General features: G+C 38.8%; 2 protein-coding genes across 2 annotated transcripts; one reads left to right on the forward strand and one right to left on the reverse strand.

Annotated features, from left to right (window-relative positions):
- Window positions 1-568: 568 nt before the first annotated feature.
- On the reverse strand, window positions 569-8,459 carry Gpatch11 (G-patch domain containing 11). The gene is made up of 9 exons (XM_051177894.1): window positions 8,392-8,459; window positions 7,508-7,579; window positions 6,785-7,011; window positions 5,880-5,921; window positions 4,783-4,903; window positions 4,573-4,663; window positions 3,550-3,660; window positions 1,900-1,981; window positions 569-784 (listed from the first exon to the last, which is right to left on the reverse strand). The coding sequence occupies exons 2-9, from the start codon at window positions 7,564-7,566 to the stop codon at window positions 729-731; spliced, it is 789 nt and encodes a 262-aa protein (XP_051033851.1). The 5' UTR covers window positions 7,567-7,579; window positions 8,392-8,459; the 3' UTR covers window positions 569-728.
- Window positions 8,460-9,712: 1,253 nt separating this feature from the next.
- Heatr5b (HEAT repeat containing 5B) lies at window positions 9,713-96,894 on the forward strand. The gene is made up of 36 exons (XM_051177895.1): window positions 9,713-9,795; window positions 10,702-10,851; window positions 13,792-14,003; window positions 14,705-14,813; window positions 15,822-15,971; window positions 19,564-19,735; window positions 21,219-21,376; window positions 22,872-23,121; window positions 26,508-26,663; window positions 27,233-27,483; window positions 29,358-29,469; window positions 30,624-30,776; window positions 31,943-32,042; window positions 32,668-32,777; window positions 45,863-46,026; window positions 46,593-46,768; window positions 49,044-49,149; window positions 50,653-50,843; window positions 53,121-53,280; window positions 55,396-55,585; window positions 57,989-58,158; window positions 67,070-67,214; window positions 67,672-67,911; window positions 68,339-68,590; window positions 70,600-70,781; window positions 73,064-73,132; window positions 76,746-76,925; window positions 82,209-82,446; window positions 83,277-83,531; window positions 84,753-84,880; window positions 86,227-86,371; window positions 87,074-87,340; window positions 88,915-89,139; window positions 92,357-92,508; window positions 93,756-93,969; window positions 96,029-96,894. The coding sequence occupies exons 2-36, from the start codon at window positions 10,726-10,728 to the stop codon at window positions 96,331-96,333; spliced, it is 6,213 nt and encodes a 2,070-aa protein (XP_051033852.1). The 5' UTR covers window positions 9,713-9,795; window positions 10,702-10,725; the 3' UTR covers window positions 96,334-96,894.
- The last annotated feature ends 11,123 nt before the right edge of the window (window positions 96,895-108,017 follow it).

Here is a 108,017-nt window from a genome sequence, read left to right on the forward strand (position 1 = left end):
AAAACACCTATGACTTTTGATTCTGACTCTAGACATGATCCAGTAGTATGGAATCCTAAGACTTCTCAATTCCTTCCTTCCTGCAGAGAAGCATTTTATTTGACAGAGGCTACTGAGGTACAGACAGAGCATGTGTGGCTCAGCCTGTGGTGTGTTCTTGGAGAACTAACATCTATTTACTCTGAAAAGCAAACCAGGATAAGCTATTTCTTCAAGACATTGCTCCTAGAACACAAGGTGGGCCCTTCCTCCTCAGGCAAAGGACAGGCATGCAGTTTCTCCAAATAAGAATTATAGAGAGCCTGGTTAGAGAAAGTAGCCTTGCTTTGTAGTTCAGATTCATGCTGACATGCTTAATTTGTGGTGCTGGTGACTGAACTCAGGGCCTTGTCCAGGCTTGGCAGGTATTCTACCATCAAGGTATACCTCAAGTCCTAAAGCAGACAATTGACTTCCTGATTCTCATGATGCCTTATTTTTCTCAGTTTGTCCCAGGTAAAGAAGGGGATGAAGTGTGTTACCTGCTGGTATGCTTCTACAAGTACCATACTAGCATGAATCACAGCTGTCCATGTCTATGATACTTGTATTTAGAAGTGACAGTAACTTTTTTCCAAGCCAGTGAGAAATTCATCCAAAGTAGAGCATATTTCTAAAAGAATAAAGCATTATATAAAGGCCTTCTTTTTTCACCTGCACAAACCGTTTTTACTTTATTGGCAATAATTTCAGTCATGATCTGCAGAGGTTGGTCCTGGGCAATTTGAAGATAGGTCTTCTTTATCTATAATTTATATGGGAGAAATAAAAGGTAAATACAAGCTTAGAGTAAAAATTTAGAAAAATGAATGTAGTACTTTAAACAGTCTCATTTGTTATTTATTCTACAAAGCAAATGAGGAAAAGATTAAAATAATATTAAAAAGAGGCTAGGGGATGGGGACATGGCTCAATGGTTCAGAGCACTGGCTGCTCTTCTAGAGGACCTGGGTTCTATTTCAGCACTCACAGGTGGCTCACAACTGTCTAAGTCCAGGACCAGAGGATTTAATGCCTTCTTCTGGTCCCCATGAACACTGAGTGTATGAGGTGCATGGACATACACATGGACACAGTACCCATACACAAAAATAAAAATTAAAGAGACTAATAACAACAACAACAAAAAAAAACCTTCATTCACAAAGTCCTTAATTACAAGTTAATCAAACAAGAGAGTAGATTTTAATGATTTAGGACAAGTCTAACTAAATAGAAATTAGTTATAAAATTTTAGTGCAAGTATCATTCAAAGAATGAATCTTCAAAAATAAAGCATGAAAGAAATAATTATCTTCAAGTTATTTTTGGTTCTCTCTCTTTTTTTAATGGGGATAGGGTTGAGACAGGGTCTCATTAATTAGCCCTGGCTGGGCTGGAACTTGCTAAGTAGGCCAGAGAGCTGCTGTCATAGCACTCACATACAAAGTTTGAACACACAAATAAAAAATAAATAAGTCTTTCTTTCTCTTCGGGTTTTTATCGAGACTGGGTTTCTCTGTGTGGCTCTAGCCATCCTGAACTCGCTATGTAGACCAGGCTGGCCTTGAACTCAGAGATCCACCTGCCTCTGCCTCTTGAGGGTAGGGATTAAAGGTGTGTGCCACCATGCCTAGCTTTTTAAAGTTACTCTTTAGACTTAAAATTATTTGAGTAATAAAATGGTGAAAATTCCCTCTTGCACATTTAGTTGCTAAAAAATTAAATGCTAAATTCTAATAACAACTCTATTTCTATAGTCACTATTTCTTTAGACACTGGTCCTACATGTCTATTTGAATGGAATAAGACATGTGAGCTTTATTAAAAATAAGCAAGTATTCATGGGCAGTATTTGTAAAACATAAATCATCTTCTCACCTTCATAGGCTGTCCCACACCAAATGCAATATAAATGCTCTTCTCGCAAGTAGCCAGTGAGTATCTGCAGTTTTTCCAGCACCTGATAGAGGACACAGGTGCATCAATCAGAATCTTGGTTCCAGGACCAAGTTCAGTTTCTTAGGCCCAGGCTTGAACCCTTCTGGTACACTCACAAACAGTGACTCAAGGTGTCAGAGCAGAGGTGATTATAAGCACATGTCTCAGCTGACTAACACTTGTCCACAAGAGACAACTGGTAGACAAAAAAAAAAAAAAAAAAAAAAAAAAAAAAAAAAAAAAAAAAAAAAAAAAAAAAAAAAAAAAAAAAAAAAAAAAAACCAAAAAAAACAACAACAACAAAAAAAAAAAAACCATCTTTTGGCTGGCTCTGAGATCAAGTTTTGTTGTTTTTGATAAAAGACAGTGCCTCATTATGTATTCTTGGTCTGGAATTTGCTATGTAGATCAGGCTGGCTTTGAACTTACAGAGACCTGCCTGCCGAATGCTGGCATTAGGTGTACACCATCATACCCAGCAGGAACATAAATTTTGAGTGGCAGGCAGATCATGGGACATGGAGCAGTGATAATTAGGATTCAAAAAGACCTCTCTTACTTTCAAGAAATCTGTCTCTCAGGTGAAGGGAGGGGAGACTGTGTCCTTCGGTCATACTCAACAGCTTGCTGTAGTCATACATGTGTGCTTAAAGCAGTGATTGTTGCCCAGCAAAGTTCCATAAGCAAGAACTATAGGAATATTATCACCCTTTCTTGAAAATTCACACTTTAAAAATTAACTGTGCATATGTGTTTATGCATCTCAGGTACTTGCCAGTGTGTGTAGAGGAAAATCTGGGAGATCAGCGCTCTCCTTGCACTGTCAGTCCCAGGGACTGAACTTGGGTTGTCAGGCTTGGCAGCAAGTGCCTTCACATGAGCCATCTTTGTCTATGCTGTGCTTCCTTCTGATTTTATTTTCTGTTTGTTTTATTTTGTGAATGGACGAGGTACACACTAGGATCACTTTTAAAATTTAACAGAAAACAAAGTCAACTGCAATCATTTGTAGCTAATCTGTCATTTTTAGTAAATAAATTAAAGCTAAATGGAAAAAAATATTATAAAATTTTTAGTTTTGGGTTAGTAAAACATTCCTGGAAACCAACAGCTCTCTACTCAGGGTTATTTTTCTCCCCGGGTGCTATTTAGCAATCCATGCTGGGAACACTTTTTGGTTATCAAGCTGCAGTTGCCAATGTCTATACACCCTGATCAATCATTTACAAGCACTCATTCTCAGACTCCTGGGAAAGCTTAGCTGTCCCTCTTTGCTGTTCTTGTGGGGCTGAGGCACCCAAGGCTTCCTCTGTTCCCTACACAGCAGTATGCCTGGTCTCTACACTCTACATGCCAGTTTCAGTTCAGGGTTGCTGGGGGTAGTAGGTACCCCCATCAGAGTGAGAATACCCTGATCCTAATTTTCCTGTATGTGTGTCTATGTGTCTGTCCTTTCTCCCTAAGTGGCAGGTGGTAATGCTACACATCTATCTTATCATGCTGCCCACAGCAAAGTTACCCAGCTTCAGGTGGTAATAGTGCCAAGGCCAAGATTTCTGCTATAAGGAGACAAACAGTGCCCGGACATACACTCAAATCTTCACTCGTGGATTCATCTTCATCCTGTTCTTCCTCTTCCTCTTCCTCAGTCTCCTCTTCAGGCCTTATCCAGTACCATGCCTCCCTGGGAACCTGAATATTCTAAAAATGCGGAATTATTTTTATAAAACACAGCTAAGTATTCTTGTGATATCCTGAATATGTTTGTGTTAACATAAATTTGTTCTGTTCTTCCAATTAATATTTACTGAGTGAAATTTCTCCATAAACAGTGAGGACAGTTAGAATTTTGTCAGTCAAGCAGGAAAGATGAGCAATGAGTGTAAAACTACATATAAACTAGGAAGTCATTAAGTGTCAGCAAGTACCTGCGAGATAATAGCTCACAGAAATATAGTGAAGTGGAACATTCCTCCCTGCTACTTATAGATGATAGAAATTATGCCAATATTTCAGTGAAGTCATTTTATTTCGATACCACTCACTGTGTTTTATAAAAGGCAAAGATTTCTTTTACAATGATTTTAAAAGATTCCTATTTGAAATGAAATAGATATACCAAGTGATAAATATGGACTAAATTAGGTTATTCTGGTTAATCAAACACTATGGGGGAACAGAACATCTAAACATTCCAGTCCTGAGTAATGCAATTTGAATAAAACAAAAGCTAACCCTTAGCAGACAATCCAGGAAACATGTTCCTGGAGTAAGTCAGCCATTAGCATGTCAGGGGTACAGTAAATGGTACACATCACACAACATTTTTTTGTTTTTTCAAGACAGGGTTTCTCTGTGTAGATCTGGCTGTCCTGGAACTTATTCTGTAGACTAGGCTTGCCTCGACTCTCAAAGGTCCACCTGCCACTGCCTTCTGAGTGCTGGGATTATAGGCATGTACCACCACTGCCTGGCTTAAATGAAATCTTTAAGGGAAAGGTTTTAGAAACAAGAGGTGGAGGGTTTTGTTTGTTTGTTTTTGTTTTAAACTCAATAAAAATATAAATCATATCATTCAGATATCAAAGCACCAGGAAACTGGAAACCACCTACCTTCTGGGCATCTAGCTGCTGGCAAGCTCGCTGGCTCCTTCTCAGGTCTCCTTCGAGCCTCATCTCATCTTGCTTATTTTTCAGTCGCATCCTAAGCGAAAGAGAAGCATAATGTCTATATTCTCTTGACTACTTTATATACCCAAGTACCAAGAACACAATATAATAAAGGGGATTTAAAGCAAAACTAGTTCAAAGAAAACCTCTTACCGGAACTGCTCAGCGGCCTTTTCTTCAATTTGGTTTTTCATGTGAATTTTTCTCTTGTAGTTTTCTAGCCTTTCCTCTGCTTTCCGTTTTAATAATGACTCGTGACCTATGCCACTTTTTCCTGGTCATAGACAAAAATTCTGATGTGGAATTTAAGAACTTACTCACTTTGTTTAAACTTCAAAACAGGACAATTTAAATATTCAAGAAAGTTAAATGGAGTTCTGACTTGAATGTAATTTTCCAAACTTATTCTGTTAAAACGGCAACAGAAAACAGGAAATTTGACAAAGATCACAGAGTCTTATCTAACACAGTAGTTCTACAGACATTTTTAAAACTTAGGAACTGGACAGTGGTGGCGCATGCCTTTAACCTCAGCACTTGGGAAGTGGATGCATGCGGATATCTGAGTTTAAGTTAAGTCCGGTCTGTCTACAAAGTGAGTTCCTTATAGCCAGGACTACACCAAGAAACTCGATCTTAAAAACTCAAAATAAATAAGTAAATAATAAAATTAAGGAAATAGTATCAACTATCACACTTTCTCTTGAATTAATCCAAGGAATTACATAGAAAACATTATTGAGAAATCTGCTTTTGAACATTTTTAGCACATTACAAAAGACAAGGAAGGCACTGTGCTTTCCACAGCTGTAAAATTTTCCCCCTAATATTTGTGGCCCTGGGGTCAGAGGCAGGGCTATATACTGGATGGACAGGTACTCTGCCAATGGGCTTCACCCTTAACTCTTTGGCAGGGCTTCACTATGTAGCTCAGGCTAGCCTCTACATCTCTCTACCCTCCTACATCCACCTCCTAAATTCCCAGAGTACAGATGTATAATTGCAAATGTCTACTCCTGGCTCTCCCATAATTTTTATGATTTAAATTTTATATTCTACTACTTCTATTTCACCAAAACGTACTCAAATTTTTTCCCTCCAAAACAACTTTAAAAAGACTTAGAAGTTTAACATTTCTCTATTCCATAGGCTTCCTATGATAGCCAACTACAAGGGTACCATCACTAAACATATTAAGCAAGCCAATCTAAGTTATTGTTAGTTAATATACTAAAAACATGACTATATACCTGTTTTGACATTGAGAGGAATTGGTTCAACAATACCATCTCCTAAAAAAAGGAAAAAAGAAACGTAAGTTAGAATGTTTTACTTACCACAAAGTTCAGGCTAGTCAGCATAGTAGGTAACATTACAGTGCTCTCTGCATATCTCCTCCCAGTTTCAGTGACATTCCAAATTGAATTCTAGAAACTAATACTCTCTTCTTTAGTTATTATTCTCCTTACTTCCTGTCTGTCTGTCTGTCTGTCTGTCTGAATACTTGTCTATCATTTATTTCTGAGACCAGATCTCACTATGTAGCCTTTGCTGTCCTGGACCTTACTATGTATACCAGGCTGACCCCGAACTCAGAGATCCGCTTGTCTCTACCTCCCCAGTGCACTTATGCCATTTTCAGAAGTGACATCATGGACACAACAGTCTTAGCAGGCAGAAACATCAAGGGGGGGGGTATGAAAAAAAGATCAAAGTTATTAAAATAGAAAAAAGCAAAAAAAAAAAAAAAAAAAAAAAAGCAAACTGAATTTACAGTCACTACATCTTAAATAAGCAGTTTCATTTCCTACAAGGGAACACAGCTTCTCTAAGCAGAAGGTCAGATAGACGGCTGCCACAGGTAAAGAGTAAGCTGGGAAGGGGCCTGGGTCCCCAGCTGCTTCACTGTTATCGGCTACTGTGCTTCTGTGCCTATCACCTGCTACCATTCTTCACTGCTTCCTCAGTCAGCCGCTTGCCGGTGCCTTCAAGGTTAAGCAGCTCATGTCCACAGGTGTGGCATTTAAAATGGATGCTAAGAAACTTCAGTGGTTTTACTTTTTCATAGTCTAAAAAGTACTGACAACTTAGGTCTTCATTAGCACACTGTAACCGAGTGGAAAAGAACACCAAGCCAGTTCCACAAGAGACTTACCACTCTTGCCCAGCGCCTGCCCACTCTTATACCCCATCTTTTGGAGTAAAGCGAACCCTTTGTTTTCAGAGCCTAGTGCATTCTTCAACCCAATGTCACGTCTTTCCCTTTCTTCTTCTTTCACACTCTTCTGCCTATTTTTCAGATTGGCTTCCTGTTGTTTTTCTTCTTTTCGACGGGCCTCTCGGATCTGCCTCAGCATTGGCATACCTGGTCTGATGTCTTCTCTGAAAAATAACAGAAACACTGTTCCTCCCTGTTAGGCAGGTACCCCCTTGTTACTGACAGAAGGCAGAAGAGGGAGCCCAAAGAGTGTTGAGAGAAGAAGTAAAATGGTTAGTGCCAAAAGAGACAACTCTTATTTTCTTTGTGTGGACACACAGGATGCTATGTATTAAAAAATGCCCTGGGCTGTTGTGGGGAGGGTAACTCAGGTAGTGTCAGAGTACTTGCCCAGCATGTATGAAGCCCTGAGAATGATTTACAACACTGCAACAACTAGTCATGGCTTTTGCACATGCCTGTAAACTCAGCTCTTAGGAAACAGAGGCAGGGGAATCAGCTACACAGTGAGCTGGAGAGCAGTCTGAGCTACATGAGACAGACTCTGTCTCACAACAAGCAAATACACATGACTACCACTGCCACCCAACCAATGTCCTTATTTTATAGTCTACATGTGTCTTTTGCAGATCATCATATTAGGCATACACATGTACTTACTGAACATTAATGAAGGAATCTGACATGTAATCCTCTTCTTCTGCCATGTTCAACTTCATATGACAACACTGCCTACAAATAAACGGGACAAAGTATTATCATTATCATTTTAGTTTACCAAAATGGAAATCAAGCATGGAGAGTGGCAATGCTATATGATGATGCTCCCTTGTGCACAAAGATAAAAAATTTCAGAACCTTATGTTCTACCAGCAGTGGAGCGGCCAACCCAACAAAGGCTAACTGGGAATGGTGTGGTCATTTGAAACTTCAAAGCCTCAGTCATGATTTGCCTCCTCTGAGGCCACACCGTCTAATCCTTCCCAAACAAGTACTCCAACTTGGGGACCAAGTATTCAAAAATATGAGCCTATTGGTACCATTCCAATTGGAACCAGCACAGAATTAAACACTCTTGTTTTTTCTTTCCTGAGATTGGATCACCCTGTGTTCTGTCTCATGCTGGCCTAGAAATCACTATGTAGTCCATGCTTGCCTTGGAACTTGTAATTCACCAGTTATGAGACAAACACTCATTTTATGTGGTATTCTCCAAAATGGTCTGCTCCTAGTAAATTTTGCCTCTTGGCTTTTGATAATATTGTGTAATCCCCACATTGAACAGTTCGTGTAACCAACAAGATTTTGTATATTAGAGCAACTTTTGGGTGACTGTACATTTCACTCTGTAAAGTTGGTAGTATGGATTAATTGAATGAAGTCTGTGGTCTCACATGAGAGCACTCAAGAAGCTCAATGAAGCCACCTATGTGGGAGAATCTGACGCACAAATGTGTGAGCCAAATCAGTGAGCTGCTTGGGAATTAGTCAATCCCGAGTGAATCAGACTGAATACCAGTATTCCTACATGTAGTAGTACTCACCTAGTTCACGAACAGCTCAGTAGATATGAACAGTCAGCTCCACTTTCCAGCTGGAAAAATTAAAGCTCAATCTGGCTAAATGATTTGTTCAAAATACACAGAGTACACACAGGTCTTGATAATCTTATTCCTGAAACAGAATGGGGTTATAATTGTGATTGCTGAGCTGGGTATCCAAGCCGGGGCCTCATACATGCAAGGAAAGCATACTATCATTGAGCTAAATCTCGAGTGCAAACTGAATTATTTTTAAGGGGAACATTTCCACACGCAGACATGGTGGTCCACTGGTGTAATTTCAGCACTTAGGAGTTTGAGGGCAGCATGATCTGCACAGTGAGACTCTGTCTCAAAATTCAAAACAGCCCAACCCCATACACAAAGTACAAGGGATTTCAGATAAATTTTAAAGCTCTCCCTTTTAGTTATTACATCTTATAATTACAATTTCCATATCCCATCACACTTATTTACACCCAGGTATTGCAACGTCATTAACTGACAAACTTAGAGGAAGTTCATTACTATCGATGAGGAAGTTAAATTATTAATGAGAGGAATAAGGAATTGGGGCCTCTAGTGTTAAAGATCTCTTGCTATGAGGACAATACACGCTACCATTATCCACTCCCTTCAAAATAAGCATAAACTCCACAAGGCGAACGATAACCTAGGCGACGATGCTGTCCCTTTTTAAGATTAACAGCAGTTAAGAGTTCTGACGCTGGGTCTACCTAAGGAGAAGATCACACAGCATTTGCTGATGATGGATTGGAGGTGATGTCTGCGAAAGAACAGAACAAGACGATGCGAAGCTCTTTGCTTTAGTGCCTAAATAAAGGGTAACCATTTTTCTCAACAGGAAGATTATAGTTGCAGGCTTATTCCTTATTGCGTAAAGGGTACGGGGAGTTTGAAGCAAGATTACACAGAGATGGGCTGGCTACCTCTTTCCTACGGATGCCTCGAGCATCACTGGCCTTTCCCTCCCGCATGCAGCGACCCACCAAAACGACCACTCACGGATGAGGCGCTGCTGATGTCGGGATGGGCAGTCACAGACAGACAGCACCGATCTCAGGCAGTCTCTTCGGTGTCATCAGACCCTAAAAACACAACTTACCTTTTAGATCCAGCTCCGCCGAGCGCACGCTGCGCATGCGCCGTCCAATTTAGCGAAGGACCTGAAGATCTACTTCGCACTAGTCTCTGACAGCAGATTCGCTTGGAAACTTGGGGGCGGGCGGGGTTAAGACAGCGCGAGGAGTGCGCGTGCGTGCCACCAGCGTTCTGCGCGTGCGTCTTCCTCCCGTTTCCTGCAGGCAGGAGTTTGGGAGGCGGGGTATCCGGTTCCCTCCGCAGTGGCCTGAGGAGCTCAGCTGATCGGCCCCCCGCCAGACTAGGTGAGGCGGTCCCGTGCGCTGTCAAAGCGTGCAGGTTGACTTGCACCGCTGTCCCTGTGCCCCGGGACGTTTGCAGAGGACTGAGGAGGGAACGGGAGTTTTGAGGCCCGGGAGCCTCAGCCTCGTGCGGTTTACAGTACGAGAACCCCTACGACGCGAGGCTGACAAGCTGGGATGGCCCGCGACTCCGCCTCACTTTTTCCCTAGGCCCCTAGGCCCGCGGGGTGGACCAAGACACCGAGCGCTTGGGGTCTGCATCTCTCGGGCGCTCCTGCTGTCGGTCCGCGCCCCTAGCCTGTCCGATCCGATGCCTTGGGTCATTATCCTGGGCCCTGGTAGTCAGGGACCCGTAAAGGTGCCTGTACACTCAGCAGGGGACGAAGAAGATTCCCCAAGATGCGTGAGCTTGGTGCTTAGGGAGTTCTTATGGTAGAATGAGTTGCCGGATAATGGCACTTTTTGCCGTATTTATTTTTCGTGCACTCCGTTCTTATCGCCAGTTTAATTTTATTTCTATCTCTGCCTTCTCAAAATTGGTTCTCTCAGCTTGTGTTAAAGAAGTTATTTTGAACAAATGAGAAATAACGAGAAGTGAAACCATACCTTCTTTCTCTATCTTAATGGTTGCATTTATGAAACTTGACACTTAATATTTAAAAATCTTTACATGTGGACACCAGAGAGATGGCTTGGTGGTTAAGAACACTTGTTGCTTTTGAAAAGGACCCAGGTTTGGTTTCCAGCGCCCACCTGGTGCCCTTTAACCATCTGTAACCCCAATTCCAGGGCATCTAATAGCCTGTTCTGATCTTTGTGGGAGGCATATGGAGGCAAAATACCCCTACACATAATTAAAAATTCCTTTCATGTGTTTCCTTTTTTAAATTTTAACTAAACTGTTCATTTAAGGTGTGAATTAAGAGCTTCAATAATGGAGTTAGCTCACAGCTTATTGCTAAATGAAGAAGCGTTGGCTCAAATCACCGAAGCAAAGAGACCAGTGTTTATTTTTGAATGGTTAAGATTTCTTGATAAAGTCCTAGTCGCTGCCAACAAGGTAGGTATTCCTCCCCCACACCTGTGAGATTTATATAAAGAAAATTTAAAACCTTGTGTTTTGACAATGTGAGTCATTCACCTCAGGAATTTCTAGTTTATCTTATTCTTAGTCAGCAACAAAACCCAAACCCTGTCTAAATCCTGCTTGTTGCATTCTTCATATGTCAGCTCAGTGACTGGGAGAAAAAGATGACTCCATGGTTGTTGTCAGTCATACTCATCTGTGCCTGGAAGTGGTCTCAGGATGTCTCTAATCCCAGTTTCCTCGTGTTCTCTCTGGGGACTTGAGAGATTTTTACTGTTTATTCCACTTCCTACATAGCCTCTTGGATGCAAGTTTGTTCTGTGCATGTTTGTTTATTTTTTAAATGATAGATGTGTTCCTCAAATGAGAGTTTTGTTCAAATTTGAGACTGGATCATAGAAGGTGTTCTGGAAAAGGTGAATTTTGTTAACTGAATGTCAGAATAGGCTAGTTCTGAGATTACTATCTTAGTTTGTTCCTCTAGGCTGATTGTTCCCTTGCAGATACTTTTCTAGTGTCTGAAGGAGATGTGGTTAATTATCTAGAATTGAGGTAGGGAGCCTGAAGGCTTCAACACTTAACTTAAACATTCACTTAATTCCTATTTTAGTACAGTGGCTTCAGTCCACAGTTGTACCTGATCCCTCCTTGTCCAAAGTTGTCCCATCCTACTTTCAGAAAACAAGTCTTTAACCTTCTTCTAGAATGGATTTTTTTTTTTTTTTGGCTTTGATTTTACTTTGTGCAACAGGCTTTTATTAGTTATTCCTGGCTGGCCTGGGACTCATTATGTATTGCAGACTAGCTTCAAATATGCAGCTGTCTTCCTTCATTAGCTGCCTGAATGCTGCTAGGCATGATGGATGCACTCCCATATGCCCTCAGACTGTCAATCAGTTATTCCTTTTATTTCTAGGTGCAGATTTATTCTAACCTCAGAAGTTTCCCAAGACAAAAAAAAAAAAAAAAAAAAAAAAAAAAAAAAAAAAACAAAACAAGCAAACAAACAAACAAAAAAACACACACACACACAAAACTATTGGAACGATTGGAGTACTTTGTTAGCTTTCTCTGTTTGGAATTCTTGGCTTTCAGATTTTTCTTGGGTTCTTTTCCTGTTGTCATGGCCATTGTTGATTTGTGCTTTGATGCTGGTATTCCTGCCTGTTAGGATCACTTTAATTGCTAGAAAGGCAGTACATGCATGGGTTTCCTTGTAACTAGAAATTTATATTTGTCTCTTAAATCTTCTGTAACTGGGCATTTGTTGTTTTCCTCCCACTGAAAAGTCCTTTTCAAGTTATCACATAACTCAAATTACCCAAAACAATGGTCAGGACTTGTTTTATTTGGTCCTTTCTTAACTTCTCACATAGCTGAACCTCCACTTTAAATACTTAACACTCTTGTTGTCTTACTCTTTAGTGATAGCTAATATTGTAATTTCTACCACCATTCAGAAATCCAACTTTAGAAGACCTCTCATGGACTGCTATGTAGCTCATTTGGTAGAGCACTTGCCTCTAACATGAAAAAGCCCTGGGTTCAATTCCCAGAATTGCATTAAAACAATTTTAAGTGATGGCCCACAGCAAGAATCCCAGCCCTTGGGAAGTGGAAGCAGAAATGTTCACAGTCATCTTATTCAGCTACATAGTAAATGCAAGGCCAGCATGGGATATATGATCCATATTCATCCTCCCTCTAACCCTCCCCTTTTCTTTCCCTTCTCTCCCCCCACATGTACACACAGAAACACACAGTTAACACTATCAACATCTAAACCAAAGTATTGATTTCCTTTTTTAAACTTGTTCTTTCCCAAACTGTTAAAGTCCTTCTTCTTTCTTAACCCTCATACCATGTTGATTAGCAAATATTAATGGAATTACCCATAAGCATGCCTAGAATCCATTTACTTCCCTTCACCTGCCTCTTTGGTTACTCTCTTCTGGGTTATTACAGTAGCTTTCTAATTGCTCGCCTTGTATATTCAGCATCCATAGTTTTAACAGTGAAATATTTGGATTATAACCTTCCTCTGCTTAAAACTCCCATTCAGAATAAATTTAATATTCTTCGGTGTATCTGGTACTATCATCTTGTTTCTTTGATTTCCTGCTACTGTTTTCTCCTACTTCATCCCAGCTAACCTGACCTTGCTGTCCTCAGGTGTGCTAAGCATGCTTCATCTGCAAAGCCATTGCATGTCTTGTTCCCACTCCCTGGAATGTTGTTTTCCTGGATAGCATAGCTCACCACTTCACCTTAGAGAGAGATGTTTTTCTAATTAATTTATATAAAATGCTACGCACTCATACCATTCATTTATTTATACTCTGTCCCTCCTCGAATGTAAATTTCATGAGAACCAGACTGTGTTTGTTTTGTTCACTGTTGCACACAGTGCCTAGAGTAGTTGCATGGCATGTAGTAATTGCATTGTACTTCTTAAATGAATGAGTGAATTTTGATACTGACTAGATACTGATTGTGCATAGATATGGGAATTTCATTCTGTTGCTTAGGCCTCTTCAAAATTTCTCTTGGTTTCCTTTACTAGCCCATAACTTTATGGACAACTGTATTTGTTTTTCATGGGGAAAAACTTAGATATCAGTCATCTATACACCTAGCATGTGATTTAACTTCCTAAGTTGAACTGGAACTGTCTCACACAGTAATCACTTTTGTTGAAATCAAATTTTTGGACAGTGAAGGGAACTGGAGATTTAATCTAGGAAAGATTGGATCATTTCTTACTGAAGTTTTCATTTTTATAAAAGTCTTCATGTATGAGTTATGGTTAATCAATGCAGGTTTTAATTACTAGAGCATCATACATGTTAAGTATTTTTGACTAGAAAGTAATAAGGGTAAAAGAGGAAATGATTTTTTTTTTTTTAATAACAGACAGATGTAAAAGAAAAACAGAAAAAACTTGTTGAACAATTAACTGGATTAATAAGCAGCTCACCTGGACCACCCACTCGAAAATTGTTAGCTAAAAACCTTGCAGCCCTTTATAGCATTGGCGATACTTACACAGTTTTTCAAACACTAGATAAGTGTAACGACATCATCAGAAGCAAGGATGACACTACAGCCTACTTGCCAACAAAACTGTAAGTACACTTACAGGAATCCTTGCATTCTCTCTGACTTTTTCAAGGTGATTTTTGGGGCTACATATCATAAAGACCCCAGGTGGGTCCACCCTAAGGCATAGTACTGACAGGAAGTTCTAAGTAGATCTGAGGAGGGGGCTGGGCTCCTTCTTGTCCATCCCTCATGAGACTTTGGACACAGCTGGAAGGATTGGTATGGTATCAGCAGTAGTGTCTGAGATGGAAAGAAAAGAGTGAGGAAAATGTGGCAGGAATGGGTAAGATTAGTCTGCTAGGCAAGTCTAGCCAGTTAAAGAATGAAATGCCTTTGGAATCCAGACCTGCCTGCTCACTGATCTGCTTTATTTCACACAGAGGGGCAAAGTTGAATGGTTTAGGTAGAGACCATTTTGTTTACAAGTACTGGTGACTAAATTTAGTTGATTCTAAAATACAAATTAATTTTTGAAAATTGGAAACATGTAATGAATTGTTTAAAACTTTTGTATATTTGTGTGTGTGTGTGTGTGCATGTGCGTACACACACTACATTGTATGTATGGAGGTCAGAGAACAACTTGTGGGAGTTAGTCCTCTGTACCTTGTGGGTCCTGGAAATGGAACTCAGGTCATCAGGCTTGAAATCAAGTGCCTCTACCCACTGAGCCATCCTGTCAGCCCAGAAATTATGTTACTAACTAGTGAGACCGTTTTTACAGGGCAGCAGTGGCTTGTGTTGGAGCATTTTATGAGAAGATGGGAAGGATGTTAGGCAGTGCATTTCCAGAAACAGTGAACAATCTGTTGAAATCTCTGAAAAGTGCAGAGGTAAGTTTTGCAACAAGTATTTAATGCCTTGCTCAGGACATGTGTTATTAAAGATGGTTTGTTCTGTTACTATGATCCTCATGGTACTTAGCAGGAAAGTGATTTCATACTATCACATCTCCTTCCTTTTAATGTCTGTTTTCTTAATATTTGGAGGGGGGCTGCCACTGACTTTTGAATGAGTAAGTTTACCTGTTTTTTTTTTTTTTTTTTTTTTTTTTTACTTTGTTTTTCAATTGACATTTTAGTTTTTGTGTCACAGCTACTGTATCAGTTTCATTTGTATGCCATAATACATTGCTATACACTGTGCATTGTAGAACAACAGATGCTTTTGGCTTACAGTTCTGACACCTAGAAGTCAAGGGTCACAGCATCATACTTCCTCCACAGGCTCCTGGGGAGAACTGTACCTTCTTTCCTAGAATTAATGGTTGTCAGAAGCTCTGGCAGCTGGTGGTCCCAGCTGTGGACCACCTACTCCAGTATGACATCATCTTTATTTGTTTTTATCTGCTGTTGTCTTGCTTGCAGTCATAGTCACAAGTAAATATGTTTAAGACTTACATTTGTTTCTGAAGGGGACAGAGTTCAAAACTAATAATGATGTCAAGTGAAATTGTTCTGTGTTGTCAGTTTGGCTATAGATCCCTTGTCAACTTCAGATAAATGGAATGTAGACTAAGCTCAAGACTAGGGCATACTTTTTTTTATGTGTATGCTTGGACTAAATTCAGAGCATAGCACACACTGGGCAAGTGCTCTGTCTCTGAGCCATGTCCCCAGCTTGCAATCTCATTTTCTTGTCCAGGACAACTAACTTCTCAGATGATATCAGTACTTATTCTTACATTCCAGATACTTTGTAGCATTCTCAATCCACTGCTTTTCCTAACTGTCACAATTTGGATATAAGATAATTAGGCCCCAAGAATTGTTATATCTCAGTGTATTCTTATTAAATATGGAGTTTATTTGATTTAAAGTTTGCCTCACATTCATGTGCAGTCTCAAGGACGAAGTGAAATCTTAATGAGTCTGCAGAAGGTGCTGACTGGATTGGGGGGTGCAGCAGCTTCCTCTCACCGTGACATTTACAAGAATGCTCGATCCCTCCTAACTGACAGGTCGATGGCTGTCCGATGTGCAGTGGCCAAGGTTAGTACCCAGCCAGTTTGCAGTGTTGCCTCTTATGGTGCTTGCTCTTAAACAGTTAATATTTTTCTCTTGAAGTTCTTAAATTATGAGCACTTTTTGGTTTGTTTTCATATGTTAGTTATGTTTTCTAGAATTATATATAAAGAGGAGCATATATATGTACTTTTGTGTGGCTGTGTGGCCTCTTTCATGAGAGTGCAGTTATTTTCAGATTTAATGTATGTCCATGTTTCAGTAGCTCATACCATTCATTCTATTATTTCACTGTATATATGTTCCACTTTTTTTGTTTTTTTATGTAGCTTTGGCTATTACCAAAAAAAAACTTTTTGGGAACATCTGTATGCAGTTTTTTGTTTTTTGCAGACCTGCATTTTTATTTAAGTCAATATGTTTTATTTAGAATGATTAAGAGTTATGTTTAACTTTTTAAGAAACTGCCCTTTTCCTCAAGTATTTATATAGGTTTAAATTTCTGCCTTTCTGCTTTTAATATTTCTAGTCCTCCGCATCTTTACCATTATTTGCTAATTACAATTTTTGTTTTAGTTATTCTAATAGATGTGATTGAGGATCTAATGATCTTAACCTGCATTTCTCTAATGGTCAATGTTAAGCATATTTTCTGGTGTTTATTAATTTCCATTAAGAAACATGTATTTCTTTTTTTTTTATGCATATAGAGTATTTTTTATTTAATTTTATATAACAAAGTCCAATTAAATGAAAACAAACATTTATACACAATATTTGGGAATTTGGGCGTCGTTCTTTCCAAACTACTTCCTGCTGGTAAGGGGCGCTGTCTTGGGGGATTCGAAGAAGATTCAGATATCCTAGCTGTAGTCTGTAGGGCTGTTTTGTCCAGCTGTTTGGAATGTAGGATCAGCTTGTACTCTGTTTCAGGCGGTCTGGCGTGATCAAACCACATTAGTCTGGAAGGAATCCACATCTTTTCATTTTCTGTGGAAACAAAAATAGAAATACTTTTCCCCAGTAACTTGTTCTTCAACTTAAATTTTGGAGTCAAAGCGTTTTTTTTTTTTTTTTTTTTTTTTTTATTTTACATGTCGATCCCAGTTCCCTCTCCCTCCCTCCCTCCCTCCCCCCAAGCCCTCCCTTCCTCCTTCCCTCCCTTTTGCCCTCTCTACCCTCTCCCATGCACTCTAAACACCCTCCCCTCCCAACCCCCCACCACAATACAATATGTAGGGGAATGCCATCCAGTTGGGGTCATGTAGATCTGGCAGGTCCTGTGAAGTAGGGACTAGGGCTTCTCTCTTATCTCTAGAATAAGGCAGTTATCCCTCCATGGGGGATATGTTTGCAAAGTCCTTTTGTGCACCAGGGATACATCCTGGCTCCACTGTCTGAGGTCTCTTAGACTGCTCAGACCTTCTGGCTGAGACCCATATTCAGGGGGGTCCGAGTCAGACCCCTGTTGGCTTCCCAGCTATCAGTCTAGTGGCCCTTCGCTCCTCCTTGTAGAAACATGTATTTCAATAGTGCCTGTTGCTTCAAATTTCTCTTATTACTGAGTTCTGAGAGTGCTTTGTAGACAGTTCATATATTCTTTACCTAAGACATAATTTACAAATATTTTCTTGAAGTGTGTGAGCTGACTTAAGGGAGGGTTTTTGATTTGCTTTTGCCTTGCGGTTTTAAAATACAGTCTATCATGGTCGAAAGATGACAGTAGGACTAATGTGAGGCTGCTGTTCACATCTGGGTAGTCCAGGGGACAGCAAGAGGACAGAAAACAGTGTTAGGCTATACTTAAGCACCCTAGCCCCCACCATGACCCACTTCTTTAGCTAAGCCTCACCTAAAGGTGCCACAGCCTTCCAAAAGCATGGGCCTATATATGCAACTTTGCTACAGTCTCTTGGTAGCAATACCTTGCAAAATATAAGACAGTAGCACTTTGGACGTTGATATTGTCATAATCCACCAGTCTTCAGTTTCCCCAATTTTAATTGTATTTACTTTTTTAGCATCTATGGAAATGATCATAAGAATTTTATTTGTTAGGTTGCTAATGTAGATCATACTGATTAATTTTAGAATTTTAACTAATTGTATTTCTAGGATAAACTTTACTTGGTTATGATATGTTACTCTTTTCATTTGTTTCGTTTTAATTTGAGACTCACTGTGTAATTCTAGCCTGGCTTTGAACTTGAAATCTTCATACCTAAACCTCCCTAGTACTAGGAGTGTTATCCTTTTTGGATATTGTTGAATTCGAGTGGTGAAATGCTTGTATGGTGTTTTTATATTTTTGCCCCTGAGGGATGTTAGTGTACAGTTTTCTTTCTCTTTTTAAAAACATTTATTTATTTTTATTTTATATGTATGAGTTTTTGCCTGTGTGTGTGTACCGTATGCATGCCTGGTACGTGTGGAAGAACAGCAGTTTCCTGGAACTGGAGTTACAGGTCGTTGTTACCCACCAAGTAGGTGGTGATAACTGACCCTGGGTCCTCTATAAGGGTGTTAAGTGATCTTTTAGCACTGAGGCATCTCTTCAGTCCCACGTTTTTCTTCTCAGAATGTCTTTATGAGGTGTCAGGACCTGACAGAATCTGACTTTATGGAATAATTGAGAAAGTTTTATAATGAGTAAGGTTTTTCTGCCTGCCGCCACTCTTGTCCTGCCGCCGCGCCAGCCCCAATTAACACACAGAGACTCTGTATTTGATATAACTCTGTTGGCCCGTTACTAGTTTCTTATCGACTAGCTCTGTCTTAAGTATTAACCCATTTCTATGTATTTCCACCTGGTCTTACCAGGGAGAGGCGGCTGGCGGTTCTTCCTTCTCCAGACTCTCCATTTTGGCTCCTCCTTACTACTTCCTATTTCCTCCTTGTCTCCTAGTCCCTCCTATCTTCCTTTCCTATTGGCCAACAGTGCTTTATTCATTAACCAGTCTGAGAAATATATACAGAATGACATCTCCCATCAAAGTTTTCTAGAAGAGTTTATATAGAATTAACACTTTTTTTTTCATAGCATGTGGTTGAATTAATCATAAGATTTTAAACTACAAAGTCAAATTTGGGAATATATATTACTTAGGTTACTTATTATGTGTTGAGTGATTTTTATTTCTCTCCTTAATTTTGGTAATTTATGTCTTTTTTTTTCTTTTCCTTGATCAATTAGATAGATATCAGATTAATTGGTGACTTTGACTTCATGTCTATTATCTTTTTGGGGTTTGCTGGTCCTGTAGCTCAGGGATAGAGTGCTTGCTTTATGAGTATGAAGCCTCAGCTTGGTTTCAATTCCCAACACTACATAGGGGGAAAACCCAAACAACCAGTGAGCCAAGATTGTATTTCTTTTTTCAAGATTGCTGATTTCCTTTCTATCTTCACTTCCATATTTTGCTTAGGTGTTTTTTGTTTTTTGTTTTCCTTAAAGGGACTTTCTTTTATTGCCTAATATTTAGTTTTGAAAGCCGTTCATATGTTTTGTTCAGTTCTTTGTATATTTCTGGGAGCAAGCATAAATTTGGTTGTGTTACTTCATCTGTGGACACAGAAGTTATAAAATGTAATTTACCCTTTGCCTTGTTTTTAATTACAGTGTCTCCTGGAACTACAGAATGAAGCTGTGTTCATGTGGACTGCTGAACTAGAAAATATAGCTACCCTCTGCTTTAAGGCCCTGGAAAATTCAAATTATGGGGTACGGGTCGCAGTATCTAAACTTCTAGGAACAGTCATGGCTACAGCATTGATGCCGAAACAGGCAACAGGTATTGTTGGCTAATGCTGCATTAAGACCATTGAGGTATTTGAAGCCTCATGGAGGCCACTTCAAAAAGATTTAAATTGTTAGATATTATCTTCATCAAATGAAAGAACCTAAATGACATGAATAAATTTTTTTTTTTTTTTTTTTTTTTTTTTTTTTTGGGCAATAATAGCATACATGTTAACACTGAGCAAAATTTTGGCACCTTGCAAGTAGGGTTTCTGAAATCCTACAGGAATAATGTTTAGAGTGCAGAAGTCTGGCATCTTCTGTGCTTTTAGTCTCTGATATATAGAACTGCATTTATGCCACAGTGCTAATGTTAAGTTTTTCTTGAATGTTACAGAGCAGTGTTGGGGCAGCACTGATTGCTTAGTGACTTTGTTGCTTCACTGTTGCACTGTCTTGGGAATGGTTGTGACCAATGGGACAAACAATGCAGCAGGAGCTAAGTGACTCCAGCCCTACTGTTGTTCCCACCTTACTCAATAATTAGATGTGATAGGTGTATACCCTGGCCTTGTAGTTATGGACAGTGTGAGATATGGTTGTTCATCTTTAGTGATAATTTTTTCATTATATGATACTAGTGAGGTAACATGTTTAAATGCTATATAAAACCTTTACTTAGAATTTATTTAACAATCAAAAAAGCTCTATGAATTCCAAGTGTCACTGTCACTGTCATTTTATAAGTGAGGAAATTGAGGCTTATAGAGATTGTATAACTTGTGTTCTGTTGTTAGGCATGAAACTAAAACCCAGGTACTCAGTTCTGAGCCTATGTATGTAAACATGAGCTTTGCATCTCCACAGAATCTGTATAAGGGTTGTGTTTGCTGCTGTGTGTGAGAGGATTTCATTACATGCGATTTGATACCTGGAGTTTAATGCATTGGTAGCTACTATGTGGGTTCTTTTGGGAGCTGGAGAGAGAGCTCAGTGGTTAAAAGTACTTGCTACTCTTTCCATGGGCCTGATTTCTTCTCCAGTACCCACACTGGGCAACTTATAACCACCTAGAACTCCATTTCCAGGGGATCTGATGCCCTCTTCTATCCTCTGTATGTGTCTGCACACAAGGCATGTACATAGGAAAAAACATATACTTACACATAAATAAAGTTTAAATTTAGTCTTTAGGGAAAAACAAAAACAAAAATGTTCTCTATATCCTTATTTTGTCAGCAATTGCTGACATGGGTGGCTGGTGTCGCTTCTGGACTGCACACACCCAGTCATCATCATTATGCTGCTTACATAGACTTAGCGAGTTGCCTTATTTCCCAGCTCTTTCCATTGAGCATTTTTTGTTTATTTTGCTTCAAAAATAAATTCAAGTTTTTTTTATAAGTTACTGACCTTTTATGTATTATAATACTCTAAAAATTAATTCCTTGAAAACTTAAGCTAGAATATTGAAAATGTTAGTAATTCTGTTTTGGAAACTCATTTGCTCTTAAACTTACTTTTCTTTCTTAAAGTCATGCGTCAGAACGTGAAGCGAGCAACATTTGATGAGGTTTTAGAGCTCATGGCCACAGGGTTTCTACGTGGAGGGTCAGGTTTCCTAAAGAGTGGTGGAGAAATGTTGAAAGTTGGAGGCTCTGTTAATCGTGAAGTGAGAGTTGGAGTGACACAGGTTTGTAATATATATGTGGGAGCAAATTCTGTTCAGACCATTTTGTGGAAGACTGTCAGCATGCAAGGAAATTTTAATATTGTCTGGTGTCTTTAAAAAAATTTAACCAGTGAATGGATTAGTTCAGATTCCAAATTTCATCCTATGCTTGTAAGAAAAGGTCGATTGTCTTTTTTTCTTTTCTGTTCCCTCTGAGGTGTGGGACCCTTGGTTTTGAATCCCAGGGCCTTATGCATGCTAGGCAAATAAGTTCCCTGCTAGTTGAGCTCCAGCCTAAAAGTTAAATTCTTGATGTATATATAAGTCTACTTCTACTCTGTATATATAAATACCTTTAAAAAAAAACCTCAGATTTCATTTCACAACACATTATAAAGTAAGTTTTGTCTAACATGATAGTGCACACTAGAGACTGAGACAGGCCAATCCTTAGTTCAAGGTCAGCCTAGGCTTCATGGTAGATACTTTGTTTCAAAAAATAAAAACATGAAATATAATAAAAGTGAAATCAGAAGCATAAAGTCCTTAAAAATAATAAAGTAAGTTGGTTTTTTTCAGGACTCTATTTAGACATTAGTAATTTAGGCTTTTAGATTGTAATGTTCTCTGTATACCTTGTGACTAAAAGTATCTGATTTATACTTGAATTAGATTTGTCAGTGACTAATCTCTGATGGAATTATAAGATGAAATATGACTTGGAATTTTAATTTCAAAATAGTAACTAATGGTTACTGATCTAATAACATCTGGTAAAATGACATGTTCATACTCCTAGTCAAAATCACCTCAATGGAGCCTTGTCCCTGAAACAGATGTGAAATGAAAGCCAGGGGTTTATCTTGGGGAAGTCACCGGCAGGTACACTGTAGCGCTTGGTGTTCATTTGGAATGTTAATTTCTATTTCTGTGACTTATTACCTTGCTGATCCTGAATCAATTTAGCTTTCCTTTCCACCCTCAGCACACTCACTTTATGTTCCTTGTGGGTGGCTTTGAGAATCTTTTGTGTTGGTTTTGGCTTGGATTTTAGATGTAGCATCTCACTCTGTGGCCCAGGCTGGCCTGAAACTCTGTTGCACAGGCTGCCCTTGGATTTGAGGTGATCCCCTTAAATACTGAGATTACAGGCATGTAATACCATGCCTGCCTCTTTTCAATAATTGTTTTGTTCAATACAGGAATGGTGGCACATGTCCTAGTAAAGGCAGGTGGGTTTTTGTGAGTATAAGCCTGGTCCACACAGTGTGTTCCAGGCCAGCTAGGGCTCCACAATGAGACCCTGCCTCACAAACAAACAGAAAAAACAAAAACAAAAAAAGAATTGTTTCATTCAAAGATCCTATTAGTAATTCCTGTGGCAGAAGCCTTAGAAGGATGTGAAATTTCACTTTGCTATGTTTTAATCTCAAGTCTAACTTCTTTTTGTGCTGCCATGATTGTTTCTGTTCATTTGCCCAGAGATGTCTAAGGCTGTGTCTTAATGTGTTTGTAGGCGTATGTGGTTTTTGTGACAACGTTGGGTGGGCAGTGGCTGGAGCGTAGCTTTGCCACATTTTTGTCACACGTGCTTGATCTGGTTTCCCACCCTCGAGCAACACAAACACATGTGGATGCTGTATACTCAAGGCGCTGTGTTTCCTTCATCCTGAGGGCCACCGTGGGCAGTCTGTTGGGTGAGAAAGCCCAGATTGCAGCTGCCAAGGACATCTGTCAGGCCATCGGAAAACAAATGAGAGCAGTGGGTGAGTGAAAACCAGGTAATGGTGTGTGCTGCTGGTGACCCTAGCCATTTAATTTACTTCCCCTCCCTTTTCTGCTTCCTTGCCTTCCTCCCTTTCTGTTTTTGGATGGGGTCTCATGTGTAATGGGCTGGCTTCAAATTTGCAGTTTTCCTCTCTCAGTCTTGTAAGTGCTAGGATTTTTATTCATAATTAAAAATTAACATCTCCGATTGATTTGTATCTTTTGAGACTTTTTTTTTCACAGCAACTTAATACATTTTAAACTAGATTAACTCATTTAATGAGTGAATGTCTTGCCTGAAAATACATATGTGCGTGACATGCATGCCTGGTGCATGTGGATGTTAGAAGTTACAGATGGACTTTGAGTTATAGATACTGGTGAACCACCATGTGGGTACTGGGCAAACCTAGAATCTGTGCTCTAACCCCTAAGCCATTGCTCCAGTCCCTCAGAGTCATTGTTATTGAATACTTTAAAAAAAAATACTAAAACAGCATATAATTGTATTGAAACCAAGTGTTAAAAATGAGTGGTATGTTGGTAAGATTTGGGTTTTGGTTTTATTGCTTGTGCCTATACTACTTTTAAGTTTCCCAGAATGCACTGGCATATTGTTTTTATATTTGTGAGATTATCTGTTGTCATTTTTCTACTTGAAACCTTTTTATGTAAATATGTTTTTTTTTTTTTTTTTTGGCTGTTTTTATTTCACTTCTCTAATAGGCTGAATCTGAAGACTTACAAAGCATAGTTATAGATACCTATCCCTTGCAGGATATATTGTGAACATTCAATAATTCAAAATAAATTTCTTTTTTTTTTTGTTTTTTGTTTTTTAAGACAGGGTTTCTTTGTATAGCTCTGTATAGCTTGTTTTTTTTTTTTTTTTTTTTTTTTTTTTCTTTTCTTTTTCTTTAAGACAAGATTTCTCTTTGGCTTTGGAGCCTGTCCTGGAACTAGCTCTTATAGACCAGGCTGGTCTTGAACTCATAGAGATTCATCTGCCTCTGCCTCCTAAGTGCTGGGATTAAAAAAGGCATGCACCACCACTGCCCAGCTCAATAATTCAACAATTTAAGATATCAGTTTTTAGATAAAATTTTATTTGACCCATAAAACTGTATTTATTATTTTGGAATCAGTGTGACACTTTAGTCATGCTCAGATGTGGCTTGTTTGCCACATGTGAACCATGTCTGCTGGAAACACTAGGTGCATCCTCTCTCCTAGCTATTGTGTAGTTCACAATTGTCTCTACCTAAACAGTTACATTCTTGTGCTACAGGACTTTAAAACTTACTCTGCCTACTCAACTGTAGCCCTGAAAAAAGATCCTTTCCAGAAGGGGTCATTTCATAAATAGTGTTTTGACATATCTGAGCAATAACAAGGGTTAAATTAGTAACATAAAATTCTTGCCTTTGTGGAGTGTGTAATTTGCTTAGTAGACCAAAGTAAGGCAAAGTATAAATTGTATAAAACTATTTAGTTTTACCACCAATGGAAATAGATACTAATTTTTAATGAGGCAAATTATATTGCTCCAGGAGATCTTTAAAATAAATTAAGAATATAACTAAATATAATTAGTATATATAATCATTTAATTGTCTTATAAAATTAACAAAATAAGTGTAAAGTTTGGTTGTGGTCTTGTCTTTTTTGTTTTTTGTTCTTTTTTTTTTTATTTGTTTTTTTTTTTTTTTTTTTTTTTTTTGTTTTTTTTTTTTTTTTTTTTTTTTTTTGAGACAGGGTTTCTCTGTGGCTTTGGTGTCTGTCCTGGAACTAGCTCTTGTAGACCAGGTTGGTCTTGAACTCACAGAAATCCGCCTGCCTCTGCCTCCCAAGTGCTGGGATTAAAAAAGGCATGTGCCACTACCACCTGATTGTTTTTGTCATTTTAATAGCTTAATAAACTCTTTTAGTGAATAGTGGTAACTGAAAATTATTAATGAAAGGGTTTTTGAATTATTGAGATATTTGTTCTTAGATATACCTAAGTATATACATACTCTATCCTGTATTCATAACTGGGAAAAAAATCACATGTTGCTTCAAGTTTTTCTGTGTCAGCAGCCTTGTGTTAGTGGTTGGTATGACCAGGCAAGCCAGCTGTAGTACCTGAAAGTTGGAGTTGATGCACCTTCTAGTCCAGAGGTGCCCACAAGGAAAGAGGGATCAATTATCATTCTGTAGTCTGTATCTTTATTATCAGTCCATAGTGAATGAAAAATGACAACATTTTACTGTCGTTGAAGGATTTTTAACTTTATGGCTACAGATATGACTGTTTGACCATAAAAATCCAAATTAATGAATTAAATAACATGATTGTATCAGGGATTTATGAACCAGACTGTATTCTCAATTAATAGTTTGTCAAGGCATGTTTAGTTGTCTCACATGGAATACATTTTAATTCTAATGGCTAGTAAAAGGCTTTAGGAAGAGGCATGAAAGCAAGTGGGAACAGAGAGGAGCATTCAGTAAATTCTGAACTCACTTCCTTTTGGATCTACTTTCTTGTCAGCAATTTGTGGCCTCCTCCAGTATATTGCAGCACTTGGAGCAGCAGTAATGATAATAATTAACAATGATAGCTGTTTGTGCTCACTGAATGTGTTCTGTAGCAGTTAATTCTATATATGTATTGTTAACCTAAGGTTAGTAAAAAACCAGCACCTTTGAGACAGTGAAGGAACTTCCTTTACAGATTAGCAACTTGTCACATCAACATTGAATAGCATGTCCCGTCACAGAGCTTATTTGAAGTTGCTATTAGAACAGAAGTCTTTTGCCTCAAAATCTGCTTTTGTTGGTGATTTATTTGTTTGTGTTTGTTTTCTGTGGGGTTAGAGGTTGAACCCAATACCTCAAGCATACAAGGCAAGTCCTTTATTACTGAGGTATATCCCTGTCTCTGTGTCTGCTTTTGTAAAACATCATGGATTCCTGTTCCTCCTAAGTTGTATTATTGGAAGCATCAAATATATACAGTATGTATTTTAGCATTGTTGTGAATCTATTCAACAGTGTTGTAATATCAAGTCAGGGATGGCAAGATAGCTCAGCAGTTTTAGGTGTGTGACACTAACTTGATGACCTGAGTTCAGTCCCTAGAACAGATGGCAGGAGAGAACCAATTCTAGCAAGTTGTTCTGTGACTTCCACATGTGGGCTGTGGCTCACACATATTCCTGCTCCTAAAAATGTTTAAAGCTAACTCAGTCAGTATTAGTTATATAAGTTTGCCACTAAGAAATAACTGTATGGTTTTTAATATGTAGGAATCAAATGGTATGAAAAAGAATATAAATCACGTGGATTAAAAGATAATTACAACTCATTTCACTCTCCCTCAATACCTGATTTTGTGTTTCAGAAGCTGTAGTCAATGATACAAGTAATGAGAACAAATCTGGAGCAGCAGACATTGCAGCAAGTCAGCACGTCATGGTCTGTGCCCTCCAGGAGCTTGGGAGCCTGGTGCAAAGCCTGAATGCCACTGCCTCTCCTCTAATTCAGGAAGCATCCATAGGTGCAACATACAGGGCTTGCTGGGATGTTTCAGAATGTAGTTGGGATTGGTATTTAACTCGTAGTAACTTATCATCGTGACTAGCAGATCATTGGGTTTTGTTTAAATTAATCTCCACAGTGATTGGAATATTGAATTAAATATGAAAGTTTTAAGAGACAAATTAACTGTGAGAAAGGTTTCTAATTCACCAGAATTTGCTGAAGACAATATAATTTTATAGCTACTCCATTTATTTACTTTTTGGAGGAGGATCTATGTAGCTCTGTCACAGAACTCAGTATGTAAACCAGGATGTCCGCAAACTCAATGATCTGCTTGCCGCTGATTCCCAAATGGTGAGGTTACAGGCATGAACTACCACTCCCAACTTCATCTTTTATATTTCACTGGATGTAATTATTTTCTTTGCATGATATGTTCCTTTAAAGTACCCCACTGTTTATGAACTACATATGAGCCTCTTGGCAAAGCTAGGCAACGGTGAGATTACAAGAATTGATATTTTGATTATTATACTGAAATAGTTTTCTTCAGTGAGGACTAATGTTTTGAGATTTTCTTTCTAGGACTTTTGGAGATTGTGACATCCGTGCTTCTTCACCCAAGCATGGCTGCTCGGCTTGCTGCTGCATGGTGTCTGCGTTGTGTGGCGGTGGCATTGCCCTTCCAGGTGACACCATTTCTAGATAGGTGTGCAGAACGGCTCAACAACCTCAAGACTTCACCAGAAGCTGTTAGTGGATACAGTTTTGCAATGGCTGCTTTGTTGGGTGGAGTGCACCAGTGTCCTTTGGGCATCCCTCATGCTAAAGGAAAGGTATGACAGAAGTCTGCATGCTGGCTGGTGCACTTTAGTTGCTATTGGAGCTCTGCTGTCTTTAGTGCTGATCCAGGCAATCAGACCACAACTGGAAATCAGACCACAACTGGAAATGTAAACTATGGTTAATAGATCCTAACTGAAACTGGATAGTTAGTCCTCCTAGGAACAATAGGTTTTATCTGTGTATAATATATTATAATTTCTTTTAGAAGAAAAACAACTATGTAATGATCAACTAAAACTCAGAACCTTTACATCTTTTTTTTTTTTTTTTTTTTTTTTTTGAGAGAGAGAGAGAAGGGGGAATGCATGCATGAATGTTGCTTGAGCTCCAGTGTTCAAGCAATTCTCTGTCTGCCTCCTGAGTAACTAGGCTATAGTTAGGTGCCACTGTGCCTGGTGTTCTTTCAGTTTTCAAAAATACACATATTATATTGATGTGTCTGAAAGTGGCAGAGAATAATCTATTGCCATATTTAGTATTTGACAATAATTAGAAATTAAATTTTAATAAGCTATTACCATTCTTTCTAGTGTATATTTCTATCATAGTACATACTCTGTACTATGTTTTCTATGTTATATATATGTGTGTGTGTGTATATATATATATATATATATATATATAGCATTAACTACTATCATACATGCTATATATGTATGTGTATACTATAAATCATAGTACATACACTATAGTACATATTCTATGTAGTATACTGATATATACATGGTTTATACTATCATATACTGTATATATACATAGTATATAATACTATCTTACTTGATATTATATACATAACATAGTACATAATACTGTCCTATTTGCTAGTAATCTTAAGTGTGTGTAAAAATCATTTGCAGCTTAACTTGGGCAGGTACAGTCTTTGGTTTTAAGTTTTAAGTTCTCCTTTTCTCTGGCACATTAGGCTGCTCTCCAACTACTGCTTGAGGATTTGAGACTTTGTCATCTTTGGATTGTTTTCTCATTGTTTTTCCCTCCTTGTACTGTCCTGTTTCCTGTGTTCCTTACATTTCACTTTGTTTGGTGGTCCTCAGGGGACACCTGATACTCAGAATAGAATACGATGTTCTGTCTGATTGACAGAAAATTGGGGCTCATAATCTGTGGTCTGCCTCTTCATTCTGAATTCCCTCTGTTCTGTTCAGATTAAGCCTCCTGGTCTTTCCCTCACCCTTTTAGCTTTCAGGCCTTTCTTATGGTAAAATTTCTTACTTGCTCTATAAAACTTCGGCCTATTTTTTGATAGGCCCAGGTTCAACCTTCTTTCTGAATTCTTACCAAACCACTTGGTCTATGTTATCTTTTCCTGTGCTGACCATTACTACTCAATACTATACTATTTTATTGTTTAATCATATGCTCCATTCTCCCTGAATCTGAGATATCTAGTCTCTATGCTCTGTAAGATTAGCTTAAAGGCAGGTACATCACAGCAGTTCAACAAGTTGTTCAATATAGTACCAACAATATAATATAGTACCAACAAATAATATAATTTATTAAGTGGTTACCTAGGTTTGCCCCATTTCTAGTCTTGAATTAGAATATTCAATCCTGGCAAAAGTGACATTTCTGTTTTACCAAGGTGGGAACTAAGGCAAAGATGTTGTTCACCTTAGGAAGCCAGTCAGTAGTGGGGTCAGGATGGAACCAGGCAGTCTGGCTCCAGAGATTACTTCACCCAGCACAGTTAAGGTTCCCAGGAGCTAACCATGTTGGAACAGAGTAGCTTTCTATCAGGCTGCTTTGGAACTATGCTAGCAAGAGCTGGAAGGGACAGCCCATTTTTAGTAGCATATACAAGCTGTCTGTTTTGTTATTGCTTATTCATCGACTTCTCTTGCAGATGGTAGTCAGTATTGCTGAGGACCTGTTACGGACTGCTGCCCAAAACAGCAGGCTGTCTCTACAGCGCACCCAAGCTGGCTGGCTTCTACTTGGAGCACTCATGACTTTAGGTATAAGCATCTTGGCTGACTCTGTAGCTGAGGTTAAAAATAATAAAGGCGTATTATCTATTATTCAGGAGTAAATATCTCTTTTTAGTAATTCCTTCTTTATTTAAACTTTTCTAAAGTATCACCTTTCCCAAAAGAATAGTCATTGTCTATTTAAAGAGCTTAGAGTTGTTGAAGGAAACAGACTATGAAGGAAAAAGTGGACTGCCTGAGTGGAGTCATGGTTTTAATAGTGGAGAAGTCCCATTTCTGTGATTGTGGTGGTGCTGCTTGGGGGAGTACTTATGTGCTTGTTTTCCTGAGCGCTGTGATAAATCTTAGGTACAAAGTTTAGCCATGTGCATAGAACAGAATTACATAATACAGTGATGACTAGAGTAACTTCTTAGTTCACTTGCTTCCACAAAGTGTGTGTGTGTGTGTATGTGTATATGCTAAGAAGTTGTCCACTGTTTTAAAGTCTGTCCATTGGGCATTATATTGACCTGTTTTCTAAAGAAAATAAAGTGGTAACCCTTTTCCAGAAGTTTATGTTAAGTATGTTAATGGTACATTTAAATGGATTTCTTAGAAATGGAAATATCATGTTTCTCCATGTAGCTAATCTCACACTGCCCACAAGTGGAGGAGCATGTACATGTATGTGTGAGAGTAGGTGTATGTGTTCATATTCACATGTGTTTGTGGGAAATTTCTCAGCAAATATTATTATGGATAATATGGAGCACATTATTCTGAATGTATTCAAGGAAAATTGTAATATCATCTTGTATACATGGATACTAAAATACTTTTAAAGTAACTTTTATTGTGTCTTGGTACTTATTTATTTTATGCACTGCATAAAAGCCTTCTGAAAGTTAATTTTAAACATAAAAAAATAAAGTGAAATGATAGAGGTATTGGGAAAGTCTCTGCTTTTGTTCTGTTTTGTTTGTTTGGTTTTTGTTTTTGTTTTAGTGTTTTTGTTGAAATAGGATTTCATGGTAGCCCTGGTAGCTGATGCTTGACTTGTCTGTGGATTCTCCAGCCTCTACATTCCATGTGTTCTGGCTATAGGCCTGCATCATCACACCCAGTGGAACTCACTTTCTTTGACTTCTGTTTTTGTCTATGTTATAATTGCAGTTTTGTGTCTTCGTTTTCTTCCTTAGGACCATCTGTTGTTCGATACCATCTACCCAAGATGTTGCTGTTGTGGCGAAATGTGTTCCCCCGTTCCTTAAAGGAACTGGAGGCAGAGAAGGCCCGGGGAGACTCTTTTACTTGGCAGGTGACGCTGGAAGGCCGTGCTGGAGCTTTATGTGGTAAGAACTGAAAAATCATACTTTCAGAATATTCTTAGATTACTATTTAGTGATGTTTTTGTCACTAAAGTACTTGTAAGTGATGGAAATCACATTTAAATTTTTATTTTAATATCTTTTGTTGTATATGTGAATGCTTAGATTACAGAGACTTTATAAAGAACTTCAGTTTGCTCCTAATAGCAAACCATCCTCACAACAGTATCTAACTGTTGCTATTGTGCAGTAAAAATGGAGCCAAGACCTGGGAGGTGTAGTGACAGTGTCAGGTCAGGAGCTGGGACCCATGCTCCTTTATTTTCAGTAATTGTAGTCACATCTATTGGTGTTGGAAGCACCACATCCTACATCAAATGTCCAGCAGAGAAACAGAAACTCATCTGCTGACTGAATCTGCCTATCTTGCATTATAAAAACACTTCTTTTGGTATCATTTTCCAGTATACAGATATTTCTGCTTGTTCAAACATTAGCATTCCAAAAAAAGGTAATACAGTGAGTTTTTCTGAGTGTCAGCAAGTTCCAGGAAAAGCTCAAGTGCTATTCATTTAGGAATAGAATTGCAATGGGCCTCTCTCTCCTACTTAGTTTCTTCTGGAACAGCCGGAGAGAGACACGTCAGGGTTAGGTGGCCAGGTGGGAGTGCCAGTGTGCTTCTACATATTTGAGGCATGCTTGGGCATAGTATTTTGCTAAAGGATAAGGAAAGAAATTCTTTCTCTGTGGGCCATCTGTTTACTCCTGTCCAGCCTTTAACCTTCTTTCTTTGTAGTCATCTGAATCCCAACTCAAAATCTCCCTAACATAGTTTCCTCCCTTCATTTCTAGTTTCCATTCTTCTGATAGTTTTTTATATGGAGTTGTTCTTGCCTTTTCTTTTGGTTTGATATGGCTTCTCAACCTTCTATTTTATAGTAATTGAGAACTGTAGATGTCTTGTTCTGTTTTGTTTTTAATTTTTGAGACAGGGATTTTCTGTGTAGGACCAGGCTGGCCTTGAACTCACAGAGATTCACCTGTCTCTGCCTCTCAAATGCTGGGATTAAAGGTGTGGGCCACCACTGCCCAGCCAGAGAACAGTAGATGTTTTTACCATTACTGTAATGCTTAAAGTTTTTTTTAGGCTCATGAAGATTTCTCTCAGTCTTTAAAAATTTTTTCTCTAGCCATGAGGAGTTTTGTTGCACATTGTCCGGAGCTCTTAACTGAGGATGCAATTAGGAAATTAATGACTCCTATTGAATGTGCCATGACCATGATGTCACAGTAAGTAAACAATTTGGATGAGGTTGACATCTTGCATGTATTTGTGGTGTGTGCATGTATGTATGCATGTTCACATGTACATATGTATGGAGGCCAGTGGTTAATATAGAATGTCTTCCTCAGTCACTCTTCACCTTATACATTGAGGCCAGGATTCTCTCTTGAACCCAGGGCTCACCAATGCTGTTAGTCTTGCTCACAAGCTTGCTCTGAGGGTCCTCTGCCTTCTAAGTGCTGGCATTTCAGGTGGGCCATTGTGCCCACCCAGCATGAAGTGTGTACTGAATGATTCAAGGTCTGATTCTCACAGACAACTTATTTTATATATTAATCAATAAAAATGTAATTAGCAATTTTGTACTTCTCAGTTTATATAGAAAGCATCTAAACTTTATTTTGTAAAGTGAATTTAAAAGTTGTATGAATGATGTGGTTTAAAATTCAACATATTCTGAAGTGTTTCTGTTAGTTTTATTATTATTGGTCACAAAACAAACTGAAAATAGATTAGCCTTATCAGTGTACTTTGGAAGTATTTCAGTGCATTGCTAAATGATCTTAATTGTTTATAAGTAATGCTTGTTCGAACAACTACCTTACCCCAATTTCACTTTCCATATTGTAGCATTCCGTCTGTAATTAAGGCCCATGGAGCCCATCTGAAAGCTAGTGCTGCAATGGTCCGATTAAGACTTTATGATATCTTGGCTTTATTACCTCCAAAAACTTATGAAGGTAAATAAAATGTGTAGTATCTGATAAAAATTCTTCAGTATAACTCTCAGGTTTTTTATAGTATTAAGAGTTCTAACCAGGACTCCCCCTCAAACTTGCTTTGCAAAGGAAGGCCACCATTTTGCTTTACTTCACATAAAGGTATTCACTGGTTGAGTTTTTTGTTTTTTTAGCAAAGCATCTGTAACCTTTATTTATTTATTTATTTTTATTTTACATAACCAAGTTCATTTAAATGAAAACAAACATTTATAGACAATATTTGGGAATTTGGGCGTCGTTCTTTCCAAACTACTTCCTGCTGGTAAGGGGTGCTGTCATGGGGGATTCTAAGAAGATGCAGAAATCCTGGCTGTAGTCTGTAAGGCTGCTTTGTCCAGCTGTTTTGCATGTAGGATCACCTGGTACTCTGTTTCAAGTGTTCTGGTGTGATCAAACCACATTAGTCTGGAAGGAATCCACAGCTTTTCATTTTCTGTGGAAACAAAAATAGAAATCCTTTTCCCCAGTAACTTGTCCTTGAACTTAAAGTTTGGAGTCAAAGCATTTTTTTAATTTAATTTATTATTTTACTTGTCGATCCCTGTTCCCCCTCCCTCTCTCCCTTCCTTCCTCCCTCCATCCCTCCCTCCCTCACTCCTTCCCTCCTCCCTCCATCCCTCCCTTTTACCTTCTCTGCCCTCTCACATGCACTCTAACCATCCTCCCCTCCCCTCATCCCAATTCCATATGTAGGGGAATGCTATCCAGTTGGGGTCATGTAGATCTGACAGGTCATGTGAAGTAGGGACTAGGGCTTCTCTCCTGTCTCTAGGTTAAGGCAGTTATCCTTCCATGGGGGATGTGTTTGCAAGGTCCTTTTGTGCACCAGGGATACAAACTGGCTCCATTGTCTAAGGTCCCTTAGATTGCTCAGTCCTTCTGGCTGAGACCCATATTCAGGGGGGCCTGAGTTAGTCCCATGCTGGCTTCCCAGCTATCAGTCTGGGGGGCCCGTTAGCTCCTCCTTGTTCAGGTAAGCTGTCTCTATGTGTTTGTGCCGCCTGGTCTTGTCCTCTCCCTCTGCATCTGAGTTCTAGTTCGACTCAGTGTTTATATATGGGTGTTTGCTCCTGTTTCCAACAGGCATTAGTTGAGGGCTCCATGGATAAGTTAGTTGTTGATCTCACTCTCCAGGAAGGGCATTTATAGTAGCCTTTCCACAGAAGCTCAAATTGTTAGTTGGCAGCAGTCTTGTAGTTCTCTAGACCTTTCTTTGTGTTCAATTTTATCTTCAAACCAATATTGGCTCCTTCTTTTATGTTCTCTCTCTCTCCCTCTCCCTCTCTCTCTCTCTTTCCTGTCTTCTATTCCTAACTAGGATCAATCTTCCTGGTTGCACATGTTTTCCTTTCCTCCCCCTTGTTTTCTCCTACTCTCTCCATTCGCTGCCCCACCCCGCCCCACTTCCCCTCAGCTCTGGGGAACTTGTCCCTTCCCAGTTATGTGAGGGACTTTATATGAATCTCTTAGAATACACCTTATATCCTAGTTCCTCTGGTGGTGTGAATTATAGGCTGGTGATCCTTTGATCTAGGTCTAAAATCCATATACGAGTGAGTACATACTGTGTTCCTCTTTTTGTGACTGGGTTACCTCATTCAGGATGGTTTCTTCAAGTGCCATCCACTTTCTTGCGAATTTCAAGATACCATTATTTTTTTCTGCAGAGTAGTATTCCATTGTGTAAATGTGCCACATCTTCATTAACCATTCTTCAATTGAGGGGCATCTAGGTTGCTTCCTGGTTCTTGCTATTACAAATAGTGCTGCTATGAATGTAGTTGAACCGATATCTTTGTTGCATGGATGTGAATCCTTTGGGTATGTGCCTAAGAGGGGGATTGTCGGGTCCTGTGGTAAACTAATTCCCATTTTCCTGAGGAACCGCCATACTGATCTCCAAAATGGCTGTATGAGTTTGCAATCCCGTCAACAGTGGAGGAGAGTTCCCCTTTCTCCACATCCTCTCCAACAAGAGTCATCATTGTTGTTTTCTAATTTTAGCCATTCTGGCAGGAGTAAGATGGTATCTCAAAGTTGTTTTGATTTGCATTTCCCTGATAGCTAGAGATGTGGAGCATTTTCTTAAGGGTCTTTCAGCCTTTTTGATTTCTTCTATTGAGAATTCTTTCTTCAGTTTTGTACCCCATTTTTTAATAGGGTTATTTGGTGTTGTGTTGACTAGTTTCTTGAATTCTTTGTATATTTTGGAGATCAGCCCTTTGTCGGATATAGGCTTGGTGAAAATCTTTTCCCAGTCTGTGGGCTGCCGTTTGGTCTTGTCCACTGTGTCCTTTGCCTTACAGAAGCTTCTAAGTTTGAAGAGGTCCCATTTATTAATTGTTTCTCTCAGTGTCTGTGCCCCTGGGGTTATGTTCAGGAAGCAGTCTCTTATACCAATTTGTTCAAGGGTACCAACTACTTTCTCTTCTAAGAGGTTCAATGTGGCTGGATAGATGTTGAGGTCTTTGATCCAGTTGGACTTGAGTTTTGTGCATGGCGACAGACATGGGTCTATCTGCAGTCTTCTACATACCATCATCCAATTGTGCCAGCACCATTTGTTGAAGATTCTGTCCTCGCCCCATTGTATAATTTTAGCTGTTTTGTCGAAAATCAGGTGTTCATAGGTGTGTGGGATAATGTCAGGATTTTCAATTCGATTCCATTAGTCTACCTGTCTATTTTTATGCCAATACCAGGCTGTTTTCAGAACTATAGTTCTGTAGTAGAGCTTGAAGTCAGGAATGGTGATGCCTCCTGAAGTTCTTTTATTGTATAGGGTTGTTTTGACTAACCTGGGTCTTTTGTTTTTCCATATAAAGTTGATTATTATCCTTTCAAGGTCGGTGAAGAATTGTGGTGGGATTTTAATGGGGATTGCATGGAATCTGTAGATTGCTTTTGGCAAGATTGCCATTTTTACTATGTTTATCCTACCTATCCAAGAGCATGGGAGATCTTTCCATTTTCTGGTATCTTCTTTAATTTCTTTCTTTAGAGTCACAAAGTTCTTATTATATAGGTCTTTTACTTGTTTGGTAAGCGTTACACCAAGATACTTTATGTTGCTTGTGGCTATTGTAAAGGGTGATGTTTCTCTGATTTCTTTCTCTGTCTCTTTGTCGTCTGAAAAAAGTAGGGCTACTGATTTTTTTGAGTTTATCTTGTATCCTGCTAGTTTGCTGAAGGTGTTTATCAGCTGTAGGAGTTCCCTGGTAGTGTTTATTGGGTCGCTTATGTAAACTATCATATCATCTGCAAATAGAGACAGTTTGACTTCTTCCTTTCCAATTTGGATCCCCTTGATCTCCTTTTGTTGTCTTATAACATTAGCTAGACCTTCTACTACGATATTGAAGAGATATGGAGAGAGAGGGCAGCCTTGTCTTGTTCCTGATTTTAGAGGAATTGGCTTAAGTTTCTCTCCATTCAGTTTGATGTTGGCAATTGGTTTGCTGTATATTGCTCTTATTATGTTTAGGTATGTTCCTGTTATCCCTGATCTCTCCAAGACCTTTATCATGAAAGGGTGTTGAATTTTGTCGAAGGCTTTTTCAGCATCTAGGGAGGTAATCATATGGTTTTTCTTTTTCAGTTTGTTTATATGGTGGATCACGTTGATAGATTTTTGTATGTTAAACCATCCCTGCATTCCAGGGATGAAGCCTACTTGGTCATGGTGGATGATTTCTCTGATGTATTCTTGAATTCGATTTGCCAGTATTTTATTGAGTATTTTTGCATCGATGTTCATCAGGGATATTGGTCTGTAGTTTTCTTTCTTAGTTGTGTCTTTGTGAGGTTTGGGTACCAAAGTTTTGTGGCCTTATAAAGAGTTTGGCAATGAACCTTCTGTGTCTATTTTGTGGAACAGTTTGAGGAGTTGTGTTTTAGTTCTTCCTTGAATGTCTTGTAGAATTCTGCACTGAATCCATCTGGCCCTGGACTTTTTTTGGTTGGAAGGCTTTCGATGACTGCTTCTATTTCATTGGGGGTTATAGGTCTACTTAAGTTGTTTGTCTGTTCTTGATTTAATTTTGGTAAGTGATAGTTATCCAGAAAGTTGTCCATTTCCTTTGAATTTTCAGTTTTTGTGGAATACAGATTTTCAAAGTATGACCTGAAAATTTTCTGGATTTCCTCTGTGTCTGTTGTTATGTTCCCCTTTTCGTTTCTGATTTTGTTAATTTGCATGCCCTCTGTCTGCTTTTTCGTTAATTTGGACAAAGGTTTGTCTAGCTTGTTGATTTTCTCAAAAAACCAACTCTTCGTTGCATTGATTTTTTTTTTTTTTTTTTTTTTTTTTTTGTATTGTTTTCCTGGTTTCTATTTTGTTGATTTCAGCCCTTAAGTTGATTATTTCCAGGAGTCTACTCCTGCTGGGTTAATTCGCTTCTCTCTGTTCTAAGGCTTTCAGTTGGGCTGTTAATTCTCTTATGTGACTATCCTCTGTTTTCTTCATATGGGCACTTAGTGCAATGAACTTCCCTGGTAGCACTGCTTTCAAGGTGTCCCATAAGTTCGGGTATGTTGTATCCTCATTCTCGTTGAATATTAGAAAGTCCTTAATTTCTTTCTTTATTTCTTCCTTGACCCAGGAGTGGTGCAATTGCACATTGTTCAGTTTCCATGAGTTTGCAGGTTTTCTGCTATTTGTGTTGTTGTTGAATTCCAATTTTAAAGCATGGTGGTCTGATAAGATACAGGGGACTATTCCTATTCTCTTATATCTGTTGAGGTTTGTTATGTCACCTAGTATGTGGTCGATTTTAGAGAAGGTTCCATGTGGAGCAGAGAAGAAGTTATATTCTTTTGTCTTTGGATGGAATGTTCTATAGATATCTGTTAACCCCAGTTGAGACATAACTTCTGTTAGTTCTTTTGTTTCTTTGTTGAGTTTCTGATTTGTGGTCTTGTCTAGTGTTGAGAGTGGTGTATTGAAGTCTCCCACTATAAGTGTGTGAGGTTTTATATGAGCTTTGAGTTTTAGGAGTGTTTCTTTTACGAATGTGGGTGACTTTGTATTAGGGGCATAGATGTTCAGAACTGAGACTTTGTGGTGATGGATTTCTCCTGCGATGAATATGAAATGACCGTCTTCACCTCTTTTGACTAATTTTGGTTTGAAGTCTAACTTGTTAGATATTAGGATAGCTATGCCTGCTTGCTTCTTATTTTCATTTGATTGGAAAATCTTTTCCCAACCCTTTATCCTGAGGTAATGTCTATCTTTGAAGCTTAGATGTGTTTCTTGTATGCAACAACAGGATGGATTCTGTTTTTGTATCCATTCTGTTTGCCTGTGTCTTTTTATAGGTGAGTTAAGATCATTATTGTTGAGGGTGAGTAAGGACCATTGATTGTTGATGCTTGTTTGATTAAGGTTTGTTGTTGGCAGTGGTATTGTGAATATATTAGTTCTGCTTTATCCTTGGTTTCTGGTGTAGTTGGATTATCTGTTGCCTTCCTTGGGTTGGAGTTTTCCTTCCAATACTTTCTGTAGGGCTGGATTTGTAGATACGTATTGGGAAAATCTGGTTTTGTCATTAAGTATCTTGTTCTCTCCATCTATAGTGATTGAGAGTTTTGCTGGATATAGTAGCCTAGGCTGGGATCTGTGTTCTCTTAATACTTGTAGAACATCTATCCAGGACCTTCTGGCCTTGAGGGTTTCCATGGAGAAGTCAGGTGTAATTTTGATAGGTCTGCCTTTATATGTTACCTGTCCTTTTTCCTTCGCTGTTCTTAATATTCTTTCTTTATTCTGTATGCTAGGTGTTTTGATTATTATATGTCAAGGGGTCTTTTTTTTTTTTTTTTTTTTTTTTTTTTTTTGGTCCTGCCTATTTGGGGTTCGGTGTGCTTCTTGTACTTTCATGGGCATGTCCTTCTTCAGATTTGGAAAGTTTTCCTCGATGATTTTGTTGAATATGTTTTTGGCACCTTTGAGCTGGGCTTCCTCACCTTCCTCTATGCCTATTATTCTTAGGTTTGGCCTTTTCATGGTGTCCCACACTTCCTGGATGTTTTGTGTTAAGGATTTGTTGGATTTATGATTTTCTTTGGTCGATGAATCTATTTCTTCTAGTTCATCTTCTGCACCTGAGATTCTCTCTTCCATCTCTTGAATTCTGTTGGTTATGCTTGTGTCCGTAGTTGCTGATTTTTTGCCCAGCTTTTCAATTTCTAGCATTCCTTCAGTTTGTGTTGCCTTTATTTTCTCTATTTCAGTTTTCAAGTCTTGAACCTGCTTAATTGTTTCTTCTTGGATTTCTGTACTTTCCTTAAGGAATTTGTTCATTTCTTCCACTTTTTTGTTTGTTTTTTCCTTCATTTCTTTAAGGGATTTTCTCACATCTTCTTTGACGGCCTCTATCATTTTTATGATGGTAATTTTTAAGTCGTTCCCTTCTGCTTCTTCTGCTTTGTTGTTGTGTTCAATTCTAGTTGGTGTAGATTCCCTAGATTGTGGTGGTGTCATGCTTGTCTTTCTGTTGTTAGGTGTTTTCTTGTATTGCCTTCTTCCCATAGCTTCTTCCAGTAGGTGTTGGTGGGGTCTCCCCTTCTCCCTATAGTACTTCCCTGGTGGGCTTATGTGGGTCAGAGATTCAATATCTGTAACTCTATGTGGTCCAAGCTCTATAGGAAGTCTCTCCACAGACAGGGACCCAAGGATGGGGTCAGGGCTGAGGATCCAGTAGAAGATGCCACGAGCCAATGGCTCTAGCTAATAGCTGGCAGAAGAAGACAAAGGCTGAGTGACACTTGGGAAGGTTTTTCAGGATAGTTGGATCTCACTGGAAACTGGCAATCTCCAGCTGAGGCCTCTTTCTTTAGCAGAGCCCCTGCTTTGGGGGGCAAAGTTCTTGCTGGCAGAGTGGACCCGCAGAGATAGGCGGATCTCTGGGAGGTGCCGAGACTCCAGCAGAGGACTGGAGGTGGGGGTCAGAGACCAAGCAGGTGGAAATTACAGGTGGTCCCCTGTGCATAGTCAGGTCTCCTTTGTTCAGAGTTGCTAGGAGAAGTCTCAGAAGTAGGGTGGACTGTTGGCTCCACCCTCTGTCCCAGTGCTTAACCAGAGCGGCAGGACTGTGGGAGGGTAGGGCACATGGTGGGGGGGGCAGGCTGGCAGTGGGAATGGGTGGAGGTGTATCAGAGCTCCAAGGATGCTCTCAATTGGGACAGGACACCTGAGCAGCAGGATCAGGGGCTAACCCAGGGAGTTTGGTGATGGGGGAGAGGTTGTAGGGGAGAGGCAGCCCGGATATGTTCAGTCTCACCTCTGGCCAATAGCTGGCGGAAGAGGACAAAGGCTGAGCTGAAACTTGGGAAGGTTTTGCAGGGTAGTAGGTCACTGGTTGAGTTTTATCATAGTCTGTCTACCATCCCAAGCTCCTTATGTATACTATTATGTTGCTGTGATGCTGGCCCAACTTACAAGGTCAAACACCTATTCTGTAGATCAAGAATCTTAGGAAAAAGAGAACATTTGCCTGCATGTTACCTGGTAAGTGGCAGTTTTCCTTCAGTCCCAGATGATTTACTCACAGAGTCTATATTTAAATTACCATCCCCAGTTACTCCATACTCATTGTAACACAACTAGTGGTTTAGGTGTCTTTGAAGGGAGTATAATAGTTTACTTGGCAGAAATGAAATATATAAACTAATACTATCAAACCACTAATTTCTCTCTTAATACAACTAAGCTCATGAACTTTGCTGGGTGCTGTTCAGTGTTTGCATGTATTGGACAATTAATAAATAGTGTCATTCTATTCACTATTTGTACTTAGTTTGGACTTAAATTGCATTATGTCATAATAAAAAGGAGAATATCTTTATTGTACATTAAAACTTGTATATGTTTGGCCTAGTGGTGTAGGCCTGTAATTTTAGCTACTTAAGAGGCTGAGACACTAGGGTCATAATAAGTTTAAGACCTGTTTGGTCACGGTGTGAGTTTCAGGTTAGCTCTGGTGATACACTGTCCTTAAAATTATTTAAAAGTAAATAACTGGGCAGGGGTCTAGCCTAACAGCCATGAAGCCTCAGGCTCTTCAGAGCTGTTGGGGGGAAATCAGTATTAAAATATTTGATATAAATTTTAGAGTGAGAATTAGATTGTGGTATGTAACTGTAGTCTTAGTTGCTTGTGTGTCTGAAGTAGAGGATCTCTTTATATCAGGATGCCAAGGCCTGCCTGGACAGCTATAGTTAGACCTTTTCTTGATGGGAATGAGAAGGAGAGGGAAGAGAGAAGCTAGAAAGAAAAGAGGGAGAGAAGAAAGGAATAAAAAATTTTATGGCTGGTTTACATAGGGATGGAAACTAACTTTATTCCTGTTAAACACAGTGTTGTTCTTTGTGGACATGAAGTTATTAATTTTTTAAGTGGTTAAAGTCTTTATTCCTTTTTTTTAATTTTTAAAATTAAATTATCTTTTACATTCCAATCCCAGTTCTCCCTTCCTCCTCCTCTCCCACTCCCTATCCCCACCTCCCATCTGCTCCTCAGAGAGGGTAAGAAATACCCTAGGAAGTTTACTAAGTCTGTCCCATCATCTTGTTGAGGCATGACCAAGGCACCTCTCCACTCCTACACCCCCGTGCCTAGGCTGGGCAAGGTATCTCTCCATATAGAATGGACTCTACTAAGTCAGTTTGTGCATTAGTCTTAGATCCTGGACCCACTGCCAGTGGCCTCATATACTGTCCCAGTCACACCATTGTCACCTATATTAAGGGGGTCTAGTTTGGTCTTATGCATGTTCCTCATTTGTCAGACCTGAGTCAGTGATCTCTCACTAGCTCAGGCCATCTGTTTCTGTGGGTTTCTCCATCATGGTCTTGACTCCTTTGTTCATAGTATCGCTCCTTCCTCACTTGGATTTTACTCCAGGAGCTTGGCCCATTGGTTAGTTGTGGATTTGTACATCTGCTTCCATCTGTTTCTGGAAGTGGGTTCAAGCTTCTCTGGGGTTATGGATTGTAGGCTGGGTATCTTTTGCTTTATGTCTGGTATCCACTTATGATTGAATACATACTATATTTGTATTTCTGGTTTTGGGTTACCTCACTTAGCATGTTTTTTTTTTCTAGTTCTGTTCATTTGCTTATGAATTTTAGGATGTCATTGTTTCTTAGTGCTGAGTAGTACTCCATTGTGTAACTCTACATTTTCTTTATTCACCATTCTTTAGTTGAAGAGCATCTATGCTGTTTCCAAGATCTAGCTATTACAAATAATGTTTCTATGAACATAAGTTGAGCAAATGTCCTTGTGGTATGAATATGCCTCCTTTGAGTATATCCCAACAGTGGTATTGTAGGGTCTTGAGCTAGGAGAATCCCTAATTTTCTGAGAAATCACCATACTGATTTCCACAGCAGTTGTAGAAGTTTGCACTCTCACCAGCAATGAGTGTTCCCCTTTCTCTACATCCTCTCCAGCATAAGCTGTCATTGGTGTTTTTGATTTTAGTAATACTGGTCAGATTCCACCCTCAATGGAATCTGAGGGTGACTTTGATTTGCATTTCCCTGATGACAAAGGATTGTGAGCATTTCCTTAAGTGTCTTTTTGCCATTTGAGATTGTTCTGTTGAGAATTCTCTATTTAGCTCTGTACCACATTTTTTAATTAGATTATTTGGTAGTTTGATTTTTAGTTTCTGGAGTTCTTTGTATATTTTGGAGATTAGCTCTCTGTTATATGTGGGGTTGGTGAAGATCTTTTCCCAGTCTGTAGGGAGCTATTTTGTCTTGTTGGCCATGTTCTTTGCTTAACAGAAGCTTCTCAATTTCAGGAGGTCCCATTTATTGTTGCTCTCGCCGGGCGCTGGTGGCACACACCTTTAATCCCAGCACTTGGGAGGCAGAGGCAGGTGAATCTCTGTGAGTTCAAGCCCAGCCTGATCTATTGAGCTAGGTTCATGACAGGCTCCAAAGCAATACAGAGAAACCCTGTCTCAAAAACCAAAAAAAAAAAAAAAAAAAAAAAAAAAAAAAATTGTTTTGTTGTTCTCAGTGTCTGTGCTACTGGTGGTGTTCTATTTAGGAAGTGGTCTCCTGTGCCTGTGCATTCAAATGTATTTCCCACTTTCTCTATGAGGTTCAGTGTGGATGGATTTATTGGGGTCTTTGATCCATTTGGACTTGAATTTTGTGCATGGTGATAGATATGGATCTATTTGTATTCTTCTACATGTTGACAGACAGTTATGCCAGCACCATTTGTTGAATATATTTTCTTTTTTTCATTTTATATTTTTAGCTTCTTTGTCAACAATTAGGTGTTCATAGATGTGTGGGTTCTTATCAGGGTCTTCGATTCAGTTCCATTGGCCCACCTGTCTGCTTTTATGCAGCACAATTCTTCACAGACCTTGAAAGAATAATACTCAACTTCATATGGAAAAACAAAAAACCCAGGATAGCCAAAAAAAAAAAACCAAAATCCCTGTACAATAAAGGATCATCTGGGGGCATTACTTTCCCTGACTTCAAGCTCTACTATAGAGTTATAGTAATGAAAACAGCTTGGTATTGGCATAAAAATCAAACCCAATTAGAAAAAGGCCACATTTAATGGATATAATGTTCCCAGATGGTCTTCCAGCCCCCCAGAGAGGAGATGGGAAAGGGAGACCAGAAAAACCAGGAGTCTATTCTCTGGGGGACAGTTTAAATACACTGTGGGAGTGGTCTTGAGTATCTCTGGGGGAAGGGCCATCATGTGGTGAGCTTTCTGAGATGTAGCAGGGTTTCAAGGGAGATGGGGAAAAGGGGCTTGGGTGGAACTCCACCATAGTATCTCAGACTCTTTGGGTGTATGGATGCTGGTTCATGTCTGGCTTCTTCCTGCTGACAAGGGATGATTTGGGGTAGAGGGAATCAGGAGTTGGTGAGTTCACACTCAGCAGGAGGTGTGAGTGAAGAAGTATTGTTAGCTGCCATCCTGTGGACCTCAGGCACCTTTTCCTTGAGGACTCAGAGAAAGCAGGTTGCTAGGAGAAAAAATAGATTGTTATCATTGGCCCTAGTTGTACTGATAAAGGTGAATGTGTCAGAAAGAAGAGCAAATAGGTCCTTTATTGTGGTATCTTGAACTACCAGAGGGTGAGGAAGCCCAGCCAGACTAAGTATCCTGAAGAGGTGCCCGTTTGAGCCTGTAGAGGTAGTACCAGCATCAATGTTCTAGGAGCATGTGCAGGTGCTGGTGTTATCTGAAGAACCCTCTGTAGGTTGACTTTGGCCTAGGCAGGAGGAGTGAACCTGCAAGATAGCTCGAAAATAGATAGGGTCAAAATGGGCTTTGGAAACTATTTTTCACTAACAGTTCAGATTTCTTAATACAGAAATAGAATTTTTCCCAGGAAATTGCAGATATCTGTAAGACAGCTGGAACAGATTTACATCTTGGTGTTATAGTAAAAGGCTAAGTTTTAAGTTAAATGGCTTTGGAGCCTATCCTGGCATTCACTCTGTAGACCAGGCTGGTCTCGAAGCGATCAGCCTGACTCTGCCTACCAAGTGCAGGATTAAAGGCCTGTGCCACCAATGCCTGATGAACATTTTTAGAAGACAATCAGAGGAATTTAAATCTCTGAACCTTTGAAGTTACATCTGAAACCTGTTCACCTCTGACTATGAAACCTGTAAAAGAGGCATACTTATCTGTACTTTTAGCAGGAAGCTTAACTAATGAGTTACAGTCATCAAATGCCATCAGATCTGAGAGAAATAGATGAAAAGAAGTGACAGCTTTTTCAGCTAAAGCAGTTCCAGGTTTTATTGAAATGGGAAGGGGTGGAGGGTCCCATCCATTCCAATGACAGAAATTGGAGAGGGAATTGTGGGAGCCAAGTGAGAAGGCAAAACAGAATGGGGGCTCCCATGTCCAAGAGAAAAGTAATGGATTTACCCACTACCTGCAGTGTTACCCTGTGCTCAAGAGGGCAGTAGGAGTCACCAAATCTGGGCCATATTAGTCCTCTGCCAGTTCGAAGGCTGGCACAGTCTCAGCTGCTGGTATTCGTAATGCCAACCTCTGTGACTTGGCACACAGGACTAGCCAGCATGGGGGCATTTTCCAGTGTCCAGGCTGATGGCAGACAGGGCATGGCCTTGTTGGAGGCTGGGGGTCCAGGCAATATCTTTCCAAATGACCATCCTGCCTGCATTTGTAGGACACTCCTGGTGGAGTTGACTTGGGTTGAGTGGTGGCTTCTCTTGTACCTCTTGTAGCCTCAGGGCAGCTGCTGAGGCTTGGTCTCAGAGCATGGCCTTCTATTATAGCCTAGTCTGTCCAGAGGAGTTGGCTACCTCTTCTTGGACATTGAAACATTTCAAAGCCATTTTCACCAATTCCTGTATGGGAGTTTGGGGACTCCTCTCCAGCCCTTTTTAAAATTGCTTTCTAATACCTGGAGCTGACTGAGAAATTAAATGGGTAGGTAGGACTGTGGCTCCTGCTGGGGTAGCTAGGTCAAGTATAGGGAGGAGTAGTAGGGAGAAGGGGAAGAGGAAAGTGGGTAAGGAGGAGGAAATTTTTACTCCATCTTTGTCCTGGAGAGAAAGGAAGAGGGAAGAGGTAGATAGGAAAGGAATGTGAACCACTGAATGGAACATGTGGGTTGGGAAGGCAAGGTGGGGAAGGGGCCATTGTCTTGGGCAGCAAGGTTAGGGTGGCATTTTTAGGGTCTTAGTTCCCGGATAGGCAGGAATCTGGAGGTGCCATGACCCTAGTCAACAAGACTGTTACTGGGAGACCCTGGGGGGGGGGGAATGCAATACTCAGAGACCGTGGACATATGGGGTTCTGTTCACTGGTTCCCACACTGGAAAAAATTTCAAGATCACTGAGGATGGTAAAATCAAAAGTTCCCCCAGTGGCCATTGTGTTAAGGGCATATTGAGACTAGGCCTTAGTGCAGAGAAATCAGGCATTCAGGACATATAGTAGAGCTTGAAATCAGGGATGATGATGTCCCAAGAGAAGTTATTATTTTAATCTTCTCTGATATTCTGTATCTTAGGATCCTTCAATGCACTTCTCAGAGAACTAGTAGCAGAATTCACTCTGACTGACAACTCAGCCAACACAACGACCTCCCTCCTTCGGTCTCTCTGCCATTATGATGACAGTGTTCTTCTGGGTTCCTGGCTTCAAGAAACTGATCATAAGTCAATCGAAGACCAGGTAGTAAAACATACAAGGAAGTGAAATTACTAGTATAATCTAAAACGGTGGCCCTATGACACGTTGTCATTTAAAAAGAAGCTACCCTGGGCCACAGTGACGCTCATTTCACTTCTTTAGATACGTATCAGCATCTTAGAGGTGGAAAAATGGTGAAAAGTAGCAGTTAAATTTGGAGGGGCAGAGAGGTAGAGCAGGCGTGTTTCTTGTGAGTCCATGACCAACCTGGTTTTACATAGTGAGTCCGAGACCAGTGGGGTTACATAGGGAAAAGCTGTCTTCAAAACAAAAATGAGAACAGCAAAAAAATTCTGCTTGAGTCATTTTTGTGGATTTTGTTACAATGGATACAGTTTTGCTCGCATATTAAAGTGGGCAATATGAAAGTGTTTAAAATGAGCATGACTTTTCTCATGACTCTAGAAGGTGATTCTAATAATGACATTCTTTTAATGGCTTAAAGCTGTCAGGCCTGATCACATTTTATTCCTCCACTGCTATCCAGGTCATAGTGAGTAAATTTCCTAAAGGAGGTTGTGAGTGATCTTCATGTTCTTCTTTTGCAGCTCCAGCCGAATAGTGCATCTGGAAGTGGGGCTCTGGAGCACGATCCCTCTTCCATTTATTTACGGATCCCTGCCGGTGAAGCTGTGCCCGGTCCTCTCCCTCTGGGAGTCTCGGTGATTGATGCCTCCGTGGCTCTTTTTGGTGTTGTGTTTCCACATGTTTCTTATAAACACAGGTTAGTGTAAAGTTAGCTGGGTGATTTAGTCAAATATAAGTTATATTTAAGAATAGGTTTTTTTCCATCCCAGCTAAGTCCACAATAACATAGGTTTTACTTAAGCAGTGCTGTCATGAATTTAATGGCATATTTTGTGTGTGTATGATAAAATAAATTGACTGCCAATTCCCTGTAACATGAAACTTAAGATTTAGCTCTCTATACTTGCATCTAGTACCCACTGTTTTATGGACCACATCTTACCCAACGAAGTTTTCATCTCAGTGGTTTGACAGTTTCTAAATTAAACTGTGTCTCTAATTAGAGCTGTTTTCTTGATTGTTCTGATACTGAACAAGTACATGTGTGGGAAGTGTACTCTATTAGATGGGTCAGCAAGATGGTGCAAACCTGGAACATGGGAACCCAGCATAGCTGTACTTTCTTGTAGCAGAGAACTTTGGTCCTGCTGTGTTCTACATTCAAAGCCACCATCTATGACTCTAGCAGAAGTTTGTATATTTGTGATTTCCCAGAAGGGAAACCTGAATTAATTAATGTCAGACCCTTTCAGATTTCTTAACTTTTACAAAATACACCTTAAGATATTGCTTATATCCAAAAGAGAACATGTAGATTATTTGATAAATTGCTTTTTAATTATTTGCTTTTCATATTTAAGTTTGATTTCTTTAAGTACAATTGATTACCACATAAATGTTACATGACATTAAAACATCCTTGCTTTAAATCTAAGCACATTTAAGCCCTAGACTTTGTGGTTTTGCCAGAGTTGCATAGCTAGTTGTGAAATTCACTTTTAGTTAGTTGTTGTTGTTGTTGATGTGGTGGTGGTGATGGTGGTGGTGGTGGTGGTGGTGGTGGTGGTGGTGGTGGTGGTGGTGGTGGTGGTGTGTGTGTGTGTGTGTGTGTTTCATTTACAAAATTGCCCAAAGCTAAACCTTTCTTGAAGTCTTTTAGTAGCTTCTGATAGAACAGGATATGGAGTACAATTTTCTTCCATGTAAGAGTATTTAAAATGTTTTTAGGTTTATTTATTTTATTTTATGTGTATGTATGCTTTTCTTGCATGTCTGTATGTCTACCATGTGTCTCCCTAGTGCCAGAATAGGTCAGAAGAGGGTTTTGGATCCCCTGGAACCAGAGTTTTAGATGGTTTGAGTCACTGTACGGGTGCTGGAAACTGGGTTCTCTGCAAGAACAAGTGTTCTTAACTGCTAAGCCATCTCTCCAACCCCTGAGTAAGATTTTTAAAGATAAAACAACAAAAAACAGAACCTAGACCACATGGAGTTTAACATTAGCCTATGCTATATAGAGAGACCCTATGTCAAAATAAAGAAGAAAAGAAAAAATATATACAAGGGCTGAAGAGATGGCCCTGCAGGTACTTACTGCCATGACAACCGGAGTCCAATCCTTAGACTGTCACTATTGGAGAGAGTTGACTCCCACAGATCGGTGACTTCCACATGCTCCCCTGGCACATAAGCATCCATATACATTCACACAACATAGATATATAATATGTAACAATTTGAAATTATGCCATTCTTTTCTTTCTAATACAAAATTATCTGCAGAAATAATGATTATTCACCTGTTCTATATGAATACTTTGAGGAGAACAGGTGAAATGACATATGCCTGTGACACTCAGGTCCTCAGGAGGCTGAAGCAGCAGGAGGAAGAGTTCAAGGCTAACCTGAGCAGCATAGGAAGACCTTGTCAAAATGAGAAGAGAGAGGCTTATGAGCCCTACCTTAATCATTTTAGAGTAACTGAAACAGTTAACATATAAGGAATCTGTTAGTTTTGGCTGTAGGCTGTAGAGATTCTGCTCCATGATCAAATGGCCCCATTGCTATGCTTCAGTTGTGAGGGAGTACATTATGGTAGAAGTGATTGTGGAGCCACGCTGCTCACCACACGTCTAGAAAGCAATGTAGAAAAGGATGGATCCCCAGAGTTATGTTGTTAGGCAGTGACCAGGCTGGTGGGAGGTCATTAGTGCACTGGGGGCATGCCCTGGGGGAGTGGTGGGACCCTGACCTCTTCCTTCTTTCTCTCACATTAAATTTCCTTTCTTGTTCTTGTTAATTAACTACATGAGTATATATTGACACAGAAGGTAAAGGTTGGTTTTCAATCAGCTATGAGAATGAAATGGACACAGTCTGGGGGCATAACCGATAAATAATTAGTTTATATTTTTATCTCTGTTTTTGAGCCATACTTAAATTAAAAACCACTAATATGATCTTATCCTTAGGTTACAAATGTTGGATCACTTTGCTGAATGTGTTAAGCAAGCCAAGGGTGTCCGCCAGCAGGCTGTGCAGCTCAATATATTTACGGCTGTTCTTAGTGCCCTGAAGGTAGTTACTCCCAGAATAGTACAAATGTTCTAAAGATGTTACTGTGTTTGTAAAAGCCAGGCATAACAAGATTATTATAGTGCTTATGTTCTACGTATATGCATTTGATAATGGTGATTTCATGTTAGCATAATACAAGTACTAGAAACTATGGAGTTTATTATAATTAATATATTTTCTATTTCTGTAATTGAAAAGTTCTCATTTCAATTTGAACCTCAAATTTTACAAGCACTGATAATTTTCTTTTGGAATTTTCTGGAATGACTGTTTAATGAGATCTGATTTTCTAATGAAGATTTATGAAATAAATCTTAATTTCCACTTGTGACAAACTGAATCATCAGAGCATGTGTTTCATAAATGAGAGAATACTGTCTGTGAGGAGTGTTTTCTGTGTTAACTGATTAACTGGCTTATTCTCAGCAGACCTCATGAATCATAGTATCCATGTTTTCGTGAGTTATTTACATAACTTATATATTACTTAAATTTAGCATAGCAAAAACTACAGGTGACTAAATTAGGATCCCTTAAGTCATGCTTTACAAGTGTGGTGTTGGGGAGGAAAACAAGCATTTGTCAGAGACATAGCATTGGGGTTACTTGTGTAGCCATTGATCTATGCCCTAAGTGGAGACTGGCATTGCTGTCTGAGAATTTAAAAAGCAGTGTGAAAGGTTGGAAGAACAGTGGGTTCAACATCGCAGTGGAGATCGCACTTTTCTACAGAGGCATGGCTGATGCCTCTGCTCTAATTAACACTTTCTGCTGGCACCATGACTTAATACTTTCCATCTCAGGTGAGACAATTGAATTCCAAAGCAGCAGGTACAGCTAGAACAGAAAACCAACTTATGTCAGCATTCAGTACTGCCCACTTGTCTTTACATACATAATATGTACACTTATATTGGGAGGTTCTTCGTTTTGTTATTTTTTTGATGGTACTGATAATTGAATCCAGGGCTTAATATTTGCTAGGCACATATCACTGAGCTATCTTCAGCCCACTTTTAAATTTTTATTTTGAGGTGTGGGTTTTGCTAGTTGCCCAGGCAAATCTTGAGGTTGCTGTGTAAGATAGGCAGACCTTTAACTTGCAATCCTTCTGCTTCATTCTCTGAAGTAGTAGCTAGGACCACAACTTGGAGCCACATATTGTTTTTTTATTGAACTTTTACATAAATGAGTCAGTTTCATACTTATTACAGTACTGGCATATAATTGAGCTGAATAATGCTCAATTTAACCTTACAGTGTCCTTTACGTCCAAATGAATATTGAGTATTAGCCCTTGGGTAGAAATTCTGCCATGGATTGTGTTTCTAGGGCCAGTGGGACTACTGATTATTAATTACTATGTTCTGAAGTCACACACACAGTCCATCTAGCATAGTAATGTGTGAAGACATCTGAATTTCCTAAGATTGCAGCATATCTGTTTCTTTGTTCAACATGAATTATGAGTTGATACCATTATTCTTTTTTAAATCAATATAGGGTTTAGCTGAAAACAAGAGTACCTTAGGACCTGAAGAAGTTCGTAAATCTGCTCTGACACTGGTTATGGGAGCTCTTGACAACCCAAACCCCATCTTACGGTGTGCAGCAGGGGAAGCCCTTGGAAGAATGGCTCAAGTGGTGGGAGAGGCATCATTTATTGCTCGAATGGCCCAGTACAGCTTCGACAAGTAAGCATATCTCCTAAAAAGTGTCTTAGCCAATACAAGATATCTTTTAAGTAGTCAGAAATTGTTACCTAGACTATGTATTTTCCACATGGTTTACAGCATGTGACAACTTTATAATAATATTAATTTTTAATTCAGTAATTTATGGACCTCTAGATTCTGGGAGAGATGTAATATGTTAAGAACTTTTGAGGAGGACCTGGTTTCTCATCTACCTATCAGAGTCAAGAACATCAGTCAAGACTTCCCTGTCATGTCACCCACAGGCACCTGCTGCCGTACTCTGTTCTTTCTGCCTGGCTTTACCCCAGTTTGCTCTTTCTTTTACTTCCTGGAATAAGACCTCACTTTAGAGGAGAAAAGAAATAAAGTTGCACTTCAGGTTTTAAGGATTATTGTGCATATTAATTATGAGGCATAACCTCAGAGGTCCAAACAAGCCTGACTGAGATGAGAACCATGATTTTTAGTGTTGTTAAATGGGTGCTCAAATGGAGAAAGGCCATGAAATAACACATGAGTCATATAAATTATTCTTTTTAACTCATGTGTTTTGAACAATTAAATATATTAATCCATATCATAATCATTAAACCTAACCTGCCATGCCCAACCCCCACCTTTTTAATAACAATAAGAGGTGGGAAAGTTGGGAACCAGCAGTCTGCTGACCCCACCCCTTGATGATGGGCAGGATGCTCATGGCCATGTCTTCTCTACATCATGACTTACCTGGCTGCTCAAGCTTTACCTGGCTGCCAGGGGACTCAGTTACTCATGCACAAGTTTCCCTTTTAAAGCAAGTGTGCCTCTCTCTCTTTCTCTTTCTCTCTCTTCTCTCTCTCTCTCCCTTGCTCTCTTTCCCCCTTCTCTCTTTCTTTTCTCTCTCCTGCTTTCGGTTGGCCACAGCTACCCCCCTTTCTCTCCCCTCTATCAATAAACTCCATGTGGGCACTGAATCTCATGTTTGTGTTTCATAGGCAATAATTATAGCAAAAGAACAACAGAAAGGATTAAAAGTGGTTTTTGAACTCCCTGAGAATAGCTTTCTTCTTTGGCAGCCTGGTTGGTTATAGGATAGTGTCCGAGATGCTGTGACAAAATCCCTGACAAAGCAACTTAAGGAAGGACAGATGGTTCATAGTTTGAGGGTTGTAGTCCCTTCTCCGGGAAGGGACATAGTGGCAGGAGAGTGAGAGCAGATTCCACTGTCTCCATAATTAGGAAATAGAATTTTTTGGTCTCAGCACAGTTGTTTTGGTTACTGAACAGCTGAAATATGTATTTACCAAACTGGTGAATACTGTTAAGTATATATTTTACATCACATTTTAAGACTTGGTTTGAAAAACAGTATAAGTATCTCAGTAATTTATGAACCACATCATGATATTTTAATATTTTTCTGGTATCTTATTAAAATTAATGTCTGTTTTCTTTCTCTCCTGTTTTGGAACAAGTATATTAGAAAGTATGTGTGTGCTATATTTTAATTGAGCATTACTTTTCAATGTTGTTTATGTGATGGTTACATACATTGTCCAATGATCATGTACTTGACACTTTAATTTGATGAGTTTTAAACCCAGGTGTGATGGCTCATACCTGTAAGACCAATGTTTGGAAGACTAAGGCAGGATTGCTGTAAGTTTGAGGCAATTGATGAATTTTACATAGTATATCTCAATGCAAACTATTTTAAAATTTTTATGCCAATATTTCTTGTACTTTTAAATTTTTATTAAAATACATCTTAGGGGCTGGAGAGATGGCTTAGCAATTAAGAACACTTTCTGCTTTTTGAGAAGACCCAAGTTCAATTCTCTGTACCCATACCAGGCATTTAACAACTACCTGTGACTCTACATTTGGGGATCCAGAGCCCTCTGCTACTCTCTTGGGTACCCACATATAATTCACCTTCATGTGAATAAAAATAATTCTTTTATATACACATATAAAATATGTGTAGAAATTTGCCCATTTTATAGAGACTTTGATCATAATTAAAAGCAGCTGGGGTATAGTTCAATGATAGAGTGCTTGCTTAATGTACACATGGCCCTGGATTTAGTCCCCAGGACTTCAAAAACAAAATAAAATACAGGACGTTTCTTAAGTAAAATAAGAAATGTGTTGTGCATCTCGGGATGCAGGTTCTTTTCCTTAACACTAGGGATTGAACCTAGGACTTTGTACACTGAGCATGTTCTCTGTCAAAGACTGTTACTAGAGGAAAATGCAGAAGACAATTCCCGTTGCAACATCTTTTCTCAGGCTGAAGTCGGCTCGAGACGTTGTATCCAGGACTGGTCATTCACTGGCCCTTGGTTGTTTGCATCGTTATGTTGGTGGCATAGGATCGGGACAACACCTAAAGACCAGTGTCAGCATTTTATTGGCTCTAGCTCAAGATGGGACATCCCCTGAAGTTCAGGTACACAATATTGAAGTATTTTTCTACACTTGCTTTTGAGACAAGTTCTCCCTGTTCTGCCCAAACTGACATCAAGCTTGCTGTTCACCTGCCTCATCCTCCTGAGTGCTAGGATCACAAACATGTGACTGACACAAATTTTTTAAATAGTATCTATGATAAGTTGTTAGAAAAATGTATTATGTTTTTTTCCTTGTTATTTCAGGAGATCATTAGCAAGAGTTTTATTTCAAGATAATCTTCGAAGTCTGCCTTTTTCTGGAAGTTAAACCTATTGGTGTGTGTGTGTGTGTGTGTGTGCATATGTGTGTATCTATATATGTAGCATTTTTATTAGGTCCTTGACAATTTCATACAATATATTTTGATCATGTTCACTTTCTCCTCTTTCCCAATTCACAACCTCATTCCTTACCCACCCAATGTTGTGTTCAAGACCAATTTATATTTCCTAAATATTCTTTGTGTAGTCTTCTACTGGAGGATGATCAGTTTACCAGGGGCTACACCCTTAGAGAAAACTGTCTCTCCCATTCCCTGCAACCAACAATTGCCAATTATCTTCATGGTTTTCGGTAGGATAGTGTGGCCAGGCCCCTTTCTTCTTTCTGCTGTTTGGTTTGACTTGTACAAACTGTTGAAACTACTGTGAGTTCCTATCTGCAGCTTCCCTGCTGTATCCAGAAGAAAATGTTTCCTTAGGCTCTTACTCTATTCTCTTTCTGCCTGTTCTTCTACAGTGATCCCTTAGTTTTGGGGTTTGGGAGTCTATACATTTCCTTTAGAGATGAGAATTCTACAGTTCTTTATTCTTTGCACTTTGGCCAGTTGTGGGTTACTGTGTTAATCACCACTGCAAATAAAAGTTTCTCAGAGACAGGTTTAGATATGCATAAATCTATAGATACAATGATAGATCATTAAGAGTCAGTTTAATAGTAGGATCGTTTAGCCCCCAATAGTAGTAAATATCCCCTAGAGCTTAAGACCCATCTAGCCATAGGTTCTTAGTCTGATGATGGTGGCAGGCATGATTTCATCTTGTAAAATAGGATTTAAATACAGTCGGATATTGTTGGTTACTCCTATGATGTTCTTACTACTATTCCACTAGTGGGCATGTTATTCTTGTAGCTTGCAGCATTCATAACTGGGTAAGACTGATGATTATTTGTCTCTTCTCGTAGAATCTTCAAGGACTATGAAAACTAGCTGGTAGTGATGACGCTTGTAGGTCCATACCAGTGTGATTTCACCCTACCTATGACTAAAGTATGCAGTATCTTCAACAATATGATTTTACTTTCAGGTTTTGAGGGTAACCAGGAACAATGTAAAAAACTTGTGATGTTTTTTTGGGGGAGGGGATTTATAGGATCACAATGGCCAATGACTCCAAAAGAAGTAACTCATAAATGTCATTGGGCTTTTACTTATCTATAGTAGGATCATTGTTGCCCTGTTATAGGCTAACTCCATTTAATGCACTGTGTGTGTGTGTGTGTGTGTGTGTGTGTGTGTGTGTGTGTGTGTCTGAGTGTCTGAGGATTCAAAGCTAACTTCTATAAATGAGAGAAAACATGTCATTTGTCTTTCTGGTTCTGCCGTAGTACTTAGAATGACTTTGCAGCACCACACATTTACCTGAAAATTTCATTATTCACATATTTACTTTCAGGCATATTGTATTGTTTTTTTTTTTTTTTTTTTTTTAGTTTTTTGCATTTCCTTTCATTATTAGGTTGGTTGGTACCTAGTTAGCTTCATTTCTCCCCTGACTTCTGCTTTTACTATACCCCATGTTCTAGGGTCACTGAATCACATTTACTCCTTGAGTATTTTTTTTTTTTAACCTTTGTTTTTTTTTCTCAAATATCTTATGCTTGAGCAAATATAGTTACAACAAAACTTTAAGAGTATACACATGTAAAAGTATAAACATGGTGCCACATGACAGCAAGTGGAAGGCTAAGGCATGAGAATCACACCTTCAAGGCAGCCCAGTATACAGCAAGACTCTGTCTCAAAATGTCTTTAATGTAACAATTTAGTGTACTTGATTCAGTGTACTGTAATTGTTCCTTACAACTAAAATACAGTTATGTTTTCTTGTAGACTTGGTCTCTTCATTCACTTGCCTTGATAGTAGATTCTAGTGGCCCAATGTACCGTGGATATGTGGAGCCCACACTGTCTCTGGTTCTCACCTTGCTGTTGACAGTCCCACCTTCACACACAGAAGTCCATCAGTGTCTGGGCCGGTGTTTGGGTGCTATAATAACTACTGTTGGACCAGAACTGCAAGGTAAGCAAGTTCATCTTAACCTAAAGAAAGCCCATGGGCAATTACTGTCTCTCGGTTTCCTCACCGTCACTTGTACAACCTTTTTAGTAATTATCATCTACTGTATATTTGTGTTTTTCAAAGCCTGGCACTTGTTGCCATTTTTAAAATACCACAGCCTTGTTTTTTTTTTTTTTTTTTTTTTTTGTGGCATGGTTTCACTTTGCAATTCTAGGTGGCTAGAACCTTCTATGTAGAGCAGGCTGGTCTTGAATTCACAGCCTCTGGAGTGCTGGGGTAAAAGGTGTGCAGCACCACTCCTGGCTCATGACAGCTTTTTTAAAAAATTCTTCTCTCATACATTACATCCTGACTGAAGTTTCCCCTCCCTCTTCTCCTCCCAGTCTGTCCCCCGTCTTTCCTCTCCCCCATTTCCACTCTTCTTCCATTTCCCTTTAGAAAAGAGCAGGCCTCTCAGGGATATCGACCAAACATGGCATAATAAGACACAATAAGACTGAGCACACACCCTCAAATCAAGGCTAGGCAGGTAACCCAGTAGAGGAAGAGAGTCCCCAAATCAGACAAAAGAATCAGAGATACACCACTCTCACTGTTAGGAGTCCCACAAGAACACCAAGCTAACAACATAATATATGCAGATGCCCTAGCTCAGACCCATGCAGGCACCTTGATTGTTACTTCAGTTTCTGTGAGTCCCTATGAACCCTCCTTAGTTGGATTCTGTGAGCCTTGTTCTTCTGGTGCCCTCAACTCCTCTTGATCCTATAAAAGTTTTGAGCAGAGAAAATATTTTAAATGTAATTCTGCCTGGACCCCTGTGAAAACAAAGATGAAAATGAAGTTCTTCATCCTGGAATGCTGACTATTGTCTCCATGGACTGGACTGTTTTGACCTTTCTCTGAGGCAGTTATTTCATAGAAGACTCATTGTCCTGTGCTGCTGTACTTAGAATTGGGGCCTTTGTAACACCTGCTGTTGTAATTTAAAAAGCTGTGTAAGAAAGACACCATGACACAGAGCTCATGTGGAGGAGAAAGATAGGCATACAAAAGAGAGGGGAGGAGATGAGGAGGGAGAGAGAGAGGAGCAGACAGAGACAGACAGACAGACAGACAGACAGACAGATAGACAGACAGACAGGAGATGGGCAGGGTCCTTTTAAAAGGGAATGTAGTGAATGTGCACAGGTGGTGCTCTTAGTGGCTGCAGATAAGGATGTGTCCTCTCAGAACCCCATGGGCAGGCCTGTGCAGGTGCCTGGATACTAACACCCACAGCTGATCTTCCTGATGGTAAATTAAACACTGAATTCAGTGAGTCATTGTGAGTGAATCCTGAAGGCCCACACTTGCAATTTCCCCCTTCCCCTCTCCATTTATTAATTAGCCCTCAAGAGGAGGTCAATTTTATATTTTCATCAATTAATGATGACACAGTTCAGCAATATGCATTGCCTCCATTTTATAGACAGAATATGAAAGAGGGGCCATGTACGTGTCTTTGAACTTCTCCAAGGTTTTGTTTTTGTACATGATTATATGATTTCTTTGACTGGTATATGTACATAAAATTATTTTACTTCACAGTAGAAGAAAATTTCAGATACCTATATGTAAGGAGTACGGTTTTTCCTCCCGCCATTGGTCTTGTCCCCCCGCCGCACCAGCCCCAATTAATACATTGAGACTCTGTATTTGATATAATTTTGTTGGCCCGTTACTTGTTTCTTATCAGCTAGCTCTGTCTTAAGTATTAACTCATTTTTGTTAATCTAATATTTTTACGTGGTCTTTTTATCGGGGAAAGGGGCCAGCGACTTGTCTCCCCAGTCTCTCCATCTTCACCCCTCCTTTTTACTTTCTCTTTCCTCCTTGTCTCCTAGTCCCTCCTATCTTCCTTTCCTATTGGACAATAGTGCTTTATTCATTAACCAGTATGAGAAACATATATACATAATGGCATCTCCCATCACCTATATTTGATAATTAAACCACTATACAGAAAATATGTAATATTTTCCTTCATTACCTCTAAAAGATTTTTATTATTATGCAAACAGTATTTAAAGTCATCATAATGAAAGTAGTATTTGTTGAGCAGGGAACCACAGAATGAGGAATCTTGTTGTAATTTAGTAGAAGATTGGTGGTTATTAAGGATAGGATAGCTTTTTAAAGGAATGAGTTTCTAAGACATTAATTATTACCTTTAAATACAGTTGTGCTTTGGAGTCATACTTGGGGACTATTATGATTATTTAAGCAATCTGAATAATGATTGGAAGAAAATCTGAATAATGATTGGAAGAAGGAGTTATCTAGAAGATGATTACTCCAGGAGTGTTGTCATGTTACTAATAGCACTGTTGTATTTTACGCTGTCTTTTACTTTCCTGTTAGGAAATGCAGCAACCATTTCCACCATCCGCTCCTCCTGTTTGGTGGGTTGTGCCATCACCCAGGACCATTCCGACTCTCTTGTTCAGGCAGCTGCCATCTCTTGCCTTCAACAGCTTCACATGTTTGCCCCACGACATGTCAATCTGTCTAGCCTTGTTCCTAGCCTTTGTGTAAGTATACAGCTATGTCATTTCAATGTTTTATTTTGGGAGCTTTAAATTATTTTTATTAAAAAACCAACCTGGACCCCCTCAAAAAAATGTGTTCGGAGAATCATTAAGTGTTTAAGTTTCAATAGTTATCTTCTTTTATTTATTTCTTTTTTATTTTGCATTTTAAGAACTATTTTGACAAACCACTTATTTCTTAGCTAATGACTTGACACATGTAGTCTTGCCCTTTCAGAACTGTATTTGTTAGAGTGTGATTAGTAGCTTCTGAGATCTGTTGCTGTCATTGCAATCTTCAATTTCCTCATTGAACAAATACTTATAGATGCCCTGTTATATATAAGGCACCAGGCAGGGTACTGCATGCACTTGTATGAATATGACTAGATAAAGCCTTTGTCATTATGAAGCTTATAGATAGCAAGGGTCAATGAAAAAGAGCTGTTTACAAATAAGGTAAGAGCTAGAAAGGCTATAGAAGACTGAGACCATAGCTCATTAGTAAAGCAGTTGTGTAGCATAAAAGGGCCTGTGTTTGTTTCTCAGTAAGCAACAAATAGAAAAGAAATGGAATAAGGGTAACATAAGGATTATGTAACACAACACCTATCATAAACTAGACATTCAGAAATTAGTTTCCTGAAAAACAGTACTTAAGGTGTGCTATGCAGAATAGGATTTAGTTTGTAGAATAACACAGTATCAGAGTATACAGAGGGGAAAATATGGAAAGCTCTAAATGAGAAGCATGATATGCTTGAAGAACCAGTTATTATGTGGTTAAACCCGGGAGAAGATGGGAGTGCAGACAGTGAAAAACAAGATGTGGCTGAACAGCCAGCCAGGTAACAGATCCTGCAAACTTCATAGATACTGAGACCTTAGACTTTATTCTGTAAGGTATGAGCAACCATTTACAGAGAAGTAACATGATTAGAATTGTACTTTGCCCATGCTAGTCTTGCTGTGTAATGGAGCCTGGACTCTGCTCTACAGTAAGGTAAGAATTTTTGATATTGTAGGAGCAAGGTGATAATGGTTAATTTTAGGTTGGTTGCAATTAGAATAAAGGAAAAAGATGGATTCAAATTATATGTAGGAGGAAGAATTAACAGAATGAGTTAACTGGCTCTCAGGGAAAAGCAAAAAGGATGTGGTAAGAGTTCCGACCTGAGCATGGTGATGGAATTTTCTGTGATTGGCATTGTTGGACAAGGCTGGGGAGAGGGATATTATTACTCGGTTGTAGATATGTGACTGAATACATGAGCCTGGAGCTCAGATAAAAGTGCATGGATTGGATTAATGAGTTTGGAAGCGGAAGTATTTTATATGAGCTATGGGAGTAGATGTGGTCACTAGTCAGAGTGCTGCTTGAGAAACCCAGCATCTTAGAAATTCTAGAAAAAAAAAAAGAGAGAGAGAATTAGGTGATGGGAAAGGAAAGAGGAGGATGACTATAACATAATAAAGATGAAAGGAAAATTAGAGGGTGTGTGTTCACAGAAGCAAAGTAGAGTGGAGGAGCAGTTAGCCTTTTCAAATACTGACAAGGGTTGATGAGAGCTGTAATGTGTCTTGAATTTTGCCACATGATTGTTCTTAGCAAGAACTCATTGGAAGAATGATAGAAGTGAAAGCTCTAACACTGTTTTAGAGGTGGAGTGTAAGCAGAAACTCTTCCTAGACATTGTTTGTCAAGAAGAGAATGGGGATGTTGGTGCTGGAGATATGGCTCAGCAGTTAAGAGCTGTTCTTCCAGGGGACTCAGGTTCAATTTCTAGTACCACAAGATAGCTAACAGCTGTTTGTAACTCTAGTTCCAGGGGATCCAGTGCCCTCTTCTGGCCTTCTCAGATATGGCCTGCACATGGTACACAGAAATATGTGCAGGCAAAACACCCCTACACATAAAATAAAAATAACAGATTTTTTTTCAAGTTAAAAATGAAGACCATGTCCAGGAGATTTGGGGATAGGAGAGACTTTTCCTCCTGTTGTACTGGCACATGAGTCTATTGCCTTGCTCATGTGAGGGAACCAAGAGAGGGGGAGTGATAAGCATTCGGAGAAGGTAGGGAATAATTAGTAATCCAGTATGTTTTAGTTGAGTGGAGTTTCCAGGGCATAAATAATGTATGGGATAGCCCTTTCAGTGCAAACTGGTTAAAGGCGATGAACATAGCTAAAGGTGGGCTTAGAGATTTAGTGTCTAGAAGGTAAATGTGTTGTCTGCTGATTTTATATTCATAGTGAAGGGCAAAATTAACTTCTGAAATTGAGGAGCATGAATATCGGAAATTGAACTACTTGGAGAAAGATTTTCTGGTAGAACAGAGGGTTCAGTATAGATTAATGACACTATAATTCCAATGTGTGATTTATGATTGATTTTGCCTAGTTGTTTTTTTCTTCAGCAGCTGTAAATGAGTTAGTTAGGTGAAGACCACAGGAAACTACACTTCTGTGCCTTCATAGGTAAATTTTAACCATACAAAATAGATTAAAAGGCATCAGGATAAGGGAAGGAGGGGTGCTGAGACAGGGCTGAAATGATAAACAGTGACATCTCATCTGGATAGGGAGGAGAGGAAGCCAAGAGAAGGCTGGAGAAAGCCATGATAGATGTCACCATTGGAGGATATTGTTGAGGTGAAAGGAAATCCTGTAGGGCAAATAGTATATACTAGGTTTGATGAGGCATAGTTAATTTTACTCAATAAAATATGCCCCTACTTTACTGTAGGGGGAGCTCAACAAGTCCTAACCCATCAAAGAGTTTCAGTAAGTTACAGAGTAGGACCAAATGCATATATGTATGTAAAATGTAAAGAAAGAAAACATAGAATAGTGGTGTGTATTGCATTGCCCTCTATAATAGGAAAGTAAGCATTCTGCCAAATGCTGTGACCTAATATAAGCTATGTGGGCGTAGATACCAGATACAGCTCAGATGGGCAACTGATTGTGGCCAAGAAGACACTGACTTACCTTCCTGGGTTTCCTGGTTTCCCTCTCCATTTTTGTTTTGTTTTTTTGTTTTTTGTTTTTTGAAAACATTTTGTTTTTAATCTTTGTGTGTATGAATGTGTGTGAACATGTATGTACTACAGTGTACATTTGAAGGACAACTTAAGGTTGTCAACCTTCCATCCTGTTTGAGGATGAGTCTCTTGTTGATTTGCATAAACCAATCTAGGTGGCCTTCAGACTTCAGGGATGCTCCTGTCTCCACCTGAAGTTTCTCAGTAGGAACTCTGGGATGACAGATACATGCACTACTGTGTCCAACTTTCACAATGACTTTCCTATGCTTAGCACAAGATAACGTTTCCAACTTAGGTCCTCATGATTGAGCAGCAAGTGTTTTACCCCTATTGAGTCATCATCTCTCCAGTCTCCATCTTTTTCCTCTTTAAATTTTATTATGCTGTAGAGGTTGACCAGACATAGTTAAAAGAATCTAATAAGTAAAAACTGACTCTGAGTGGAGCTTATCGCTTAGCCATGGAAAACACAATGAGCTTCCTATGCTAAGTACAAGATAATGTTTCCAAGCTGGATTCCTTAGTGGAACATCTGGGGTTTTATTACAGGCATGTAATAATAGTTTCCTGACCCTCCTTCAAAAGTCTGGGTAAGTGAGATTACTGTCAGCTGAGGAAGGAGATGGCATAGCAGACTAGAGATGAGAAAAGGGGCATCCAAGTGATTGCCTTATTGAATCATTGCTTAAAGCCTCTCATGCAGTTTGCATTTACCAGATGCTCTGACACTTGCTGAAAAGTAGTCTGCTTATGCATTAATTCAAAGTAGTGAGATGAATTCAGATTTTTGTGAATTCCCATCAGTTCTACTATCCTTGTCATCAGGAATGGCCGTGTTATGTGCTGCCATGTGTAGCATCAAAAACAAAAGGAATATATGATTTTTTTCAGAAAGTGTCTTGAGAGGTACTTTTTATCATATTGGTAGTTAATAAATTATATAAATATGCTTGAGAATAGAACTATTCAAAATGTATTTTTAAAAGCACAAGTACCATTCTGAATTATCATAATTTCTGTTCTTGGAAACAACTGCTTTTTCTGTCATGTGACCATAGTTCCTCTTGTCTAGACAAAATCATTGCATTTGTGTCATCTAGAATAATTTTAGAAATTATCAGTGAATGATTTTCACTTTGAAATTTATCTTTATGATTAAATGTTCCTTAGCCAGGCATATGGTACATGCCTATAATCTCAGCACTCAGGAGGAAGAGGCAGGTGGTTCTTTATGAGATTGAGGCCCATCTGGTCTGTATAGTGTGTTCCAGGCCAGCCAGTGAGCCCCACTTGGAAAAGAAAAGGAAAGAAGGAAGGAAGGAAAAAAAGAAGGGAAGGGAAGGAAAGAAGGAAAGAAAGAAGGCAGGTTTCTTTGTTAGTGCCAAAGAGTCCATCCATAACTGGATAAACCTCACTTTAGCCATATGCTACTTAGAAGCTTGGAAAACTATAAAAGCAGCAACACTGCCAATTAATATCAATAGTGAACGTTTTTGTGAACAATGAGAATTAAGTCCTGGAGGAACTGGACAGCTGTGTAATTTCTTATCAACACACAACTGTATAAAATTGATGGTATAGTCTCTCTTGGGTTTCGTCATATATTCTCTTATCCAATTATTCCCGATCATAAGATCAATTCATGAATTCCAAATTCTTTCTCATCTAGAACTCTTGCCAAAGTTGACTTTATTGCATTAAAATATCTTGGCAAAACAAACCATGGATGTTATAATGCCATTTGCTACCAAGTTTCTGTATCTTCAGCTTTAATAAATAAAAAGTCAGACTTAACTGGAGATTATGTGCATACAAATGTATCAGTATTGACCAAACAGTAATCATTTTCTTTAATTTTATTTTTTCCATAATTGATGCTTCTTTTTATTTGTAAATACAGATGCTCCTTGACTCATGAAAGGATTAGTTCTGAATAAATTCTTCATAAATTGAAAATACTAGAAGTTGAAAAATAAATGTATGACACTTAACCTACTGACAAGATAGCTGAGCAAAACTGTGAATCTTGTGCAGTATTGGCTGCCTGTATAGATGATGTCGTAGCTGACTCTGAGGAGAGGCTTGGTGCTTGTGCCGAGCTCATTAGAGAGTCTGCCACACATGCCTTGACTGTAAAAATGTCAGACTTCCAAACATGAATGTGTACCACTTTCTCCTATTATAATTCAGTAAGCTTTAAGTCACACTGTTAAGTCAGAGACCATCTACAAAACCTAGTAGATAAGTGACATTATAGTATCCAGAATTGCATTAATCTATTTTAATTGCTTTTTAATGTATATGTGCATGTGTGTGTGTGTGTGTGTGTGTGTGTGTGTGTATTTGTGTGTGTATGCATGCATGCTTGCATGAGTTTATGTGCACCACACGCTACAGGTGCTTACAGTGGACAGAAGAGAACTTCAAATACCCTGGAACTGGAGTTACAGACAGCTGGTAGTTGTTGGATGCTGGGAATTGAACCAAGATCCTCTTAAAAAGAGTCATTAAGGGGCTTGGAGAGATGGCTCAGAGGTTAAGAGCACTGGTTGCTCTTCCAGAGGTCCTGAGTTTTATTCCTAGTGCCCACATGGTGGTTCACAACCATCTGTAATGAGATTTGGTGCCCTCTTCTGGCATGTAGGCATACATGCTGGCAGAACATTGTATAAATGAGAAATAAATCTTAAAAAAAAAAAAAATCCTGGCTGTAGTCTGTAAGGCTGCTTTGTCCAGCTGTTTTGAATGTAGGATCACCTGGTACTCTGTTTCAGGTGGACTGGCTTGATCAAACCACATTAGTCTGGAAGGAATCCACAGCTTTTCATTTTCTGTGGAAACAAAAATAGAAATCCTTTTCCCCAGTAACTTGTCCTTGAACTTAAAGTTTGGAGTCAAAGCATTTTTTTAATTTAATTTATTATTTTACATGTTGATCCCAGTTCCCTCTCCCTCCCTCCCTCCCTCCCTCTCTTTTACCCTCTCTGCCCTCTCATATGCACCCTAACCACCCTCCCCTCCCATCCCCCCACCCCAATTCCATATGTAGGGGAATGCCATCCAGTTGGGGTCATGTAGATCTGACAGGTCATGTGAAGTAGGGACTAGGGCTTCTCTCCTGTCTCTAGGTTAAGGCAGTTATCCTTCCATGGGGGATGTGTTTGCAAGGTCCTTTTGTGCACCAGGAATATCATCCTGGCTCCACTGTCTGAGGTTCCTTAGACTGCTCAGTTCTTCTGGCTGAGACCCATATTCAGGGGGGCCTGAATCAGTCCCATGCTGGCTTCCCAGCTATCAGACTGATGGCCTGTTAGCTCCTCCTTGTTCAGGGAAGCTGTCTCTATGTGTTTCTGCTGCCTAGTCTTGTCCTCTCCCTCTGCATCTGAGTTCTACTTTGACTCAGTGTTTATGTATGGATGTTTGCTCCTGTTTCCAACAGGCATTAGTTGAGGGCTCCATGGATAAGTTAGTTGTTGATCTCACTCTCCGGGAAGGGCATTTATGATAGCCTTTCCATGGAAGCTCAAATTGTTAGTTGGCAGCAATCTTGTAGTTCTCTAGACCTTTCTTTGTGTTCAATTTTATCTTCAAACCAATATTGGCTCCTTCTTTTATGTTCTCTCTCTCTGTCTCTCTCTCTCTCTTTCCTATCTTCTATTCCTAACCAGGCTCAATCTTCCTGGTCACATGTGTTTTCCTTTCCTCCCCCTTGTTTTCTCCTACTTCTCTCTCCATTTTATGCCCCCCCCACTTCCCCTGTGCTCTGGGGGGACTTGTCCCTTCCTGGTTCTGTGAAGGACTTTATATGAATCTCTTAGAATACACCTTGTATCCTAGTTCCTCTGATGGTGTGAATTATAGGCTGGTGATCCTTTGCTCTATGTCTAAAATCCATATATGAGTGAGTATATAATGTGTTTCTCTTTTTGTGACTGGGTTACCTCATTCAGGATGGTTTCTTCAAGTGCCATCCACTTGCCTGGGAATTTCAAGATACCATTATTTTTTTCTGCAGAGTAGTATTCCATTGTGTAAATGTGCCACATCTTCATTAACCATTCTTCAATTGAGGGGCATCTAGGTTGTTTCCTGGTTCTTGCTATTACAATAGTGCTGCTATGAACATAGTTGAACAGATGTTTTTGTTGCATGGATGTGGATCATTGGGGTATATGCCTAAGAGGGGGATTGCCGGGTCCTGTGGTAAACTAATTCTCATCTTCCTGAGGAACCGCCATACTGATCTCCAAAATGGCTGTATGAGTTTGCACTCCCACCAGCAGTGGAGGAGTGTTCCCATTTCTCCACATCCTCTCCAACAAAGCAGCCTTATAGACTACAGCCAGGATTTCTGCATCTTCTTAGAATCCCCCATGACAGCACCCCTTACCAGCAGGAAGTAGTTTGGAAAGAACGACGCCCAAATTCCCAAATATTGTCTATAAATGTTTGTTTTCATTTAAATGAACTTGGTTATATAAAATAAATAAATAAATTAGAAAAAAAATAGTCACAATCTTAAATGCTGAACCAGCTATTTGTTTCTGTGGTTTTATAATTTGTGGCTATGGTATCATTACAGTTCAGTGTAGAAGGACACTACTACTATACTGTGGCTCTAATGTCATAAATGTAAAGACAAAAGAAAAATGGAACAACAGGAACACCGAAGTGAAGTTTATAAAAACTCGTAAACAAGTGTGGCCTTGCATGTCTGTAATCCCGGTATTTGGTGGGGAGAGGCAGAGAATTTGGAGTTCAAGGTTAGATTCAGCTACAATGTAAGATAGAAACCAGTGTGGTCTACTGGAGGCCCTGTCTCACTATCAAAGGCAAATAAAACATTTCATAAACTAAGATGTTTAATTTAAATTTCACTTCACTTTGGCTGGCCAGTCAACATATTTGTTGAGTGTATTTTCTTTTTATACAATTATCAGTGCATGCATACAGATTTATGATAATATGATTTAGTAAGTAATCAACCCATGTCTGTATTGTTATAAGCATTTTATTGTAATCTTTGATTGTTATATTCCCATTTTACAAAGAGGCAAATTTAAGTATAATCAACAGAGGTGGGATTCGAACCTAGACTGGTACCCAAGACTGAATTATATTTCTGAACTTTACTTTGTCTATTGGGCTATACTATATCTTTGTAGGGGCATTCTGGGTAGAATAGGTCTGTCCCCAAGCCTGCATTTTTAGTTCTATTTGGATGGGGTCATGTTGTTTGATTTTGTTTTATTTATTTTAATAAATATTCTTCACTTTTAGTTCATACTATATGCTCTGTCTTCTTTCCATTCTCTGCATTGGCTTTCTATGTATTTGTAGATGACAGTATTTCAGTGGGACCACACATAGACTTAAGATGTGCAGAAGGTCCACCTGAATTTCCATCTGAATGTGTAATACAAGCTTTAGAGAACAGATCTCAGCATGGATATTTTGGTACTGATGTCTTTTCTATATGTCTTATTGATATGAATGTCTTGCCAAAATACTATTATATGGTTGTATTGTATTTATTTAAAAATTAAATTTTATTAGTTTTAGTAAAACTAATATATCTGAATGTGAGTATAAGCACACGGTAAGTGCAGGTGCCCAAGAGGACCAGAGGTGTTATTTCCCTTCTGAACTGGAATTACAGGTGTTTGTAAGCTGCTTGACATGGGTATTGGGAATTGAACTCAGGTCTTCTAGAAGTGCAACAAATGTTCTTAACTGCTGAGTCATCTCCAGCCCCTGGTGGTATTTTTAAATAACCAAGGTCTTTCAAGAAAGAACTCTGCAGAAGTAAGGCTTCCCAGACATGAGTTGGCATAAAGGCTGTCCTGCAATTGTTATGCTGACAGGTTCATCTATGCAGCTCCCACCTGCTACTTCGGAGAGCAGCTGTGGCCTGTCTCCGGCAACTTGCACAGAGAGAAGCAGCAGAAGTATGTGAATATGCCATGAGCCTGGCGAAGAATGCAGGGGACAAAGAGAGTGGCGGTGCCAGTAAGTCCTCTGTTTGGCCAATAGTCTTTGTTTAAAATTTTACATATTTGTTTTTGTTTGTTTGTTTTTGTTTTGTTTTTTCAAGACAGGGTTTCTCTGTGGAACAGCCTTAGCTGTTGGTGGAACTTGCTCTGTAGACTACGTTGACCTCGAACTCATAGAGATCTGCCTGCCTCTGCCTCCCAAGTGCTGGGATTAAAGAAATGTACCACCAGGACTGGCTGAAAACTTTCATATTTCTAAGAGTACAGAATGAACAGTTTAGAAACCAGGGGCTTACCCTTATTGTCAGATTATATTTTAACCCTACCATATGTAAGTGTAGACCATAGTTAAAAGGCATTTACAGGTGATTGTCTTGGCATTGTGAGTCATATGTTAGGCTTGATCTTCAATGTCATTGCTACATATAGCATAAAACATCTCATACAAACTCTCTTGTGAAATTCCTTTTCAGGTGTCAGTCCTTTCGTGCCTGGAGTTAGTCATCGAGGTGATATCCATTGCTGGCACCAGGGCGTTAATATAACAGACACGGGACTTGAGGGCCTTCTGTTTGGAATGCTAGATCGAGAGACAGACCGCAAACTGTGTTCTGATATTCATGACACACTGGGCCACATGCTTTCTTCGCTGGCAGTGGAAAAGCTCTCCCACTGGCTGATGCTTTGTAAAGATGTCTTGGCAGCTTCTAGTGGTATGTCTTTAAATGATGGTCTTAAAGTAATGAAGATGGTCTTGCTTCTGATAGATAAGCATAGATATACATCTATATTAATTTGAGCCCACTTTTAAAAGTGTTGATAACTTTCATTCATAAATGCCCTTAAAATGTTAAATGTCAAATCATACTATAAGCGAATATGCTTTTGAAATATATTTTAAGCCTTTTGAATGTTCAACTTAAATTTTTGGCATATTAAAAATCCCAGGTTACTCTGTAGTACGACATCATGTATAATTCTATTTAAACATTCAAGAAAGAGTACATAAGATTAATTATGTTATGTCTTCCTTGGTTTTCCATTCAGAAGAAGCTTTTCAGTTCTTAGAAGATGAGAATTAATGGGCTTTCTGAAGCATCTTGATGGGAGGAGTCATGGTGTTCTCCGTTTTTGTTGTAGACATGAGTACAGCAACAATCTTAAGCAGTGGAAAAGACGAAGAATCTGAAAAGAAAGATGAGATGGATGATGATACCATGTTTACTACTCTCGGTGAGGAAGACAAATCGAAGCCTTTTGTGGCTCCTCGCTGGGCCACTCGTGTTTTTGCTGCGGATTGCTTGTGCCGCATTATCAATCTGTGTGAGAATTCAGACCAGGCTCACTTTGACCTTGCTATAGCACGTTCTGCTAAACTACAGAACCCTAAAAGTAAGTGCAAAATCACTTATTTTCCCCAAAGTATTTCTGACAGGTTTGAGGTGTTTTACCCCTCTGCAACAGGCTTTAGGCTATGCATTGTGTATTTGATCCAAAAGGAGAACGTTCTTTATGCTTGCAATCTACTCACAGTGTGGTACTGTGTGGGGTGATCCCCCACGGGCTCTTTGCTCAGTGGGTACTTCACAGTGTGGCTTGATGGTTAAGATGGTCTCATAAATTCTAGAAAGAGACATGAGCAAACTCAGCTCTCTGAATATATGTCGACACAGTACCTGTGCCTTCCAGGCCCTTTGGATGGCGTCTTCATCACCTGGTCTTCCTGTGTCCTGTGCTTTAGTTATAGGAATGATTACTCCCAGACTACAGCAAACCCTCCCAGCCTCTAAATCTCCCATGTTACAGTTTCTACCCAGCCCCTCTTTCCATTTTCATCTCTCGTTTTTGAAAAGCAGATAGAGGGGTTTATGGGTAGTGGAGAAAGCAGATCTCATTTCAAGGACAAATGCTTAATTTGGAGTTTGAGAGATTCCTTGACTTTCTTAATCAGGTGGCAGAGTGTACGGGGAACTTGTCCTTTTATTCACATTTTTGTGGGCATAACATAAGTAGAGCCATTTTAATTCATATCCTCCTGCCTGGGATATCTTCTCCCAAACTCTGGTAGTGGCTTATTATGCCTCACAGGGCTGGTTTTTAAGCTCCTTCTAGCCAAATTCTCTTTTCTCTCTGCTTTCGGTGCCCTCCGCCCAGCATGTACTCTTTAAACCTGAAATGTTAAAGTTGTTGTTTTAAAATAGGAACTTGAAGAAATGTGTCTTATTGTCTTTTCAATAGTAACAACAAAGTCCAATTTAAATAGCTCTTTGAGGGTCAGGTTGAGCCACCAAATTGCCAATACTTCAAACGGACTGCCTCCAGCCTTCTGTACTGTATATCACACTTGAGTTTGAGCATTGCTTCAAGTAGTATCTGTTGCTGTGTATATTAAGTTTATTGACCTTTAGTGCCTAGCCTGTCCTAATCTCACCTAGCATCTTTTCTGCTATATTTTATATTCATGTGTTCTTGTTCCCCTTTTCCTATTTGGCAGAGGCAGTTTACAGCAGCTGCTATAAAATCTTTGCTGCTAATTCTGTCTTTCATATCTGAACCAGTTTCTAGTTGGTGATTCTTTCTGTTAGGAGCTGTGTTTCTCTACATCTTTGCATTCTTGACACTTGTCATCAGATGTTGAACAATGTAAATGCTATGTAGTTTGTGCTGGATTTTGCTGTTCCTTTAAATTGTGCTGAACTTTGTCCTGGGATTTAGTAAAATTATTGTACTTTGTGTTATTTGAATTCTTCTGAGACTTGTTTTTAAGTAAGATCTAGGGTTACCTTTGCCCTAGTGCTAAAAGGTCAAGACTCCCTTCTCACTCTGTTCTCATAAAAAGCCTTTTAAAAAATAATTTTGTAGACCAAATTTCCTGACTACACTCTGTGTTTTCTACAGTCGGGATTGGCAGGCTATGGTCTGTGATTAAAATGCAGCCCATAGCCACTTTTCGTAAATAGTTTACTGGAGTTCAGCACACTTTTTTCAGCAGCTCTGTCTATTGTGTTCTGTAGGTGCTGTTGAGCTGCTTTCATGGTGTGGCAGCAGAGCTGAGTAATTAATTGCCTTACAGATAATATGGCCTGCAAAGGCAAAATTAGTCAATATCCGACCCTTTACAGAAAAGCCCTGACAGCCTCTGCTAAGGAGGAATTACAAGCCCATTTGGAAAAGCCATGTTACTCGTATATTTTGCTTCAATTTCCAGTGTATCCTATAGGTGTCTGTGTTAGCATGTTATTAAAGGTCTATTACTGCTCTGGGACACTTGATGGGAGTTTTGATTTTTAGACATCATGAATTATGTGGGTCATACTATCAATTTTATTTTGTTTCATATTTTTATGTTATTACACTAGTTTGAGTGAACTTTCCCATCTGAGTTCTGTTTTCCTTTGCAGATGACCTTTTAGTACTGCATCTCTCTGACCTGATTCGAATGGCATTCATGGCTGCAACTGATCATAGCAACCAACTTCGAATGGCTGGGCTCCAGGCACTCGAAGACATTATCAAGAAATTTGCATCTGTGCCTGAGCCAGAATTTCCAGGTCACGTGATCCTGGAGCAGTATCAAGCTAATGTGAGTTTTGTTGCTTATTTATAGACCGAGTGGAGTTTGTGAGGGTCACTAAAGGAGAGATTGCAGTCTCTTTGCATGGAACTCAAATGTTTAGGATCTGTTTCATAGTTTCAGTCAATCCACAATTGGAGAGCGTTCAAACTGCTGTAACTATTTTTAAGTTGTGATAGCAGGGTAATGATAAAACTAGAATAGAAATTCCAGCCTTGCTTTCCAGTCTTGTGCTTAGATGTTTTGCCATGCCATGCCATTTATAAGATAAGAGAGCGTTCACAGAAGTGTTGCAGATTTGCTGCCATTGTATGCGTGTGTGTATGTGTTGAGGCTTGGATGAACAGTTTAGAAATAAAAGCAACTTCCTCTTGTAAACAGAGTGAGGCGATGACCCCTGATAGTAGTTGCCAAAGGGATTACTGAAAAAGCAGAGTTTCAAGAGATTGTTTTCGCTGCACACTATACAGATAAACTTGTTTTCCCTGAAATTTGAACTCAAAGATTTCAGACACACCATGAACTACTCCCTAGTAATGGGGGAAAGGCTGTGTGAAAGTTAGGTGGAAAGTTCTGTTAGCAAGCAAAGCAGAAGTCTTTTTTTTTTTAACTGAAAATATTACACATAATATCTTGTCTAAAAACTTCATTTAAGATGCTGGTAGTGCATGCCTTTAATCCTAGCACTGCAGAGGCAGAGGCGCAGAGGTGCAGAGAGGCGGAGGCAGGAGGATCTCTGTGAGTTGGTCTACATAATCAGTTCTAGGACAGCCAGGGTTACACAGAGAAACCCTGTCTTAAAAAACTTAAGAAGGTAAATAAATAAACAAACAAAGCTGTGTTGAAATATGCCCAAAATTATACCTGTGAGTAGTAAGTGACCACTTAAATAAGGGTGAGGAACATATAGCTTTAGTCCAAGTGGCTGTATACAGTTGTTTACTAGAATGGATCTGTGTGGGAATGTTCTTAACTACTGAGCTATCTCTCCAGGCCCTAAAATACTTTTATTTAGAAATAATTTAAAATATTCAGGAAAATATTCCAAAACCATTTTGCATCCTTTCCCCATGTTTAGCTATTGCTCATTTTGATCCATTTGTTTGAAAGTTGACTTTCTCCTCCTCTCTTCTCCCTTCTGTGTCTCTCTTTCCACAGGCATACATGTGTAATGCAGTCTTTTCTAAATCCTTTCAAAGTAAATTACTTTAGTCATATGTTGTTACCCTTGAGCCATTTGGACTATATTTCTGAAGGATAGGAACATTATCTTATGTAACCACAGAACAGTTATTAATCACAGTATTGATTCTTTGCTTTTATTAAATCTGCCATAATCATTTTGTCAGTGGAACCACTTAACACTTTTCTAGTTTCTGTTCTCCTTCAGTGCCAGTTTACATGCTGTAGTTAGTTGCCATAATGTCTTTAGTCAAAGAAGGAACCTTTGACTGTTTCCAGACATCTGTGTAAACAACTTCTCAACTTAGGAATGTAATGTCTTTATTCAGTTCACACATCTCATCATCTGTCTCAGAATCAATCCATGGCTGATATTAGCTTCCTTGAAACCAAAGCTTGTATTCATTTACTTATTGATATATTAATATAAAAGCTAATTAACAACATATTGTTATTACTTCTTATTGTGTTATGGTGAGAGTGAGTACGAATGTGTTTGTGTGTGCGTGTGTGTGCGCTCACGCACTCCTTAATAGGAGCAGTGGACAGTCTTCGAGTATCAACTCTCTCCTTTCACAGAGTTCCCAGGGATCAGTTCAGATTGTCTAACTTGCTTGGCAATGCCTTTATCCACTGGCTTGAGCAGTCTTTTAAAGCATCTTTTTGTGATGTGAAATAGTCTTTGAGGTACTTTAGTGCCTCTGAATTTTTATAATTCCTTACTTATTTAAAGACATTGATCCAGTTATTGATGTTTACTCAAGATATACATAAATGCTGTTAGAAATATGTTTAGAAAATTTATATGGGGTGAGGAGGAAACACAAGAAATGTAATAGTCCTTGGTTATCTTTGATAACGTGTGACTCTTTCAGAAAATCCCATTTACTGTTAAACAAAAACAAAAGTGAAGGAAACAAGATTTTCCTGTGGGCACACCTTCCATATAGATTTGATATTGATAGCTTCCTGAGAAACAAAGGAAAATGTAACCATAGTTAGTCATACTGTAATGGAAAGTACTAAGGAGGCGGTGATAAAGAAGTAAACAAAGATGAGTATTTGATGTTTTAATCTCTTTACAATAAATGATTTGTTTATTTTTCTAGGTGGGAGCTGCCCTAAGACCAGCCTTTTCACAAGACACACCGTCAGATATAATAGCAAAAGCTTGCCAGGTGAGAAGAAATACATTCTAAAGTTCTTCAATTTCACTTACAGGGAAAATTAAATTGTTTTTTATCTTGGAAATACAATAGTGTTCATTCCTTTTTTTTATAAACTTTCACATAAAATTATTCTTTCACTCACTCACTCATTTGATGTGTATGGGACACAGCACTCATGTAGCAGTCAGAACAACTTGGAGGATGGTTGGCTCCTCTGCTGTGTGGAGTCCCACTCAGACTACTCAGATCATTGTCCTGATGGTGGGCACCTTTACCATCTCACCCCTACCCCCCATCTTTTTTGCTTTTGTGTTCTATAGGAAGTGTAAGTGTTAATCACATCCCTTTTCTGATAGCGCAGGATTTGGCTTTGAATACTTTGGTACATTATGTCCAAGTGGATGTACCTAGAACATCATAACAGGAGCTAACGGAAGTACATAGAAACAGCTAGGTATAGACTGGTTTGGTGGTGAGTTGCACAGCCTTTTACTATATATATAAAGGAAGGAATGGCTCAGAAGGCTCTGCTTTATTGCTGAGAATAACTTCACCATAAGAAGATTTAAATCAGGGTGATCCTTAGGCAGACAGGAGAAAGCCTCACATGTAGTATACTGGGGTGTTTCTGTGAACCAGCATAATAATCACTTGAAGCAGGAGCAGAATCAAGTGATGCAGACTTTAATATTTCACTGAAGCCTAAAATGTGTAAATGTACACACCTGTGCCTGGTGGAGCCGGGGCCTTTCTCTGAATATGGTTTTGTTGAACCATCACTATATTATCTTCCTTAATAAACAAATCTATAAAGCATTACTCGCAGTTTCTAGGTATAAAATCTTTTTTGAAACTTATTTATATTTTCTGTTTCATACATATATACAGATGTGTATCTGTATATATGATACAGATGTGTATCTGTATATATGTATGCTTGTACAGATATGGCTATCCACAGATGCTAAAGAGGGTATCAGATCACCTGGAGGTATAATTATGGACAGTCATGAGCTTCCTGACATGGGTGCTAAGAACCAAATTCTGGTTCTGTACAAGAACAGCAAGAACTCTTAACCACTAAGCCATCTCTCTATAGCAGTGGTTCTCAACCTTCCTAATGCCATGACCCTTTAATACAGTTCTTCATGTTGTAGTGACCCCCAACCATAAAAGTATTTTCATTGCTACTTGATAACTGTAATTTGCTGCTGTTATGAATCATAATGTAAATATTTTTGGAGGTAGAGGTTTGTTAAAGGGGTCAAGACCCACAGGTTGAGAACAGCTACCCTAGACTCTTTAAAGTAGAAGAAGTACTCAAGATTTTTGCAAGGAAAGCGTAGGGCCAAATTTCTGGTATCCACAAATTTGGCTGAATTTTAACTACATTTCGACCAAATTGCAGAAAAATATTGTATCTCTCCAGTATGTTTAGTTGCTATAGGAATCAACTCCTTTTTTCCTTTTACCATTTCTATTGTAGTGCATATAACTTTGAACTTCCTATTTGCAGAATTATTTTGGTTGACAACTTACATTATCAGAAGTATGTCCTTAATAACCATCTATTTTGAAGTATTCTTATTGTTTTTAAACTTAGTTTTCAGTTTTTGAAACTATGATTTTTTTTTGTTTTATTTTGGTTTGGTTTTTTTGAGAAAGGTTTCTCTGTGTTGCCCTGGCTGTCCTGGAACTCGCTCTGTAGTCTAGCCTCAAACTCACAGAGATCTGCCTGCCTCTGCATCTTGAGTACTGGGATTAAAGACATAACCACTGCCTGGCTGAAAATAAGATTTTAAGTGAATAAAATTGTTGAAATAAATATTTAGTTACAGCTTTTAAGGATTTAAATTAAGGAACTCAAGTCCATTAGCCATGATTTGAAACCCAAATACTCCAGAATACTCAAGAGGGGTTTTATAATCTATTTGGCAGCAAAATCCCAGCTAAATACACTTATTTACACCCAAAGCCTAATGAGATTTTAATATTTAATATTGATTTGCCTCTGAGAGTGATACCTAATGAATGCCCTACTAGAAATGTCCATGTGTTCATGATAATGACGCAGTCCCAATCCTTCCCACGTGTTCCCTGATGAGCTTCCTATGCCTTTGTCCCTTTTACCCAGAAGTCATGGGTTGTAAGTAATCATAGTTGCCAAAGCTGGCCCTGTCTAGACCTCTTCCCAGATGACACCCTTCTCTTGACGCCCATGTCTGTCCTCATGTGGTTTTCCTGGGTTTTAATTTATTTCTGTTGTTCCACTTGACCTTTAAGTATACCAACTTCTCTGTGTCTGGATGTAAGGCTTTTAATCCCAGCACTCAGGAGGCAGAGGCAGGTGGATCTCAATGAGTTTGAGGCCAGCCAGGACTGTTATACAGAGAAACCCTGTCTAGGAAAACAAAACAAAACAAAAACAAATAAAAAGATATTCTTCCCCTAAACAAATCTGCCTCATAATCTTAATTTAGTTATTGCCATTGTGTATAAGTGCCTAATCTTACAACCTTTCAGTTGCTCCTGGAATCTAGAGCAGAATTTCCCACGGTCTGCTGAATGCCCATCCACAAGTCTCTTTCTCAGTGGTACTTAGAGCTCACATGTGAAAATGTTTGGAATTCAAATCATGCTAATGGCTTTTCACTGAAATTTCCTAGTTTTTATATTAGTGCTCCTAACATTACTGTCACTTTCCTTCTGTTCTTCCAAGTGAGGAGCTTTGACAAAGTTTAATAATAGTTTTTGATTCCTTATTCTTTTAGCATATCACTGTCTCATGCCCTAAGTAAATGGTATCCACACCCTGTAATTTTTGTCTCCATGTTTCTCTTGACTACTCATTGTATTTCCAGTTTCAACCATGCCATTTTTGTCTTATCCAATACTTTAATAGACAGGTAACTGAACGTGCTGTTTATTGTCCTATATATGGTTTTCCTAAAGCATAAATCTAATGCCAAAGATGCTTGACAATTCATGACTCAGGATCTCTGAAAACTCATGGCCATCATCTGATTTTAGTACATAGGACATTTAGACTTTGTCCTTTCTGACCTTAGCTTTCCTGTTCTTCATTTCTCCCCCATTTCACACCCCTGTGTCCTTACACACACACTATCCTTTCTTTAAGCATCATCAAGTGTAATTGCAGTCATAATATTGTAGTTTCTTTTTCCCTTTAAAAAGAAAAATTTCACAATAGCTAGTTTGATAAATAGATATTTTGTTTTGTTCTTTTTTCCTTTTAAAAAAAAACTTAGTGTAGCTAGTTTAGCAAACATTTTGTTGAAGAAGTTTTCAAGACTGAACTACTTTGGGTAGAAAACCACTTATTTTAAAATTTTTGTTAAATAGTGGAAACATAGAATCTGGGCATAGTGCTAAAAACTTTTAATTACTGCACTTGGGAGATGAGTTCAAGGCCAGCCTGTAACTAATGGCAAAACCCTATCTCAGACAAACAGTGGCAACTTAGTGCTACTTTATTGTCTGTAGAGAGATAGAATGAACTTCTTTATTTTCCCCTGTGCAGGAATATGATGAAACCCTTTTCCCTTTCCTCTGTGCAGAGTTAACTCTCCATGCACAATAACTTTAAATATCCCTTGGCTAGGTGTGCAGCACATGGATTGGAAGTGGCGTTGTCAGTGATCTCAATGATCTCCGTCGGGTACATAACCTGCTCGTTTCCTCTCTGGACAAAGTTCAGGCTGGCAAGGGATCTTCCAGCCAACTGTACCGAGAGAGTGCCACCACCATGGAGAAGCTGGCTGTCCTCAAGGCATGGGCAGAGGTAAATGTGGCCTCTTACATCATTCCATCCCCCCATCCCTAATACTCACTGGAGAATCTTCTGTGCATTAAAACTGGTCCTTGGCGTGGAAAGTTTTTTCAACTCTGTTGATGAGTCTTTTGTAAAGCTTTGTCTTACTTCGTATGCTAGCATACCTGTAATTCTGGCAGGTGAGGCTGAGGCAGGAAATTGCCATGTTAGGGCCACTCCTGGGCTTCATAGCATGGTCTAAACCAATCAAAGCTACAAAGTGAGACCCTGTCTGAAAAATACAAAGCAAAATCTTTTGCTTTGAGAAAGAGTTATTATATGGAAATTAGACATGGAAAGCACAAAAATACAAATAATAGAAAATATATTATGCTAAGATTTTTATTTAACTAATTTTAGAAGACTTAGTGCTTTGATAACTAGGTTACAGAAGTTCTATTTAGTTTGTTTTTTAATAGCTGTTTTAAACTAGTTTTATTTCTATAGCTACTGTGTGTGTGTGTGTGTGTGTAAGAGTGTAAGAAGAGTGTAAGAGAGAAGTGCATACACATGATTATGTGCGCACTTATCAAATTATATTATTTTAAGTTATTCTAAATTTTCCAGTTGCTTTTGAATTATCACCAGCTGCCCTCCAGTATCTATAGTTACTGATTCCTTTCCTTACTAGCTCATCCCATTTTAAAGATTTATTTATTTTTATTTTATCCACATTAGCCTGCATGTATATATATGTACCATGTGTGTGCCTGCTACTTGCAGAGGCCAGAAAAAGGAGTTATTCAAACTGGATTTATTCATGGTTGTGATGCACCAGGTCCTCTGCAAGAACAGAGATGCTCTTAACTTGTGAGCAGCCAGCCCCTCCCTGTGTCTGCGGTACAGCAGCTAAGGCCACTGAACATCAGTGCTGCCTGAGAGTGTGCGGTTCTCAATTTAGATAAAGGATGCTGGGCTTTGGGTGGGTGAAGACCTCTGTAATCAGTTCACATAAAGGATGCTGGTACTAGGACAGACTAGGATTTATTCCTTCATAGAAAGAAAATATAAAGTTCAATGAGGTATCATAAAAGTTAATTTTTTCTCCAGTTTTTAGGCTTAGATCAAGCTTCTTTACAAATGAAGTATCCTGTACTTCTTACTGTGATGGTATTTTACCAAAATAATTTTTTAACATTTTAGTCTCTTTGAAGTTAATGCAAATCTTATTTTATATTTTATGTTAAATTTTAATTGAAAGTAAAATAAGAAAAGATACTACTTAGTGGATTTTATTTTTTAAAAAAATAAACCTCATAAAAATTGTTCTTCAATCTCATGTGCATGCCATCGTGTGTTCTGATGGTCATATAAGAGCCTCTTAAGGCAGGTCCTCTGCACATTCGAATGCTGTGATTGACTGATCTGCCAGTGTACAGTGTCAGGAACATTAAATCCTGAGTCAGAGGCCCTGGAACAAGTCCTATCTCAAGATTTACCATCTGGGACTTCTTCAAGTGACAGTTGGCTCACAGCCTCAGTTTTGTATTAAAAAGTAGAAATAATATCTTTCGTAAGCCATTCTGTATAACAATGCAAAGCATTGTACCTGTCATTGAACTGACATAAATAAATGCTATAAAAATTAGACCAGAATGGCATGTAACAAAATCAATAATGTCCATTTATTTGGAATTCTTTCTCATTTGGGGGGTAACTGTGTTACCCTTTAATGATTGGTACCTCAGGTTGTTTTCCCTGCTGTCTGGGAATTCCCTTACCACTTCATTTCATTTATCACTTTCTCAAATGCCACCTTATTCTAGATCTCTCTACTCATGACCTATTTTTGCTTCTGTTTTTTCACTTAGAGAATTTGTTTTTCAACTCCTCCAAGTCTTTAGGTTTATGTGAACTGTGTGACATTGAGTGTTACTTCCTGTATAAAACCTGAGATCTGGAGAGATGGCTCAGAGATTAAGAACACTGACTGCTCTTCCAGAGGTTCTGAGTTAAATACCCAGTATCCACATAGTGGCTCACAACCATCTGTAATAGGGTCAGATTCCTTCTGTTGTGCATGAAGACAGAAAATTCATATACATAAAATACATAAATAAATAAATCTTTAAAAAACTTGATTTATTTATTTTAATTTTTATGTGCAGAAGTGTTTTGTTTGCATGCATGTATGTATACCATGTGCATGCCTGTTGCTCTACACAAGTAGCAAGTACTCTTAATCATAGAGTCATCACTCTAGCTCCATTTGTTTTACATTAAAGTTAGGAAATTCCTTTCATAGGATGATAGTGTAAATTAAATTAGATTTTAGCATAAAGGACTGTGTACAATACCTGCTGTTTTATCCGTAATAAACATTACTTGCTATAGTTATTTTAAAATTATATTTCTCTTCTCCCCAATGACTTATATAACAATGCATTATGAAATGTCAGCCCCAGGGCAGAAGAGTAAAGATCATGACAGATGTACAAGACAGACTCAAAACAAGGAGAAGAAACAAAGTGAGGAGTGCTACCATGGAAATACAGAGTTCTGTAACAGTGTAGAGCACTTAAGCTGGGCTGTAGGCTCAGGGCTGGGTTCTTGGAGAAAGTGACATTTAAATAGATACTTGGAAAAGTAGGCACCAGCCAGCATATGTATGAAGAGCCTTAAGAGCTCCATGCTATCAGCTATCCCCCTCCTGGGACCTCACATCTTCTTCATGCTCTGTGTCTTTGCCTGTATTCTTCTTTCTTCTTGCCCCCTTTCCTCACCCTCTATAGTTTCTTGAAAGAATTCCACTGTCTTCACTTCCTTAATTATTCACTCATTGAGATTACTTCCACTAAAACCATGAATAGCACTTACTCAGATAACTAGCCACCTTCAGAACCTGTCTTGCTCCAGCCCATAGCTTGTACAACCATCACAGCAAAGCACTCCACAATCATCTTGAAAGCCAGAAGAATATTTGTTATCACTGACCCTAGAATTCCTTCTCTGATCCTTTTCTCTGAAAAGACAAGAAACAAGCTCATAGATATGTTTACTTACAGTGTTATTTATAACAATGAGCAATAAACGTTCTTTGATGTGTCTTTATGGTGTGTGATTGTCTAGGCTAAACCATCAGAAGAAAACATGAAATTTGTTGAACTGTTGGGAAATTAGTGGATATATTATGGTCTGTGTTTTACAGCCATTAGAATGTGGTTATGAAGACAGAGAAAATTGCATATTAACTGATAAAATTAAATAGAAAGGTCTATTACAGCTTAAAAAGACAGAACATGAAAATGGGAATTGGGACTATGAGGTATTTTAGACTCTTAGGTTCTAATATTTTGTTTTGTTTTGAGGTAGCCTCACTATGTATCCCAGGCTAGTCTCACTTTTGTCTGATTTTCCTACTTCAGCCTCCTGGGTCCTGGGATTATAAGTGTGTGCTAGCACATGCAGTTTTTCACTTCCCCAACATCTTAGAACACATTTATTAAAGTGAACGCTGTGGAAAATACATATATCTGACATAAAAATCCCTGGGGTGACTCTCTCTTCGCTCATTGCCTAACAAGTAAAAGCTTCAGGTATTTCTACATTGTCCCTATTGTCCTGCTCTTGTCCTTGCTGTTCCTCCTGCCTACAGTCCCTCTGTCCTTGACCTGAGAGTGAATGCTTGCCCTTGAATTCTTTGCCCTGCCTTTGCTGTATTCTGTGGTTATGATCTGCCCTCATGATGCTCCCTTATTGGTGCTCCTTAAGGTCTGGTCATTCATTGCAGAAACTACCTGCATTCAATCAGTACCAGACACAAGGTAAGATATGGTCAGGAAGGTGCTACATGTACAAAGTTTGGAATTTCTCATTTTTGTCATTCCATTCTTTCTTTACATTTTATTGTTGTATAACCCAAATTGGCCTCAGACCCAGATTTGACATCAGCCTCCCAAGATTATGGCATACACCCAGCCTAAATACAAACTAAAAAATCTTTACAAAAATTCTTCTCAGAATTTTATCATTCCATTATTGTATTTCTGAGTTCATAAAAAGGAAAAAGTAGGTATTTTTGTCGTTGTTGTCTTATAGCACAGTAATAAAAACAAGGTGCCAACTAAGGATTCAAATGAATTGCTAGTTATATTTATAGTGCTTATTGGGCACTTTCTAGAATGTTAGTATAATATCAAAATTGAGGTGGAGGGCAATCTTGAAATGATTAAGAAAGGTGGGTGTGTGGTAAATCCCAATACATAGAAGGTAGAGGCATGCTGATCTCTGAATTTGAGGTCAGGCTGGTCTACACAGTTAGTTACAGGATATCCAGGATAACAGTGAGACTCTGTCTCAAACACAAAACAAAATAAAGCCCCCCAAAACAAAAACAAAACAAACAGAAAAAACAACCCTCTGGGAAACATGAATGTGGTGTTTATAACCCAAGTTGCAGTCTGTCTACTCTAGAATTTTGTTAATTACGCTGTCTGCACTCTAGCTGTCTTCCCACTGTATGAATGAGTGTAAGGTAAGCCCTGCCAATCAACATGAGCTTACACAGTAGTCACCCAGGAACAGTGCTCTAGAATGAGAAGATTTTCAAGATTCTGGTGTAGTGCAGCACCCAGGAACAGTGCTCTAGAATGAGAAGATTTTCAAGACTCTGGTGTAGTGCAGCTGTTTCTCTTGTTCATTTTATTCCCTTTCCTGTTTTCCAGCACTGTATTATCAGTTCCCAGAGCCTAAGCATAAGTACAAAAATAAAATCAGCAAGGACGTATCCTGAGTGTGCTTTCAGAGAGTTGGTATTACATGTCTTTTTAAACAGTCCACAAACTACAAAGGACACAGATAATACTCATTATATTCTTAGATTGGCTGTCTGTTGTAATTGTGAGATTGTAGGAGGCAGAGTAGGGGATATTTATGGATATCCTTTCTCTGGCCACCTCCCTCCTCTCAGTCTGTTTCTCTGAAGGCTGTTTCATTACGTGTAGTGAGCCTGGGGAAGGCAGTAGACAGGAAGTTATACTCTATGCTGGGAAAAAGGAGATTTTGTAAGGCAGAACAAGGATGCCAGAATAACTCAGAGAAGCCTATTTAAGGGATACAGTGGGGGAGGAACAGTCAGAAATCAGATACATTAAAAAATGCTTTTGAAACAGGAGCTAGAGAATTCATAAAGTTATATACTCTCTAATATCCACACCTGATTTCCCCTTGATCATTTAACTGCATAACTATAACAATTTAAAATAACCAATTTTTATCTAATGCCTTACTTTCAACTTATGAATGTCTTATTAGGTCTATGTGGTTGCTATGAATATAAAAAAAGAGGCAGAGTCAAAGCCAAAGAGAGTGATGAAAAATCCCGATGATGATGATGATGACTATGGTACCATAGATGAGCTACCTCCAGATAGCTTAATAACCCTGGTACAGCCTGAGCTGCCAACGCTCAGCCGTCTGTGGCTGGCAGCCCTGAAAGACTATGCACTTTTGACTTTACCTGCTGAATTCTCTAGCCAGCTTCCCCCAGACGGTAAGTACCCATGCAGTAGTTTGCTTTTATCGAGTTCAAACTAATATTAAACAAAATGGGCTTGACAGAGGCTAGTACTCATAGGAACATAGCAGCAACTTAATATCCGTGGACTTAAACCTGGCATTGTTTCATTTAAGGCATGTCCTTGACACTGATTTTGTGAATTCATGCTATGACCAGGGAGCATGTTAGCTGAAGTGAAAACGTTAGTGCCATTGCAGAGATAGCTGTATGAATAGGACACTCTCAATAGCTGTGGGATCAGTTATACATTTAGTGACCATCACCATGATGAAGTATATCACTGCCCAATGATGGCGTGTTCATGTAAATCCTAGTTCAGCTATGAACTGTGATCCTAAGGCTTTTTCGTATTTGTTTTTAATCAGTTCTCCTATTGAGATCAAATCCAGAAATCATTATGAACTGTTTTTGTTTAGGAAATGTGTGGTTAATTCCTCCTCAAAAACTCATTCTTCCCCCCAAATATTTTGATGACACCGATTGAGCACCCTTTTATTCTCCTCCCATGAGTCACTATGATAGCCTGCAAAAAGCAGAAGTTTAGTGTTGGCGGTGGGAATGGGAGGTAGAGAGGAAGAGGAGAGTGGAACACAAGGGGAGAGGGCCTGTTACGGTGAAGACTGTGCAGGAAAGAAGTCAGATTTGCCCACACAAGGAAGAACAGTATAAAGGTGCAGGGTCTCCCTGGTAGCAGAGGAGAGGCTGGAAGGCTTAGCTGTGAGGAGGCCTTTGGTTGGGGAGGAGCTTGTTGCCAGTGCACACTTTTGAAAACAATGTTTTTACTTAATTTGATTGTTTCACAGGTGGAGCATTTTATACACCCGAGACCATCGATACAGCAAGGCTTCACTACCGGAACTCCTGGGCCCCAATTCTCCATGCAGTGGCACTTTGGTTAAACAGCACAGGATTTACGTGTCCAGAGTCCACAGAAGCAGCAGTGGTGTCTGGTACACAAAAACGCTCCCCAGCTGTGGGTTTAAGCCAGGTGCCGGGAGCAATGGCTAGTGCTAAACCCTTGCCAGAAGTCAACAAAGGCAGAATGCACCTGATCCTAGGTGGGTGTCCCCATGGTGCCAGGACTGCCACCTCAGAGCATTTGTAGCTTTCATTGTAATGCTGTGGAAAAGTTTGTATAGTACAATTCAGAGGAACAATAATAAAAGGACTTTTTCAGCTCTGCTATTTTAATCTAAAAATTATTTAAAACTACTGTAAAAGTTTAGCCATAATGTTCACATTCACTCGCAGAACAGTAAGTTTCAAGGATAAAAAAATGAATTTTTTTTTATTCAATATGTTTTCTTTATGTTGGCATTTAACAGTTATCCAATGAAGAAAAAAATATACTCTGCTTTTAAATCACTTTTTTTTTTTTTTTTTTTTTTTTTTTTTGTTTTTTGAGACAGGGTTTCTCTGTGGCTTTGGAAACTGTCCTAGAACTAGCTCTGTAGACCAGACTGGCCTAGAACTCACAGAGATCCACCTGCCTCTGCCTCCTGAGTGTAGGGACTAAAGGCGTTTGCCACCACCGCCCAGCTTTTAAATAATTTTTAATTTAGAAGTGTTAATATTTAAGTATTATATATTCTGAAGAAACTTCTGTGATCTCATATTTTCTGGAAGAGACAAGGAAGACAGCTAATAAGGTGGAATTATGGAATTTGTATGTAGATCTCACAACTGAAAATACGAGACACTTCCAAAGCACTTGTTTTAACAAGTCTTGCATGTAGTTTGACATTTAAAAAAACCTTCTGTGGAGCCTGGAGAGATGGCTCAGTGGTTAAGAGCACTTACTGCTCTCCCAGGGGACCTGAGCTCACCCCCAGAACCCACATTGTATACCTTCCCAACTGTATAACTCCAGCTTCATTGGATCTCACCTGCAGGTGTGTGCACTCATGTGAATAAATCCACACGCAGATACACAGAATTAAATCTTTAAAAAAAGTACATATATAAAATTGTTGGGCAACTCTAATCAAAGTAGTAAAATAATAAATTTATTCTCAATGTACTACACTTTTTTAATTCTAGAAATTGAAATGTATTTTCATAATCAGTCTAGTGACAGGCTGCGCATAACTAATTTGAATAGTAAACTAATTGAGGACTACAACCCTTTGTTCTGTTTGTCTGCTTAGCCTAGAGAACATTTTTAACTCTCTAGTATTAATAAATATATAGTAATCTGAGAAAAATAGAGAATAATATAGCATCAAAGCAACACAAGTGTTTTATGTTAAAAATCCGTGCTTTTACTTTGTGCATTCTAGGTGTGAGTATACAGTTTCTTTGTTCCCCTCGGCCTGAGGAGCCCATTGAACATGTTACAGCATGCCTGCAGGCCTTACACACCTTACTGGGTTCTCCTTATGCAAGAGTCCACATTGCAGAAGATCAGGTACAGTGTATTTCTATAATGTGTAATTGTGTGCTTTTTAGTAATCATATCTACTCTGAAGTAAATTTCTCATGTTGGAAGTAAACATTGTATGTTGCTAGCAAGATTGTGTAACTAATGCCAGTGAAAAGGGTTTCATCTCTACCGACTCTGGGATGACTAGACCACAGAGCTATGCTATAGCTAGACACCGTGCCTTCTTAACTTTATAGCTGCGGGAATGATGAGGAAGGATGTGGGGACACCAGCAGCATGATGCAAAGGTAAAAAAACAAGTTATCAGAAAGAGAGTAATTGAATCAGAACTTAGAGAGGAATTGCCAAAGAGATGCATTTGCTGCTGAGAAAGAACAGCATACTTACAAAAACTGAGCTTCAGGAGAGAACATGGTAAGTCCAAGGGTACTACAGTCATTTACTGTGGCTGACATAAAACAGATAAAGGTCATCAGATGTAGCTGGGCAATGCTGTAAAGGCCAAATTATGAAGATCTCTTTATGACATGCAAAGGAATTTGAATTCTATCCTGAAATTAAACAGAAATGATTAAAATGTTTAAGTAGAAGAATGATTAATTTTGTTTGAAAGGGTCATGAAAGGCAAAGAACATTTGCATAAATAGATGATAGACAGTTGAGGTCAGAGGAGACCTTTGGGGACTTTAAATAAGAAAGTCTAGAACATTCAGTTACACTGAGGAGGGTGGCCAGTGTGGTCTTTTACCAATTCCTGGAAGAGAAAGACATAGGAGAAAAAAATGGAACAGCCTTGAATTTTTTTTTTCTTTGTACTTCCGGGGATTGTGTCCAGAGTCTCATGCTTGCCGAGCAAGCACTTTAAGAACTGGGTAGCACCCTGAATGTAGACCTTATGTATTTTAAGAGAAGAAGGGACAAAAGTTTGGCTGAATTACATTTTTCCTGTTTTAATTTGAGGCAAACTTGTTGTATCAGTTAGATGTGGAGAACTGTAGAGGTTTAAGATCCAAGTGTGTAATAGTTCTGAGGTGAGTAAACATACCAGTTACTTAGCCTAGGATGGCAGTTACAAGCTACTGTGACAGTGACTAGCAATACCAATGGCTCAGGTTTTTTATTCCAGTAGAGAATAATAATATCTGAATATTAGACATTTAAATACTAGCTATTTGTTGCTTGAAAATCTTAAAAGATAATGTGTGATCTCTGGATTTTATTATTATAATATTCTCTTTTGTTATATAGTCCTATATATTAAATATTAGCTATAAAAGTAACTTCGCAATCTATTTTCTCAGATTTCAATAATATACATCTATCCTTTGAAATGGAAATTACCTAAATGTATTTGTGTTAATTTATAATAGCTAATTGGTGTTGAGCTGCTAAGTGTTCTGCACCGCCTGCTGCTGACCTGGAATCCACCCTCCATCCAGCTGCTGGTTACTGGGGTTGTGCAGCAGATTGTTGGGGCTGCTCAGGATCACTTACAGGAGAAGAGAAGCACCCTGAGTAAGTGCCGGAAGCTGCACTGACTTTGAGCTTCAGGTGGTTTGTATGTCTGTGTACTGCATGTGTTCATGGGGCCCACAGAAGGCAAAAGAACATTGGATCCCTAGAATTGGCGTTACAGATTGTTGTGAGCTGCCATGTGGGTGCTAGGAATTGAACCCAGGTCCTCTAGAAGAGCAGCCAGTGTTGTTAACCATTGAGCCATCTCTCCAGCCCTGTACTTCTAGTTTTATAACAACAGGACCAAGAAGTTTAATAAACCAGGCATAATGAAGCATGCCTGTGATCCCAGGACTGGGAAGGTAGGAGCAACAAGATCAAAAAGTTCTAGATTCTTTCTCTATAGCAAATTCAAAGTCAGCTTGGCCTAGGGACCTGTCTCAAAAACATTAAAATAAAGAAAAAGAAATTGCTAATTCTGGACTTCCTCCATTCAAAGGTGTCAATTTTATATGGCTCAACCTAGCATATTTGTTATTTCTATTATGAAATACAAGCATAATAAAAAATGTAGTCATGATTTTCCAGGTAAAATGGTCTGCCTGTGGCTTTCAAGGAAGGTTTATCTGTCTAGGACATTATACCAAGAAGGGCATATGGCACCATTTACACATTTACTTATAAATCATTTAGAAATAATTTAAATATACTTATTTTATGTATATTTTTTCTGGAAATTTCATCAAATATATCTTTCCTAAGATGAAGAGGATATGGAAAAAGAGCCCTGTGCCACATTAGGAGAAGGAGGTGACAGCGGTGGCCTCATTCCTGGAAAGTCCCTTGTGTTTTCAACCATGGAGCTGTTAATGTTCATTTTAGTACGTCACATGCCACACCTGAGTACTAAGATGTCGGACTCTCCAAGTCACATTGCCACAAAAACTCGCCTGTCAGAAGAAAGTGCTCGTTTGGTGGCAGCCACAGTGGCCATTCTGTCTGATTTGCCGTCCCTTTGCTCACCCGCTGGTACAGTACTGCTCAATATTTGAGAATGTGCTATATAACTGTAATAGTCAAGGATTAGCTTTCTTTACATCTTACCAGTTTCTTTCTTAATCACAGGTGCTAAATGAAAAGCTTTTTAAAGAGTTACTTTGCCTGTAAGAGACTAGGAAAGACTAATGTTTCTAAAACTAGCAACCTAAGGTAGCCTTGCTGTCAGCCGATCAGACAGAGAAGCAGGCTGTAGCTGAGTGCTGAAGAGCTGGTCAGCATGTGTGGGTCCTCCCTTGTCTTAGTTTTGAACCCCAACACCAAAAAACAAATCAAAATGTGAAGATTGGGGGAAGACATGAAGTCAACAGACAGACATGGAAGGAATGACTGCTCCTGTTTTGTAATTTGGTACCATTCATGAGTGTCACTGAAAAAGTAGAGCATGTATAAAGAGTGACAGTAATCCTAAGGAACACTGAAAAGAATTATGGTTAATAAAGATAATAGTTGTCTGTAGATGCTGAAAACTATTTTATAGGATAGACTCAGTTTTAAAGTAAAAATAATACCAGAAAGTATGTGGTACATTTCGGTCCAAGCAAACCTTTCTGGCTGCTACCTGTCAAGTGTGAAAACAATGACTTCTCCATCGTGGCCACTTCATAGGTGCTGCACTGGAGGGCAGTTCCAACTACAGACTCTAGGATGCTTTATTCCACTCTTTTGTTTTGGTCTTGGTTTTTCAAGTCAAGGTTTCTCTGTGTAGCTTTGGAGCCTGTCTGGAACTCTCTCTAGACCATGCTTGCCTCAGATTCACAGAGATCCTCCTGTCTCTGCTTCCCAAATGCTGGGATTAAAGGAGTGTAATACTACCGCCAGCCTTTATTCCACATTTGCTTGCCCAATTCTTTCTTTTCCTGACTCAAGTTATATTAGAGTTAATTTAAGACTCACCAGGCAATTCAAAGCACATGGTTAGTGTTCCTGTTTTTCTGTCCTCATTCCTACTATGAAGGGAAGTATTAAATAGGTTACATTGGAAGTAATAGCAACAAGATTCAGTTGGAACAAAAAAGAAAATACCACTTCTGTTTAAAACAATGTAGCACTTTCTTATGTTACTTTTCAAACTAATTTATAATGATAGTAATACAGTAAATTTTGAATAAAATCAAGAAAGAAGTCAAGCCAGGAATGGTGATGCTTAGGCAGGAGGATTAATTGAACCTAGTAGTGTGGGACCAGCCTGTGAAAATGATGAGGCCTTACCTTAGGGAGAGAAGAGCACAAACAACTGTTTAAAAGTGATTGTGTGAAGCCTGGCATTGGTGGCACACACCTTTAATCCCTGCTGGGATTCAGCACTCAGGAGGCAGAGGCAGGCAGATCTCTGTGAGTTCGAGACCAGCCTGGTCTACAAGAGCTAGTTCCAGGACAGCCTCCAAAGCCACAGAGAAACCATGTCTTCAAAAACAAAAAAAGCAAAACAAAAAGTAATTGTGTGTATGTGAGGTGTGTGTGTGTGTGTGTGTGTGTGTGTTAAAAACAGCTATCATGTGGGAACTGAAGGAGTAACAAAATAACCTGATTTGTTTTTATTTCAGGCTGTATGACAATCCTGCCCACAATTCTGTTCTTAATTGCAAGAATATTGAAAGACACATCAATAAAGTCTGCAGATAATCAGGTTCCTGCTCCCGTCAGCGCAGCTCTGCAGGGGATAAAAAGCATTGTGACACTTTCGATGGCCAAAACAGAGGAAACTCAGAAACAGTGGACATCTTTAATCCGGAGCACACTGGCCTGCATCCTGGAGTATTCACAACCAGGTAGCCTATCAGAGGTCTCCAGATTTTACTTTCTGGATGTCTGTTCCTTGATAGATTATTGCTTGAAGACCCTTGTCAGGAGACTACTATGTAACACTGCATCAACCCAAGATAGGTGTTTTATCCCCCCTTCAGATTTAAAATAGAAATGTTTCTTCCTGCATTGTGGGCTCTAAGAAGTGCTCTTGTTAGTTCTTATATGTGTGTTGGTGGGTTAATAAAAGAGACAGTATATACCCAGAATTGACATGTATTGATGTATGTTTATAACAAGTTTTTTTCCCTTTTCTTTTGATCCCATTCCCTTTGGAATTCTCTCTTTTCTCCCTTCTCTCCCTCTCCGTCTCCCTCTCCTCCTCCTCTTTGCTGCTGTTATTGTTTTTTGAAGCAGCGTCCTGTCATATAGCCCAAGCTAACTTCAAACTCATGATCACCCTGTCTCAGCCTCTTGACTCCATTTGATTACAGAAATATACCACCATGTCTAGCTATGTTTTTCAATAAAAATATCAAAACAGGATCTAGAATGTTAGTACACACCTTCTACCATGTCAGAGGCAGAGTAGGTGGGTCTCTGTGAGTTCAAGGCAGCTAAGTCTTACAGTGAATTCCAGGCCAGCCAAGGCTAAAGAGTGAGACACTGTCTCCACCAAAGAAAAAGTAGTAAAATAGGAGACAAAATACTTATGACTATTCTAACATATCCCTAAATATAACTACAATCTTGATATTGAAATATCCTATAATATCTGTGTATAGGAACAAGTAATTTCTTATATAATGTGTACCAGTTAATAAATGTAGTTATGTGTGTATATGCATGTATTATATTGATCGAGGTAACTGAATAATATGTAATTTGTTTATATTTTTAATTTACATAAGTAAATTTATGTGAGTAAAATCTCATTTCTTTATTCAGTAATTTTTTATAACTGCCTATTCACTCTCTTAACTGACATAACTCACATGTATTTTCTAGTTAGTTATTCTCCTGTTAAAGTATATTTTTTATGATGCCTAATTTTCCCTAATTACAAGCACGACTGTTATGAACTTCCTTAAAGATTCTTAGTATATTTTTATGACACATATTTGGGACTGGAAATCCATATTTTAACACTTAATTTCATGAGATGTCCAATGTGGCTTTGGAGGTGGGGCATAATTCAACAAAACAAGCATTTTTATGTTTGTTTTGATTCAGGGAAAGTACTTATTCATACTTTTTCCCCACTTTTCTTCTGTGCTTAACTTTTCCCTCTTAAGCATCATTTCTTTTTTAAAGAAAATATGAAAGCTCTAAAAACAGAATAATAGGGAAAGATTTGCTACGTTTTTTTAAAAAAAAAAACATTTCCATAGCGAGGCATTGAGGCTAATGTCTATAACCCCAACCCATGGAAGGTGAAGATACAATCACTGTGGCACTCAGGTCCAGCTGGAACTACATACCAAGTTCCAGGCATAAGTCAGTAACGAGGAAATAGAGAAAAGGGCATGGGGATATTTGTATAGTGTTCGTATAGCAAGGGAAGCAGGACTCTGCTCAACACAAGAGAAGTCATATCATAGGCAGTTTCCAGCTTGGAAATCATGTTTATTTTTTAAAAAATTGAGGTCTTCTACTTTAAAATTGTGTGTATATATTTATGCACACACAAGGAAATTCTCAAGAAGCAGTGAATCCCTTTAAAATTGCTGCAATACCTCATTTTTCATTTCTAGAACTTTTGATTTTGAAATAAATTTCAAACTTTACGATTCTCAAGAATAGATGTGTGGCCTCTAGTATGTGCTTGTCCTACATAATTGCCTCCCATGCTCTATGACCCTCTGTAAAATTCACATGTCATTATTGTTACTCATCTTAACTAACTTTGCTAAACCATTTAAGAATATGTTGACGTCTTTGTGATATTTTACTCCTAAATACTTGGTAGATATCCTAAGAACAAGGTCATTCTTTGAATACCCACAGAAGAATTGCTAAATTCAGGAATTTAACTTTAATGCAGTACTGTTGTTGTTCATATACAAATCTCAGAAGTTGTCCTTATTAATTAATAATGATATTTTCTTTGCATCATTGTCATATTGCTTTAGCCTCTTTTAATCTGGGGTATTAACATACCCTTTATCTTTTATGCTGTTCATAGTTTTTCATTTGTTTGTTTATTTTGTTGTTTTTCAAGATACGGTTTCTCTGTGTAGTCCTGGCTGTCTTACAACTTGCTCTGTAGACCAGGCTGGTCTCAAACTCAGGGATTCTTCTGTCTTTGCCCCCAACTCCATTTTCCCATCCTTGAATCCAAGTGCTAGGATTAAAGATATGCACCACCACAAATGTTCATGTTCTTGAAGACTACAGGACATCTATTCTGTAGAATATTACTTAATTCATAATTATCTAATTTTCCCCCAGTTTAGGGTACATTCAATTTATGCCCTTTGGGCAAGAATATCACTTAAGTAACATGTATCTTTCTCAGATAATTATGTAAGACAGTGTATACTAATATTGTCTTGTCCTACATCAAGACTTTCTTGACCAGGTGTGGTGACACACACCTTTAATCCAAGCACTCAGGAGGCAGAGGCAGAGGCAGGTGCATCTCTGTGAGTTCAAGGCCAGCCTGGTCCATATAGTGAGTTCCAGGACAGCCAGCCAAGTCTATGTAGAGAAACATTGTCTCAAAAAAAAAATAAATAAATAAAAAATAAATAAATAAATATATATATATATATATATATATATATATATATATATGAATCTCTTGGTTTTTTGTCTTTGCCACAAAGCTGTGCTTTATAGCCCACATTGGCTTGATGTCACTCTGTAGCCCAGTCTGCCCTCAAATTTGTGCCACTAATCCTGCCTCAGCCTTCCTACATGCTGGGATTGCAGGTGTGCACCACCATGCCAAATCTCAATTTTAATAACTGTGTCAAGATGATGCCTACCATAATTTCATATTATAATGCTGCATTTCTTCTATCATAACCAAGAGGTCTGCAGATGGACCACTTCCTGTCAGGCTTTAACGTAGCTATTGAAAAGTGTACCTGAAGCATTTTTTCCTACTTTAGTTCCACAGTGAGAGTTTGTAATATGTATTTTTTAGGTTGAGGCATACTCTGGGGGAAGTACTGAGAGAATGTTGTTTACATGTGTAATTCCCAAATCTTCCTGCACTGCTTACCTTTTGTTCCGTAGATGATTCCATGCCTGCACCTGATGAAGTAAGCACGCTTACAGCCATTGCACTCTTCCTGTGGTCTGCCAGCAATGAAATAATAGGAGTGCAGTCTCTACAGAATGGCTGCATGAACAGATTTAAAAGTGCTCTGAATTCATGTGACCCATGGGTGAGCTACACACTTCAACAGTCTACTTTGTCAGGACTTTTCCGATTAACTTACTACAATGTGACACATGCAATAAAAACATGTTTGCAGTATGGCTTTATTTTTTAAACCTTGTTTATTTATTACGGTATGCAAGTGTATGGTGTTCATGTGTGTGCAGGTACTTTATGTGACACCACAAGCATTTTTACCTGCAGAACCATCTGCTTAGCCTGTAGTATGGCTTTTAAATTGAAAAACTGTTAACGAACTGTGTGTTTATGCACTAAGGTGACATTTGTAGATACCTCCATATACCAAAATTCTCCAGTGTCTGAAATATTTTATTAACCCTGACCATAATTGTAGAAACTTCATATGGCTTTAGTTTTTCAGTATTTGTTTCAGAGATACCAAGAATGTTAAAGAATAAATTTACATTATTGCATCTTTTAATGCTTCTCAAGCTTGCCACACACCAGGAAAAGATCACCAGTGTAGACTATTCCTGGCCTCCACCTCAAGCTTCCATTAAGTCTTTAGATTTAGGTTCAGAGATCTATATTCTTAAAATGCCCTCCACTCTTTTCTATGTGCAGAGAAATTTGGTAGTTCATTTTCCAACAGAGCACTGAAAAACATACTGTATTTCATGCTTTATCCCAAACATAGATAAGAAATCCCCTCCATTTTTTCCCTTCTTAAAAAATGCCAATACTGTAATAGGCATGGTGATACATGCTTTTAATCCTAACACTCAGGGGTCAGAGGCAAGCCTATCTCTACAAGTTTGAAACTAGCCTGGTCTACAACATAGTGAGTTCCAAGCTAGCTGGAGCTACGTAGTGAGAACTTCCCTAAAATAAACGAAAGGAAAAAAGAGTTACTATATTAATATAAACTGTTCTTTGCAAAGAGTCAAATAGAGTTGATGTATCTAAATAGTGTGTTTTTGTGGCTTTATTTCAGGTCTGTCCTTTGTTAACTTCCCTGACTACATTGCATTAAAATCAGAGAGACAATTATATATTAAAGGAAGGATTGAGAAGAGATCAGAATTCCCAGTTTCTGTTTTTCCATACAGTAGAAATATTTGTTATATAGAGGTGGTAATTTGACAACTCATGTATAAAGAATTTCTTTAATCTCCAGTTTTATTTGATTAGTATTAAGTTCGATTGTTCCTTTTCATGTTGAGGTACAGTGTGATTGTTTACCAAGTAAGATTTGCTGCATGCATTAATTGAGAAAATTTCTCTCTTACACAGGTTCAAGCCAAATGCTATCAACTTCTCCTCTCAGTCTTCCAGCATTCTAATCGTGCCCTTTCAACTCCCTACATCCATTCATTAGCTCCACTGGTGGTTGAAAAGCTAAAGGCCGTGGAAAGAAATAGACCATCCAGCAGTACAGAACTACTGGCAGTGCAGGAAGGAATTAAAGTTCTTGAAACATTGGTTGCTCTTGGAGAAGACCAGAACAGTAAGTGTATTCTTATTAAAAACCACTAGTCCAAACTGAAGACCTGTAAGGAGTAAGGTTTTTCAGCCCACCGCCTGGTCTTGTCCCACCACCGCACCAGCCCCAAATAATACACCGAGACTCTGTATTAGATACAATTCCGTTGGCCAGTTACTTGTTTCTTATCAGCTAGCTCTGTCTTAATTATTAACCCATTTCTATGTATTTCCACGTGGTCTCCTTACCGGGGAGTGTGGCAGGCGTCTGGTCTCCCTGGTCTCTCCATCTTGACTCCTCCTTACTAATTCCTCTTTCCTCCTTGTCTCCTAGTCCCTCCTATCTTGCTTTCCTATTGGCCAACAGTGCTTTATTCATTAACCAGTATGAGAAGTATGAGAAACATATACAGAATGACATCTCCCATCAAAGACCTTTTTTTTTTTTTTTTTATGCATCTTAGTGTTAAACACAGGCTTTGCAACAGTGTGGTCTGAATATATAATGTATCTGCTCAAGTTATTATCATAATGTATTGGGTTTATTTATGTTTATTTTTTATGAGTGAGATATCACAATGAATTACTGAGGGCATTTTAACACATTGATTTTGGTTTTAATTTTCTAGGAGTGTTTTTAAGAACTTGGAACAATACAGATATTTAATAGAATTTTTTAAATAAAATATGAATTACATAAGCCTTATGTTATAACCAAGGAAGTGTAACTACCAGACATCATAAGATACCTCAGGATTTGATACATGATTAATGCAATATACATTTTTTAACCAGAAATGCATACTTTATGCACAAAGCATAAGCTGTGTATACTTAATAGATACATAGTTAAATTTGATTTTTAATTGTAGTGGGAAAGCTAAAATTTTCAACAAATACCTTATGACTGAACATTAAGTCACTCCCAATTTTCAAGTCTCTTCCCTGAGCCAAGGAATAGCTAGCTCAGTGACTGATGGCTCACCTGCATGTACAAGCCCTGGGCTCCATTGCTAAGCACTGGGGTGGGGGTGGGGCTCTCATCTCTGTCTTCATGTTAAACTTAATTCTAAGGTTGGGCATCTGTTGAGGAATAAAAGTCAAGTACAAAGTGAATAAGGTTAAGTTCTATTTATAAAGCCGGTAGTTAGTAAAATAAATAAATACAATAAAGTTACATCATACTTTTTACCCAGGTAACCTATACATTACTTTATGTAGCAGTTTCTTTAAAAAAAATCCTTCCTGTCTCAATTTTGACACTACTTCATTCTATCCCTGCTAAGATTGAGCATATGGCTTTGTGAATGCAAAGCACATGATCTACCACTGAGTTATATCTTCTTTCACACAGTAGCTTTTCAAAATTCTCTACTATCTTGCAATTTACTGGGAAACTTTCGTTAAAAGAGAGTACATTTGTAAAGAGGTGAGAAAAGTTAAATGATAAAACCTGAAGCTTTAGAATCATGTGACTATTTAAAATTTTTTAAAAAATCATGTGACTATTTAAAATTTTTTTTTAAAAATCTAAAAGATTTTGCTATTAAATTAATATCGCTCATTCATTAATTCATTGTTCATTTGTTAGTACCCTCCTTGTATATGTAGTCCAGTTTATTTACAATCAATTTTTACCATTTTTACCTCTGAAAATCAAACCTCATGCTAGGCAAGCAATCTTACCATCAAGCCCTGCCCCCCACTCCACCTTTACTTTTGTATAACATTTAGTCTTAAATTTTAAGTTAAAAAAATCTGATTGCTTATTCTGTCTCTTAAAAGTGTTGTAAAACATGTATAATGCAAATAAAACCAGGTTTATTATTGGCATATCTTACTAATACTGCAAATTGGTCTGATTTGAGAATGGAAATTATAGCCCTTTAGTAGTACCAATGTTTTATGCCTTTATTTGTTGAAAGAGGACATGGATTCAGGGACATGGATGGGGCTTGGCAGGCTATTGAACTGTAATTGCACAGGTAACATACATTATATGTTATGTGAGACATTGTTTCTATTGACAATGTCAAGCTGCATTCTCTCCAGTTAGTCCAATCTTTGCTGCCCTCTTATTACAGGAGTCCAGTTGCTGGCTCTTTTAGTGCCTACTTTGATCTCTTACCTGCTGGATGACAATTCTTTTGCCTCAGCAAGTTCTGTCTCCAAAGATCTTCATGAGTTTGCACTCCAGAACTTAATGCACATTGGACCTCTGTACCCACATGCTTTCAAGACAGTAATGGGGGCTGCTCCAGAACTGAAAGTGCGGCTGGAAACTGCTGTGCGAGCAAGCCAGGCCAGCAAAGCCAAAGCAGCTGCCAGGCAGCCAGCCCCTGCCACACACTCTGCACCAACAATTAAGCTAAAAACAAGCTTTTTTTAGTTGTTATTCCATTCTTTTCTTTTTGTATGTATATTTTGTTTAGTTAGTGACAAGACCTGCATCATTTCAGACTGTGGATTGTTTTATTTGTGTATTAGGATTATAATGCTTTGAAGTTGCTTAAGTGAAAAAGTGTTCATATCTCTTACTGATGTTTAAAGATCATGTGGTAAATATATTTCTGTTTTTATCCTAATGATATATTTCTTTGGTTGTCTTTTTTGTTGTTACTGTTTTTGGTTTTTGGGGTTTTTTACTGGTGATTGGAACCAGAGCTTTGCCCATTCTAAGCATGCACTATACTGTGACATATACCCCTAGACCTTAATTAACTTATTTTTGTAAACATCAAGTCATGGTCTTTAAATGCTGAGAACATAATTACATCGAGTAGTTGGGCAGCCTTTGGCTATTATCAGGAAAATAAAATGAGTCAGATTTTTGTCATGAAAAGTTAATTGAAAAGCAAGCAGGTTATAAAATTTGATGTAACTCAAAAAACAGAAAAGAAATCTTTGTTTTATGGCAAATATAGTATGAATAAAATCACATTTTCTAACATTTCATCAAATATCCTTATCTTTGATGGGCCTTTACATTCTCATTAAAGGTCTAAATTATGCTTTGTGTACATCTCTGTTGTTAATTGAAAAGTGTTTTGAATGTGACATGCTATTTTTATTTGTTTATTTTTGTTATTCTACTTATTTTTAAATGGCTAAAATGTGTCCTGCTTTATGCTTTGTAATTGTAGAGCCTCGGGTTCTTGCAGAGCCTCAGGTTCTGACTGTGGTAGTTTCATTCATCAAATATTTATTGGGGTCTGCTGCAGATAAAGCATCAAGCTCAGTGCCTGAGGGCTCATGGAGAGAATTATAGGTTATTAGGTGTGCCTCTCATGCAATGGAAATTTACCATGCAAAACAGGTACTAACTGGTTATGTGAATGCTTGTCACAAAGGTCAGCAAATTTTAATCACCAGTTTTGCCAGAAAATGTAGTTTAGCAAAGGAGTGACTTTTCTAAACATTTGAAACACATGATGCTATTTGAAATATGCTACCCGCTGTTTAATCTCTTATACTTATTTCTCGTGTCATGTCATTTCAGTGATTGAAAGTGTCTAGTTCGGGCTGAGGATGTATTCAGTGGTGGATAACTTCCCTAGCCTGAGCAAAGCCCTGGACTCAGCCCCCACTACCTGGAAACTAAAGTACAGGCTAGTGGCATTTAGTATATTCACAGCAATCCTCAACAGAGTCACACACTTTCCTTACTCCAGAGGGAGAACCCTGTACCCTCTTAGCTGCTGTCTCACAGTCTCCCCCTTTCCCTCCAGTCTTAGGCTTTCACCTCCACTCTACTTTCTGCCTACATTTTCATAACATGGACATTTATTATATGGAGTCATATGTGACTCTTATGTTTCAAGGTTCTTCCATACTTTAGTGTGAATCATCGTGTCATTCTAAGGTGGAAACTATTCTGTTGTATGTATATATTTTCTTTATCTGCCTACCACCTGAAGGATACTCATGTTTTTCCCACCTCATTCCTCTTTGTTTATTTTTCAAGACAGGGTTTCTCTTTGTAACCCCTGGCTGTCCTAGAACTCACTCTGTAGACCAGGCTGGTCTCAAACTCACAGAGATCCTCCTACCTCTGCCTTCTGAGTGCTGTGATTAAAGGCATGTGCGCCACCCAGCCCCACCTCCTTCCTCTATGAATATCCTGTAAGTAGTGATGCTCTGAACAGTCATGTACAGAATTTTCACAAACACTTTTTTGAAACAGTTTCTCATTCTCTGCCAAAGGCTGGACCCTAACTCAGAATCCTTCTGCCTTTTCTTTTTGACTGCTAGGATTATTATACTCATGCACCACAAACATGTATTTTAATATCTCATTGGTACCTAGCCAGGAGTAGAATATCGGCTTAAATAATACCTTTTTAACTTTTTAAAGACCTGCCAAACTCTTCTACTATTTTTTTCTGTACACATGATTGTATGTAACCCCCTCAACTCATCTGTTTATGTAGATTCTTGTTTTTACCCTGGCTATTTTTCACTGCTCTTGGTGCCTCCCTGGCTTTTCCTGATAATTCACTCTGTAGAGTAGATCAAGTCATGTGTTCTTTCCCCCTCCTCTGTCAGTGCACTCTTAACTTTCCCTAACTTCTAAGTTACTGTCAACTCTTACTTTTCTGTCATTGTAGCTATAAAATAAAATCACTTTAAAGAATTAGGTGATGGGAGATGTCAGTCTGTAAATGTGTTTCTCTTATTGGTTAGTGAATAAAACACTGTTGGCCAACAGGAAAGCAAGATAGGCGGCACTAGGAGACTAGGTGCCACCATCTTGGATAGCCCACGGCTAATACAGCTGTGACTTTCAGTTTAGTAATGTTGTTTACTAGATAAAGGTTCATGGCCAGAAATAGATAAAGATTTACAGTAAAGACAGACTCACATTAAGAAACACCTCTAAAGGTTTACAGTGTGTTTTAAAATATTTGTAGGCTTGGGAGAGAAAAAGAAACAGGATAAAATGGTTTAAAACAGAATAATAAAAAGACAGAGTAGGTGGGTGTGGTGGCACACACCTTTAATCCCGGCACTCAGGAGACAGAGGCAAGCAGATCTCTGATTTCAAAATAAACCTGGTATACAGACTGAATTCCAGGACAGATAAGAGTTACACAGAGAAACCATGTCTCAAAAAATGAAAAAATAGAAGTAAAAGAAATAGAGTAATAAAAAAGCCACCTAAAGATGGAGAGAATCTGGATACTGTATGGTATTATATTGTCTTTGTATCGTTAGACTTCTGAGGAAATAACAACTGTTAAAACAAATGCTGCTGGATCAATCCAATTTATATATTTTAAAAATGCTTTGACCAGAATTTAAGTCTAAGGACAGGTTACTGGGGAAAAGGAGCTCTATTTTTGTTTCCACAGAAAATGAAAAGCTGTGGATTCCTTCCAGACTAATGTGGTTTGAACAAGCAAGACCCCCTGAAACAGTGTTCCAGGTGATCCAACATTCAAAACAGTTGGGACAAGCCAGCCTTTCAGACTACAGCCAGGATTTCTGCGGCTTCTTAGGATCCCCATGACAGCGCCCCCTACCAGCAGGAAGCAGTTTGGAAAGAATGTCCCCCAAATTTCCAAATATTGTTGATAAATGTTTATTTTCATTTAAATGGGGTTGGTTATAAATGGTTAATTACCACAACCAAAGGTAAAAAGGGGATTATGGTATAGAAATGTATACTTTGTTTTGGAATGGATTTTCATTTATTGATACAATTTAAGGTCAATTTTGTGATATGTATAAAATGTATAACTTAGTACAGATTATAGATAGTTACCTATAATAGTCAAAACTTGTAGTTAAGTTATTTAGGATTTCTAGATATACAGAGATGTATTTGAGATAAATAGGCATTCTTCAAACCTTTCTAAGACCTACAGAATATGGCATTTAAATCGTTTAGTGTTTTCTTGACAGTAACACATAACTGCTCCTGGCAATACCACCTGCATCAGAAAGGAAGATAGATCTCGAAGAAACTCACTGTGGAGTTTACTTCCAATATGGCAACACTAGCCATTTGGACAAGATACTACTCTTGTCTAGACTGTTTGACTTCATGCTGTATAAACTGGACATGCAGGACCCACAGGAAAGTGACTGCTGATACAAGGTGAACATTGCTACAGGTTTCCTGCTTCATGGAAGAGTCTGCCAGACAGTCTGAAGGACACAGAGAAAAGTGCCTGACAAACTGCCAATACAGGTGGACAGTTTAAAGTTTCCTGCTTTGCTGAGGAGTTTAGGCTGAAGATGGAACATTACAGAAGAATTATGGGTGACTGACTAGGCACTGAGTTGTCTCTGTCATTTATAGAGTTTATATATTATCCTTCTGTGGTCTTTGAAGGAGTTGAAGACAGATAGTTATGGTTATAGTTTTCCTTAGTTAAGATTAAAGATAAGTTACATGTAGGACTTCAGACTCACAAAGATAGGATATATGATGGAATATTTTCTTCAAATCTTGCTAAACATTAATGGACTAATATTGTTAACCATGCTTCTTATTTGATAACTGTTTTGTTAAATATTTTACAGACAGAAAAGAGGAGATGATGGGAGATGTTATTCTGTAAATATGTTTCTCTTATTGGTTAGTGAATAAAGCACTGTTGGCCAATAGGAAAGCAAGATAGGTGGGACTAGGAGACTAGGAGGAGAGAGGAAATAGTAGGGAGGAGTCAACATGGAGAGACTGGAGATAGCAGAACACCGGTCCCTCTCTCTGGAAAGATAAGACCACAGAGCTAGCCGAAAAGAAATTAATACCTGGCCAACAGCATTATATCAAATACAGAGTCTCTGTGTATTATTTGGGGCTAGCGCAACTATGGGTCCAGGCCTGCAGGAAAAACTACTCCAAACAATTAGGGATGATCAAGGCCAGCCTGGTCTACAGAGTGAGTTCCAGGAAGACCAGGTCTACACAGAAAAACTCTGTTGAGGAGGGATTAGGAGAGATTAGGGATGAGAGCAAAGTGATGGTGGTACACACCTTTAATCCCAGCACTTGCAAGTCAGAGGCAAGCAGATCTCTGAGTTCAAGGCCATACTGTTCTACAGAGTGAGTTTCAGGACAGCCAGGGCTAACACACACACACACACATACACACACAGAGAGAGAGAGAGAGAGAGAGAGAGAGAGAGAGAGAGAGTCAGTCAGTGAAGGAATTGCCACACAAGAGTGAAAACAAGCATAACATTACATGTAGTGTTTAGTGATAAGCACTCTTTACATGTATATGATTGATAATATACATACATTAAATACATCATAGCATGTAAGTTTAAATATGGCAGATCACCACTGTCAAAAGCTGCTGGACATTAGAGATGGTTCAGTAGATTAAGTGCTTATCTGCAATATTGAGGGCCTGAAATCAGATCCCACTTAAAAAGTTGGGTATGGCAACATGCACCTGTAACCCCAGCCTGGGAGGTGAAGCATGAGGACACACATGCATGTGCACCCATACACACTTATGAACACATACACCATATGCACAGTTTGTTTAAAGAGCTGACATTTCTGTTGTGTGATAAGCACTGTACTAGCCTTTCTAGGTCCATTCAGATAATGGCAAACTATGGGCATAATTAACCCAAATTTCAAAACATATTCAATTATAACATTCCTATTCCTCACGTTTTCTTCATTTTTAATTAGAATTTTTTAGGTTGATGTCAGAAGTGGTAAGAAAAGAGCTATAAATAAATTTCTTGCTCAATACTTTCCATCAAATGAAGTATTTTTAAAACCTGGCTTAATCCTACCATTTCTAGTTCCCTCATATCTAAAATATTATGAGATTATTATTTATGGACTTCATGGTTTAAAAAGGATGTCATGGCTCAGCCATAACATAGGGAAATTATCGTAGCTGGTAATGTAGAAAGCAAAGGTTGTGCATGCACTTTTGACCAGTGTCTGTGTCCCTCCACAGCTTGAGTTCAGATCCTAACACAGGAAAGGCCATCAGCGCAAGAAAATGAATTGTGCAACCACCAGATGAGTTTCATGCAAGTGACCGGCCTGAATAGTTCCAGGCATCTTTATTTATACATCAAAAACAAGCATGTTTTTCCATGTGAACAAACAAGTATTTCCCATCCTCCAATGTTAACCTCCATCAAAAACAAATGTTAAATATGTTTTTTCCTGAACTTTTACATCAAATATTTTTAAACCAAAAACAACACTTATCATTTTGCTAGCATGTCCAAATATCGGCCCAGGTCTTTACAAAACTAAAAGGTGATTGACATAGGCACACATTTTCCAGAACAACAGTCTTGTTTAAAATATATTAGAGAAATAAGGGTGTTCTGCCTCTGGTCCTGTCAGCATTGAATCAGGACAGCTCCAGGGGTCTGGAGTGACAGCTGGCATCTCCAGACAAGAACCCGAGAAGCCTCAGCCCCCAAAGAATTTTAGGGAAAAATATTTGAGAAAAAATGGTGTTTCCAACAATGATCACATCTGTCCTATGCATGATTGACAAAATGACATGAAAGCTGCCTAAAGAATCATCAGTGTTACAAGAGAGAAGAGAGAATGCAGGCTGAGCAGTCCCAGTAGTATTCTGCGATGTCCCCCTCTGGTCCTTGCTGAGTGAGACTGTCCCTGTGAGTGGACTTTTGCCTCATCTGGAGACCAATTGAACAAGTACTCCTTTACTAGCCTGAAATTAGACTGCATGGCTCCCATGCTGTACCTCTCATATACATGTTCTTGTCTTTACTACACACACACACACACACACACACACACACCTGTAATGGGTATTAAGTCCATGACCTTATACATTTAAGCTGTCTACCACTAAGATATTCCTATCTTAACATCATTTCATTCTTAAGTTTTTCTTTTTTTTAATGTAAAAGAACTTTTTAGAGACACTTGTTCATTTTGTTGCCCAGGATAGTCTCAAATTCATTATGTAGCTCAAACTGGCTTTCAGCCTTTCTCTTGCCTTAGCCCTTGTATGCTTAGATTACAGGCACACTCCACCACAACTCCCTTTTGTCTTTACTCTCAGTCCTATTCAAGAAATCCATTGTTTATTTGTTTTTTATAACTTCGATTAATGATTTGGTCATTAAATCTCTTCCTTCTTTCTAATTTATTCCTAATTACACAGAGAAATGCCTCTCTTGTTTCATGTGAGAAACCAAAAAGGGGCTTTATTCTTGTCTGATGAGTGTAAAGTAATGTCAGAGGAAAAAAGAAAGTTGAGTTTATGTCTTATTGTAAACTAACCAATTATAATGAAATTTGCGTTCATCAACATTTTGGAAAAATTCCTCCAACCCACTACCTAGAAAAAAAATCCATGTTGATATTTGTGTGTAATTTCCTTCATACTAGCTGTATGGCAGATGCTTTAGCTTGTTTCCTTCTATTTGTTTTGTAACCATTCTCCTGTAATTTAGTCTAGTAATATGGAAAAGATTTAGTGACTTTTTTTTTTTAACCTTTGGGCCTTGCACATGCTAGGTCAGCTGTCTGACACTGAGTGTAACCCAGCAGTTTTTGTTTGTATATGTATGTGTGTATAGTGTATGTAGGTGCCCGTATGCTTTTGTGTGTGTGTGTGTGTGTGTGTGTGTGTGTGTGTGTACATACATGCATATGGAGACCCAAGGTTGATGTAGAGTGTCCTGGCTCACTCTCCACCTTGTGCAGGGTCCCTGAAGCAGGAGCTTGCTTTAAGGCACAGTCTTGCTAAATGGGCTAGTTTATCTGGTTAGTCTGGCTAGTTCCAGGAGTTTTCTGAGTCTGATCTGGTGCTGGAATTATACACAGGCCACCAAGCCCCCTGGCTTTTTATGTGGCTTCTGAAAATTTGAGCTTCCCATGGCAAACACCTTACCTGCTGAGCCATGCCCTCAGCTCCCCAGCAGGTTTTGGATACCACTTTATACTCAGTGTACCATTACTTGCAGCTATTATCCTGTAACGAGGCACTTGTTTCCAGTTTTTACATCCTGAGGAACACTGTTACATTTGACTTATACTCCTTCCTTGGGATAAGTTTCTTAGGATGTTTTTTAACCAACTTAAATTTTGCTTCAGAATGCTGAATTTTATAGTGAGCAGTGAGTTTTGTTTTATTTTATTTTTTCTATTGGTTTGTTTTTAAGCCTAAGGATGATGTTATTAAAGTTAAAAAGAAGCTGGGTGGTGGCACACACCTTTAATCCCAGCACTTGGGAGGCAGAGACAGGCAGATCTCTGAGTTCAAGGCCAGGCTGGTCTACAGAGTAAGTTCCAGGACAGCCAGAGCTACATGGAGAAACCCTGTCTTGGGAAACCAAAGAAAGAAAGAGAGACAGAGAGGGAGAGAGAGAAAGAGGGAAGAAGGGAGGGAGGGAGGGAAGGAGAAAATTAAAAAGAATGAGAATGGAGGAGAGAAAAAAGACACGTCTTAAACCAGTTAAGCCAACATAGAGATCAGCCACATGGCAGAGGCAAGTACAGGTTGGGGAAGGAGGCTTAGGTGAAAGAGTGAAGCTCACAATGATAGGAAAAGCATGCTTAGAAAAGAGGTAAAAGAACAAGTTACACTTTTCTGAGTAATTCAGAAAACTCAAAGCTATATAGCTACGCTCTTAGAGATTGGGTAGTATGGGATTCCAAGGGGGAGCCTCAAAATAGGGCTTAGCCCTTTGAAAACTATTTAGAAATGCCTGCTAATACTGTGATGAAGTACCCTCTCTGAATTCTGTTCTGACATCCTCTCGAAATCTCTTCCCTTGGTGACCAGTTCCTTAATGTGATCTTCAAGACTCTGTTTAACTTGACCAATGACTTGACATCTTTTTATTCTTGCTGGCGTCTGTGGCCATAATGTCCTCAGCTATCAGGTAAAAATAACACTACTATTTTTCTCAGGGACACACTGAGACTGGAATCCATGCTTCTGAAATGTATCGTCCGAGGGCTAGTGGTGGCCCACACCTTTAATCCCAGCAGGTATCTCTCTGTGAGTTCAAGGCCAGTCTGGTCTACAGAGAAACCCAAAACAGAAAACAAACAAATGTATTGTCTTTGCTAAATAAATGCTCTGTAAATAATAGCTATATAATTAGTATCTCATGTTGTACATGTTAGTCATATTGAGCATCTTAATATATATATACATCACCTACATTTACCTCTTATTCCTCAAAGTGTCTAAGCTTGGCTTAACAAAAACTGAAAAACCCTTGCCCCCTCTTCCAGCTGATTTTAGTTTGTCTTTTATCCCTTTCTCCTTGGTACTGGGACTTTTTTCCTGTTTCCATATTGGTTACATCTTCTACAAACATGGCAGTGTTAATTTGGTTATTGCCTTATACTTAGAACTATATCTAACTGCCTGTCTCTCCCTCAAGGTGAATTTGTGTGTTTTGAATACAAATGAAGTTTGGAAACAATCAACAACTTGCTCATGTTCCATATTACAAGCTCACTTAGAGGTCTGTGTGAGCTGGTTTAGACTGCTTCTGCCCTCCTGCTTGTGGTAATTCGTGTCCTGCTGCTGAGGGGAAATCTGGGGAAGGAGATATTGTAGACAGTGGTAGAACTTTCTAACACAGGGACCAACTGCAAGTTCTGCAACTAACACATGCTGAACAATGTCTGTATTGATAGTTACAGAGTAAAGCTGATGCAGCACATGCAAGTTAGGTCCAGTCCTATTGTGAGAGATCTAAGAAAAGCAAGTAATGTCAAAAATTAAAGCAACAATATGAAGCTGGACACTCAGGCTTCAATCATTCTTTTTTGGTTTGTTTTTGTTTTCTGGCATTAAGCCCTGGTTTTTCTCAGTTACATATTTATAAAAAACAAAAGAAAAAATATGCCACGTTTGTACCCTTTTGAGGATTTGGCTTACTGTGTGTCTGAGGAACACCAGGTAGAGGCTGGAAAGGTTTGCTATTCCCAGTAACTCATGCCCAAGTGAGGCTCAGGATTTTCTTCTGAGAGTGGCTGTACCTGGGAATGAGTGCATCTCAGTCGTACATTCAGCAGGGATAGTTAGCTTACAAAAATGTCCTTATGCTGGGTGTTGGTGGCACAAGCCTTTATCCCAGCACTCAGGAGGCAGAGGCAGGGATCTCTGTGAGTTTGAGGCCTTGTTTACAGAGCTAGTTCCAGGACAGCTCCAAAGCTACAGAGAAACTCTGTCTGTCTCAACCTCCTGCCTTCCCTCCCCCCACAAAAAACTGGCCAGTAAAATAAAATGTGTTTGCTTTGTTTTTCAATATTCAAAATGATTGCTACTATAATATATATACTGCTAATGCTCACTTGTCTATATTTTAATTACTCCTTTTATAGATTATCTAAAAACTTTTTAAATGAAATTTAAAGTTAAATTTATTAAGTAAAATGAATTTTAGGTTTAATTTTAAATTTTTTAAAATTATGTGTGTATATGCTTCTTCAGGTGAGTGCAAGTGCCCACTGAGGCCAGAGGTGGTGCATCCTCCTGTACTGTACTTACAGGTGGTTGTAAGACTCCTAAGGTGGGTGCTGGGAATCAAACTAGGGTCCTCTGGAAGAGTACTATATGCTCTTCATTGCTGAACCATATGTCTAGCCCCAGATGCTAATTTTAAAGCTAAAATCTAACTTCAAATTTGCCCCCAAAGTAATAGTAATATTGCAGTAATAGTAACTGCAATAATAACTATTAAAGTCTATTTCTCTATCCTATCACAAATTTGTGATGCAAATTTAATTCTTGGACTCCAGGGATACTTCATTCTCAGGGTATACTATGCGTTTCCACAACTCAGCCATTACCAAACTGCAGATCTAGGCAGCACATTTGGGGAATCTATGGGAAGCTGGATACAGGAATAAAATCCCTGACAGGATAGGCAGGAAGGAGAGGGGACAGGGATGGACAGGATAGATGATAGCAAAGGTGAATAACAATGGGTTATCACAAGTTCCTATTTCCCAAAATGCTTTTTGTCCCTTTGAAGACTTCTTTCCACCCAAGCAATTTCCTTTTTTCTGTCCAGAACTCTGAAAGAGCCATTAAGTTCAATTTGAAGCCTTCCTGTGAAACCCAAAGTGCAACCCAAATAACCAGTCATTTTGCACAGCTTGGGAAAAATAGCCACTCATTTTTAATGAAAAACAGAAAAAAATTTCAGGTGAATTGTCATTTTACAGGAATGTAATACCAATCCTACAAAGCATGCATGGATAACCCAAGCATAGCCAACATATCTACCATCTAAGTATCCTGTTAGCCTTTCACATTCTCAACTTAAGTTGCTTATAGTAATACATGAGTCAACACCTCCACAGTTGCTCTGTGTGCTCAGAAAAGAAACTATTTTTCATGTCCCTTATGCTTTACTGTATAATGAAAATATTGGGAAGTTAACACCAAAAATTTTGTTTGAGGCTTAAAAGTTAGCTTAAGCATTAGTCTTGTTGGTTCTAGGATCATTTTAACTCTACGAGTACAAAAGGGAAATAATGATGAGGGCCCGGGCATTTACCAGGGCCTTAAGAGTGTGTGTGTGTGTGTGTGTGTGTGTGTGTGTAAATTTCTGTTATTCTTGTGAACTATATTATGAAAATAGCTATGATTATTCAGAATATACCATATGGTAGGTTCTAGGCTAAAAGTTTAAATTTATTCTCCTATATAACCTTACAGTTATTCTGTAAGACAAACTATATGCTTTAATAAAAAAAAATGAGAGAATTGGACCAGTGAGACGGCTCAGTAGGTAAAGGCACTAGTTGCCAAGTATGATACACATCCTGAGTTCCACCCCCAGAGACCTACATGTTGGAAGCAGAGAATCTACTCTCTAAGTTATGTTCTGATCCTATACACAAACAGCAAGTACATGCTTGAGCATACATACAAATACACACATACACACATGTACACATACACACACACACCACATACACACATACATATACACACACACCACACATACCACACACAGATCACACATACATATACCACACACAGATCACACATACATATACCACACACACATCACAAATACACACCACACACACACATACACAAAACGGTGTGAGAAAAGTATCTTTTAAAA

Source organism: Phodopus roborovskii, unplaced genomic scaffold (genome assembly GCF_943737965.1).
Source record: "Phodopus roborovskii unplaced genomic scaffold, PHOROB, whole genome shotgun sequence".
Lineage (NCBI taxonomy): Eukaryota > Metazoa > Chordata > Mammalia > Rodentia > Cricetidae > Phodopus > Phodopus roborovskii.

Coding starts and splice junctions, on each gene's coding strand:
- Gpatch11 (XM_051177894.1), bottom strand. CDS start 7,566: ATGAAGTTGAACATGGCAGAAGAAGAGGATTACATGTCAGATTCCTTC. Junction 4,904..5,879: donor TCCTCTCAATGTCAAAACAG/GTATATAGTCAT, acceptor GTCTATGACCAG/GAAAAAGTGGCATAGGTCAC. Junction 3,661..4,572: donor AGCAGCTAGATGCCCAGAAG/GTAGGTGGTTTC, acceptor CCGCATTTTTAG/AATATTCAGGTTCCCAGGGA.
- Heatr5b (XM_051177895.1), top strand. CDS start 10,726: ATGGAGTTAGCTCACAGCTTATTGCTAAATGAAGAAGCGTTGGCTCAA. Junction 14,004..14,704: donor GCCTACTTGCCAACAAAACT/GTAAGTACACTT, acceptor CCGTTTTTACAG/GGCAGCAGTGGCTTGTGTTG. Junction 26,664..27,232: donor AATTCAGGAAGCATCCATAG/GTGCAACATACA, acceptor TTTTCTTTCTAG/GACTTTTGGAGATTGTGACA.